Genomic DNA, 118,754 nt, shown 5'->3' with positions numbered 1-118,754 from the left:
TAGAGGCCGTTGAACGGCATCGTAAAGTCACCCCTGGGGACTCGGGGTCTCGGTCCGTAATGGAAACGTATCACCTGCGGTTCACCGAAGTCGTCCTCAGGTTATTTAAGATGTGTTGCGGAGCAGAAGGACCTCATCTGCCACTGCCAAAGGAAACGCTCCCAGCTCTATTCGGCTGTAGGCAGGCATTTCAGAAGACTAATCACCGGGGGGGTTGTCTTTTCTTTCTGAAGTGGACATCTGACCAAAGAAACCCAGCAGAGACAGACAGCTTGCTCTTCCACTATGCAGATCAAGGCAGCACCTTTCAGGCCTCTTTTTTTTTTTTTTTTTCTTAGATGAGATTTAAACCAGTAGCCGTAAGCTGCTAAGTACCGTATTTCCTGCAGGCCACTTCCCATATACTTAATTTTGAAATTTTTTTTTAACTCCAGAGTTTCAAGCCTTTGTCACATCTAAGCTTCTGTCAGAGGTTGCTGTGCCCACAACAGACCAAGTTTAACAAAACGTGTGCCTGAACAAGACCGACTTCAGTGCAAAGTCTGGTGGTCTTGCAGAGAGCTGCCAACTCTGCTGTACAAGCAGGAATCTCCAGGAGGTTCTAAAGAAAAGTGCTGTCAGTACTAACTTTGTAACCTGGCGCAACTCGTTTGCTAGATCCTACCCGTCAACACTTTTAGACATAGATACAAGAAAAAGCAATATCAAATGACTGCCAAACTTCTGAACAAACACAACAGCTACACGGTGCAGTTCTGCTGCAAACAAAGGTCCTTTTTGTTGAGAAGAAAGATACAAGTCCTTCTGATGTCAGTTTTATGGACTGACTTTTAATCTTAATCATACCATTTTGTGCAGTTCTTTGAGAAATTCCTTTACAGTAGCCAGAGATGGCAACTGTACAACATAATATTATGTTACAAAGAAAATATACAAGGCTTTAACAACTGAAGAATGAGAAATCGTATGCTGTATTAAATATATTTCAGAGTTTCTTAGATAATTGTTACAATATTCAAAATTGCTACCTGTTAAGCAGCAATGAGTTAAAAACATCTGTATTTTGGTTCATCACACTGTGAAAATTGGATAATTTATCAATAATAATATTTCAGCTACATAATTCAGTTCAGTACTTTCTCGTAGTCCAAGAATACCCCAAGCAGGGAGCTGAGTCTGGATTCAGCTTTCATTTACAGAGAAAAGAAATGTCATTAGAAGATCTGGCATACATCGTAAATCTGGATGGGGTTCATCTAGTAAGAATTTTTTTACAAGTCTATGCATAATTAAAACCTGCTTAATTTTTTATTTTCACATCAAAAGCAAATCTTTCACTCATAGGGCTGAAATGGTCCTCAGGCAAGTATCTTAAATACCTTTGCCCTTTTTCATAGACAGGTATCTAACCCAGTCCTAAAGGCTATCAGTAATGTTGACTGCATAACCTGTCCAGGCAATCCAGAGATTCATACGATAGGAAAGCTTTTCCTAATCTTTACAGATATCTTCTTTTCTGTAATTAATTCCTGTCTTATCCAAAAAAGATCAAGAGAATAGATTATTTCCCATCTTTCTTCAGCAGGCATATGCATTTTTGAAAACAGGCACCATCTCAACTCTTAGACTTTTCCTTTTCAGGATCACACACATTAGCTCAGTCTTTTTCCTAGTTCAAATCTTCCAGACTTCGATCATCGCCATTATTCTCCTCTGGACTGTTTATAAAGTAGTACTCAAACAGAATATTGCAAGTGAGTGAAGCAGAAGGATTACTACTTCAGGTACCTTGAAGGCTGTACTCTGTTTTATACACCTCTGTATAATTTACCTTTTCTTGCACAATATTGACATAATTCAGCCAGTGGTTCACTATGACCTAAGATTTGTTTCTGCAAAGGCTGGTACATAGCCAGATACTTCCAGCCTCTCTCTTTGCATCTGGCTGTATCTGCCCAAATGCAGTATCTTGCATTTATTCCTACAGCAACCACATCTGACCCCACCTTAAAATATTTTAATGTAAACCACATTCCTCTAGTTTATTTACATGAAACCTGTGTGAGACCTTATCCAGAGTTTTTACTAAGCTTAAGATACACGGTACCTTCTTCATTTTCCTCTAGCCACAGGCCTGGTTTTGTAGGTTGAAATTATACTGATTTGTTATAGGTAAGTTATTGCTGACTGCTGTTAATTGGTTTGATTTCTTTTATGTGCTTACCAAAACTTGTTGATTATTTATTCCAGCATTTTTTTCCCAGGGTCAAGTGTTTGACTAATGGTTCAAATGCATCTGTATCAGAATTTTGGTTCAGATCAAGAGTGTACTTCTGAACTGAGTCTCAAAGCACATAAACTGATACATGTCACACTACTTGCTAAAGCAGATATAGCGGATAGTTCCTAGGCTCTTTGTTTTCCCCCATTTTTAACATAGGGGGTGTTTTATACTTCCTAGTCATGGTAACTCTACCTGAGATTTCGTCAGCCAGCTGCTTCAGTATCCAAGGGTGAAACTCAGCTCTGAGCTAATCTGAGTATGTACTACTCACCTAAATATATTCTGACTCGTTTCTTCCATATTTGTACTGACGTCTTGCTCTTGAAGGGACTGTGTGGGTAACAGCACTCGGTGAGATAAGAGCATTTGCTATTCTAATAATAGAGCAGCGGAGAACAAAACAAAGAATATAATGCTTTCTGCTTCTTTGGAACATGTAACCCAGTTTTATGTAATCATGAAGTGGCCTGCAGGCACAGGTTTCCCAGCATGGAGGAAAGGTTTTCAGCTCTCTCATCACCACTAGCCAGTGCAGCACACATTCCCACATCACATAACGTGGTCAACGTCTTGTGACCGTACAGCCTGCCTGCCCCTGGTCCTGTCATGCCCGACTGTCCCTGAACAAGTAGAGCCAGACTGGCTCATTTCAAGGAAATACTGGTATACTAGTAAAATCAGTGGGAATAAGTCTATTTTAAAAACATGTTCCATGCCATATGATTCCACTGGGGATAATAAAATCTGTGAATTTCCTTCCTGGCCACTGTTCAGTTGCTATAAAGTATCACGTTGTAGTTTCTCTGAAGAAAGAAGTCCATTCATTCAAGTCTGTGTGTAAGAGCAAATGAACAAAACCGGAGGCATTCAGTAGGTCTGTGCTGAGGTGTCACTGTGATCACTGGTCAAAGGTTATAATCTACTAACAGGAAGCACATCATGGAACTTAGGCTATTAATTAGGGAAAGGTTTTGTTATGCAGTGTGTAACTGTTATTAATGTGTATCAGGCATGGCTGAACAAGAAACCTGGCTCCTAATGATGGCTGGGGTCTGCTTTTAGACTAATACCCGCTGAATTGCCCTTTCATCTTCCAAATTGCCCGTCTTGAGATCTGCTCTGCCCATTCTGACATTCACACTGCTCACAACACTCTTTGTAGGCTTTAAGACAGGAAAAGTATGTAATAGTCATTCTCTGAAGCTCACATTGGAGCTTCATAAGCAGAGCCTTGTGGTGTGTTAGTCAAAGCCAAACACCTTAAAAAATAATGGTAAAACTGCTGTTGACCTAAATGGGGCCAGGATTTATGTGTGCATGGAGTCTAATTCAGTTTAGTAGAGCTCCATAAGTAACGGTGCAGATGGGTCCAGTTGCAGGGTCCTGCCTTTTTCTAGGACATACCTAATAATGAATACTACAGAAACAGATACGAAAGACTTAATGGAAGCATGTAGTGGAAACCTCAGAGATACGCTACATCTGGGTAAAATGGTAGTTACTCTTTCTAGGCCTCTCTGCAGCAACAGGAAAGTTCAGAGATCCAGATCTCCTTTCCTGGCCCTGAACCATGGATAGCTCCAGTGAAATCCATGAGTTCTGCCGGACTCAAACCAGTGTAAAGGAAATAAGGAATGGGTCTGGGAAAGTCTAGCAAATTACCTGTTCCTGTTACTGGAAGCTTCATGCGAGTCTTGGGCTAATATAGTCTGTCCATACATGAGAGTTAGGTGATAAAAGTTAACATCTGTTTATAAAAAAGGCCAAGGAAATGTTCAAGGGTCTGAGATTTCTTAAAAGCAGACAGGAAGGAATATGATTACTTAAAGCTTACACTTGACCTGGTGTATTACTTGGACTTTCTGCAGAAATAAAACGGGGCAAAGTACTTTGCTGCAGCATACTGAAATGCACTGTGTTTAATTCAATGGCTGCTGGATGGATTGTGTTCCCTTTGGCAATCTCATGTACACAGAAGAAATCAGAGAGACCTGAAATATGTATATTTAAGAGTACTTTCAAACTTCTAAAGTGAAGTCTTTATTATTATTACCAAGACTATTACATTATTTGACAAATGGTGTTGACATTACCTGTCTGGCTATAAAATAATTGTTAATTCTTGTAATATTTATATTACAAGATTTATATTTAAGTTTTACTGTAAAAGAATCCAAACAACTTTGTAAATCAAGTCAATGTTGCAGACGTTTACACTTATACATCATTTTTGATACCATGACTTAGATTCATCCTACCTAAATCCAGGCAATAAGCTGGAAGCCTGAATACCTCAGGTTCTTTGTATAGCCAAGGTTTATAGTTCAAGTATCCTTCAGAAGGTACCTTTAGAGAAGAGTTGAAGGCACCTAAACTTTGGATTGCGCTCAGAGAGGGTACATCAGCAGCTTTTCCCAGTTGGAAAATGAGTTTTAGCCATGCTAGTTATCCCACAATACTCAGCTTTTTCAGATGCCGGGGTAGTGTGTCCTGATTACATGGACAAAGTTAAGCTTTTAGCCAGATGTGCAAGCAGAAAGAAATTTTTTCCTGGTTCAGACTTGCAAAGACCTTTGTTACCTTGATTGTTGTTTTTTAAATTTTCTTCTGTAGTGTGATTTAGTTGTGATCCTCCCTAAAATCTTCCTCAAAAGTTCCCTCCTACTCAAGGGACTTAGTACATGAATGATATTTTCTTCCTGTAGTTGATGGCTTTTCACTCTTTTTATTCCAACTTGTATGTCTTGTTACAGTGTCAGGAAATGTCATGGTTCGGCATTTTGCAATTTTTTTTTTGCTAACCCTCTGTCACACTCGTGACCAGGTGATTTTTTTCTATCCTGTTGTTCTTACATCTTCCCTCCATCAACTAGCCTCTGGGAGGCTAGCTGAACCCCAAAAATATGAGATAGTTGTTGCCAGTTGGTAAAGCAAGGGACCAAAAATCCTGCCTGATTTACCTTCTTAGGCTGAAACTGTGAAGAAGTGTTGAGGGAAACTGAGCTCTTTAATCAAAAGGAGAAACTGAGAGGGGACATAATAGTAATCATCACACAAGTAAAAGATTGCTGCAAGAAAAAAAAATAATCTTTGTCATGTCAATGTGCTTAGGACAAGAAGTTACAAGCTTGAGTTAATCACAGGATATTCAGGCCAGTTATTAGAAATGGTAATCGGAAGGGCGGTTACTCCTGCATTGCTGAGGGAGGATGTGACATCTCCCTTATTGGCAGCTGACACTGACACGATGTTAGGATTTGTTCTAGGTACCATTGGGTGACCTAAAGGATCCCTTTAAGTCCATTCCATCTCCCTTTCTTTTTATTTTATTAAAATTATAATTTGCAAGGAAGACAATCTAATGAAGAAAACCGAGAGAGAAGAACCCCAAACCCACTATGATACAAAAGTCTCAGAGAAGATTAAAATAGAGAAGAGGTAAAAGAGGCGAAGGAGTCAAGGGACATGGGAATATAAGTTAAAAAAAAAAAAAAAAAAGGAAAATTCATCATAACAAAACCTAGTGCTAGATCTTAGAGAAAGAGAATTTTTTATCTATTTACAAAATCTCTATCTAAGTTGATGTTATGCTCTAACATTCCCTCAAATATTTCACTCGATCACAGTCCCATATCACAGTTACAAGCACCTACATGTGTCTCCCTGGCAAGGATCACCTGAGTGCAACATAGGTAGCAAAGGACACTGTCTGTCACGTGTTCATAATTTCTCTGAAGTCCTTCTTGATTGACATGGTTTTTTGACTTGTTTTTTGACAGATCTTTGATACCCTTTAGGAATCAATGTTTGTTATAGGGCAGTCCTTTGTTTCAGGCTCTTGCTTACTTTAGCCTCCATAAATCTTAGGCAAAGTTGCTAGCTTTGCCCATTTTTTCTTGTTTGTTTGAAATGTATGTCTGTTTTTCTAACAGGCCAATGGCAAAAGAAATGCTGTATGTCATATGCTGCAGCCTTGTTGCCATCCTCCTGTTCTTCTGCTGACAAGTCATCTTGTCCTGTGGTCTCAAAGTGCAGGCCTTGTGGGCTTGACCTAAACATCACATTACTCAATTTTACTGCTGAGAACAATGTTTTGGGAACAGTTTCAAGGGAATGGTGTTCTCCATTATCAGTACAGGCTATTCTTTTACCCCTTGTTCTGCTGTCTCATCTGGTGCTTTCACACACGTATGTTTCTGTTCATACTGTGTTCATAACACTCTTAATATTTTTTTCTTACAAATCTCTACAACTTTAGCAGCCAGCTCACTCATTTTATCTGTGCAGTGAAACATTAAACAGTTTATCTACCTAAGTCCATAAACATCCTCAATCTGCTGCCGCTGTTTGCCCACAATATGTGTCAAAACTATTTGTGAAATGCATGTTTATTTTACACATTAACAAATTCTTTCACTTGAAGTACAGGAATGTGTATATAGTGCCTCCTTTTTGCCTGACACTGAACATCCCTCACTGCTGCTAATGGTTTTGGTCTGCCAAGTGCAAAGCTTTGCATGTTGCTTCTCAGAAATCCACAATTTGAAATTGTGGCCTAATCAGAACAGAGCTTGCTTTATTTGTACCTAGTCTAAAGCAGTTTATACCTTCCTCTTTCTAACGCAGTAGATTTAATTATAGATTCATACAGCTCATAGTCTGCTATGTCTTCTGAAACTGCTCCTGTAACATAGCCTCGTATAACCCTGTGTAACTCAGAATTAGCAACCCAACGTAGTAGTTGCATGCTATTTTGGCAGCTGGTGGGAACAGTGCCATCTAGTGCCATTGTTACAGCAGCGTTAACACCACGGGGTACAGAAGCAAGTAATAATCAACTGAGGAAATCATCATCAGAGGTGCAATAAGAACTCTGCTTAAATTACCCTTCTTACTCTAACAACGATGTTGAAATGCTTCCATGGAGAACTCGGTAAAATCACCAGCTATTTTTACTGTAGACAGATTGCCAGACAGTCATCTACGATTATTGCACATGAAATAGCTTCTGCAGATGCCATTATGCTATTACTGCATGCGATTTCTAATTATTGTATTTTTTGCTTCTTTTATGGTTATGTTGAATTGGAACTCCTATCCTTCACAGAGCAAGACTTACAGGTATAGAACAGATGATAGTTTCCCTTTAAGTGAAATGAATCCCTTGTGCACACATGTTGCTCCTCTTCCTTTCAATGTAAATACCCTCCCTCTGTCTAGGCCTCAAGCTGGATGGGAAAGAAGTACAGTAAAGTGTTGTTGTTTGGATTGGTTCCTATTTCCAATCTCATTGCTGGCTGATGACCCACGGAGCAAGCCCTAGACAGAAAGCACATGCGCAGCCTGAACATAATCTTGTGGGGTCAGATAAATGGTCCTCTTAATAATTTCTCTATGAGCATGTGAATCACAGAAGACTGTACAAAAGATCAGGCAGAGACCAGGGTGTCCTGATACTACCTTTGTAATTCATGCTATTAGGAAATCTACTTCCCACTCCTCATTGCTTGCGCAATGGCCAACAGAGTCAGAAAGTTCTTGTTGCTCTTGTGCCCCCGTGTTTAGCTCACTGTCTTCTCAGACTCAGAGATATTTTGCGTCACATTTCTGTAGGGTCACTTGCCTCAACGCAGCTGCTGAGAGTATTACAGAGCTCACGTCTGTGTGTACAATCTTACTGTTTCACTGCAATGGAAATTTTTGGAAGCTGGTTCTCACACTCTAACTAATCAGTTAGCAAATGGTCATTTTGGACTACCCATACAAGCGCATGAGCCACATTTCACTCGTAATTGCTGCTGGGAAGGCAGGTCATTGAATACGTATTTGTAGAGATATACAGCCATAGAACACTTGTGATAAATTTTGATTTTTCATTAACCCTACCCAAAAGTAGTACTGTGCTGATTGTGGAGTAAAGAATTATTTTATTTTGTTAATGAAGACGTAGAATATTCAAAATATCTGTAATATAAAATGATTTTATAGATTTATTTTTAAAAAAAACAGCTTCAGTCATGCAATTTTAATTGATTTAACCCTGCTTGTAGTGATTAGCTTCAATCATGCAATTTTGATTGAAGTACTTCCTGAAGGGAAACAGGTAGCTGAGGTGACCAGTATGGCCAAGAGGTAACTAAAGGGACATTAGGTGACTCAGGTACCCTGGACTCTTTCCTTGTGTCTTGGAAAAGAGCTATAAACCTCTGCTTTATAGAGACAGACATTATCTAGTCATCTTATTGTCTTCCATCTTATGATACCCTTACCCTTGCCTTTGCATGTTTTTTGTCATTTTTCAATAAAATCTCTGAAAACAGTTCAGAAGCCTTTGGTAATGTGGGACTAAAACCTCAGTTTGTCCTACCATGTAACCTCAAATCACATCCCAACTGCAGCCCAAGCATGGTCCAGAGCTGGTCTTCTAAATGTTCTACATTTCAGTACTACAGTGGTCTACTTTCAACTATTTGGGCTACAACTTGCATGTAGTATATGGTATGTGTTTTATACCATGTCTTAAAACAATTCAGGAGATTCACGATTGTTTGTTCTAAGTGATCTGAAACAAAGATCTCTGTTCAAGTGCAGGAATGAGCTTCTCTGGGAAGTCTAAGGCAAATCAGACATCACTCCTGTGCCTTGTCTAAGGAAAGGACTCCTGGAAAACATAAATAAGTATTGACAATACAGCACCTGTCCAGTGAACTGTGCAAATTAGATCTCTTACCTGTTACAGTATTTGAAATGCATTACATCTCCTTCAGCTGTCAATAACTGTGAAAACTACCTAAAAATGTATCTTTGACATGGAAATAAGTGTTATTCTTAGGCTAGATTAATTGTGCTCAGGCAGAAAGTGGAGAGAGAGCTGCAAGGGGATACCGTTCTGGAGCCAGAGCTCCTCCCGGTGCTAACCACGGCCACACTGACCACAAGCACCCAACTGTTCTGTCAACCATTTTTGTCTTCAGGCTAAATTGCTCATGTAAATATTGCCGGCTAATTTTTCTCCTGTCTGTCTTCCCCTTTTCCCTAATCAAGTGCTCTGTTAGCTCAAGCCAAGAACTTTTTGTCTTCATTAATGTCTTCCTTAGAGCTCAGAGGGAACGACACCTCTTGGTTCGATAGCAAGCACTTTTGATAGAGAAGAGGAACTTTCCCCTCTATCACTCTCCTTTCTTCCACAGCTCCATATATATATGGAAGATGCCTGAAAACTGGTACACTTTGCTTCAGTACCAGTGTTGAATGCTTCAAACTATGTATGAAAAAGAGGCTGTTTTAAAATTATAGCAGGATCATCATTAACAGTTACAGGCCAGGAACTTGCAGGAAGGTACAGCAGCAGTAGGCAAACTCACTTTCCTTGGGAGACTTCATCAGCTTCTGTCTGTGCAAGATAAAGTTAATAAATTTGAGACTGTTAATGCTTTTGTATTTTATTTATTGAATGAACATAATGTTTTAGCTTCTAAGATTCCAACAACCTCAAAACTTGCTTCAAAAGGACTACAGGAGAATGTTGCTGTGGATATCTACATAATATGATGGATGCTGTATTGAACACTTATTGGTGATACGTGATAATGAAGCACAGAATGTTTTGTTAAGGGAACTATTCTGCCATTGTTACAAGCTTTTGTAAATTTTCATGCTGAAAGCTGAAATGCATATTTCCAGGAGACAAAGCTTTCTGAACAAGAATCTTGTTTTCTACTGTTCAAAATGTGTCCACAAACTGTGGTAAATTTAGTAGGAATATTATCTATTATAAAATAGTATTTCAGGGTTTTTTATTTATCAGGATCCCATTTTATTGGGTTCCCCCAGACATAATAAAATGTTTGAGTATATTAAGTAACTACATCATCCCATACATTCCTCATCTTCTTTTACTTCAATTAATCTCTCTCTCTCTTTTTAGCTCTGGAAGTTTCCTCAGAAAATTTGATTCTCAGGAGTATCAGGAATCTACATCTCCTCCCAGCTTCAGTAGGGATGTACTTAACAGTGTTAGCACTGGTTCTTAAGAAGGTAAGTTAAGATTTTCAAAATATGGGGCCTAAAGTTAGCATTTTGCATTTTGAAAATGCTGGAAAAAATGTCATAGGAATCAGAAAGATAAATTTTTTGTACATAAGACTTTTCACAATTTTATCATAATTTTCATCTCAACAAATACGAGATACTAAGGACTCTCAAAATGCCAGAAAAAAGGTTTTCCAACCTTTCCCTCTGTGTTTTGCTACTAAAAAGAGGGAAGTAATAAAAGAGGGAGAAAAAGATAGACATAAGAAAAAAACCTGTATTTTTCATAAGAAAAAGTAAAAACATTACAAAAATACTTTGAACTTTTTTCTTTTTTTTTTTTAATGAGTAAGACAAAAGCTTCTCAAAGCAAAATTCCAGCCAATTCTACTAGTCATGGGTTTCCTATCAGCTGGTTTTGAAACAGCTTAATTAAACACTAGTTACCTGGTCTGGGTGGTAAGGGTTAGGCAGCATACGAATCTGAGAAACTTCAGAACATGGTGGCTCCACAATGGACCTGCTCACCTCCATCATTCCTTAAAGTGACCAGATTCCTCTCTCCTTTTCCCTTGGATCTCACCTTTTGAGTTACTTTAGCCAATATCCAGTTCAAATGAAGCCACCTTGTCTTACAAGAGGGTCTGCTTGATGAGGGTAAGAAGGATGTGCAGCCGGATTTTTCCTCAAAGACACAAATGTTCCTGGAGACATCCTCTAAAGCATCTCTCCTTTCTCTTCCCCTAATTTTTTCTCACAGTTTCTTTCTCTGTTCTGTGGAACAACACAAATCAGAATATCATTAGCTACTTTTTCCAACAATATGGTATTGCCAGAGCAACAGATAAAGTGAGTTTGGGGGGGTTTTAGTCTGAATAAATATGCATCTGAACATATGCATCAGCTGCTCAGGACACAATACAATGTATGAAATGCATATTGGACATATTGCATTCCAGTTTAATGAACTCATACTTCTGTCTAGGATTTTCTGAAGAAGGAAAAGGTAGTTTGATGTCCTGAAGATATCATTTCATCTGTTCAGACATAACATGTCATATGTATATGATTCTTATCACTAGTGGCTGTTGTCTTATGTTTCATATCTAGAACCAATTATATTTGACTGGTCTCGGACATCCCTCGGCCACATCTAGCAGTTAGTTGCTGCAAGTTGGCTCACAGAATCTGTCTCACTGTAGATAAAACCCCACACTTTAGTTTGAAACATCTGCTGGACAGTGATACATCTACAGACCAGATTTGGATCTGAGTTGTACAGATGGAGTTCATTTTTAATTGCAGCTGGAGCGATAAGCAATACATTACTTAACACATAACTCATGCTCATGCACATATACTGGCTTGGTCTTCCTATCACTGAGATAACCGGGAGGAGGGATAAACTAGTTCATCAGAACAGCTGAATGCAGGATCCTGTGCAGTCAATTTACATACCAATTCACAAACTGAAAATTTGGCTAGAGTGATTCTGGTCGTATTTGTTTGATGATCTCAGATTGCCTCAGCATGTCAGCATTTTATTTGCAAAATTATAAAAGAATCCATTGGACCACCTGAAATGAGATAGTGCTCCCTATGAAGCCCATGACTGCTACAGGGACAAGATCTATGAACACTGATGAAAGTCATTCTCAGACCATTTGCTTTATTACAGCAAATATGATGTAAATCTCCCTGAAGTAATATCAATAAATCTTTTATTGTCTGCCAAGAGTCTGCCTTGAAGCATTATACACTTCAGGGTGGTATGTTACTACTACTGTTCTACAGGAACTGCTATTTTCACCCCCAAAACTTATATTTTCTATTATTTTTGTACCATGTGGTATTATCTTGTTGGTGTCTTGGAACTGGACCAAGTTGTGTTGTAACAATTTATCCCACTTTTTCTTTACTTATATGAACCCTTTGACCATGCTATCAGACTGCTGTCACAGGTTCATGATGAAGTATTACAGAAGTACCTTAGATATATCCTACCTTCTAGCTTCAGAAGGTGTTTTGGGAGAGTCTGTGGGGGCACCATTCTTTGTGACATAATATTTCTGCAGTGTGCTGATTGCTGGATAATTTAGGAAGTTTTTATTTGTTTTCATTAATGGGATTTTGTGTCTTCTGCTAAGACATTGCTTTCTGCTGCTGTGTCATTGACATGTCCTACTGTAAAGTACAGTTATTTTAAATTAATCCTAGTCCTTTTGACTAACTTTTATTCCATATTTTAATCCATGTAAGCATGGAATTTAGTAAAGTTCTGTGTGCTGTGAGATGGACTTTAGACTTACCTTACCATTTCCTGATTTCCAGCAAGGGTTGCAGACAACATCAGCAAGAAGAGATAAGAAAAGATTAGAGATCCAGTACATCTGTATTTAGTACCCACTAAATACAGGGGTAGCTAATAACACAAAGAACAGGGCAGTGCATAAAATTACCAAGATGACATATTATGAACTAAAATACAACATGAAGCACAACCACAATGATTTTAAATATATTTGGGGTTTGCCTTTTTTATGAAAGTGAATTTTAATATAAGTTCTTTTTTGTTCCTGGAAACTCGAACAGACTTTGTTAAAAAGCTTCTAGCTTTGAGATATGCAACTTCAGAGACTGGAGTATGAGGATTTAGATAAAAGGCAGATGTAGGAACCGTTACGGTTGAATGTTTTTTTGAACAGCAAGGGAACTGCACTACGTATCTTGCCTGAAAAAGAAGATATGGATCTTCTGAAGGATTGAACGCATCCTCTTATGGTAGTTGCTTTTTGAAGAATGTATTATATATGGTGCAAATAACAAAAAAAGAAAGCTGTATTTATATACAGAGGATGTCAGATTTCTGGGTTAGTATAGACAAATGAATTTCATCTTTTCCTATAAAAGAGATTTCTTATAGTTTTGATAATTCATCTTTCCTTATGCTATACATTTATCCCAGCATAGAACACAGCAGTGCTTAAGTATGACAGCTTCTGGAATTACAATCAGAGACAGTAAGGGATGTGGATGAAGGCTGTGGGGGTTCTACCAGGTCTAGTAAAAATGGTGGGGATGGTTTCTACAAGGTACTTGTGATTACTACCCTTTTATCATATTCTCTTGCTATACACAATAACATAAAGTAGATACATGCAAAAATATCTCAGGCTGAAAATTTATTTCCATACCTTGAAGAAGAAGAAGAAAAGAAAAAGATACAGGCTAAAATTTTCAAAAATACTCCAGTGATTTATGTTCATTTCCAAACGTAGCATAGCATGCATAGCAGCAGGGGTCCACTTCCCTAATTCTACCTGTGTGGAATTACTTAAGCCTATAGCGGTCATATAGACTCTCTCCTTTGCCATGGGGTGAGATAGTCATATCCAAAGGGGAATGACTTCCCACTATCTTACATACCTGTTTTAGGATGAAAAGAATTGTCATCTGAAAATGTATTTTTCTCTCCAAATGCCCTATAGTGAGTCTAGGCAATGGGTGGAGAAATAAACAATCGAACATCTGCCATCTAATCCTGGGTGAGGAGAGTTCTGTGTTTAGTTATCTAACTCCCCTTTCAGGCATTCACACTGAAATTGACACCTAAACATCTTTTTGCTTCTGACAACTATGTATCTAAAAGCCAAAATTTGTAAATGGGACTAAACAATATAGGTGCCTTGTTAAGTTCAGTGGGAGAAAATGAGCCTGTTCCTAGTTTAGTCCTGTCTTGTTTGCAGAGAGGATGAAATCCAACTGACTGGCTTAGAGATAAGTGAAGGTTTTCTGGGCAACTCACAAGAATAGTCTGAATTGTCCAATGTCATCCTTGAGGACACCAATTCAATACAGCACAGATAAAAACAAAAAGACAACCCTTTCTTCCAGCTCCACACATACAGACACACAAGCAAAATCCACAATATCATTGTAATTTATAATACAAGTGGGTCTATGGGTTTGGTAGGATTTAAATTATAGTACAAAAAGTTTACCGTATGGTACTTAGGATGAAACTCTTCTATGCTTAGAGGATGTGGAAAACTTACATTGTTCTTGACAGCCTTGAAAAGCCCTCCAATATTCAAAGAACAGCTCTCAGTGGGTTTTTTGAAGCAAAAAAAAGAGTGTAATACAAACCATATGTGGTTTTTTTTAAAAAAACCCACCTTTATCAAACACCACAAATAAAACTGGAGATCTGAAAAGTTATACTGTGTGTAGCATCTAAGCTGCAACTTTGCACACAGATTCAGCCAACTTTAAGAGCTGCCAGGACAAATCGTAGCATTGCGTTTGGTGCCTCTGACTCCACCATTGCGCCACTTACACAGCTGTCCATCAAAGATCAGAAGGTTTGTAAATCCCTGTTCAAGTCCTGTGGCTTTATACACCTTTTATAGTGATGAACTCTGAGGTCTGGGGTTTTCCTCTATTTCTCTATATAGAGTTCTCCTCTACTTAAGTTGCTCTGTTGAACTTTTGCTGTATATATTTTCCACAACAGTTTTCCCCATAGAAACCAGGAGTAATAACTTTAAAAAAAGCTGTGGAAAATATTTCAAATAATACTAAGCTTCTACTGCTTTCCCCCTCCAAGCTTAATCACAATAAATATTTAAAAGGGACAGAGGAGTTATTCAAAGACCAGGCTGCATTTTCCATTGCATTAAAAAAATTAAAATAGAAAATGGAGTCTTTGCTACTTCATTAACATTTTCTTGGTAGATCCATTTTTTTAGAAAAAATGAGCAATGTTTAATTAAAACCAATACAGCAAACCTTTCTCTTTTAAATAGGGTTGTAAGCGTAAATAAAACTCATCCTGAAGCTGTGTCAGTCTGATCTTTTTATACGATGGCACGAGTTCTGACACAGCGCTATGGGGATTCTGTCACTGTGACAAATTTAGAAGTAAAATAAAGACTTGATAGACCATAACATATAATTTACTGCGAACATTTGCTATATATTGCTGTATTAGCTTAAATCCCTGGTATAAATGATATATGTAGGTTTAAAATAAGTCAAGGAATTTACCTCCACTTGCTCAGCAAAATATCCATGAGAGGTTTTCTCCAAAACAGCTACTTTAGTGTCAAGAGTTCAAACAAAACAGCCTGCGCGCATGGGTGAAATGATGGTGATTTCAGCTCTTCACCTAAGAAATGGGAGAGACTAGGAGCCTGCATGCAGCTACCTGCGTTTAGCTAATGAACGGTAGCTTTGTACGGTCCAGTGACTTGATTGCTAGTGTTGGCATGCCATAAGGTACACATAGAGGGAGACCTATGGACCCGTCTGCGATACGGAGGATGGCAGAGAGAGCTGTTGTCAGCTGAAACCAGAATAGTTTGTTATGCGAACACAGCCCAGAGTAGATACCCTTCCTTTCCTGTTTAGTGAGTTCAATAAACCAAGACAATTCAAGTGGAGAGTGCTCATCTGGGAGCTATGGCAAATGAACGCATACCCGCAGCAGCTGTCGGGTCGTTTTCCTCACATTGGTGAGTCCTGATTTATTAAACCCTTTTTCCCACTCCCGCTACTCCTCCACCATTTCGGTTCCTTGGGGTTTAGCCAGTCGAGCTGATGGAAGCCCACCACAGGGTGGAAGTCACGGCCAGCTGGCTCCTGCCTTCCGCCTGCCTTGGAGCCAAACCTCGGCGGTTTCGGTAAGATCCGCTTCGAATTTTTGGCACTGCCCCCCCACCCCCGCCCTCCCCTCCAAGCCGTCAGCTTCTGTCTTTACCGGGCCCAGCCCCTGTGGTCACCTACGCCCGCTCCCCCATCCCCGGGGGCAGGCGGGGGCCGGAGCCCGCGGCGGGGAGGGGGCTGCCGCATCCCTCCCTCCCCGCTGCCGCCGAACGTCGGCTCCGAGCAGCCGGCCCCGGGCCGGGGCCGCCGAACGTCGGCTCCGAGCAGCCGGCCCCGGGCCGGGGCCGGCGGCCGGTCGCTGGCGATGGTGGTACCCGGGGCGGTCCCGCCGCGCTGGCACCTCAGCGTCCGCCCGAAGTAGCTCCGGCTTCGGGAGACGTGGGTAACGGAGCGCTCGGCTGCTGGAGGCTGGCCTGGGAAAACTGGTGGCGGACGGCACGTGGGGGGACCTGAGAAGCGGCCTGTGGTGTTTTCCCTTCCCTTACAGGTCCAAACATACCCTGAAACATTCCGAATTCCCGTTATTGCCCCCCTTTTTTTTTTCTTTTTCTTCCCCTCCCGGCAAATTGAAAAGCTGAGATATTAAGGAACACTTCAGAGCAGAGCAGAATGTTTGTTCTGACATTTAAAAGCTTTTCGTTTTTCTTAATCCTTTTAAAAATGCATTTCAAAACGGTTTAGCTTGTCATTTAGAGGCATGAAAGCGCTTCATTTAGAAACAGCAAAATGAAACATGCCAGTTGCTTCTACATTCATTTTACCTTCTTTTTTTCCTTCCTGTTTAAACAATTTCGTAGACATGGCAGAGCTGAATGACAATGAACCAAATTCTCATGTTTTGGTAAAGAAAATTGTGACCACAAATGCTACTCACTTCTGTCTGAAATAACATGTATTTTCAGAAATATCACATGACAATGCTATTTTAAATGATGATGAGATGGGTTAAAGATTTTATTTTTTGTCTTCTTTAATGAAACATAGATACATAGCAGAAGTCAAAAGCTTTCAAACCACAGTCTTTTTTTCCAAAGCATTGAAGTTTAATACATGAAAGGGAAGGAAAAACAAGAAGAAAAAAAAAAGTAGAAGCAAGGAAAAGTGTTCAAGTGCTGTGGAGGACTGTTGAGCACCGAGTTGCTCAGTGTAATGCTGCATTGATGTTTCAAGTCAATGGAAGATAACAAAAGGTGTTAATTTTCTCTAGATCTGAGGTTTCCGCTTTCTTATCCCTACAATTATAATGGAAGAAACATCAGAGAAAAAGGAGCAAGCTGTGTTTGCCAAGATTTTGATGAGTCCTGCCAGCGTTTGGCCTCAGCCATCCAACTCCATTCTCAACTCAGAGCTCACTGTAAACCCTTTCATGGCATGAAACCGTCTTTGACCTCAATCCATCGGAAACCGTTTGGTCTCTAGTGATCTAGATGCAACTCCTGGGTTCTGCAAAGTCTAAGCAAATTCTGTCCCAGGGGCCTCCAGCTCTGGTACCTGACGACTGAACAGCTCTGCTCAAAACCACCCTGCGCTACCACGTGTCCTGTGATGTACCACCAAGTCCCGGGTCTTTCCTATTTGTGGCTTCAAGTTGTAGGGCTCAAGTGAAACTATCATGATGGAAAATCTGAACCTTGGTATATCTTGGTTCAATGGCACTGAAAGAAAATGAACAAACAAGCTGACTGACTGCATGGAGGCTTTCTAGGGACTTTTTCTCTCTAAGTAAACATATACAATGTATTTTGCAGCCAAAAAATATTATCCCTTGTAAATAAGGGCTATTTTATTGAAAACAATATTCCTGGTATGAGCATCAAATTAATTTTGAATTTTAATTCAAGTTCTAAAAAATCTGTTTCAAGAGAAACAGATCTGTGTGATCAAAAAGTGGGATTTGGTCTGTATTTTAAGCAGAAGTGTCTGGAGGTATCAAGGGTAAAGTGAAATATCCGAGTAGACTTCTCTTTTCTCTTCTGCTCAAGATGATGGAAGACATGCAAAATTATGCTGTCAAATTCAAATTATCCAAGATGAATTCAAAAGAAATCAAAAGCTGAATCTCTGCAAGCCTGTCAAAAGTTAGACTCCCTTGTCTGAATCAATTACTTCAGAATAACCATCTGCTAAGAGTCCATGCGCTGTATGTAACGCAGCCTCTTGGAATCTTACTACTCCAGTGAGGGAAAAATGAAAATAAAAGCAAGCAGAAGAAATCCCAGGGGACTGTAGCTTCAGGAGGCGAAAAATTGGTGCTTTTTGCTTGCCTGTCTCTTCCCAGTTTCCTGCCCCCTTCAGCGTATGAGAAAGACAAGAAGAGTTTGTGCACTTTGGAAACTCGATAGGAGGCAGCAGCTGATCTTCCCATCACCAGCCTAAAAATAATCCACTCCAGGGCTTGGAGCGGCTTCACTAAGTGGAGGAAAATCCTGCCATCGGGATGATATTGATCACATAGCACAACCGAGTGACAATTTGGGTTGGTATTTTGGTTTTGTGTTTACAAAGGTAAGCTACAGAGTTTGATCTAACATTCAGCAACCAAACGGGGCATGCGATGACCCTCCCCCATTATCTCCCACTAACCACCTCCTCCTCCTTCCCTTTATATCTGTGGGACAGGGCTGCTCCTCGTTCTTTCCTAGGATTACAACTCCAATCTCTTTTTCCTTTTCCTTTTCCATTCGCAGGCGTTCTCAGCCTTTACCGTCCCCTCCTGCTGATACTTTCTTTGCTGCTGTTCACAGGGTTACGTTTCTTTTTTTAAACTGTCCTGCCTTGGCATGTGAAGTCGAAGGTTTTACAGCAGGCAGTGTAGCATGCTGATGTTGGAAATCGCATTGTGTTAAGAAGCTTACCAAAAAAGAAAAAAGCAATGTATTAGATGTGTGAGACCACTGCAGATGTTTGTGTGAAATGCTTTTCAGTGCCAATAGCCTGTTTAGCACCACTGCTGTTGTGATTTTCTCTGTGTTTGGAGCCTAATCCAAAAACCTACCGAAGTCAATGAGATTCCTTGCATTGACTTCAGTAACGTTTGGATCGGGCTGCTGGTGTATGGCAGTTAGTGATGAGAATGCTGACAAGTATCAGAGGTAATTCATCACCTTAAGGCCCAAGGTAACTGGGACAGTGCTTAGCAAGGAAGCAGGGTCTATCTAGAATAGGTGGTCACAGCTGAAATAGGAGTAAAAAGCAAAATGATATTTTGTACAGGATCATTTTTGATAAAATAGGTTTTAAAGGGGCTGCACTTTTTGCCATTACCTTAGCAGAACTCTTTGCAAATAATGCATAGACTGTAGATGACACAGATTGTGCTAGGTCCAGTGCTTTTAGGAAGGGAAGAAGAGCAAACTGTTAGGTTTATACCTAGAAAGGAAAAAGAGGCAGATCACTAACCTAAAATCTGTGGCAAACCTCAAGTTAGGCCTTCCATTGTGGTTATCCAAACCTATAAATTCATAATTTGTCCTTAGTTAAAATTTTCTGTGTGAAATTCAAGAAGGAAAGAAAAATTCTTGCTTTTATAATGACTTAATTTTTCAGAAGATAAGAACTAACTACTTTTGTAAACTCTGAGTACTTTCTCCATCCTGTGTCTGTATGCATACACATATCTATCTCTATATATACATGTATATATGCATATATGGGCATATAATGCCCATTTTATGTAAGACCAAAAAAAAATATCTGAACTAAGACCCAAGTATGCTCTGTAAGCTGACATATTTTAATTAGGAAGTGCAGCTATTAATTTTATTCTTTTTTAAATATAGGCAACAGAACTACTGAAATAAATGTTTTTCAGAACATTGTTATTTCCCCCAAACAAGGTCCACGTGAGGAGTGTATTTATACTCTTTTCTTTATAATCATAAATATCTTGCAGAGCATGCTGAACAGAGTGATAATCCAGGTAAGATGAAACTCTTGAATATGAAGACTTTTAAGCCCACTTTAAAAGACCTAAGGTAATTAAAATGTCTTTAACTAGAAATCTTACAGTTTTGCATTTGGTGAGGATATTCTCATAATTTTTGTGGAAATTTAAATTATTTACCATTTTCCCATTGTCTTCTTAACAATTGCTTGTGGAAAATATATCTCAGGAACTGGCTTATTGCCCTGAGAATCCCCATTTATGCTTGTTAAAATGAGATTTGTAAGTGTTAAGGTTCAATGCTACATCATATTCATTTTTGCAACTTTGTCCTATTTTTTTTCTTCCCCAAACCTTTTTCTTCCTCACAGTGAATATTTATTCCTGAATCTCTTTTGTACTGGTTTCTGTTTATTATATTATGACTATGTCTGTACACCGTAGCCCAAAACCAGAAAGTCTCAACTTGCCAGTGATGGGGATTTTAGCATGCAAATTTAAATGCTTAAAGGACATAAGTTTTTTTAGCTATTTCATTGCAGTATAAACTGCTGTTCAGATAGTTCACATCCTCATTAAAGTAAACCAACAGGGAATCAGATTCCCCAATGGTGTAAAGGAGAGCTGAATCTTGCCTTCCACTGGCATCATCATGGGCCTGTCCTCCTGATTGTTCTTTCCATTCCCCTCCTCTGTTTTGCTCATGGCTTTAGCTTGTAGCTGCTCAGCAAATGCCATTTTCAAAGGGAGAAAGAAAAAACACCTCTGAATATTTCTGACCAATTCAAGACTTTGTAAAGACTGAGCAATTTGTCAATAACTTTGAAGGACAAAGGCCTTCCAGTCTTTAAATGTTAAAACAAAAAAATTACCTGGTACTTGGAACTCCTGTGGAGTGCTGAATGTAGCTGGTACCTCCAGATAAGCTTTATCACATCACTGCATTTCCTCTGGCTGAAATGCTAGGTTAAACCTAGTATGGTTGTCAACATTATTATGAAATATAACATTCCTGCTATAATTAGTAGTGAAGTGAATATATTGCGATGTACTCTCTTCGGTGTAATCACCCCAGCATAATTTGGTGGCCTACTATATTCAACAGAAAGGGAAATTATCTCTGGGAAGGCCATTTTTTGCAGCAAGTATGAATAGCATTGTCTTCTTAAATGAGGATCTCATCAGTTATTCTGAAAGGCTGCTACTACCTGATGAGAAATAGTGGTCGGTAACTTCAGCTGACCAATAAATTTCAAAACAACTTGCTACCCTTTTGTCTGTTCTCTCCTAAATATTTGTGTTTGGGTTATGCATTTCATTGTTTCCATGTGGCAGTTGGACTGCTCCCATTTTTTGCAGACATTGCTGTTTGCTAGACAAAGCCCTCTGCCTGTGAAGAAGCCTTCAGCTCCAAAGATTACGACTTGAACATGAGCTTAGATAAAAGGTCTTGGCAATCCATATGAGAAGAAGAGTCCTTTGCTTTCCAGTGACTATCCCTGCCTTTGGGACCCACAGATAAAGATTTGCTAGGAAACTAGCGGATATTTCTCTGCTGTAATGCCCTATGGCTCGTGGGTGCTTGAGATAGCCCTGCATGAGCCAACTTTGGAATTGAAGTATGGGCATGCAACAACTAAGCACCGATGTCAAGCTTGCTGTGAGCAGGGCTTCTTATCTTGGGAACAGCACCATGGTGATTAAGACCATTAATTCTGAGGCTGAACTAGTATTTGCATGGCTCTCTACTAGTCTGTGTAGCCTCCAGCGAAGCAGGTAGCTGCCTACAGCAGCAGACTGCTGAGGGTGATAAAACCATCTGGCTTTGCTGCTTAACTCACCGATGTACAGTTCCAGGAAGCCCAGCTTTGGGCTGCTGCCAGTGTTACCAAGGAAGGTGTCTTAGCAGCTGTAGGAGGGCAATTGCTGCTATGGAATGTGATAACCTCTCTTGAGTTGCAGCAATAACTGCTTTTCCATCCCCTGACATCAGAATTCTCTTCAACTACTTTCTCCTCGTGTGACTCTGCAGCCCAGTTTTTCCTCTTTGATCTCTCCCTGTGTACTTACTGTGGCCTAAAAAGTCTCTCTCCTCATCTTTGTTAGGGAGAAAATCACCTTTGGCTACACTGTGGGAAACCTTGAGTCAGTTCTGTGTTCTGACGTGCTTAGGGCTAATTCAAATATCTTCAGCATGGCTATCTGTTACAGGGTTAGACTTGTTCGGTATGGTCAGCATTCTGTCTTTGGCCATGATCAACAACTGGTGCTCGGGAAAAATATAAAAAGTCTTTAGTGTATTTAACTATGTACTTGCACAATGCTCAGCACTAACTGAAACAAACAGCACTTCCTTGCATAAGCAAGATACCTCTATTCACCTCTCTACAGATCTAGTTCTGACTGAAGCCCATCATTGGCTTACTAGAAGAGTTAAAGCCAATGGAAGAATAGTTTCATTATTATTAAGGGAACCAAATTTGATCAGTGATCAGTCATAGAAGTGTTCCATCTTCCTTTCTAACTCCAGCTGCAGTTTTTGATGAATTACAAAAGTAAGCGTAAGTGCAATTCTTCATGATTTTTCTGAATTTGTTCTTCCATTTCACATTTTCATTTCATGAAGTGAAATCTTATGGTTTTACACAAGAGGAGGGAATAGTGACTTTTCACTCTGCCTTTCATTGGTTATCTGCAGTCAAGATCTTCCAAACTGTCATCATTTCCAGGCTTGTTTTTTTGAGTGAAAAGTCAGTATAGCTGAGGCCTTTTAAAACTCTGAAATTTTTAGACTTATTAAAGATCTCTTTAGCCTTAACTCCCAATACTGAAATACGGTTCGATATGCAGCTTAGACTCTCAAATTGGTCTGAAGCTTTTGAACATGCTACTTGCACTGTTTGCAGCCCTAAGAATGCGTTCATCGGTAGCTACGCAGAGCTTTGCAAGCATGGGATCTGAGTGTTGGCAAGAAAAATTTTGCCATTATATTATCAAATTTTCCTTTGAAGAAGACTGAAGGTTACACTGTTTCCTTGGATGAGCAATTGCATTGTGAAACCTGTCATGGTCCAACTCCTGTTAACTCTTAGTGGAGCTGCACAAGCATTGTTGTAAATTGCCCCATACTGTCTAGAGAAGTCAAGGACTTGTTCTTCTGCTTTAGAGGCTTTTCTTTCTGTCCTTCTTTGGAAATGAACACAGCTTGTTAAACCTTGAGGCCAATGAAAATGATCTTCTGGAGGCATGCCCTGATGCAGCGGAAAGTAATGGCTAATTTCAGCTTCGAACAAAATGGGAGTCTCACTCGCATTGACTGTAAATGCAAAGCATCCTCCCTTACATGTCAGAAAAATTTCATCCAATATATTTTCCCTATCTGTGAAACTTGAGCAAAGAAATAGAAACTACATGACATGCTTTATGCTTGGGGTGATGAGCCTGTGCATCAGTGCATGTCCAGAGCCCCATATGTATGTAAGTTTTCCAAAAAACAGAGCAAGGTCCAGTGGCTTGAGTCACGTGGGCAAAACTTCGGAGGGTATATCGGATCTACCTTCTGCACCAGAAATGGATGGGAAGGGAATGATGGGGTGGTTACTTGCTCCCTGTGAGGCACATTGGAGATAAAATGATTTCTTAGAGCTCTAATATACTGCAGCCTTTTCACACACTGCTCTTGAAGATACAGAGAACTATTAGCTGCCTGTCTGTGTAAACACCAGAGAGTGTCTATGAAAGGTGGCATACACCAACAGATGCAGAACATGAGTCCTCCACTTCCAGTCATAGTTCATTTCTAGCACAGTGTGGATGGACAGATGGATGGAAGAAAGGAAGGAAGGGGGGAAGGAAGGATCACTGGGCTATTAATGCTTCTACAGTTCTTACCTCTTCTATTCCCTATCAGTACCATACTGTACTAGATGTGTGTCTTGAAGTGGGTGCTGCTAAAAAGGGAAGTTGTACCTGGTGAGTGTTTTATGAGGCCAAATCATAAGTTTCATTGGGTCAACACAGCATCATGAGACTGATCAGAATGTTTTGATAGATTTTAAGCATGTGGAGATTTAATGAACGTGGTCACTGGATGTGCTGATTAATGAAGTGTATTCTAATTTAAAAACTTGGGAATTTATCATCAATTACCCCTATCTCATTTCATTGGCAGTGCAACCTTTTTGATTTTCTGTTGTGTTTTTTTTTACAAACTGCCCAACGTAGGCTTTTTTATTTTCTCTCTCATTTTAAGAGAAGACAATTAAATTCTACCTCTTATTTAAAATGAACCTGTAACAAAAGTATTTTGAATAGACTGCTTGTACCTACTCTTGAGAATTATCATCAGTATGATGGGCGCTGTTTCTATACATCAGTATTAACAATAGGGCCAGATTCTTTCCTCAGCCCTGCCAACGTGCAAAGGACGGTTGGTTTTAAGAGTGTGTTCTTGGACATACTCCATCACAAAACTAGGCACAGCACAGATTCTTGTGAAGATTCAGACGTCACTCTTGAAAGATGCATCTTTCTTGAGAGCTTTTAGAGACCATTGTTTGAGGTGTAATATGAAACCTCTACAACCTGATGGTAGGTCCTAGCTAGCAGATAGCACTCTCCGTGTGGTTAATAGTCCTTTCTTCCACAGGAACATCTACTACCTATATTCCATTTCCCTTCCATAAAAAATGGAAGAAAAACAACACTTCCTTTAGCTTCTCTTGGAGATGACTTTAATCCTTTCTCCCAGATCTATTTTTGACTAAAAGCCAAAAGCTACACTGGAAGTCAATGATTCAATGCTTATTTGAACCCAGGATCCTCCTGCCTTTCGGTACCAATATAACCACTAGACCACAATAGTGTCTTACACTGTCTCAGAAAAGAGTCCTCTTTGTGGGAAAGGGAGGAAAATTCCCAGCAGAACTCCCTTGGACTTCTGACCTTTGATAAAAATGAGGAAACGACACTTCTGATTTTCAAGAGATTATCATTACCATCACGTTTCTCTTAAAGGAGACATGTTGAGCTTTTACAAATTAAAAACAAACAATCTCTGTGTAGTTTTTTTAAGAATTCCCTATTTGTTTTGCTAATAACTCCTCAGTCTATTCAGACAGAATTCATATGAACATAATGTTTCTTTTGTGTTACTAATCATATGCATTTATGAATATATTTTTATATAAGAATGAAATGATAGGATGATAGTGGTTATATCACTCTATTCATTATAGAGAATGGGCCAAACTCTCCACCTAATTGTGTTCTACTGAAGATTGAGTGGGTTGCCCATCAGCTTTTGCACCACAGTAAGTATATGCATGCATTTTTGCAGGACGTGGTCCACCATATGACTCTGAGTTATGCTTAACTTCTGGCAAATCTCAGACCATAAGCTGCTGATATGTTTGGAAAAGGGACTGCATTTATCACATTCTTTTCAATGAAACGCCTTTACAAATTTCACTGATGTATTTCAATGTGGATTATGCTTTTCAGATCCAGCAAAAAGTTAGTTAAAAGGAAAAACGGGGTTTAGCAGGGGTTCAAAGTGTGTCTTTGAACTCTGTATTCTTTTGAAGATCTGTATGTTTCTGCTCTCTCTAAGGGAGTACTTGAGTAGTTTATGCTTACCTTGTTATGCTTACCTTGTTTAAACAACTAGGCTCGTAGAATTAACCTGAACTATTTCAGGAAACAAGGAAAGCCTTTTTATGCCGATTCAACTAACTTTTTTTTTCAACTGTGTTCATGCATTTTCTGCATGTCTATATTGTTCTGATTCTGCAAAATTCATTAATGCCAATGTTGTTGCAAAAAGATGCATTCACCAAAGTATACATATACTTTGCTGAATTAAAGATCTTCTTTCCATTTTAGTATGTAAAATTTGGAAAAAAAAGATGTGAGCAAATGAGTTTACACAACCTATTCTATAGCACTATGTTGCTGTGTAGAAGTCTCAGGCAAAGAAATCAGCAAGGAAACATTTTGGTTGCAATCTTGTTTCATCTTCTTATAAAGAAGAATGAAAAAATAAACGATGCATAAGTTGATAAAAGCCAGAAGCTGGTCATAACTCTGGGTCATACTATGGCCCACACTCTGTAAGCACGAACGCATGAGCTTATCTTGGTGTACAAAAATAATCTCATAAGAAATCTTGGAAGTCAGAGAACTGCTTAGATGAGGCTAAGCACGTGGATAAGGATTTGCAAGATAAACCATAAATGCTGATTTACTGTCTATGCAATCTTCAATATAACCTTCTTTGATCAAGAGTTTGGCAGTTATCTCTAATGACTAGTGTATGTGACCATTGTTCTAAGGGACAATGAAGAAATACAAAATATCAGTGAATGCAAAGCTGCCAAATCACAAATACCAAAGGTTCAGAGCTTGCACTGAGAACATAATGCAACAAATTGTATGAACAGAGGTGTTGCACAGAGAATATTGGCTCATCAAGGAAGCACTAACACACAGGAGTCAGCTTATGTGCATTTGAGTTTTCTTATGAGAAATAGAAATAGGTCTTTTTTCAAAACTCTCTTGTTCTTTCTCTATATTCTCATAGAGCATTTGCAGCATAACATCTATGCATATAATGAACACTAGAAGACATAGCATAGTGTATTTAATAAATAGTACTTATAATAAATCATAAATATAAATACATATAAATATTATTAACTAAATATAAATAATATTATTTTAACATAAACGCAGCCTTCATTCTAATTTGCTTATACTTGACGGAGCCCAAAAGAATTTTCAAAATAGAACCAGATTATTCTCTGTGTGTTGTTCGCACGCTCCTTCTGTATCTCTTTGTTGTATTTATTTTGTGTTTAGCTAAAGGGAATGCTAGCAGTTTTGGTAGTCAATTATTCTCTCTTTTTTGTAGTAGTCAGACCTTCTGGAAGCAATGAGGCTCGCATTTTGTGGTAACGACAATGCTTCAGCCTATAACATCAGTGCTGGTGTCCTAAGAAATGTCTGCTTTGTGGATGCCCTCAACCTGGTTCCCCATGTCTTCTTGCTATTTATCACCTTCCCAATTTTGTTCATTGGTGAGTTATTCAATGGAGCTATGCAATCCTACAAACACTTGAGCATGTATTTATACTCACTCATGTTTATATGTGCTTGGAGGCCTGTGGTGCAAACCATTGGATGCTTTGTATTTATCAGTTCTAAAAAAGAAGAGACAAAATGGCTTGATACAGAGGATGTGATGCCAACTGCATAAAATGCTGGGAATTTTAGATATAAATCTGAACTAAGCAGCATGAAAAGATGGATGAGAACCAGAGAAATCAGATCCAAATGCTTTGAAACTTCTCTCTGGAGAAGTTTTCTTCAGATTTGAAATTGGCAACTTGCAACCTTTGCTATTATTAGATATTAGAAGACTTAGGGCAGTGGGTCTGAATTCCCTTCAAGTGATGTGAATTTCAGAGAATATCCAAAATGTGCAACTTGGATCTAAGGCTAGGAGAAGTGTAGGAAACTTTTAAAACAGAGTAATTACTTCTTTTGCCAGCATTTGTAAACAGAAGTAGAGCAAAAGAGATAGTCTTCTTCCACAGGAATGAAAGAAAATAAGAAATTATAAATCTCTCTTGAAGAATTTAGGACAGTGGAGTGGCTCTAACTCACATGTTCTTGTAAAAAGCCCCATCTAAACTAGTACTCTAATGATATTTTTTCTTCATATTGTGTCTTTATCCTAGTTATTTGCAGTGATGAAATAAATACAATTTAATACTTTTTCAGAGCTGTCAAACAGATTCTAACTGATCATAGGAGACAAAGAGACTTGAATAACTGTCAAAAGGCAATAAGTCTTAATAAAAATAAATATTATCCTGACAACTGCATGAGAAGTGGCATGTCAGTTCTTCCATGTTACCTTCCTGGTGTCACATACATCCATAGCAATACATTCCTTCCACAAGGAAGATTTGAATTTGAGACTATATTCAAACTAGAGATTTAAGGATTTCCATTATGCAAAAAGACTCTGAAGTGATTGAATAATAGGGCCACAGGAACCTGTGGGCTAAGACGCTCAGTACCCAGCAATCAAAGGTGTAACAAGATCCAGTGACTGAAAACTAATTAAGTAATTAGGCAAGGGAATAAGAAACAAGTTCTAACAAAGGAATAACTAAAGACTGGAAAAAAACCAAAGGGTTATGGAGAACTCTCTCCAACAGTGCTGATCTTTATGTCAGTGCTGGCTTTTTCTTTAAGATGAGATGCAAGTCATCCTTGAATTACAGGGCTTTCTGCAGAAGTGTTTGACGGAAACGTCTGAGGGCAGAGATAATCTTTTACAACATTCTGTGTTATGCATCAAGTGATAGCAGGCTGCTTTAATTTTTTTATAGGTATTAGCCATTTAATTTTGAAATAGTATTGCAGCCACTGAAAATTCCCTCTATTTTCTAACAATGTTAGAAAAAAAATAATAGCTTAAATTGTATGGTATGTATGTATGTATGTAATTCTTTGTTTTCTATTTTGGACCTTGGTTATCAGGACAAATAGTTATTGAACAGAACATTAAAAGCCAACTGGCATCCACAGTATTGACTGACTCCAAACCCGAAAATTGATGATGAACCGTGTTTGTGCAGATGTATGGGCAAAGAGGAAATAGAAATGAAAAGCAGCTTGGGAGAGACAAAGATAGAAGCAAGGTCAAAGAAAGCCACATTAGATTAGGAAAATCTCAGGAAACTATAGAAAGTGTTTGAGACAGATGTGGAGAAGAGAGAATATTTTGTTCCTGTAGTACTTTGCATATTAAACAAGGATGAAATGGTGAAATCCAGACAGTTTCCAAGAATGAATAAACCCGGGCTCTGGTTTATGTGTTTCTGAGTCACCTGATGAGCCTCTAGGCACAATGAGATGCTGCATCCTTGTGTATCAAAAGCATATCCTGGATTTTAAACTCAGTTGTTTGTGTTTTCTTTTGATTTGTTTCTTTACTTCCCCAAAATGTGCGGTTCTTGGGATTCTCTATGGGCTTCAGGAAGTCAGTCAGGGAATTCCAGGAGTTGCCTTACAGTAAGAGGGACATGTACAGCCATTTGGGCTGACTTAGGACAGCCCTGTACCAGGTAGGATGGGACCGAGGCCAAAGCAACATGCAGGACAGACTCGCCGTCATGAGAGGCTGACTCTGATCGGTCCTCAGCTCCCTGAGCACTGTCACATCCATCAGGTCCTTGGTGTCCCACTTCTTGTCAGGTTGCTGGGCTCAGAGAGGATCTTGCCTGAAAAGGATAGGTGCCATCTGAGGTGATGACATGGAAATAGGCTTCAAGATTAATTTGTTGATTAAATCAGCTGAGTCCTGGTGCTGTGAGCTTTAATGTGCCAGGGCAAGGAGGCTGGGCTGTGCCAGAGGAGTTGAGATTGGGAAATTGCCGTTCAGCATCCCCTGAGACAGTGCTACCAACCAGGCCTGAAACAAAGATAATAAATTTTATTTGTTTGAAGTAAATATATCTCTTTGAGGCCTCTTTGGAGGATGCAACATTTTTATCAGTTGGAAACTTTTCCCACTCTTGTCTATGACTCGGAAAGACATGATGATGCCATCACTTAAGAACTGTCAGTCCCTGTTGTGTGAGGGTGAGACACTGAGATGTTTCTTCTGTTTTTCTCATCTTTGTTCTTGCCTGGGGACCTCTTTTCTTTGATTGCAATTGTGGGAAGTTTGTTGTCCCATTGTCTACAGAGTTAGATCAAAATTATGGGGGGGGCTACATGGCAACTCAGACACTCCTGGGTCATCTTATTAGTAACAACAGCCCTCATATTCTTGTAGGGGGTTTGTATTAATTGTATACTATTAAGTGTGACCTATGGATTAGAATAGGGAATTGATAACCAGATCACTCACTGGCTGGCTGTGTGATAACCTTCCTCTTTCATTACTATTATTTCCCAGGTTGGGGAAGCCAAAGCTCCAAAGTCCAGATTCACCACAATACCTGGCTGCACTTCCCTGGACACAACCTGCGGTGGATCCTGACATTCACCCTCCTGTTTGTACATGTGTGTGAAATAGCAGAGGGCATAGTTTCCGATACGTAAGTGATGGTGTTTGGTGGATAGCCAAGCTAATTACATTCATTAATGTAAAGTGTTATTGAGTGATGAGCTGGCTAAAAAGGTGTAAGGAGTTTTTCCCCCAAAAAAGATGGAGCGTCATTTCTTGAACTGTCCCAATTTTAATGGGATGAAGGTGAAACGATTGTTCTTAGCACTTTGTTATTCTCTTATTGTCAATATTTACAATATTGAAAAAAGTTAAAACATTCACATGGAAAAAATCTTTTTGTCTCTAGGAAAGTCATATTTGTGTTCTTAAATAGATTAGCAGAACCCTAGGAATGTAACAGTGGTGAAGAAAGACACCAAATTCACTAATTTATACTCTATTTATTTTCAGACAAATGAAATCTCGCCATCTGCATCTCTTTCTACCAGCTATAATGGGATTTGTGGCTGCCACTGTATCCATAGTCTATTACCACAATATTGAAACATCTAACTTTCCAAAGTTACTGTTGGGTAAGTCTAAAATTTAGGTACTCTTACAAAACCCAGTGAGTTAGCCACAGTCAGCTTGCATAGATTGAAGAGGATGGTGAAATATGTGAGAATACTAAAAAAGAGAGAGGAATAATTCTCTGCTCTTTGAACTAGTATTATTGTAGGAGTTATTGCACCTTTTATAACATACACCCTGAAAACTTTCTGAAAGTGATCACAAAAGGAAGATCATTCTATGCCTATTGTATTTCTATCATGAGCTTTTAGGTATTTATTTTTTAACACTGCTCATTATTTTGAGGCAAAAACTTCAAAAAAAGGGCTATTTTAAAAGGCCACTTTTAAAAGTAATCAAAAATCATCCTATGCAGATGGGTGTTGTTTCACAACATTCTTTGCAGTTGATTCTGAGGTTACCCAGTCTACTAAGTCAGGAGGTGGTCAGAAGAATGTGACTAGACATTGCAGGATAATGTTTCGTACAGGCATACTGTCCAAATTACATATAACTCAACAACCTGAATGAGCCATTGACAGATACAAGCCAGGATGCAGGATATAATTGAACTATATGAACTCTTTTTCAAAATGAGCATATTTCCATATGCACCATGCTTTTTCAAAGAGGCAATATGATATTTGTCATGTTAAGTGACTTTTGCTTCATTTTAATAACAAAGTTCCCCTTCAGGTTACCTTCAGTGGACTTTTCTAATTGTGTGAAGGCCACTATTGTGGATCTCTTTGAAGAGTGATGGCCCAGGAAAGAAAACAGTGACTTGGGAAAAGGAAGTGCAAAGCAAATCTCCTGAACCTGAGTTCCTGACTTTGGCTGACATCACACATCGCCAGCCTGCAGGCTGGTGATATAGAGGATCACCGTGCCTGCATTGCACTAAGCCACGGAATAGTTCTGTTTGGGAGAGCTAAAACTTCTGCAGTGCTGGTGTAGTTAATTTTTTTACTTTTTTTTAAATTATGCATGTTTTGCAGCTCTCTTTCTTTACTGGATAATGGCCTTTGTCACCAAAACGATCAAGCTTGTCAGATACTGCCAGGATGGTGTGCCATTTTCTCAGCTGCGTTTCTGCATCACTGGAATTATGGTCATTCTCTATGGGCTGCTAATGGCTGTGGAGATCAATGTCATTCGAGTTAGGGTATGTGGTTTCTTTATCAGGATCTGAAAAAATATCAGTAGTATCTTGGGGATGAAGATGGGTCTTTAGTCCCAGTAACTCTGGCTTGTGTCAAGTTTAGGCCCAAGTTTAGCTTAGCCATAAGTATCTGGTTAATTCTATAGAAATCAATGGGACCTGGCATCTCTTTAAAATGTATGTCCTTGATGTGTGCCCTGGACTTGGTATGTATGTGTGCCTGTGTATATGTATACACAGAGAGCGATGTGTATTTGTATAGATATTCATGCATATTTGTGCATGTAGGGGTATACGTGTATGTAATCTATACAATATATGCTATGTTAATGCAGATAAACTATATATGTAGTGAATGTATAAGTTAGCATACATTCTTACTGACAATAATTTAAAATATAATTATAACTCAATAACTCTTTTTTGTTGTTGTTCAGATAGAGATAGGTGGTACTGGTAGGCTACAGAGCTGTGTCCACATACCATATTGCTCAATTCCTCATCAGTTATGCTTTCAAAATGGAAATGATCCTATTTACATGTAAATTTATATTTAAAATCAATGTATAATTACCTTTAAATGCAAATATGACACTGTAGTTGTATTATACATAATTTTTACTAAAAATTACTGTTCATGAGGTAATTCCTGAGCACGTGCTGTCTATTTTCTCCTCTCCAGAGGTATGTTTTTTTCATGAACCCTCAGAAAGTAAAGCCACCAGAGGATCTACAGGACCTGGGGGTGAGGTTTCTGCAGCCATTTGTCAATTTGCTCTCAAAGGCGACTTACTGGTGGATGAATACTCTTATTATATCTGCTCACAAGAAACCTGTGGACCTGAAGGCTATCGGAAAGCTTCCAATTGCAATGAGAGCACTGACAAATTACATTTGTCTCAAAGAAGCATATGAGGAACAAAAGGTAACCGGAGATGTTTGTGTCACTCTTTAGCCTTAGAAACTGTAGTGTCACTTTGAATTTTTCTGCTTCTATGAAATCCTAATTTTAGGAATTTTTAACTTAGGACTGTTTATTCCAAGGTGAAACTTGGCTTAGAATGTTCCAATCCAATGGTTACTCTTTGGTTTTAAGTGATTTTACAGCAGGGGAGGGTTACCAGATTGAGAGCAACTGGAAACTAAAACCCTAACAGACTGATCACTTGCTAGATTTCATTTTAAAAGTGAAAGCTTTGTTTAAACCTTAGCTACTTGTGACAGCATCTTAAATTAGAAGACATTCTGTCCATAGTTTCAGCTGGAAACACTTACCTTCACTCTTTTCTCCAGTCACCAATCCAAAACACAGCATGATATGGGCTGCTATGAAGAAAATTAACTCCATCCCAGCCAGACCCAGTACAAAACCAAGGTTGGGTGAACTCACTGGGTAGGGCAGGAGTTTCCAGAGGAACTTCTGGATACATTTAGGGAACACTGTGGTGTTTCACTTGTGCTTAAAGCTGGTGATTTCTGCCAAAAAAGAAGTATTTTGGTTTGCTGAAAGGAGGGAGAATTTGAGAGCCTGTCTCCCTGATTTGTGCATACATAACAATTCTCAAGTGTAAACAGAGAGAATTCAGGCATTAAGAGGCCACTTTGGAAAATGTATCATGTAGGACAAAACCATATAAATCCTGTTCCTGGTGCACACACCAGATAAATGTGTTTCCAAGCAGTGCGCAGTTCAGAACTGCAATGCAAGGGGAAGCCGGGAGGAGCAGCTCTCTGCTCCCAGCAAATGATGGAGCTGCAGGGTCCTTTCTGTGCCCTCTGAAATGAAACCATAATCAGTGCAATTGTTTCTATTTTAATAGATTTAGGTTGCTTCTCTACAAAATAGTCAATGCTTACAGTACTAGAGACCGAGACCCTTCGGCTTTAAGCAGAAAACTACTGAGTCATTGGAACTGAGCTTTTCACAGCAAAGAAGTGCATCCCTTAGACCATGGTCCTTAAAGAAGCATTTGGTGCCTAACTCTTGCTTAAAGAGACCAAAAAGTCTTAGGCATCTACATGCCCCCAAGGATCTGAGTCTCTGTGCCATTCTTAATGACAGGCATGATGTCTAGGTGCAAGCATTTTTCTGTAGTTCATTTACATCTGCAGATACTGTGTGTGCCTGCACAAATACGGGGTTCAGATGCCAAAAGGCAAGTTAAATGTGCTATTGCTCATGTGCATGAATGCAAACATTCAGTGTGTAGCTTCCCTTGGCACGTGTCATGCACAAATGAAGACTTGCATAAACGTACCCATACAGTTACATGCACCTACATTTATAAAGCTGGCTTACATCAGATTTTTTGGTTTCCATAGTTGTTTAAAGTCTCGAGATTACCACAGCTTCTAGCACATTTGTGCTAACATTCAAAAACAGGCTCTAACCCTAAAGTAAACTGATACTTCACAGATAAAGTTAAAGTAAACCAAAGGGCTAAAACCAATCCAAAGAGCCAGGCAGTGGGAACTCGCTGCAGTTCACTCCCACGGAGGAATGTGTTGGTTTGTGCATGGCTGGGTCAGAAAGCAGCCTCAGAATTAGGAAAATTCTTCACGTTGAAGCATGGTCTGGAATCTGGAAGAGATGATATGTCACTGTCTCTGCTGCCAGGGTGTATTTTGCACTAATCCTCTGCAGCTGGCGAGGGGAGCCCCCCAGCATCCTCTGGATTAAGTGGGGTTACCCCTGTCTGAGCCTGGAGATAGGTGATCTCAGCTGTGCTCCATGGCCCTGCAGAAAGAAGGCTTCTGTTCCTTTCCAAACCTTTCTTATCATGCCTTGATGAACGATGCTGAACATGACCATGAATATTCTGTATTGTAAAATACCTTTGAGATAGCTCACGTGATGTTGTCTTGCTATCCCTTCTGCATGCTATGAAAATTGAAAGCAGCTGAGGTTCTCTAACAAGTAATAGCATGAGGGAAATGAGTGAGGTTAAATTTTGATGACTGGTTTCTCAAAATCACTTTTTCCAAACCTGTGTCGCAAGCATATACGAGTGTAAACTAGCGGGTCTGAGATTAACTCTTTATGGCTGCTATCTTCTGATTAAATAGCATATTGCCACTTGTGTAACCATGAAGTCTGTGAACACTGGGTTCAACCTTTTCATGTTTTCTTTGATGTCAGTGGGTAACTCCTGAAATCTGTATTCAGTTATTTTGACAGAATTCTTCTGGGTCCTACCATGTGAAGGTTTGCCTACTGAAACAAGACCTAAGCTAACACTTCTCAGTAACAAATCTGAATTCACTATTCTCTTCTATATTTTCTTACATCTTCAAATTTTCATCAAGCATTTCTTAGCATTATGAATACATTCACTACTCAAAATTCTTTTGTTATAAGTAATTTTTTCAAAACATCAAGTAATTTAATTTTAATATCACTTTCATGCTACATGGTGTTTTATAGAACTTTAAAGCCAGTTATCAGAAATTTTATTATAATATTAAGCAATATAAACCAATACAATACAAGGCTAAATAACTGGTGATCAACATTCTAATTGGCTATTAGTCTGGTAGTCGCTACTGCAAAAGGCATTCCAACTCTTACAGTAAGATATAGGTCATTTGTTACTGGTTTTATAGATAGTTTGTGTTTGGCAACATAGCATAACACAGCATATCATAAGAAAACAACATAGCATATGTTCTTTCAAATTAGAAGATACTATAAAACTAGAGGTAAAACAAGCTCTTTTGATAATTGAGCTTACTTAAATATGCTGTTTGAGGTTTTTTCCTAAACAAAGTACTGCCAAAAAAATTGCAGTTGGCTTTCCTTATCTCATTATTTCCTGCCGTCAGTAAATATTCTAAAAGATGGATGTGCTTTATTTTCTTGCTTTTCTGGACAGTCTCCTATAGAAACAGAAATACCTCATCTTACAGTGTTTTTATCATACCTTTCTAAGAATCCTGGAGAAATTCTAAATGTGGATAGGAAGGTTGCTTCTGCAGAAGACAAAGAATTTTTTAATAAGATTGAGAAGAAAAATAAGTCCTTAATAATATGCAATGAAACTCTCACAGCCAAATTTTTGGACCAATGTACTATAAGTGGGTAGTACTTGTCACATAATCCCCCTCCCAAAAAATTTTATCCTGTTTCTGTTGTTGCTTGGCTTTTGGTTTGGTTTCTATACAAGTGGTGTGGATGTTTCAAACCACATACTAGTGCATCATACATAACATATCCCAAACTAGATTTAACACATTGATATTACATTTGGATTACCCCATCAACCAAAACCCTGTGTAATTTGCTCTGACAGTCAATAGAAAGTTTTACTTTTGGGATGGTGTAATAGAAAATGCAATTTTTAAAGTCAAGGACCATCAGAATTTCCTATACTTGCTGTTCATGTGCCACTGTGGATCTTACCTGTTATGGCAAAAAAACAGGAGGAAAAAAAGTGTGTTAGGTAGCTAGAAGTCACAGGGACGGAGCATTGCCCTTCAGCATCAGACTGACACTGTCAGCTCCAGCAGTAAGGGAACAGTCAGATTTCCATATTTACTGAGGCGTACCTAACAGGTGGCTTGATTTACCAGCAAGTGCTGTCTCACTGCCCTTATTTCAACTGTTGAGCGCCCAAAGTAGAGAAAATTACAGTTATTTAAAAGGGAGGTGACAAGAAAACCTAAGCAAGTGCCACAGATGAGAACAGCAGTCCAGCCTAGTAATTCACACAACGAACGCTACCAACCATACCAACAAAAATAATCCTGGCAAATTTAAACAAACACCAGGATGCATAGTTGTGTAAACTGATTAAGTTCACATTTGTGTTGCTGCAACTCTTCCCTGTCTTTAGTACAGCTCCCCTCCTTTTCTGTAACTGAATCATTTTTAACATTATGTTTTAAGATACTTTTTCTCACCTTCCAAAAGGAAAGTATGTCCTTCTAGCCTCCTGTGCCCAGGAGGAGAAGCTCTTGGCTTCAGGTGGCTTCCCAAGCCACAGCAGTTTAAAGGGACTGGGAAACTGCAGAAAATAATCATCATGGTAATAACATTTTTTCATGCAGAAGGCCCAGACAGAGCTTTTTATTTGTGTCTTAAGACATTGGCCAAACTTTCAACTGTGGATTTACTGAAACATGTCAGTGGTTGTCAGACAGGTATAATGAGTGGTGACTGACAGATCATCCTTCAGCACCTAAATAAAGGATAGGGTTGGCATATACAACATACTATAGTGCAAGCCCATAACACTGGGCCTCAAGAACCGTTCTGGAAAAGAGCTTAAGATTAGAAGAAAAATCCACTCTTCTTTCTCTCCCCTGCCCATTAGATGCTTCAGTGAATTTGAAATTCTGATTAAAAAAAGAAGAAACAACAGTGTTTAGCAATAGAGATTATTAGATAATTTAATTTAAATTAATTAATATTTTTTCCAATGAAAAGTTTCCAATTTCTCTGTACTAAGTCTCTTGGCATTGGGTATGACCAGCCCGGCCTAATCTCTAGAAGCCAGTAAGCAGCTATCTGGCCCTCCTGTACCCTTGTACATTTTTGGCACCATGCACATATTCTATGTCACTGTTGAAGTGGCATGAAAGGAAAAACAGAGAAAAGAGGAAAAAAGACAAGGCAGCCAGGCAGGGTACAGGCATGCTTGCTTTTCTTTGGTTAATTTGCTGGGGCAGGGTGTTGTTATTACTGGGCTATACTTAAAATGTCTCTGTGAACACTTAGGAGGGCTTAGCTTGGGTTACAACTTGCAGTCATCCGTGCCACTTGAAAAATGACAGATTTTTTTTAAAGTGTCAAAAGCTGCTGCCTGAAGCGCAAGGAAGCACTCTGCAGACCATAGATCTGTTAAGTAAAACTCTTTCTTCTTTAGATTGAAAGGACCTCAGAAATGCCAGAACTCCTCTGACTAGATACAGAGATATTTGCTGGTTGGTGTTTTAGGGCAGGAGCTGTCATACTGCATAGATTCACGGAACTGAATGCTGGAAAGCACCCTTGGTTGATTTAATCTTACCTCCCAACATAGCCTGTTACTTTCATCGTGTTGAGCACATAACTACTGATCGGCTGAAGTGTGTCTTCCTGGAAGGCGTCCAAGAGATGGAAAAAAATCCAGATAAATTAAAGTATATTCTTGCAGGTGTCTGTCCATGTTTTCTCCTTCATCCCTTTCTCACATCAGAGGCCTTTACTGGATCAAGTGGTTTCACAGCTACTGTGAAAGCCAAGATTACCCATATGAGCAAGGGCTTGAAAGGTCAGAGCTTTTCCTGAGTGCACATATGACAAGGAGCAATGGCTACATGCCAGTATAATTAATCTGTGTTTGCATTCCTGTGTTCACAGGTTCAGAAAAGTGGTAGGATTTAGAGATGAGAAACCGCAGTTACCAAGAGGAGGCAGAATTTGAATTTGCTGTGAAGAATGTCTGAAATCTGTTGATATCTACATGTTTGCTACCTCACCCACTCCAAAACACCCTTCAGGAACCATTTGGGCATCCAGACAGGAACGAGATGGAAGTTGCCGTAATAAAGCCAGGGAGGCCTCTTCTTGGTGCATTGATACCCGTTTCTCTGTTTTCCAGAAAAAGGTAGCAGACCAGCCCAATCGGAGCCCCTCCATATGGTTAGCCATGTATAGTGCTTTTGGACGACCAATTCTCCTCAGCAGCACATTCCGTTACTTGGCTGACTTGCTGGGTTTTGCTGGGCCATTATGCATTTCTGGCATTGTCCAGGGCTTCCAGAATACAACCAATAATACAAATACAACAGAAAAGGTAACGTGACAACACGGATTGAAAGACTTTGTTTGGTAGTAGTTTTAGATTCATATCAGGTATTTAATACTTCTGGCTGCATGCTTTTATATGTCTGTGATCATCGTTGTATGATTTCATTGTTTCTTTCAAGCAAATTGAGTAATTTTTTGTGAGAGACAGTCAAGTTATAAACCTCAGTAGTGGAAGTCTTTGGTATGAATGCAACACAGGTAGTGCAAGCTTCCCCCAGTTGCCCAGCTGTCTGCCTCTTGGTGGAGTCAGCCCTGCAGTTCTGGGGAGAAGGAACAGCTTTTCTGCTCCTCTTTAACTATACCTCCTCATCTCAAGCAGGACACCCGCTGGTGGTGCCTCAGGGAGGCATCCAGCAGGGATGAGTCTGGGAATTCTGCTTAATTTCTATCCATCTGTCCATTGGTAGTTCATTGACCAGTTTGAGCTCTCTGAAATCTGTTTTCCACTGGGAGGCAGAGAGTAGTCACTCCCTGTTTGTGACTGTGCTCTTGTTGCTGTGGTGAAATGCATTGGTGGTGTGAGGTGATAAGCATCTACTTTATTCAATGGCATTCCTGATACTAGAGATGCACAAAAGATGTCAGTTCACAGCTCATTTCAAGTTTCACAGAGACTGAAATTTCAGAGGCCACCTCTAAGCACTAAGCAAGCCTCTGATACAGAACCTTTTCTATCATAGGAAAAAGAATTTGTTAGTAACTAGTGAAAAGATACAGGTAAAATTATTTTACTAGCTGACAGCAGAGAAGACATGATGAAATTTTCCTACATCTTGTCTTCTGAGACGGAAACATCTACATACACTTTATGCGGAGTGTTTTACATTTTAAGGAGCAGATAGGTATGTAATGGAATAACATTTTCCCCTCCAGATAAAGCATTTGACTATCATCACTGTCCAAAGTTCTCCTTGGCTGCTTGCTTCTGACATTCATTTTCTTGACGGTCTGAATTTGGCTTTAGACTCTCATTCAGCCATTGCACTGAAGAATGAGACTTTAATTGTGCAGCTTATCAAATAAAGGTCTCTATCATCCTTGAACCTCCACGTGTTGGATTTGAGGCACAGAGTTAAAAGGCAAAGTGCATATTTTGCATCAAAAATGGGGCTGGTTTGTACATTGAGCAAACAAGGTATTTTAGCTTGAAAATTATCATTTCTGGATCTCAAATTTAGGAATCTGTACCTTGTACACTTCCTTCATCTTTTGTACTCTTCAGTGTAGTGGTTTTAATTGTGGGTTTTTTTAAGTTTTAATCAACACTGGCTAAAGGGAAGATTAAAATCATTGGAGAACTTGAAACCTCTCCAAGAGCCTAGCTTGGTGACAGTCACTATTTCTTTTGGATACATTTCAGAATTCATTTGCTTTTAATTTATGGATTTTGATAAACTTTCTCTTGGTTGTTCTTGCTATTATGTGTTTCTCCTTTATATTCAGTCTAGTTCCAATTAATGTGAATTAATTGAATTTTATGCTTATTCTCCCTTAATACCTGAGAACTCTATGTACATTAATAAAGGTATCTACAAATATTATGTTATTATTGATATCCCCACCATGTAAACACGGGGAAGTTAGATGCAGCAGCACATTAAGGGAAGAGTTTTCAAATATATTTATCTGGCCAATCATGATCTTAAACAACCCACATTTCAAGGAGTCTTGGGCTGGTTGAGCCACTTAGACCTATTATTTCAGTGGGATTTAGGTGTCTTACAGACATTGGACCTTTTGAAAACACCGTTGGGTGCATATACACACTTTTTGGGTGTCAGCTGCCCATGGCAGAGGGAGGAGTGTGTGGTGTGGCGAGGCTGGGGTCACTGCAGTGAGGTGAGCCTGGAGGGTTCCGAGCACCTCTCTGCTGCCTGCAGTCTCATGGCAGATGACACTTATCCAGAGTGATGAAAGAATCTCCAAGAGGGTAGCTACGTGGTTTACTTTCCTCTATTCCCCCATCCTTTCATCTCAGAATCAGGCTGGGTAGTTCAGTAGAACAGGCTTTTTCTTCTTTTTTTTTTTTTTTTTTTGTAAGAATTCCAGTACATCCTGCTTCCAGCTGGATCGGAAATACCAAAAGAACAGCCTTCCTCGCAGTATTTTGGTAAATTTGTTTCCTTTTCTGCCTGAAACAGAGCAGAAAGTGAATATCAAAATTAGAAAATGAAAACAAATAAAGTGATTTGAATGAGACTTTTTTTTCCCCTGTTTAAAGTTCATTTTGTGGGGAATACTGGCATATATGTTCTTATTTTATTCAGAATTCACAGGTATCATGGACTATATTTCTGGAAGGAATTGTTTCCATAATATGTAAATGCAACATGAGTAACTAATCCTATATAATAAAAAATATTTTCTTGCAGCTTCTTTGTGGTCCAGGTGGAATGAGCTTTATTTTCTACAGAGTAGCATTTCTATCCTACAACTCATCAGAATTCAATGAAGAAACTAAAGATAAGGCAGACATGGTGATCTAATTGTCCCTTTCCTGCTAAAAACAATTCATTTTAGAACGGCTAAAAGTTAAGTCTTTGGAACATGAGCGGAATAGTTAATTGTATCCAAATGATTTTGCTACGTAGGTACAGTGAGAAATCTGATTTCCATAACTGTCCATAATACCATCAATATTTTTTATTGTAATCTAATGACTGAATTCCCTTGTTTCCAGTATCTCAAGAACATACAATCCCTCCTATGCCACTTTCATCACTTTTTCCTTTCTTTTCAGGTGAAGGATCCATCAAATTCGTATCTTTCCTCAGAGGAATTCCTCAGGAATGTTTATGTTTTGGCAGTTCTTCTTTTCCTGGCCCTTATCTTGCAGAGGACATTCCTGCAGGCATCCTACTATGTGACTACAGAAACTGGCATCAACCTACGAGGTGCTTTACTGGTGAGCAAAGATGTTTGCATGATCTGCCAAGAAATTCACTAATACTAGCTCCAGCTTTGTACTTTCATTTGTCTTGTTCTTTATCTGAAGACTCAGTTAACAGTTGTTTGAGAGAAGAGATGCACTGTATTTTTATACAGAAAACTGGAGAAGTGGTATCAGTGACGCAGCCAAACCGATGGCAGCAATTGCTTTTGCTAAAAACAAACCCCATCATACTAACGTGCAGAAGTTTAGCACTCACACTGTGCATGTAAGAACATATTTTTGCAGATGATGTTAAGTATATGAAGATAAGCAGTGTTGTTTTGGCTCTGCCCCTGCTTTGTTCATTTGCCTATGAGGTTACTTCTGCTGACTGTGAGCAGTTATCTGCAGAGTATCTTTGGCCACGCTATGTTTTACGGGAACATTGTCCATGTATCGTGTGCGTGATTCTGAATATTTATGCCCTTTTGTACAGAGCCCTGTGGGATGGGACTGGAGTAATTCATCTCCAAAACTGTGTCTCTAAACCTGGCATCCATTAACCCTCTGTGAAAGCCATGTTTATGAACTGGAGCCAGCAGCTCCAGCTCAGAACGTGGGTGGGTTGTAGCAGGGATCTCCGCAGACCACGCTCCATGGACAGCAGTAGCACTGTGTGCAGAACAGAAGCTGGGACTGATGTTTTGCCAGGTGTAACTAACCACAGGAATATCATCTCAGCATGGAAGCTTCTGGGTTTTGTGCACACTATGATTGATGTAAATATTTCAAACATTTTCTGCCTTCTCCCAGGATAGGTGGTATAGACATGATGGAGAAAGCGTACATGATTATTTCCTTGTGCTTTTGCGACTCCCACTTGCCAAAATGGGGACTTTTAGGACCATATGCAGCTGATGTAATTCACCATGGTCTATAGGCATTTCTGCTTAATTCTACAGGATTCATGGACAAAACAGGGCAAAGGGCACAAAATATTCTTAAAAATTTCTCAAAGTTGCAGTGTTTGATATTTGGTCGTAGCTGCAAACTGGGCTCACAATATTTATCTTTAAAATTCTGGTAGATATAAGCCCTGATTAATTTTAAACTCTCTTAAGCTCCTACAAATTTTATGGAAATAGATGGCCAGGTAAAGGAGAGAAACCCAAAGGAATACATAGCCACCCTGATCAAAACTTCATAGCATGAGTTTAACTATCTTATCAGAAACAAAGATCTCTTTGACAGACAGTGTCACAGAAAAGCAGGCTCACCAAATGTTTGTTCAAAGATCTTTGCCCGGTCTCCTAAATGTTGATGTTTTGCTGTCATTTTGTTCTATTTTAGGTCTGTGTTAAGCAACAAACCTTTTAAATGGACTTGGAGTTTTTTAAAGTCAGTTCTCTCTCTTGTGCTTTCTCTCACTCTGTCTCCATCTCTCTCTCAGTGTCTCAGGTGAGAGACTTGGAGAAGGGCTGTCTTAGGTAAAGACTGATACCGCAGTTTGAAACGTCTTTCTGCTACTGTTGCTTTATAATTATATCATTTTCATATCTTCCATTTTACTCCTTTCCTACAGGCAATGATATATAATAAGATCCTGAGGCTTTCGACGTCCAACTTGTCCATGGGAGAGATGACACTGGGACAAATCAATAACTTGGTTGCCATAGAAACAAATCAATTAATGTGGTTCTTGTTCCTGTGCCCCAATCTGTGGGCAATGCCTGTTCAGGTAGAGCATCAAAGTAAGGGCCTGATTTCAGAGATCCTCCAACGTGGTTGAAAAGAGTATATGTCTGTGAGACTACTACAAAATCCAGAGGGTAACTTGGACTTCACACTCATTTGCCAGGAAGACTAACAAGCAGAAACGTGGCCCATCATCTCCTCCAGGGGCTGGGAGACTGTCTCTGCAGTAAAGAGAGGAATTTTTTGAGCAGGATTTCCATGTCATGGATGTGGTCTGTGACTTTAAGAATCATGATCTGTCATCCTTTCCCTGCTCATATTTCTTCCACTACTGACACAAGTCATTGCTTTTATTTCTGCCACATGGCAGCATCACAGGCATCTGACCAGTGCTAAGTATTGCATTTGCAGTGTCCACTTTTTAACTGTGTTTTGTGGCAGGAGCAAAAAGCAATTGAATAGTGCTCAGTGACTGACAGCAGCACCAACAGTGTGCTGCACAGAATGCCCAGAGTAGCTCTCATATAAACAAGCTTAGTTACTGTAAACATCTGGTTCTTAACAAGACTGGGAAAGATATGTAGGCAGATCTGTAGGAAGGAAAAGTAAAAATTATTAGCCTGAAAGAAATATTCAAAAGTGCTAAATGACTTAATATGACCTAAGCCACACTGATTTTCCGTAAAGCTTGGACTCCTGTAGCACCTTCAGAATTTTAGCTTGGGGTGCAATTGACATGGCCCTAACCTGTAGATAACGCCACCAACATTAAATAAGTTTAAAAAAGGATAAAAGCCACTCTTATAGTAGATCTGTTTTGCTGAAATTCCTTGGACTGCGTCAGTAATCTATTATAATAGTCAGCAATATTTCTACTACTAATGGAAAAAAATACTGGGTTTATGTGTCTATTTTAGGATAGGGTAGGGTTTAGAGAGTCATCAAATAATTTATGGAGAAAAGGACAAAAAAAAGTTTGCACAGTAACAGAAATTAGAAATAATACAGAGCATTTAATTTTAAGTCACTGTTTCACAGCCAGGTTTATTTGGAAGAGTTGCTGTTAGTACTTTGAATGTTATTAAATGAACAGGTGGTCTGATTCCTGTTGCTAGTGAAGAAATATATGTAGCCTAAATTCACCACTCATTTGTCTCTTTAATAAAGTCTCTGTCTCAGCCACTGTAGAAATGTAATGGCCTTCCTTACCACTACTGTAAAAGGCTGATTTGAGGAAACTTCTGATGATTTTGCTAGTTCCTGTAGTTGACCTTCAGGCATTCAGGAGACAGGGAACACAGGGGAGCTTGACCATAGTTTTATGCAGGAATGAGCGTAGCATCACCCATGAATTTACCCTTGCTGAAGAACTTGGTGAGTGAGCACCTGTGGCCTAGGCTACAAAGGGCTCCTTCTGCTCTTTAGCTCTATCAGTCATAGTGATTACCTTACACATCTGCTCCAACAATAAAATTGAAAGGAGAATACTTACTGTTTCCTTCTCAAAGTATTATGCAGCTGATATCAATGACACTGGTGTTATGGTAATAAGTCTTTCTGCCTGATTAGCTCAATTGGCTGCTTTTTGCAAAAAAGAAGGAAGAAACTAACCCTTTGTAACTATGAGCTGGATTATAACTATACCACTCTGGAAAAGGTGTTGGGACTATTCTGTCTTGCCTTATGCAAAAGAGTTGAGCTTCAAGGGATGTCTCAAGAAACAGCAATTGTCAGGGCTCCCCCTCCTCAAGCAGAAAAGCTTGTAGCAAATACTGAACTTATATCCTTCAAGTGTGAGCCAATATAGCCATAGCCTGCTGAAGATTGGGATGAATCTTACAAAATACATTGTGTATCAACAAATTATGGCCTGTTATCAACCACAAAAACTCATTGCAGGATCGGGCCCCTAGTAAGGGCTTCAGTTTACCCCAAGTACAAATTGCTACCTGTAACCTTATATTATTCTGCTAAGAAAATGGCATGTAGGTATGCTAATTTACATTACACAAGCCTGAAGAGCTAAATAATGCTTTCAAAATGTTGAACTTCACTGATTCTTATTTCTGATACTGTGTAATAAGAATGCAGATTTAAAGACTGGACTGACTCATTGAAGAGAGAGCAAAACTACAAAGTAGGCAACTAGTTAGTTCTGTATATCCTGTACCATACAGTGGAGCTTTTTATCAAAATACTTATGTAGTAGAGCTTGTATTAACACAGGAAGCAGAATCACGGTAGTTGCATCAGAGACATTCCCAGGTAAACCACTGTGGGAAGTGTTCCCAAACTTTTTGTAGGACTAAGGTAGCATCTTGGAACTTTCCTACAGACCTACATGGTATTGATGCACAAGGTAAGGTTTGTGTCACTCCCACCACATATGCTTCAGTGCCTGTCTTAGATGTGCCTCTGTTTGCAGTTGCAAGAGGACCACTGACAGAATGCAAATGTGATTCATGACAGTCCTAAGACTTTGAAAACTTCCAGTGATGTAAGGAGTTCTAGTGTAAATAAGACTTGGGGTAAGCACCATCATTTTAGTGCTCCTTTAGTTCTGTGGAAACCTCGCCTGGAATTAGGACCGGGCAGTAACACAAACTATGCAGTTAATGTGAAAAATAAAGGCTTCTGGGTTTATTTCTCACACTTTCCAAACATGACCTTCTGAAGTAAGGGCTCATTTGATTCCTATGAACCGTTTGTTTATTAGAAGGAAAAATATTTTTTTCTTGCTATCCTTTTGGCATATTGAAATCTCCTTCTTTTTCTACATTGCTTTTTTCTTCATAGATAATAATGGGTGTGATCCTACTCTACAATTTACTTGGAATGAGTGCATTGGTCGGTGCTGCTGTCATTGTACTGTTAGCTCCGATACAGTACTTCATAGCTACGAAGCTGGCTGAGGCTCAGAAGAGCACTCTCGTAAGTAAATTATTTCAGTGACATTTGTGATCCAGTGTAGTGGTTTAACCCCAACTGGCAACTAAGCACCACACAGCTGCTCGCTCTTTCCCCCGGTGGGATAGGGGAGAGAATTGGAAGAGTAAAAGTGAGAAAACTTGTGAGTTGAGATAAGGACAGTTTAACAGGTAAAGGAAAAGCCACACATGCAAGCAAAGCAAGCCAAGGAATTAATTCCCCACTTCCCATGGGCAGGCAGGTGTTCAGCCATCTCCAGGAGAGCAGGGATCCATCATGCCTAATGGTTACTTGGGCAGACAAATGCCATCACTCCGAATGTCCCCCCCTTCCTTTTTGTTCCCCCAGCTTTACATGCTAGGCATGACATCCTATGGTCTGGAATATCCCTTGGGACAGTTTGGGTCAGCTGTCCTGGCTGTGTCCCCTCCCAACTCCTTGTGCACCCCCAGCCGCCTTGCTGGTGGGGTGGGGTGAGAAGCAGAAAAGGCCTTGGCTCAGTGTGAGCACTGCTCAGCAAGAACTAAAACATCCCTGTGTTATCAACACTGTTTTCAGCACAAATCCAAAACACAGCCCCATACTAGCTACTGTGAAAAAAATAAACTCTACCCCAGCCAAAACCAGCACATCCAGAAATGAGAACGAGTAATCAGGGCTTCTTGTTGTTAGTGAACATTCATTGCAGAGGTTTGGGCAAGCTGTGTCTTAATTCCATCATCCCTCCCTTTCTGTTTTTCTGTGGCTCAGTATCTCTTCCGTCCTAACATTTGTCAGACAAGAATCTGAAAAAAGTATGTGGGCCTTGACCTGTCTTCTCTGCAGAGAGTATTTTTCACTAGCATGGTGAAACTATGCATGGTTTCACCTGAATTCCGTTCCATGAAAGAGTGTTATTCCTACATTCAGATGTTGTATTTCATGGGATGTTAGCAAACAGTACAAATGATTAATAACAGGAGGACAGTTTTAAAGAATGTGTACAACCGCCCTCTGAAATGGCTAGAGACTTTATGCTCTCACCCCAAGCTTTGGTATTCTCTAAAAATCAGCTGGCATTGCTGGATTAATATCTATTGTACATTCTTCAGTGCTGTAACTTTATTTTGCTGTCTAATTTAGTTCACCAATTAGAAATGTTTTCTGATACTTTGTCTAATTTTTAACTTTATTCTTGTGATCCTTGAACTTTTTTAATCAACCTTTGATGCTTGAGTTGTCAAATATTTAAAGATCCTTGTTATCTTAATATTCAGTAAGCAAATTATACATACATTAATTTAATCTTCAGCACACTTCAATCCTGTACAGTTGTGCCAATTTATACCAACAGAGGATTTATCTTTACATAATTTCAGAAATGGTCTGAATCTTTCTTTTTGCTCTTTTCTGAGTTTGTCTGACTCATAACATCTTTTGGATTATGATTTTACCAAAACTTAGAATTACTGTTTTCTGGTGAGACGCAATTAGCTAACTATATGAATAAACATCTTATTTATTTTGCTTGCTGGTCTGTATGAATCCCAGAATGAATCTTGTATCAGCAATCACACACATGAAGTCTTCTGTCTATTGTTATGTACACCACTGACCTACTAATCCACCTCCCTGAATTTCACCTCTATTTGAAGGATTCAGATGTTTTGGTTTATATTTCTTCTCAGAACAGGTCACTTAATTTCCCCTCACGATTGTAAGCACTTTAATATCTCTAAAGAACAAGGAATTTTATATTGTGTTACTCGGTATGGCAACTGAAAGCCTGTACAAAAAAACAAACAAAATTATAAATCTTTAATGAATTTCACAACAGAAGTGAAGGGAAAAGAGTATTCTCATTAAAACTACAAACCATTATCAATTTCTTATCCTTGTTTTCTTTTGAAATGAAGGACTATTCTACTGAAAGATTAAAGAAAACCAATGAGATACTAAAAGGCATTAAGTTACTAAAGCTGTATGCCTGGGAGCACATATTTTGTACTAGTGTGGAAGAAACAAGAATGAAGGAACTCACCAGTCTCAAAACCTTTGCGCTTCATACATCTCTTTCCAGTAAGTAACTATGTTTTAATGCTCAGAAATGGATCCTGTTCTCCATGTCAGCATTCCTCCTGGCTTCAACTAAAGCCAAATACAGCTGTGCCTATGACACTTTTTTGTGTGTGTGTGAAATGTGATTCAAATAAAAAGGCATGACAAATATATAACACAGAAACTTGAAAATACAGAGCATGCTTTGCTGATTTTTTTTTGTAGGAAGTTTTCTGTCACCTTCATAATGACATTACAGTTATGAATTGTTTTATAGTAAGGAGGCTCCAGATAACATTAGCATCTCTGATTACAGGAAAGATAAATTAGTGTCTGAATGAAATTGTATTTTCTGTAATGTAGAAGAGCTGACAGGGTAATGTTTTCGTTGTGTTGCATAATAATTGTACACATAAAACTTTTTATCCCAGTTCACTAAAGTATACAAATGAGATAATTACTTGGCTTATTTGTTTGTGTGTTTAAGATGTCTCTCTGTCATGGAAGGAAATTTCTTCCTGCAAAGGAATTTTCCTTTGGGAGTTTTAATTACTTAAATTGGAAATAAATGGATTCTTCTAGTGCCATACAACTAATGGTAAAACTGTTTTTGCTTATTTCATATAATCTGATGCCTATTTTATTTCTCTTTCACAGTTTTTATGAATGCGGCCATACCAATAGCTGCTGTTCTTGCAGTAAGATAATGGTTTTTTCACTTTTCCTTATAAAAAGGCAGAGAAAATGAGAGGGGGGGAAAGAAAGGACACCATTGTTTTTGTAGGACATATTCCTCATAAAACTGGCAGATGAGTTAATGTGCCCCTGCTAACTGTAGAATAGCTTGACACTGGAAGTGCCCATTCCAAGAGCTGGTATTTCACCAGCTGTGGCTTGGATTGGTAAAAATGAAAAGAAATATAATTTTTTTTCTATAAGAAAGAAAAAAATCATTGCAACTTGAAAAAAGACCCATTTTGAGAAGGTCTCATTTTGAAGGGGTTTTGGTTGGATTTGCTTTTCTGTTGTCTAGCAGTGAAAATCATTCCTGTTTCAAAGTGCATTATAAGCCACCATTTTAGTTTTCAAGAAAGGGTACTCTGCAGTTTAAGGAGAAATAAATTTTGCTTGTCCTCTGGCCAGGTTTAAATCTCAGCCTAATGCACTGGAGGAACTATGGCGTGCCGGCTAGTAAGGATTCTTCATAGACCAAATGCTGAGGGCATTACTCAGAGTATGCTAACAGTGTGTACCAGAATTGGATGAGATATGACCATAGTTCTGCATCTGTGAAAAAAACCCATAAGATTTATTAGGTTCTTACTGATTTTTCTGGTTTGCTTGTTTCCTCTAAACCCTGAAGTCAGTTACAAAACTTTACAAAACTAAACGCTGTGACTTTACAAAGAAAAGTTTTTCATTCTTAAATGTGTAAATCTCTTTAAATCACTGGCAAGTTTTTAAAATCTTTTGCACTTTAATAGAAGACAGCTTTCTCTTCAGTTTACTGGGATTCCCAATAAATTGAGCTATGTAGTTACTGGCCCTAGTTGAGCAAAATATTTTGCTTGCTGTCCTTGTCCATCTTTTTCAAGAGTCCTTATCCTGACATGCTCTTTTCCTGATGTGACAGACCTTTGTGACTTATGCGTATACCAATGTCAAGCCACTGCAGCCCGCCCAGGCCTTTGCATCACTCTCATTGTTTCACATCCTGGTCACACCGCTGTTCCTGCTCTCCACTGTGGTTCGTTTTGCAGTCAAGGCTATCATAAGGTAAGTGGCCCTTCTTGTTTCTCCAACTCTTGAACACCTACATTTAGTAATACAACAGGGAAAGTGCTGGAGAAAAAGGTGGTTTCTACCTGCTCACATGGAAGAGGATTAAGAAGTGGGACTCAGATGTTCAAAAATGTGAGAGAAATCAGAGTAACCATTTCTTTTTACTGCATGAAACAGAGACAAAGAAATGTTCCATTCTTTTGATAATTTCACCAAGTTTGGCAGGTGAGATTCAGAGCTGGACTGTCCTTTCTTGGGATATGCTCCTCTTCTCACAGTGTGGCCACCCACCGTCGCCCTTACCTAGTACTTTTCTGAGCTCTTGTCAACGCAGAGGGAGATGAGAGAGACTGGCATGAAGCTACCTAGCAAGACTGGCCCTGCTGATGCAAGGGAGAGCAACTGGCTTAAGTCTACCTCCACAAACGGTGCATTGGGCTTTATGTGAGAATTTGGTATTGACCTGTCTCCCATTGTCTAGCACTAGCATGGACTTTCTTAGGAAAGAGAGTGGGTGGAGGAACACTGGACACTGAAGGACTAGTTACCCAAGGGAAACTGAGCCCTACAGCACTTCTCTTATAGAGGAAATGCTGTTCCCCTGAATGGCAGTAAAGAGATGCGGGAGAGGAAGCATGGCAAGGCAGACATTTCGGAATTTCGTCTGTGAGGGTTAGGGATCTGCATGGCAGGACAATGAGGAAGTTGGCACAAAGTGGAAAAGATTTAAAAAAAAAGGAAAAGGAACTCATAAAATGTGTTGCTTCATCAGAAACTTATATGTTCCAGGCATTTATTGCTGCAAGTAGCCCAACAAAACAACTTCCTTCGTGCTGGGCTATAGAGCACTTAATCTCAAGGGAGCTGGTTGGTAGTAAGTCAAATTGCAGACTCTTGGCTGTTGGGTCAGTGGTCTGTATGGAAGGAGTCATGGTCGTGGGGCAGTTATGTAGACATACACACTGACAAGATGTCCCAAGAGGTGCTAACTGACACCTGACTGGCAGTAACGTGTCAGATGCCAAGCATGAGCAGGATGTAAAGACCGAACTAACCTTCACACCCAGAAACGTAATTCCTTCTTGCCAAGACTGAAGCACGTTGGCAAGATATTGCATTGCTGCTGCCATTGCCTCTTTTTGGTGGGTAACAGTAATAACAAATAGCAGTCAAGGGGACTTCAGGCTCCACAGCTGTCATTTGCCAGCACCACACTCACTTTAAAAAAAAAATTAAGTAGGGTTTATTTTTGTCAAAGCAGCAGCAGGGCCACATGAGACATTTTCCCTAGGTTGAAAATTATTTCTGACTAGTGGAAAATCTCAAGGCTCCTTTATAAATCATCCCAGCCTCTACATCTCTGCACTATGTTTAGCATAGCCCTAATATCAAAATGGTGTGTACATTTTCCTTAACACTGATGGCCACCCCTCAGGACACTATTTAGAGACCATATTTGCCAAAACAAACTTTACCCTTTGGCAAACTTACTTCTTAACATCTTTCTCCCATGAACATCATGTCCCCCAAGTGAAGAATGAAGAATGCGTGCTTGGCCACTCCACGGCTCTACCATCAATCAAATACATGTGTATGAGTATGCGCTCATTTGTGTTATGATTAAGTGCTCATACTTTGGTCAGAGTCTCCATTTTATGTTAAAGAGTACTTTTAGTACCATGAAAACTTTTGAGGGTACCTGTCCTCGTTCAAATGCAAAGTAATGGTTGATGTCTTCTTAGGCAGATGATCAGAACGAGGTCTCTTATCTTCTACAGGAAGATAAATTCTTGTTTGATGCACTTATGTAAGACTTAAACTCTGATATGGGAGTGAGACACATAAATTTCCCTTTCAAAAGCAGAGATAGGAACAGATATACTGGCAGGAGGAAATAATGACAATAGCAGTGCTTTTTTGCTAACCAGTATCACTGTGGCTTGAACATGTATTGATAATTTCATACGAAATGCTGAGGCAGGCCTTGAAACAGGACTACTTTCCCATTTGCAGATTAACATTCAAATCACTGATCTGAAGTCTTATGTCCTTCTGCTTTCTCAGTCTCTGGCTCAATGCACCTTGATTTTAGTTTTTGCAAAGTAACATAGCCTCACCATGACCAGTGGGTGCTTTTGTTCATCCCTTCCCCAGAATGATAAAGAGCTAGGTGCTTACAGCACTCTGAAAGGAAGTGGGGTGGAAAGGGGATCAGATCCTTCTGTGATAAAGAATGAATTGAACCTGTGTGCTTTATTTCCCAGTGGACGCTTTTAAGAAGTAGGCAAAGAGAGCTCTTGCTGTAATTCTCCGAGGCTGGCCGTGGCTGTCCTGGGTTGTGTAGTCTTCAGTCCTGTTTGCATGCAGTGTATGCAAAAGCTGTGTTCAGGATGCGCCTGGCGCATTGGCATTTTCAGAGGTTGTAGGTGGGTGAATGACTCATTTATGCATCCTGACTGTGCATAGGCATAAGAAAGGCACAGAAGAGGTAAGCCTGCCAAGATGGAAACCATTCCCACGGAGCTCTAGTGGCACTCACATGAATAGCTCTCCTCTTCATTCCCAGCTACCAATATGATGTTTAATTATTTTCATCTGTCCTTCTTCCACGTAAATAAATTTTCACTTGCCATCAGGGTGGCAGACAGTCCAATAGGAAACCAGAAGTATCCCATGAACTTCTTTTGGAACAATTCTGATATATCCTGCTGGCTGGGCTGCACAAAAATGGAAATGTGGTCATGGAAACCTGGGTTTATTTAACTCACTGTCCTGTTTTCTTTCAAGTGTACAGAAGCTGAATGAGTTTCTCCTGAGTGATGAGATTGGAGATGACAGCTGGAGAGGTGGGGACAGCTCTGTAGCTTATGAATCCTGTAAGAAGCACACAGGACTTGTAAGTTCTGTTTTATGACACTGAATTTCAAAGCAGAGAGGCCATATAGCCCCATACAAGGCTAGTGGCCTAAATGATAGGGCTCAGAAATTTTGGCTTCCAGCCTGACTCTAAGATTGACCAGTTTTGCCTCTTCTATGTCGGGATCTCTGTGTTTCTATGACATGAAGGGTCCCCAAACACATTTAAGCATTGCTGAAGGGCCAGTAGTAATAAAACCCCCGTAACACACCAACACATTTACACATGGTACAAATTCATCCTTCTCAGTTTTTATAAAAGGCCCAGGTGCATTTCTTGTGGTTATGGGGGTTTGTATTGTATATTGCCAGTACAATCCATTATACGTTGGGCATCTTTAGGTAGGACTGATTCCTGCTCTGGGAGATTCAGAATTGGAGGTGGGACAAACACCAACAAACTATGTGAAATAAGCTACATATTTCAACTGTTTCAAACTGATTATGTCATTTGAAATGTGACTGAAAGTTGAAGACAGCAACAGAAGGAAAAGATCAGCAAAAAATAAGCTTTATTTTGAGGTGAATTAAATTAGTTTGCCAACCCAAAACAACATGTTTCTTGTTCTTCTGGCTTAACAATTATACTAAAGGAAACAAAAATGAAATTGTTTCAGCATTTGTTTTGTTTCTCTTGTCCACCTTTTGCCCAGCCCTACAGAGAGAGACAGACAAAGTCTAGTTGATGGGGAGAGGTAAAAATAAAGGTAATATCTGTAAAGGTTAAATCATTCACTGTAGACAGCCCAGCTGTAAGGAATCAGTAAGATTATCCCAGTTTAACTCAATACAGTGGTGCTTACAAATACCACAGGTGGCTCTGAATGAGCTAGCTCCACAATCACTCTTAAGGGTAAGTGAGGTATTCTACACAAGCTAATTTGATATGCTTCTTGCTCCTGCAGCTATTCTGCTTCTGAGAACCAAACTGGTAACTCTCCATATCCTTATGTTTTTACTGACACAGCTTTGTTTGGAGCTACCTCAGGTAGGGCAGGCTTACCTAGTGGTTTGAGGGGGATGACAGAGCTGAAATTGGGGGTTGTTATGTGTAGGAAACCAAAATTGGAAAGATATACCTCATGCTTCAGTTAAGGGTGTTTGAAACATCACAGTAGTGTGTCTTTATTATCACACATACTGAAAAGCACTAGTTTCTTCCTGTGACCTAGAATGATGCCAAGAAAGGGAATGGATTGCCTGTTTTATAAGGAACCAAATGCTGTCCCCTCTTGAGAATTCAAACTTTTCTCCTTTCTTCATTTCACTATGTAGCACACCAAGGCCATCAACAGGAGGCAGCCTTTGAGGTATCAGCTTGAAAGCTATGAACAGCCAACAAGGAAGCAAACGCGTCCTGTGGAGTTAGATGATATCGCAATCAAGGTGGTTTGAAAACATTTTCTCATTCTTTATGAGGAGCAGGTCCTCCTGCAGCAGTACGGGATAGTGCCCAATTGCTGCTGTTCTTCCAAAGGCAGATTGTCCAATGCAAGAACAAGCCCTTAAATTAGCACCTCAGCCAAAAATAAAGTGAGAAGAATTTGTTACAGACCAGCTCTTCATAGTCATTCTCTGTCTTACCAGGAGACAGAGGCATCATGGGTCTAAAGGAACAAAAACTAGACAATCTGATATGCAGAAATTAATACAGATTTTTTAGACTTTCCCTTCATGCACTTCTCTTTCACTCTTAGAGCCAAGATCAAAACTTTTGAATCCCATTTTGACATTTATTATGACATGACATTTATTATGACATTATTTTAAGTCATGTTGGCCAAATTTTCCCCACACAGAGTGCAAGGAATGTTTCATGGCCCTGTCAACTCCAAAGGAAGTACAAAAAGGCTAGCATACACTGGGGAACATTTTTCTTATGTTCAGCATAAACCTTGTGAATATTCAACTTGTACTTTGGGAATCCATTCACAAGGGGCCATGTATCACAATATACAGGATGATTCATTCCTTGATAAGCTATGCTATTTAGATTGTCACCTGTGAGATCTTGTGGCCATTATTCTTAGTCTTTAATTTTATACTTGACAGAATTAAAGCGTTTGGTAGAGTTCAACTCAAGATTATCCCTTTATTGCATTTCAATCAGTATATATGTTTGTGTATATAACTTTCCTTATTTACAAACTTTCCTGAGTTTGGCAATCTTTACAAACCTAACTTGCTTTTTTTTTTGTGTATGAGCATACCTCACCATGTCTATTAATCACAGATTTATTTCAGTAACATTTTAAATCCAAACTAGACATTCTATGTATTAACTAGACATTCTATGTTTTAACTAGACATTCTATGTTTTTTCCCTCATGTTTATATATCTGACGTGTGGTAATTGTTTTGTAGGTGACCAATGGATACTTTTCATGGGGAAGTGGTTTAGCTACGTTGTCCAATATAAACATCAGAATCCCAACAGGTAGGGTAAATGCACACCTTAAACATTAAATATGTAAAATCAAATTGCTACTAATTCCATTTTTTGATGTTGTGAAAAGCACAAAACCACACATTTAGATTTTTATAAGAAGAAATGAAGGTTAAAAATGTATACGAGGTCATGAACTGTATTGGTCATATACCTATATCATTAGCCAGAAGTACTATAAATAAACAAGAAATTACATGATTTTATATACCTGTACAGTTTATATAGTGTTTATAACAGCAGGAACAAAGTCAAGAGTAAGAATAAATATGAAAAAGATAGTTGCAAAAAAAATTCATTATTATTTTTAGTAATCCCAAAGTACTATAGGTAATCCCAAAGTCTGTATCATTTGTTTCACTGTAGCATTAGGTGTCTTATACATGGATGAACACTTCTTTGTGCCGGCCCAGTGCCACATACAACACCAGGAGAAGGTCTTTACTCCAAGGAGTTTATAGTCTACAGCCATGGGTTTACAAGCTGGGTGAACCAGTCTGACAGTTTACCTCCTTTGGAAGGAATAAAACCATTAACTCCCCAGGTGGCGAGAGGCTTACCTGGCAAATGCACTAGCTAGCACAGTTAATGAGTTCAGTTAGTTTATAGGAACATCTGAGAAGCACCATTGCCACTACAAAGTAGGACTAAAGGTAGGAAAGTGGTGGTGGGAGGAGTATAGCAAAGCAGAAAAAAATAATGGATCTTCTCTCAGTTGCAGTCACTAATTAGATTGGCCCGAATTTTAATGGAATCCCAGACTGAATAATCACTTCCCACTTCATAGCATTTGACCCTAAATAACTTCCATAAAGTTACAAAGTCCCATACAGTGCATGATAACTTATGTCAAAGCAATAGTCTCATTCCTTTGGAGATTGGTGTGTACTTGTACTGTCTATTAAGTATATTTTCATAGATGAATACTTGCAATATGCATGATGAATACATGCATAATAATTTGCCCAGAGAGGCTGTGGATGCCCCCTCCCTGGAAGTGTTGAAGGCCGTGTTGGCTGGGCTGGGGCTTTGGGCAACCTGATTTAGCAGAAGTTGTCCATTCCTGTGGCAGGGGGGTTTGGCACTAGATGATCTTTAAGGTCCCTTCCAACCCAAACCATTCTGTGATTCTATGATTCTATGTGTATTGCCTGTTTATGTAGTAGATGCTAACAAACATAACCAACTAGTTCAAGTGCTCTAGAACTGGATCTAGTTGCACCTTGAGGTCTTGAGTAGAACTTTTTTTTCTCTTTTGAAAATGTATCTGTTGTTATTATTATTATCGTAGGTCAGATGACAATGATTGTGGGTCAGGTTGGCTGTGGCAAGTCTTCACTTCTCCTTGCTATATTGGGAGAGATGCAGACGCTGGAGGGAAAAGTCCACTGGAGCAAGTATGTTTCATATAGCTATTAATTGCTGTATTCATTTAAGAAGGAGGTAGCTGGGATTTGCTGTGAGAAATGTAAACTTTCTGTCTCAGAACTGCATGTTGAATGATTATCATCATCCAGATCCTCTTTGGAAGGCATCACCTGCAAACTTATGAAGAATTTTCGTTGATGTTCTGTCATGGTTCAGAGCAGGCAGAGCAGAGCGCCTCAGGGAGGGAAAGAGGCTAGTCTGGTTATTAATAGCTAATATATTAGCCCAAGCGAATGACCTGAATAGAAAGCATATAATATTCCTGTTATCATTAGGCTTCAATACTCACTATAATTGAAGTCAGCATTGTTATACTGCTACTGTACACACCAGTAAAAGCATGACAAGGCTGGAGCTTCTTCAGTCGAGTGGTATGTGTGGGGTACCAGCATAGAGGAAGGGGTGTATTTCCCACTCAGCCATGCCGCTGCTAGCAGAAAAAAAGGTGATAGAATAATACATGAGTAATGCTTTTCCCTTTCCCTGGTATCTGCCCAAGCCTTGCCTAAGGAAGTCAGTGTTACTCTTCACTGTAATACATTCAGAACACAGCCTGAGGACACGGAATACCTAAAGAGTAAAGGCGGTGAAGAAGCTGTTGCTGAAGAGGGAACTGCCAGTGAGGTCTGGCCTCGGGATCCACATGGATTCAGACCCAGTGAACGAGAACTTCCTACAGAAACTAAGTGGGGCAGCAGCCACTCCTCCCGCCTGGGCAGGGCAGAGGCTGTGGAAGGGATATGCTGCAGCCCCAAGACTTGTTCTTTGCTTTTAAAGATCAGTTCTGTTTCCTTAAAACTACTAAGGCAAACTCTTCTTAATTAGCTTTTTGAGGTGAAAGGGTGAATTTTGTCACAGAGACCAATATTTTGGTGCCCCATCCCTTGCCTAGTAACGTCCTTTGTCATCTTTTTCTTACAGCAATGTTGCAAGCTGGATTTTTTTTTTTCCTGTGCTCGTACGCGTGGCATTTTTTGTTCTCTAGCCATATTTCACTGTCTGCTGTTCTAAATGTATGATCTCACTGGAGTAGCAGGTACAGTTGGAGCCAAGGCAAGACTAGTTTAATTATATGTGAGTTTAAGCTTTGAAGGAAGAAGAATATGTGACTTACCACAGTTAATACCTTTGAGAAATATAATGAAGCTTTTGATATCATAATCAGGCATTTTTTTTTCTCAGTAGTTTAAGAAAATACAAGTAGAGTATACCTTGAAATTATTCTCACAATTGTTTTCAAAGATAAATTTGAGAAAGACTCAGATTTGTCCTAAAGATATGGAATCTTGGGAAGATTAGAGAAAACAAGAAATCTTAGAAAGATACTAGAGAAAGTTTATGAAATACCATTTAAGATTCACATTGTTCAAGTGAGATTAAGATCATATTGTCAGCTGATTAGCAGTTTGTACATCACCAGGCAACTCAGGTTTTGGCAAGTAACTCAGACCCTACTGAGTGACTTTTTTTCATTGCAAACTATAATTTGGTACTGTGGTATAGCTGATGCAAACATGGTTATATTTCAGACTGCCTGACAGACAGATGAATACAGAAGGATGCTCCAGGTATTGAACTAAGTGGATCCTATATTTTACAAAACCATAATAAAGGTCCTATTTACTCCCTTAAATCCTTTCCATGTGATTTCACATGCATGACTAACGCAGCTACTGATCCAGGGATGAAATGCAGGCGAAGTGAATTTCCCAACAAAGTATAACACCACAGTAATAGTAATCATGGGTAGGATTTCAGCCCCAGTTATATTGGGATAATCCTACAATGCATCATTGTGAAAGCCCATCTTGCTTGGGCTGTTGTGGTTGACTGCAGTGAGAGCTGTACGTCCTGCTGCCAGGGTTGTCACTGGTTTAGGATCTTGGGGAAAGAAAGCATGTTAGTGTATCTTTCTGCAAGAGATCTTGGCCAGGGCAAATCTTATGGGCCAGTTCTCAGTTCTTCCCACTTACATGAGATATGCCTCAGATACATTACAAACTTTAGACAAGGAGATGGCTTTTTGTTTTCCCAGTGAGCAATCAGCTAGAGAGACTTCTTAAATACTGAAGCATGAGGCTATCCGGATGCAGTGATGTAGCTGAGCCTGTTTCAGACCTGAGTTATTAAGTCCATACAGGGACAGATGTGGGGAATATGCAGAGACATGTATTCCCCTCACACACACCAACCATCTTCTCAGACCACCAAGCAAAGAAGAGTGGCTAAGTGGAAGCCCTTCACTTGGTATATATTTTCTGTATATTGAACTGGTTTCTGTGCAAACAGGTTGTTGTGTACTAAGTGAAAGCATGGGAAACACAAAAATTATGAAGTAGATCCTCCCAAATGGCCTGTTCTGCCCTCAATCTATGGAAGACTTCAAGAAAAATTAGGAAAAGTCAGTGCTCCCCTCAGAAGGATTGCCAAGTGCAACTGCTTACCAAGAGGTTGCAACCACAGTAGCTCACAGAAAACACTGAAGGGTATTATGGGCACTGAAGGGATAACTGATAGGCCAGATAAATGTCAGTAGCCAAAGGCAGCATACCTACATACTAGCGCTGCTGTGCTGCTATGGCTGGTTGCAGGGCTAGGAATAAATTCCTCCAAACTGCTGGACAGAATTTTTGTAGATGCTTGGTCCTTGTCTTGCCTCAAATTTCTTGCCTATATCAGCAGAGTAAATGGTTCATTCTGCCATTACAGTGGTATCCTAGAGATTTTGTATGCCTTTATTCTCCTCCCTTTTCAGTTTGTAGGCTGAGGGAATCTGGGCCTGGTTAGAGATAGCATAAAAGTTTTCCAAACTTCAGCAAGGTCTCTTTTTGAGTTTTCTTTAAAACCTTGATTCAAATTCATTTCTCTATTATTTCAGCTTACATATTAAAAAATCTTATAATAACAACAAATCAATCTAATCAGTTTGGTCTTTCTTACCATTTCAGACTTGAACTTACCACAGCCCATTTTGGGGAATATACATATTTTACAGTACAGATAAAAAAATCAGTATAAATAGCCACATTTCAATAAATAAATAAATTAGAGCAAAGATTATTCCTCAGTGGGCAAATAAAATACTGGTTTTAGGAGCTTCAGTTTCAGCCCACTCCCATGCCCTCCAATCACATCATTCTTTCAGATTCAGTAGGGTAATAAAGTACAAGACCAAATACTTAATCCCCTTATTTGTGAAGGCCCCAGCTCTGTAAACGTTTTATATGTGTTTATTCATAAGATTATCAATGAACGTGGGTTGTCACAGAAATATCACTCATAATTTGGGAGAATTAAAGTGTATTTGTCAAGCTAAGCATGGAATGAAATTTCTAACCAAGGAAGAAGAGTTTAAGAAACTGAGATCCTAAAATTAGTCCTTGCTCATTCAGATAATCTATTTGTTTATAATGGCAAGCATATTAAATCTGGTATGGAATGCAAGGCGTCTTGCAAGGCTTGTGCCCACTTTTTGTTATATTGTACTTCAGAGGGCACTCTCAAATGTATACATGAAAGATTTTTCCCTTTCTCTACCATTGCAATGCTCTGCTGAGAAAAGTTTGGGGTTTTTTAATAGAGGAAATCTAGGTTTTCTTCTTTTTTGTTTGGCTTGACCTAATTTCCAACCTCTTTTTAATCTCTCATTAGACTCAATCTTTTGCTTTCTTGTAACTTTTTTCCATTGTAGAGAAGACTGGAAACTTCTGCTGAATAAAGGACCAACTCTGGTGAAGCAATGTCTGTTATGAGCCTCAGTTTATGGCTCTCTGACCCTTCTGAGATAACCGACAGGGCTTATTCACCTCTGATGTAATATCTTCTCTAGTGATTGGTGCATGAAGGAAACAACACTGATTGTGCACTTTAGGCATGAGTTATCAAAGTTCTTGAGAGCTGATGTGCAGCACAGAAAGCAACATGTCTCAGTTCTGACTTTTTGGAAAGATGCTTAATACATGAGTCTGGCATTACAAGGGCTCTGCTATTAGAATTTTTATGCCCTTTGCCAGACTTGGATCCTCTGCTTATGAGTGCAGCTGCAGTTACTGGTATCCCAGCAGGCAAGCAGACATTTCTGTCTCAGCAGTAAAATATGTCATCTGGAGGATTCATGGGCTTGGGAGGGGAGGATTTGTTTGTTTGGGTTTTTTTTAAGTCAGGCAAATAATACATTAGTATCAGTTATCTAGTTCCTTCTAATGCCTGTTTCTATTTACCTGGCATAAACTTACTCTTTTAGGTTTTGCACTTTGCAGTGATATGTTGCTGCACCTGGACAGGAGCACCATCGCTGGTCCAGAACTGCTTTGACTGGCATCCCATGCCCTCAACACAGTTAATATGTCAATTAACAGGGGGAGCTGCAAAATCATTCATGTCATTACTGCCATTGCATGCTCTTCAAAATGTATTTCATGGATATGATCCTGAAGAAGTGGAGTTTGACAAGGAAAGCCTAGGTGTTGGGGTGCCGTGCATGGCTTGATGCAGCCTTACTGCTATAAACAGGGTGAAAATCTGTTCTGATTCAATAGTGTATCTACAAAGTTTATCTTGGATCCAAGGGAAATTTGACATTAGTTACCAACTTTTGCAGGTCATTGGCAGAACTGTGCAGAGAAGCTAACTCATTGCTTGTCAACCTTTTATATGACTAGGCAATATTAATAATTTCATTTTTAATAGGTTTTACAATACCGTTGTCACTTTTAATACATTTTCTAACAACATAACTTGCCTGTCTAGCCACTATGCACTAAAGATATGAAACTGTTGTATTTAGAAAAGTTAGATGCTTTTACTTAGATCTTGTTTATTTTCCCTTTAAGAAAAAAACCCCAAACTGATGTAGAGTTCTTAAAATATATACTTAACCTCAGTTTCCCTGTATGTAATACTAGCACAAAATGTTATTCTCTATATTTCCTGCTTACTAAATATCATTTACCATAACTTACAGTGTAAATGAAACTGAACCTTCTTTTGAAGCATCCAGAAGGTATTCTTTCTGTTTTTAGTGTATCATAATACAATCATTAATTTCTTCAGAATTTACTCAAACCTTCATCTTTGTACCCTTCAGCCATCTCTGTGTTTTCTTACCATGTCGATAATCATTTACCATAGGATTAACTGACAGGTTGTGTTAAATCCAGTGGATCCCAATCTTCTCCAGCCATTGTACCACTACCTCAGTCTTGTCCAAAAGATGTTCAGTGCTCCCAGCTCCCATTTGACATCACTGGGAGTTTAGCATTCCAATATCTTGCAAGAACGGGGCCTCTAGGTATAAAACATCGTTATGTGTACCCTCCCAAGTGTTTGCATGTTTTCTGATCAGCACTGGGTTTTGTGTTGCTTGTAACCCAGCTTGACGGCTGTGTGATGGAGTAGGAGACACAGCGCTCGAAGGGAGCTGGCAGTGCTCCAGCTGAAGTCAAGCAGTGACTCCACCGCTGGCTTCAGGGAAAGGACCTGCAGGTTTAAAAGAAGGACAAGCTAAACTAAAAACACGTCATAAATGACAGAGAAGTAGTGGCACACATAGCTGTGGTTGGGAGCCACACCATGACTTGCTACCTGATAATCCTGAGGACGTATTTCATCCTAGTGCATACTGAACTGCTAAAACTTCTAAAATTTTGGGGATACTACTAACCAGCTATTTCTCATACCCTAGCACCCTCTCTCTCAATAGCAAATCCTAGATGCTTATATACAAAGCTATATCAAATGTTTGGTTTGAAGCAATACCATCAAAGAGACTGAGAAGGAAGATAAGTGTTCAGATCCACAAGCTGGTACCAGTTTACCCCTCCTTCCTCACAGATCTCGGTGATCTCAGAAAAATGTCTGAGATTACACCTTTTTTGCCACTGTACATAGGCAAAACAACCAGAACTAAAGAACATTCATACCCCTATTGTACACATCATTAGGTATTTAGACATGTTTAAAGTATGTCTAGTAAATACTTGAGGGACTATAGTGATTCCTTCCCAATCTGTATTAAACCACCCTCTTTTCCAATATCATGTCAGTCCACTGAGGATCTAATAGACTTAAAGAAAAAAAGCATTCACTGAGAAAAAAGTATTTCATGTGTATGGACATGTAAAATAATCTAAAACTTCAGAAGGAAGAAAGTCAAGTGTAGTGATGCCATTTGAACAGCGCCTTTTCACTACCTGTTTTGATGTAGAGTAACTATTCTTGTAAGAATTTAGTAATTTTGATTATTTATAAATTGCCTTTGGGTTGCAATTGCAGTTACTAGATTGAGGTAGGTACCAGCCATTTACAGTAGCGTAGAGTACAACCTAGAGTATAGATTTTGCAATCGGGGAGAGAGTGGGTGCTGTTCTAACAAAAGCATCTAATTAAAAATTCTTCCGTTGACTTTTGTAACAGTTGCTTTGCCTATGTGTTTCCCTGTATTTTTATGAATGCACATTCATAAATTTAATTTAAAAAACCCTGATTCTCAGACTTTTCATAATGTGGATGCTTTGCTTTTTACTAATGCTCTTTATCTGTCTACAGTAGAAACAGATACTCAGTGGCTTATGCAGCTCAGAAGCCATGGCTGCTGAATGCAACCGTGGAGGAGAACATTATCTTTGGGAGCCCATTTAATAAACAGAGGTAAATATCAAACCCCTTGCAAAAACATCTGGCAGCTTCTCCTTCTGGAGGAAGTTTGTAGATCAGTGCACATTAACCCTGGGGTGGATTTAGCTAACCTGTCTTTAGCCATCTCAAAGGAAGGTTTCTGTTTTAAATTAGTCTTGCAAGGCTCCCCCTCTAACCAGAGTGCATGTCTAAGACGTTTGTAAGAAATCACACAGCGGCAGTGGCTCTCCATGGAACACAGTGGAAGCCACATGTGTATTTTTCAAGCAGCTAAAGTTAGGTGAGATGAATCTCATCTTTGGAGACTACTGACATATTTTTGTTTTGTTTAGTGGAGCCTGAGGTTGTCAGAGGACTCTGGAAATAGGGATTCTAGGCATGTTTCCACTGAGTTTAAGTGCTAATCCTGCTGTGATCAGGTTACTGGAGCAGCCATTTCACAAAAACACTGCATGTACGAAGATGGGGTGCCTCAAGGAAATAACCTTAATTCTTCCTTTAGAAATACAGGAGAAGGCAGTGTGAAAGCTGAGATGCACAGCTTCTGTTATGCCTATGCAGCCCTTGCTTCTTGTGTCCTTCTAAAAGGTCAGCTAACAAATGCAGTGGAAAAAGTGACTTGACTTAAGGAAAACAAATTACTGATGTTTTCAAAGGCAACACTCTCTTTGTTTTAAGTTATTAAAAATATATCCCATTCTACTTAGTGTGTGCTTTGTTAAGATGTATGACTCCATTCCCACTTAATAAAACTTAGCAATGACCAAATATCTCATAATCCAGACAAGCACCTAAAATTTCAGGGACCAGATTCTTCAGCTACTGCATCCATCAGCCCAACTTCACTCATACCAAAGGAGCAAGGCTGTATTACACCACTCAAGTAGTCTGATCCCAGCTGCTTATTAGCAGATTATCTGCAATACCCCACAGACCTAGAAATCTCACAGGAAATTTCAAGTTTTTGCAAGTGGTTTCCTGGTTCTGGCAAGATCAGAAGTACTATAAGGATCCTTTGTCCTGTAATGTCACACTGAAGTAAATGAAGAGGCACTTAAAGGGGAAAGAATAATAACTCATTGGAAAATGGCTTCAAATACTCCAGAGTCCAGCAAAACAGCTCCTTGGTAGGGAGGAAGGTACTCAATAATTTACGTAATTGAATCTTTAAAAAGTAGGCTTGTCAATAAAGATTTCTAATAAATATGTCATTTTTTACAATGCTTCGTTTACAATGCTCCATGATTAGTTGCTGAATAATCATTTTGCCCTACTTTTTTTTGTAATTATCCAACTATCACAGAGCCATAATAACTTAGCAGTGCATTCAAGCTGGAGGGTTTTGTGTTAGCAAAGTAAGTAGCTGGTTAAATAATTGCAATGACCATATTGTTTGTGCAGGTATAAAGCTGTTACAGATGCGTGCTCTCTGCAGCCTGACATTGACTTACTACCATTTGGTGATCAGACGGAAATTGGAGAAAGGGTAAATAATATGAATGCTTTTCTGTCTGCTTAGCCTATGTATTAAGAGGGTGCTCTCTGACATCACTCAGACAGATCTAGTCTGTACTGGGCTGCCAGTCTGGTAAATAATTGTAATTCACCACGATTACTGCAAAAAAAGTTGAAAACTTTTTACTTCTTCAGCTGTTTCTCAAATGGGATTTTTTTATCAGTCTTCGATACTTTGCTTGCAGAATTTGATGCTAGTATTGCTTGCATTTTTCAATCTAAGAAGACTACTGTGCTTAGAGAAGCTCTTCATAATTTACACTTACCCATGATTAGTTGCTGAATAATAATTTTTCTTCATACATTGTATGAGGATTATGCTTGTTTATCAATAAGACTAGCATTTTAATGAAGCTTTTTATTTTTATTTGAACTCTGTATAAATGTAAAAAATCACATTTCCAAAGTCCTATCATAATGTTTATTCAAAGATGCATATTTCTGATCCATTATGCTCATTAGGGGATTAATTTAAGTGGTGGCCAACGACAGAGAATCTGTGTAGCTCGAGCACTCTATCAGAACACCAACATTGTCTTCTTGGTAAGATTTTTCTTTTTCGCATGCAGTATGGAAAGTTAATAATAAAACTGTCATTCCTTCCATTTAGCTTTGGAAAAATTTATGTTAGATTTAGATAATTATAGGACTTGTATTCAACTTCAAATCCAAATTATAGAGCTAGGAAATAAACATCCACAAGAGGCAGCATCAAAACATACTGGGAGACTGATGAAGGTGGGATTTCTTACCAAGATTAACACTGGAAGAATATAACAGGTTGTCTAAATTCTGCTTGCTCTCAGTGATGACCTACTATCAACATAGTTCCACTGAAATCAGCAGGACTTCTGATAAGGAAAAGCACCATAATGCAATTACTTGTTAGCAATGAACAGACTGAGGGTTCAGCACTCTCCTGCAGAGTGCTGTGGATTTGGACAAACTTTCCCTTCTCTGTTACTAATTTCAAGGCATGTCAGGAATTTCAGGAGGCTGCTGCTCATGAAGGGGCTGTTTGAGCCTCTTCAAAATTAACCAGGGACTTCTATTCTTAGAGAAAAAGTGTTTTCTTATTAATATTCTTACCTGAATGTTGTCTTGTTGCTAGTCACACTCACTCAAAGTGAAGACCAAGCACATCTGCAGTTTAGTTTGGAGGAATTTAGAAAAGTTCCTAACTCTAACTTTCTTGTGCCGGTTTCCCATCAAAATTAGGCCCAAGCTTGGCTCTGAATCCTGGCATTTTCAAATTTGGATGGGAAATTTCAGTTCTCGTGTTCCTGATCAGAATTACTCCACACTGTCACTGTGGCATCAGCACTGTACATATCTAGACACAAAACATTAACTGAGTCCATTACTATGAACTGAAGAGCAATGGATTCTAGCTCACTATTTCATAGTGCACCCCTCTGACTAGGTCTTAGAGAGGGTTGAAACATTAATAATGGCAGATGCTTTCTATTTTTAAAAAAATCTTGAAAGAAATAAAACTAATTTTTGTATCCTGTACTAATATTTTTTAATTTGATTTGATTGCAGGATGACCCATTCTCTGCGCTGGACATTCACTTAAGTGATCATTTAATGCAGGAAGGGATTTTGAAGTTTCTGCAAGAAGACAAGAGGACTCTTGTTCTGGTGACACATAAATTACAATACCTACCACATGCTGACTGGGTAAGAGAAGAGATAGCATGATGCAGATTTGCTAATGATGAACGTACACTTGAAGTCAGCACCATAATGCTTAAGGACATCACTGCTTTTCTCTGTAATAGAGTCCCTCCTTCTTAATTCCATATGTCATGTGGCTAACTGCCAACTTAAGAATTCATTAATAAAATATTGAATAAAATGAACACAGAAATTTGCTTGATGGTAATCTCACCAATACTGAGATAAATTTTGTAGGATCCAGGTCAGTGATTATGGTATCTGTATCTATAGTCAGGCCTATTGGATGCTTTCTCCCCTAGATCATAGCAATGAAGGATGGAATGGTGCTTAGAGAAGGGACACTAAAGGATATCCAGACCAAGGATATTGAGCTATATGAACACTGGAAAACTTTGATGAATCGCCAAGATCAAGAATTGGAAAAGGTAAATAGGAGCATTTTGGGCAAGGATGACCCTTCAGAAAAGAAATATTTTTCAGTTAATTTCTAAAAAACCCAAACCATGTCCGAAAGCAAATTTTAAACTAGGCATTAGGGAAAAAACCACATGAAATGTAAGGAACTTTAAGGACTGGAGTAGATTGTCCAGGAAGCGTGTGGTATATCTGTCATGGGTGGTTTGTAAGGACACGAGGCAAACATCCTTTTGAAATGTGGTATACAACTGATCCTTTGCTAAGGCAAGGGATGGACTAAGAGACTTCCTAAAGCACCTCTTAGCCTTTTATTCTGTTATTGCCATGAGTATTTAGGATTCTCTAAAGACTATTTTTGAAGTTTTTATCATTCCAGAAGAGAGGGAATGAAAGACTGGAAGAAAGAGAGAGGGAAGGAAGTGGATGAAGCAGGATTTTCTGAAATATAAATCCTAAAATGCTGTGCTTTTGCATTCTGTGAGCTAAATGATCCAAATAAAGTCTCTTTGAGGTTACTGTTGGGGCTACCACGGTGGCAGACAGCTAAGCTCTCAAATTAGTAAACAAGTTTCCTTATTACAGGATATGGAAGCTGACCAGACTACTCTTGAGAGAAAAACCCTTAGAAGGGCCATGTACCCCAGAGAATCCAAATCACAACTGGAAGATGAAGATGAAGGTATGTTTTATCATTTCACTTTATTTACTCTATTACCATGTTTCATTGCCTTTCCACTTGAATAGCTGGCAGTTCTTAGCAACAAAGTATGAAGATGTTGATGACACTTGGTAATAACAGTAGAAAGTCCAATACTTCGACCTGTTTACAATATGACTTGTTTAAGGGATTCTCCATAGATTTCTCTAAACTTTGTGCAGGGATAAGGGTGTACCAAAACAAGTTCATTTCTTTGCTAACTCATACTAGCAAATGAGTTGTATTTGAGGGGTGAGATAGCAGTAAAACACCAGTAAGAATTGTAATTAGAGCAAATTGACGTAGCTCTGCCTAGTCATTGGCACAATAATGTTAGATCAGCTGTAGCCCTATCCCTCATGGCATATCTGTGAATGGTCTGTTCTGGGCTTTTGAAGTATCACCATGGGATCAAACTTGTAGTTATTTTCAATTCCTTTTTTGATACGGAGTTAACCTGCTATTTTTCTAGCTTGGACTATTTATGGGAGAAGCTTTAGGCTTTGTTCTCAAGCTTAGCTTCTTGCTCGCCCCAGGTCTTGATGCTTTTAGAGGTGCAGATTCAGATTCACATCACTTTTAAAGTGGGGTGGAGGGCAGAATGGTTGGAGATTGGCAGCTGGCAACAAGACCTGTGAGGAACATCCTTGGGATGCTAGACCAGGCCTACAGGGAGTAGTCAGCCCTGGCAAGCAGTAAGTTTGTGCCAGGGAAGAGAAGAGGTGAACTGCAGGCTTCACCTTAACTCAACAGGAGCACTAATTGCAGGGATTAGCATGGCAATACTGGCTGGAGTGATCACAGAATGTACACTGGCTATTAAAAGGCTCTTTATTGCTGCCTTATGTTTCATCTGGCAATGCTCATGACAGATTGTCATCTTAAGTCACATGTCTGTAAGTCCTGGATTGCTCCATTTTGAAGAAGTTCCCAATCACTGTACGACAGGCAGAGCTGGACCCCAAAGCCCTTCAGACAGAAATATTATGTTGGCTTCGTACTTCTTTGGCAGAGCTGAGCAGAATACCTCTTAATATGTGCAGTCATCAGTATACTTTATCAGTTAAATTCTTGGTGGAGTTTAAATAGAGGTCATTCCCAAGCTCCTCCTTTTGGTCTGTGCAAGAAAGCCTTGCCAAAAACCTGTATCTTTTTTGTGGGGTAAAATAGAAGACATGGGGAAAAAAGACATGTCCATATAGTCCACAGAATGCCTGCAAAAAGCAGACATCATTCAGATCAAAAACTACATATCAGTAACTTCAGGACAGAAATATAACCTGACATTGCATTCTAGGTCATCCACACTTATTATGTGACCTAGGGTATGTACACAAAGTCTCTGTGTGTAAAGAAGTGTAGAATTTCAACTTTCAAGAAATCACTTACTAATTCATTTTTAATGTTCAAAATCAGAAATGAGTGGAAATGTAGTTAGTACAGGCTGTCAAGAGCAGGTTAACATTTCTCTTCCCCAAGTGTGCCTGCAAGGCTATGATATTTATATTCTTATTATCTGGAAAAAAATAATTTTTAGATGTCATGTTTATGCACCTATGAAATATATATTTCCATAGCAGAAGGCTTCTACCAATTTTATTTCAGTATAATTTGAACAATTATGATTTTATCAGAGACAAAACTTTAGTACTCTTGAATGAAGGGAAAACTGAACCCTTTCATGCAACAGATGACAGAGCACCAGGATGGAAAGCTTTGGAGTGCTTTCTAGAATCTTCCATGTGACCCAAAGTGCTCTGCTGACTGTATAATAAAAGCAGCTGAACAGTTTGGGAAAGGCCTAGTCTCTACTATAAATAGTCAGTACTGAAGACCTAATTTACAAAAATATTGCATTAACAAAACCGTAACAAGTCAAAGACTGACGGTCTATAGAGTTGCTCAAAGAGCACAGGGGAGGTCTTATGAAAATATATCTGAAGTTTTTGCTGTTCTTAAATGACAAATTGAGTTTTGCCTTTAAAATTAAAATTCAAAACAAAATAAAAGTCAACCAAATCCAATAAAACCAGGTATAATTTTTAGTACTGAACCCAATCTAACTTGATCAAATGTCTGAGTCACAGAGGAAGAAGAGGAAGAGGATGAAGATGATAATATGTCAACTGTCTTGAGGCTCAGGACAAAGATGCCGTGGAAAACCTGCTGGAGATATCTAACCTCAGGAGGATTTTTCTTGCTCTTTCTGATGATTTTCTCAAAGTTGTTGAAGCACTCAGTTATAGTGGCCATAGATTATTGGCTTGCTACATGGACATCCATGGACAATGCAAATGAAGTCAGGAACTTTGGTGATAAGAGCACAAATAAGGTGGGCCATATCTTGGAGCTTGACAGGGAAAAAAGAAAAGAAAAAAATGTTCTAAAGTAATTATTTGCTGTTCGTCTAGAAGCCAGCTAGATTGGAAACACACATAGATATAGTAAGATTGATTATTAGATAGGATGGATGAATTGTTCATGCTGAAATATAAGACAATCCAAATTTTATCAATCTTTTCAAACTTGCAAAACTGAAACAGAGGCATATTTAAGGTTAGAAAAATGATTGACCTTTCAAAGGAAGGAATGTCATAGTAAACTTTTCTGTCTGGATTTTTTAACACCTAAGTCAATGACCCCATTTTCCTAAATACTGGCTGTCCAGTAATGTCCTGCTAGAAAGAAAAAAAAAAAAAAAAAAAGTCTTCAAATGTACTACTTAAATACAATCTGCTTAAAGCTGTAAATTTGACTCATATACAAATATCTTACTGGAATCTACTTAGTAAACTTTCAGAAGACTTCAATGTGTTATGGTCCTGGCAGATTAGGATTTGCTCTGGGAATTTTAATGGTGCTTGAACTTAATAAGGTGGAACTTTCCAACATATCTCCAATGCCTTAATTCTTGAGAAGCTCTACTTTGGTTGTCTGAGTTTCTTGGCTAACAATTTGCATACTTTTGCATTTGTCCAGTTAGTCTATCTTCACAGTTCTAAGTACTATCACCTCAAGGTCTCGAAGGGTACTTATCAGTAGGTTGAGGGATCTTAGAACTGCCAGATCTTCTGAAACAAATGATGTGTTCTAACATGAAGTTAATGAACGGCAGTTCCTCCATAGTTCTTCTATTTCCCAAAGATTATGTGAATTTAATAATGTAATAATATATGGGATATGACATACTAGCAGATTGGTACCAGGTACATTGGGAACTTTCCAGCAGAAAAGAGAAATGGGTGTTTATTTCTAGGACTGACTTATTTATCATTTTATTAGACTTATCATGTAGCTGTCTTCAGCACCCTTTCTGGAGCAGGGATTGTCCTTTGCCTCATCACATCTCTGACTGTGGAGTGGATGGGCCTCACAGCAGCCAAGAACCTACACCATAATCTCCTCAACAAGATCATCCTTGGACCAATCAGGTACAGCAAAAATAACATTCCTCCTGAATAACTACATGGTCAAAAGCTGTCCTCTTTGTAACTGGGAGGGTACTCCTGTGAAAAGCTCTTGTATTTGCCCTCAAGGCCTCAAAAAGTGAAAACAGGAGACATAATCAGGGAAAAAAGTTCCATGTCAGAATATGTGAAATTCTGACCCCTTTTTTATCTGGCTGAAATGTGTCAGATAGCTAGCACCGCCTTCCAGGCTGGCATGTCAGGGACGGCTTTGAGTGCAGTTCGAGCTCCAGGGCACTCAGCTCCAACTCTGAGCAATGGGCATGATGTCACACAACGTGGACACCAGGCTTCTTCCAATGGCTGGGGACAGGTTCTGTGCACGACAACCACAGTCTCTCACATGCAGCAGGTTGGCCAAAAGGATGCCTGCATAACAAATACAGTTATCACAGTGCTTTCATGAAACAACTGAGTCCTGGTGCCCAGTACCACGCAGGAGGTTGAGCAGCAGCCAGGGACATGCTGTGATCTTTGCAAGGGATCTTAAATCTTTAGGGAGCATGGATGAAAGAGCAGCAGGCAAGACGGTAGGTTTTTGGAAGAGGAGACTTAAAAGTTTTTTCAGGAGGAAATGCCAAGAGCTGCATTTAGGTAGTCAGGATGCAGGCATTATGATCTGTTAGGTTATTCAAAGTTACTGCTTGGTTTTAGAAAATGGCTGGACACAGCTCTGTGTTCTGTCTGACTGGGCTTTCTACCCAAAACTGGAATTCCTTTTCAGGTAACTTTTTGGTTTTAATTTGTTCAACAGGTTCTTCGATATGACTCCATTGGGGCTAATTCTAAATCGCTTCTCTGCTGATACAAATATCATTGATCAGGTAGACATATCAATATATTCTGTTTTATTACATCTTGGCTTTAATTTTCACTTAGCTACTGGATAAGATGATGTATTAAAATATTCAGTAGGGAAAGGCATAGCAAAAACAGGCTCTGGGAATAATGATAGACAAACTCAAAATAGAAGGTACACACATTTGTAGTAATGAGGGCAGGTAACCATTAGAATAAACATGGTGGGAGATGGTGGCTCTTCATTTCTTCATATGCAGACTGATTGCTTCTGTTGGAAGATCTGGACTAGCAAAACACCAGATTTGGAGTTCAAAACAGGAAATAGGGTAGAATATAACAACTTTAACTATATGGGAGAACACATGACAAATAGATGTTCCATCCTGGCTGTAGCACACGTGAATTTAGAGTATTCAGGGAGAAGAAGGGATGCTTTCACTATGGCTGTGAATTAAAATGTTTAGATGAGCAATAATCCTGAATGTCAGGGTGATGGGAAGATGGAAGGAAAATTAAGACGCTCTGAGAAAGAGCATGCTATTCCTCTAAATATTTGGGATATCAAGAACAATTTTCTTTCTTGCCTGTTATATAAATGAGGTGGAAATGGCTCCTATTTCCCCATGATCTTTGAAACACTGACCTTTCGAAAAAATCTACTGACCCATTTTTTAACCTCTGCACATTTGAGTAGCAGACCTGCAGAAACATAAAGGCTCCTGATACAGGGAGAATATAAATGAGTGTACAGTGGTATCATTCCACTTTCCCTACTGTCCTCTATAGGAAAAGGCATATAGTGGTACTACCAGTGATTTTTGCCTTATGTATATTTTTTGTTTGGCCCTAGCACATTCCTCCTACGCTGGAGTCTCTTACTCGGTCCACCTTACTCTGCCTGTCAGCCATTGGAATGATCTCCTATGCCACTCCATGGTTCCTTGTTGCCCTTGTGCCTCTTGGGATAGCATTTTATTTCATCCAGAAATACTTCAGAGTTGCTTCCAAGTATGTATTAAAAAACTGTCCTGAAAATGTCTTCTAAAAAAATTGTACATAAGAATTATGATGGAATGTAAGGTTGTAGGAGCTAGTATAAGGAGGAAATGGCCATGGCGTCCTGCTTTTGATGCTGAGGTATGAGTTTGAGACATACATTGGAGGATGTTTCCAGCTGGCTGACTACAGATGGGGTATTTGGGGAAGTAACACTAGTTGCAGCACTTTTGTACACTGTTGGCTATGGAGTCAGAATGAGCATGAAGTTTGTTAATCAACTGAGCCGGCTCGCATCTGGTCAAAGCTCCTCTTTGACCTTTTGAGGGTTAGTAGAGAATGGAAAATAACTTCCTGGATTAACGTCAGTCATAGCTTTTTCTTCATATTTCTTCATAGCAATTTCTTTCACATTGGGAAGAAACCTCCACAGTCATTTCCACTCTACTGCAACATTTCATATTCAGAATGGTTTGGCTGGTTATAAAGAGTACATTCTTTCAGCAAGAAGAGTGTCATGATTTCTTAGAGTCACACTTCTAGTGCTAAATTCATTATATAATTTAGTAAAACATCTTAAGCAAGCCAATTAACATTTTTTTCTTAAATGCAATCAGTCATGCTTCTTTTTTTAATCAGCCAGATTTCTGGCTGGATTTACTCCACTTTCTGATACTTAAAAATACCCATGAAGGTGCCTGCTGACCTGCAAGGAGGCCAAAACAACCTACCATCATTAGCAACTGTCACTTCTGGCCCTGTCTTTGCAGTAGACACATGGTAAAGCATTAGTTGCTGTTTTGTAGCATCCGGTTAAGAGACACAGTGATTTTCAACTGAGCGTACCAGTACAGTTGGCCTCACAAATTATACTCTTATTTAGGTGGCCTGAGAAAGAATTGTGTTAGTTATTCCCCTTAAATCAATGAAGCAGGAGGTGCACAGAGCAACATATCAATAATTTAGCTTCACTTTACCCTACTTCTCATCAGCTTTCCTCAGAATTTCCAAGGACATTTATTCATAAGAAAACTCTATGATCAGAATGCACAAACCAAAAATGTTTAATTCTGAAATAACTTGCTTAAATTCCCTGAGATTTTTCAGAAACCTTGTTCTTTCCCCACCAGGTTTCCAAACTAAAGCTGTACGTGGCAGCACACCAGGTCTCAAGGTGGATGAGGCATCAGAAGACCTGGTTTTCATTCTTAAGTCCGTTGTGGTCTTCTGAGTGTCACCCTGTCTTGCTACACATAGCAGTGCACATTGTGTAAACTTCTTACTTAAAATACACAAGAGTAGGCAAAGCTGATGTATTAGACTCCCCCAGGGAAATACTATAGTTTCTCTCCGTATTTTATATATGAAAGTAAAGTCTCTATCCATCTCCAAATCTGGTTTTCCCACATGCTGTACCCATAGCCATACCATGCAAGCTAGCTAGAGTTTGATCACCCCTGTAAGTCAGTGCGCGCACACACTTGCACCTGTTGGCTCTGCAAGTCCATAACTTTAAATTAAACTCTTTTAATTGTGAGGCATTCAGGGCTGACTTGTGTTCCTTCAATCCATAAAAGAAATTAATAAATCTAATTTATTTCTAGAAAAAATAGTCTTGGGATATGTAGGATGAAGGAATAGTTTCAGCCAGTATTATAACTTACTTGCATGCAGTACTTTCCAGGCTTCACTAATTTTTAGAAATGCAAATATTTGCAGTATTTCTTGCAGCACTTTGACTCTCTGTTGTATTTTCCATTACATGTCTCAAAAACTCCTGTGTATTTTCCATCATAAATTTGAAAGAGAGCATATTTATCATCAAAACATAAGCAGCAAATTCAGTCCTGTATACTGTAACATTCAGCATCATGGAGCACTTATTTCTCCTGGTCTATCTAATACAGTGTGCAAACATAGTAGGATTTTAATAAAGAGTTTAAATATCTAATGATCTGGCCTCTCTTCTGTTTATACAACTGGCTGCTGTGCCAATGGCAGAGTGTTACAGAAAGATGTATTTGTGTCTGTGGTTTGGAAAATGTTCCTGTTTCAGGAGTGTGGAATTTTTAGACTTAAATATCATCGCTCCATGCAGGTGTTGAAAACACCATTGCTGAATAATTGAGGAAATTTCTCATTCATATTATTTCTCTGTCAGTGCTGTCTCTATTTCAACCAGTGTGATAATGTTAACACCACAAATAGAAGGTCTGCTATATTTTACGTTCAGCATGTTGCAGTACTTAAAGATACTCAAAACAAGGCAAGGTTTATATGGAAAGGCACCCTTCTTGTTAGGCTAGCTGATAGAGTTGCAATAAAATAGATAAACTTGCAGATACACTAACTCTATTTTATACCTGATGTCAAAGCCACAAATAACATGCTATAAATTTTAAAATCAACTGTTCTGAATTTAAGTTAATTATATTAATTATATTAATAAATTAGAATGTTTGAGAATAAAAGGTAGTTAGTATCTGGCTAAAATGGACAGGAGGTTTTTATCCGGGAGAGATGTGATAATGTCGTTATCTCTGTGGGACAAAGAGAAGCTTAGCTGTGACCAAAAGCTAGATTGTGGAGGTGGCTGGGGGATGATTCAAAGGCTCCTATGGCAAAAGAGAAATATGATATTCCCATGTCAGTGTCTTTCTGTACTGTGAAAACGACTATTTTGTGTCATCCTGAAAAGAATATGTGCAACATATAAAATGTCTATTCTTGTCTGTTATGCAGTGAAATTTCTACAGAGATGTTTACATTGTAATGGCTGTCTGCTGTTTTTTGTACTCCCAGGGACCTCCAGGAACTTGATGACAGCACCCAGCTACCTTTACTCTGTCACTTCTCTGAGACAGCTGAAGGCCTTACCACCATTAGAGCGTTCAGGTCAGTAAAACAAATGGTTAAAGGGAGGCTTGGGTTTTGATCTGGCTCATGCAGCTTGCTTGGAGCATGTCTGAGGGCAAATTGTTGGATATGGTGGACTTTAATTAAGCTATCTCAAAAAAGGGAAGAGATTTTCTTTTCCTGTTGCTTTGCCATGCCTCTAAACACTTATGCGTATTTTCAGTAACACACTAATTTATCTGTACTGATTTTCTGCTGAATTAAAGATGATACTTTTTTAGGATACGATACTTAAACTTTTAAGATGTTTAGTTTAACCATGCCTTACTTGGATGGCAGGGAGCTCTCCTTTGCTGGGCAGGCACAGGCACCACTCCTTCAGACCCCCCTGCTATATCCTACAAGCTGTGCTATCCAAGTGCTCCAGAATCATTTCTGTATTTAACCCACTTCTCAGGCAGGGAAAGATCATTATAGCACTCTCCAACCAAAAGTCAATATGCAGCTTGAGAGACTTTCCAAGAAAACTACAGCAGAACAGAACTTAATATTGTAAAACCTAGCCTTGTCAATCAAAACTGAAAAATAAATTCCAGAAGATTCAGAGAATCTTTGCAACTTCCCATGCATATATTTTTTCTCTACTTGCTACATGAAATATAGCCCAAATTCTCCTCATATATTCACTACATTATATCTAGCATGACTCTATCAAAAGTGCCAGCTTGATGGTGCCCCCCAGCAAGCGTAAGTTGCATTCATTCTGTACAATCTAGAATTTCAAACCAGTGCAGATCTCACTGCAATGCTATCTGCACACCTATTTTAACAGCGTAAGTCTGTTGCATCACTTCAAGGTAGCTTTAGGACCCAGGCTATTAGTGCAGCGTGCTGCAGTAAGGACTGTGGCAGGACAAGCAAAAAGGTTGCTGTGTTGAAGAGATGTGAGCCAGCGGTCAACAAATGTTTTAACAAGTTTTGTCAATGAGAATGATGTACTGAAACAATAAGTTATAATTAAGGCCTGATGCTGAGTGCTTCTTGAGAGGTTCAGAGTGGCCTTTCATCACGCTATCTATCTCCTCAGAAAGACAAAGGAGCTTAGCACTTCTTGGGAGTTGTTCAACTCTTCTTCACCTTACAAAAAGGCAATGTGGGCTTGGACGACAGAGAGCAGAAGGCAGCCCTACAGAAGGACCAGGCATCACAACCATCGCTTGAGCTTTCCAGGATCTTTGGTGCTAATCAAAGCCATTTCATTTCCCTGTCTATGCTCCACTGTCAACCAAACCTGAAGTCTCTAGTGTTTTTTGCCAGCAAGCTCATATTTACTAATAGTCCTGTTAGTCATTCTCTGCAGTTTGAGTTCAGTATGTTCCAGGATAAAATAGAGCAGCTCCTCACATAACTTACCACAAAGTAGTACAGTTGGATCAGAAAGCAATTTCAGTGACCTTTGCTGTTTGTCATCTGACAGGATAAAAGTCTAAAACTGCCCAGAAGATGAGCTGGACATGGATGAAAAGATACAGATTGAGCATGTCAGATTTTCCATTAGGAAAACAGGAGTTTTGCTGCCAGAAAGGCAGATGAGCAGAATAGTCAGTGCATCTTTGCTCCTCCCCACGTCATTACTGTTGCCAGTTGCTGTTTTGCAGAGGTTGCTTGCCATGTTTACAAGCTGTGCAGAAGGAAATAAAGTATCAGTGGGAAAAGGCAAAAAAAAAAAAAAGACAGACGTTTCTGGCAGAACAGGGGTTACAGGTGCTTCACAGCAGGGCCCTGAGACTATAAAATGGAAGAGCTTGCCATGATAAAACAGACAATAAGCTGCTGAATGAAGTTCAGCTAGTTTATTCAAGTGAGGGTATTTAACAGACAGTAGAATATGAAACAATGAAATGGTTTCCATCTGACTGCAGGTCATACCTAAAGTACTGCAAGGCACCATGAATTTAATACACTTACACCAACAGAGCTTTCCCCCTCCCCTCCCAAGGTGTACCTCAGCTCTTAAGCACTCTGACATCCTTGCACTGGTTTTTAAACGTGACAGGCATTATGCGGGGGAGAGAGAAACATGCGCCAGTGGAGGTAACACCGCTCATTTTGGTAATTCAGTAATGATCTATAGCTCTCCCTCACTGTAGTTTTCCAAGCTGCTTAGGCAATGTGCGACTGCCTGAGAAAACAGCTGAGCTGAGTAGCTGAAAGGTATTGAGCTACTGATCAATCTAGAGTCTATTAGTTGAAACCTCAGAGGTGTCACTCCTGTTGAAGACTCCTGCAGCTGGCCAGGTAACTTCCGAAATCAGATTTTGAGCCGACAGGTGAGCCTTCTGCTCTTGCTAGTGGCTCGTGAGGAAGAAACGAGGGGCCACAGCAGCACTCGCCTCTGAGAGGACTGGAGGGCAGCAGCAGGAAGGAAAACTTGTCCCTAGCAGCCTGGCATTGCAGTCTCTTTGAGGGGACAGGCTCTGATCCAAAATCTAGGCCAATATAATTGCTTGTTGAACAAATTCCTCCCCATCGTACATGTAGCTCTGCCTGGTTAAGGAGAGCCCTGGCAGCAGGTATGGGTCCTTAGGGAAGAGTTTTTAACCCAAAGTTTGGCAAAAGCAGAAGGGCAAAAAGTTTTGGTTTGGGGGGAGGGGAGGGAGAGAAGAGTTTAATGTGTCATCCTTTTGTGTATGGGTGTATAATGTGTTGTAATATAACAACTTTGCTCTTGGCAGGCACGAAGCCAGATTTAAACAACGTATGCTGGAACTAACGGACACGAACAACATTGCCTACTTATTTCTATCAGCTGCCAACAGATGGCTGGAGGTCAGGACGGTACGTTCAGTTTCATCCCAGCCATGGTTTTGAAACCTTGGAAGCAAACAGAGACTTTGCCTGATGCAGAGAAGATAATAACGAGAATTAATCTCGCGATGAGATTATACACACTGTTCCTTAAAATAGATTGGGATTGTTTATGTTAAACCCATAGGGTTTTTTCAGCTTTCTTGGCCGGGGGTAAGAAAATACAAGTCTCCTTCATCTTTTGCTGTTGTGATGTCTAGCGTCTGAAGAGAGTGCAAGAACAAACATTTACATAACTTGAAATAAGGCTTTCTCTACTACTGTGCAGCATCTGCAGACCTGCTGCAGCAGGAACTGCTTTCAAAGCAGAGCATGGATTTTAGTAGTTTTGTGGACTGTGCCATCATTCTGCCAGGGCTGGTTTAGGCACCACTGAGCTTCCAGGTCCTGAGGTATCTCTCCAGCAACAGGTTTAATCCCACAGCTGTAATTTAAACCCCTCCTTTGCAGTGCCTTTACTACAGCTGTGAGGCCATACTGTTTGTGATTTTACCACTCAGTATCAAGAAAGATGGCAGAACTAGACTCCAACTGCAAGACAAATGACAGTAGGGCATGACACAGCCACTGCCAGTGAGACAGGCTCCTGGCTTTTATGAGGCCTCTTCAGGGACAGCACATGAGGAACTTTCCTGATCTGCAAGGCAAGAAGAGGCAAGCAAAGTCACCGTGATTTTCTTATTCATCTGACACTAAAAGAGCAATGAATAAACAGAGCAGTGACCTGATTCTGCTAGACACAAATAGTAACAGGCATGGTTTATCCTCACATCAAAGGCTGTATCCTCACCTTCATCTCCTGGTACGCTGGTGGAGCAAAAAAGTTGTGCTCCATTTCTTATGATGGCAAAGCTTTCCCTAGTGCATGAAGCCTTCAGCTTCGTACAGCATCCAAGATCAAGCTGAACTTGTTTCCAAATCAAAGACAGATAAATAACAGAGCAACAGCCAATCCTGGAATAAGCTGTGGCAATGCCTATTAATGTCTCACAGCCTTAGACTTGCTTACATGAGGAATGAATTTGATCCAAGAATATGCGTCACTTCATCATAGCATTAGAAATAATGTGGTCTTGCCAAGAAATAGTTCATTTAGCTCTGCCTAATGGCACAGTGGTACTAAGGTCGCTCAAAAGTTTGTAGGATTTAATATCAACCGTGAAGTCCTGTCCCAACTGCTGGTGGAGGCTCGAGACCATTGTGCTTCTGCTTCCTTGTAGATGTTAAGTTCGAGTCTGTCATCTGCTCATCAGCACTTTTTACTGACAGATGAACTAGGCAGCCCTCATTTCAAATCTCAGAAGGAAAGATTCCAGGCAGGATATTATCAGACAGGAGGAAAAAAATGGATGGAAAATGCTAACCCTGTAATCCAAAGTAAATATAATGCAGGGAGCAGTGGGAGAGTGGGAATACCAGCAGTCTCATGAATCAGGCACCTTGACAACTACATGAGATCACATGTGGCATTCACTTCAAAACTGAGGTACACATCAAGAAGATGGGTTCAAGCTCCTGCAAAGCTTGTGAGAAGTCAGATCTTTCTAACACAGCAATTTCTGTAAAGCGAGTCATCACCATGCAGCAGAGCTGAGATCCTTCAGGTATCTACCACAGAATCACTCTGAAACTCAAAGTGCTGTGGCAGGAGCAAGGCTTAGTAGCCCATTTGCAGCACCACAACTACACAGCTATACTGCTTTCAGAGTCCACACTGCCAACACCCATGTGGTGTTTCACTGCAGGCTGTGAGGGTATAGCAGGCTTAGGGATGCCTTCACCATGCACAGTGTCCCATTGCATGATGTAGACACTGTATGTCAGGCTACCCACTTGTGCCAATAAAACATGTGCATGACCTGTATAAATTCTGCCAAAATTCCTCATGGACTTTGTGCAGTCACTGTTACTTCTCTTTTTTGGGAAGGCAGACTCATGTTTGAGAAGACCTGAAGGACAGTGGAGAGAGTGGAATTGATTTGTTTTATTGGCAGGAATTAAGGGGGTCATTGTTATGTCATTCTTATGATTTTTTGTGTGTGTGTGTGTGCGCTCATTAGATTTTTTGATACCTGCTTTTTTAGGGTGGCCACAACAAGATACCCTAGCCCAAATGGATTTGCAGAAAATAATGGCCTGTTTCACTTGTGTTCAGCAAGTTCCTTTAGAGTGTTTCAGGTTGGGCACCACAACCCCTGACCTTTTCCAGGAAAACCAAACCAGAATTAAGGACTAGGTGTCATTAAAGAAACAATCCTCACTGAAGTGAACCTGCTCTGCAACTAAAGAAATTTTCTTGTTGCTGCATTTTAATGTTGCATAGAAACTTTCTCTCCCCCTCTCTCTCATTCCAGGATTACCTCGGTGCTTGTATAGTTCTGACTGCAGCTGTCACTTCCATCACTGAAGGGCCTCACTCGGGGTTTGTGGGGCTAGGTCTCCTGTACGCTTTGACGGTATGTACCAAGGCAAAGCAAAAGAACTTTCAGACCAATGTATTAATTTTATAATACTTTTAAAAATACATATACAGTGTTATCGTCCAGCTTGCCTAATCTTGAAAAAAACCAATCTTGCAAATAATGGATTCGAGCCAAAGTTGAGAGTTCAGGACAACTTGGACTTGCTTCAGGTTTTATGAGCCAATTAAAAAAACACAACCATTCCCAGGCCCTGTGTGCTCCCAAGCAGAGCAGGAAAATTAAGAATGCGTAAGAGGACCTGCTGTGCACTCTGTTCTGTACAATACAGTGTTGGTTCCGCCTGTATATGGCAAAACCTGCAAGAAAATACTATTCCACAGATTGTCATAACCTGGGTAATCTTTAACAAAAGACCAAATAAAATAATTGCTGAAGAATCAGAAATACCAGTTCTGCCTTTGGAGGGAAACTACTCAGATGCCCAATATTGTCCATGCAATTCTGAATGGATTTGGGGATTGGGACCTTTGGGGCTGGTGGGCATGGTTCATCATGACAGGCAGCAGTAGGAAAGCAGAGGAGATGGGGTTAGGAATGAGGAGATTTTGGTAGCACACTAGCCAATTCATTTTGACATCATCATTCTCACTGAGCTATTTGAGCTGAGTCATGGCGAAAGAACAGTGGTTTCATGTAGTAGGCTATAAGAGAGGCCGAGAGTGCATCATGACCACAGAGTGAGTACAGTCACCACAGTAGAAATATCACCAAATCAACCATGAGAGTGGGGACAAAAGGAGAATGAGGGTAGTGGCAGGAAGAATTTTTTAAATCATGGCTAGCGTGGCAAAAATCTCGCTGCTTTACGGCACTGGTATGAGAGAGGGATATGGGTATGGGTCTAACACTGAGATTTGGCTTTGCACATAAGTGCTGGCAAGCCCATGGTTACAACAGAAAGTTCTCAGCAGCTGCCTTAGGATAGCCTTAGATCCCCTTTGTGCCGCTCTTGCAGCAGTGTGAGAACCTGCCAGCAACTGAGAATCAGTCCCAGTGCTTCAACTTCACTCTGAAAACATTCCTGGTAATCCTGCTTCATTAGCAGAGATCTGGAAGCGCCAGGATGTCTGCATCATCTTTGGCTTCTTTGTACTTAGTCTGTGTTTGCAAATGGATCATTAGTGTAAATTAGCTATGTGCTGAAGTCTGGCAGAGCAGAGGAAAAAATGCTGTAGTCACCAAGTGATTACCTGTCTCTCTCCTGCCCCACAATAACACTGATGAAATTTTGAATGCAGTTGGATCATCACCCGTGTCCCCTGACACAGGTTTTGTATCATTTCTCTTTGGAGCTAAGAGAGGGCTGATGTTTGGACCTGGATGAGAGCAAGCTGTTTGTACCAACATTGTGTTTACAGTAGACATCCATAAACTTATTCTCTGCCCTTGTATAAATACTGCCAACTCCCTTGCACAACTACGATGAAGGTTAAAATAATGGGTAGAGCCATTCGGATGCCAGGGTCTGTTATCAAATCTGCCAGATCTATGATTGCAGCCGGCTACTCTGCAAGCAGCAGTTCTGCAGAGTGTTTAGCTTATCTGCAAACGTACCCATTTCCATAACTTTCTGACTCAAAAGCTGGACACCGATTGAGTGGGTTTCTGAACAAGAAAATAATACCCCCTCGAGAAACTCTGTCTTAAGGATAGATCTTATTTAGTGCATGCCTATTGCATCTGTATCAGGTTATTGGAAAAGAAGTGGGGCTGGATGATTTATTCATAATAAAGTTCTTATTTGGCAGATTCAGCAATCTCCTACAAATAAATGGCAAAACCTTTCTCTGAATATATTTGTGTACAGGGTTTTTTCACTGTGTTAAGTTTCTAAACCTTTATTCAGTTATGTAAAATATCTCAATTTTTAAAGGTGCTTGTCAAATCAACTGTTCCTAATAAGATCAGTGTTTCTTTCTTATATGAGCACCTAAATAGAGACATAAGAATGTTCAGGAAATATTTAGGAAATTGCTTTATAATTTTTAGCCTTAACTAGTCAGTCCTGACTAGAGATCAGTTTCACTAAGCTACTGGGTATTGTTAGACAACTAATTATCAACTATTATCTACGACAAGTAATACTTTTATTATTGATCAAATCCTTTTCATTACAAATGGGGAAAAAAATCAAGAAGGAAGTACCACTGAGCTGCTAATACATTTTTTTCTGATATATTTCTATGCTAAAAACATTCATATATTCCACAGAAAAATGAGTTACCTAAATATGCACAGACAGAAACAGAAATGAAATGCCCATCAGATCTTCTCAATATATTTGTAAATAGTGAGCTTTCTTAATCTTTAGTTGCAGTCTTTGAAAGATTAGAAAATGTAATATCTCCAAACAGCGCTCCCAATTTTGATTTTTTCCTGTGTTTGTGTGCTTAAAGAAGATGCCTTTCAGTACTGATTTCTAGATGCTGAGAACAAGAGATTCCGTTAATAAGTCACATCTTCAGACTGTAGGTACAACCTTTCCATAGTTCTCCTTCAAAAAACATAGCACTGTACCAGCTACTAGGAAGACAGTTAACTCTATCCCAGCTGAAACCAGGACAGTATACCAAGCACTAAATTACTATGTCAGGGTTGTTTGTGATGGAGTACAACTGGCTTATTACATATCTGATGCTGTTGCACTGTCTTGAACTGTTACAACATCAGTAAGAGACTCGCTGTGCTGAGTCAGGCCAAAGACTTTTACAAATTTATCCAACTGTTATTCGCAAACAGGTAGATGAATAGACAGAAGGCTGATCCCTGTCCTTGCTTTCATTTTGTGATGCAGATAACCAACTATTTGAACTGGGTGGTGAGGAATCTGGCTGATCTGGAGGTGCAGATGGGTGCAGTAAAAAAAGTACACAGCTTCCTGAACATGGAGTCGGAGAACTATGATGGCTGCTTGGGTATTGCACGCTAATCTTTTTGGGGTTTAATGTGGTAATGTGAAAGCACAGTAGACTTGGTCATGTAAAATGTATACAACTCTTGGGCCAAAACCTGTTCTCATTGACATGTAGGAACTCCCACTCATCTGAGTGACAAGGATAGCCAAAAGCAGCTATGAGATATGTAACTCATGATAGTCAACATAAAAAAAAAAAAAACTACCAAGTGCCAGGGAGACCGAACATGGCTCTGGAGTACAATCAGAAAGTACCAGGGCACAGTTATAAATGGGATGAACAAAACATCCATGTAACTATTTAGAAAACAAAAATACAGATAAAAATTAGAAATGCACCATCGGTCACATGCTTCAAAATCTCTGATCTTTGCAGCAAATGGGGACTAGAGGACAGGGTCACGTTGGCAGTCAGACCCCAGCAACTTCTCCCTGAACTGCACATTGGTGTTCATACTCCACGTATTTCAAATTGGCTTTGATTGGTATTTTAGAAGTGCTTGAAGTGCAAGACCAAAAAGGCTCACAGGTCAGCAAGCTTCCCTGGAAAGCCAAGCCCCTCAGTCTGGAGACAAAACCTGCCTGCGTATTTGCAAATCAGGATGAAATATGAGCTGTGATAATGTCAACAGCTCATGTTGTAGGGCAGTAACAACATCCTTCCTTGCACTGCCCTTCCTGTGCCGGTTACTGACCGAAGAACATGTTAACACTGTGCTGACACTACATTCTTCTCTGCTTGTTTGGCTTCTCCCCGTTTCATTGCCAAGAACCACTTTAGCATCTGCCCTCTCTTCTTATGCGTCAGGATCTGGAAGCTAAGCACTAACATGCCCAGCAGGCAGTTCCCAGCTCCCCCTTGGCAGGGAACTGGGACTCCATTTCTCAAGCAACTTCAGGAAGGGAGGTGGGGGGAGGGAAGGGGAATGTCATAAAGGGTGACCCTCAATAACATTCATTTTGGTTTGCTTTTCTGTAACTATTTCAGATCCCTCTCAAGTCCCCAAAGACTGGCCCCAGGAGGGGGAAATCAAGATTGAAAATTTGTGCGTTCGATATGAAAACAACCTCAAGCCGGTTCTTAAGCATGTTAAGGCGTATATCAAACCAGGACAAAAGGTACCATATCAAGCAATTCCCTATCATCCTCATTCTGGAGCAGATCCTTCCTTATTGTGTTTTCTTTTCTAAGGTGGCAGAAGAGCAAGAATAACAGGAACTTCCAGTGACAGCTATATGCATTGATGGTTCTCTCTGAGGTCCCTGGGCATGGGTCAAGAAACTTACACTGATGACATCTTATTCTTGGCTGGGATCAGTTTTCTTTCTGAGAGTCCCCCTTCTTTCCAAATCCATCTCCCTTGCGTAGAGTGAGCCTAGGTGGCCAGACGAGATTAGATGAACACCAGACTGGAACTGAGTAAAAATGCGAGAATATCTCGCATTTCAGCATATAGCATCATCGGAGTCCAAGTCAATATGCTGAAGTTTCAAAAATGGTCCTGGGTCAAGTCCTCACGATGCTGAGAGGCAGAAAAGAGGAGTGTGCTTGCTGTGCTGTTTTATGTTTTTTCCCTGGTGTCTGCCACTGGCCCTGGGGAAGGACCTTTCTACCCACCAGTAGAGCAATCCAGTCCAGCTTTCCCAAAAGAACTGCAAGTCTGATTTACAGCTTCGCTCTATAAGTAAGTAACATCTTGCTTTCTTTTACAGGTTGGGATCTGTGGTCGTACTGGCAGTGGCAAGTCATCCCTGTCTTTGGCATTCTTCAGAATGGTGGACATATTCGATGGTTAGTTTTCACTGGAGTGTGTTGTCACTCCTGACCTGCTCCCCCCTTATTTCTTCAGGAGAAGCGAGGAGACTTTTTGATAGTTTATATCCTGGCTCTCTGGCTCAGAAGATACTTGATTAGAATGGGGCTTGTCATGCCTGATCCTTCAAAGTACAAAGTGTCCCATTGTGAGTAGTGCTTGGTTCTTCCAGGAAATGTTACGCACAGATAATACTTCTAATTTTTTTTAATTTTTTTTGCATATGCTCTGACAAAACAATATGCCATTTTTGAGATAGGAGGAAAAAATATGCAACTCTCTGGGACCTCTAAATTTCTCCCTAAAGAATAACTGCATTAACTTATGATAGCTGTCAAAATATTAGCAGAACAGAACCTACAACTCAACAAGTCCATTCCCTTGATATTTATTTTTTATTTTATTGTGATTTCCCACAAGTATTGCAGAAACCAACTGAAGGTTTTGGAAACATTTTGCTATGTTTTCACTCCTGCAGCATTTCACTCTCCCAGCTAATTGGCATGAACTGGTATACAGCAATATGCACCCTGGCATTTATAATACCTATATTTGTGTGCTGTTGTGGGGAATATGGAAACCTACTGGAAAGTCATCCTTTTGTTTCAAAGATTTCCATGTTTCTAATTTAGCCATTATGCATGGAACATTTGCCAGGGAAACCCTAGTAGGCTCTAGGAGGGTAAGTAAATCTGATGCAGCAAAAGCAAAACTTGCTTTTGTTGTGGTTCTGTGCCTATATGTATCTATGGTAATAGGTTTATGATTCATGACCGGGGTTCCTGGATATATAAATAGTGCAAACAAATAATAATTATGTTTATGGCCAACTTTAAGTTTCCTTCTACTTTAATCTTCTTTCTGTATCTTTTCTTTGTTTGTTCCTTCTGTATCCCTGATTTTTCTCAATGAGAATGCCTAAGTCTTTTGTAATCAAGCTCTCTTTATCCTTTGTGCACATCCCTCTCTCTCTCTCAGCTAGACCCATATTTGGCCTCTATGCTGGTCCCATTCTGGGTGGAGTCCTGGCTCTAATAAAAGTTACATAACAAGATTTCGAGTAACTTTACTGGAGCCAAAATTTCATTCATGTTGTCCATCTTGGTTCCTTATGTCTCTGTTATTTCTTTAAATTTGTATGTGTCCATTTTATTCCCGTACTCTCACTTCTTTCTGTGTTCTTTAGTGTCTCCCTTTTCTTGCCCTCTGTTCAAACTACTTCTCATTTCTCTTCTGTCTTGCTTGACCGCCTCTCATTACTTTCCCTTTTCCCAACTCCTCTTTAATTTACTTTTTCCCATAGGTCCTTTCATCTGCTCTTTTCTTTTCCTTGAGCACCCCGTCTTCTATCAAAAATGCATTCTCCTATTCCCAAGGCATACGATATTAATTTTTCTCTCATTAGTCTGCCTCATCTTCTCCTAACCCTCTCTCATGTCTTCATTTGTGAAGAAAAGGAATTGCTTAAGTTTATGCAACCACCGATGTCTCATGCTGAAGTCTTATGACCTGATTCAGACTTTCTGCAAGTCTGAAAACAATTGGACTTCGCACCCTACAGATGAAATCTTAGTTCCTCTGACTATTTAACAAAAGCATAAGACTATTGGTAGTCCAGCTAAGCGGGGATTAAGTCTTTCATTGGAATAGGGCCACACAGAGTAACCTGCAAAATGCAGTGTCATGACAATTGGGAATGACAGAAGAGGCATACATGCAGAGCTTTGAATATCCATGTATTTGCCAGTTCACAGTTAGGTTCTCGCTGTTGGGAGAGAGAACTGATGAACTTAATGTTGGATACTTCCCAGGGAGGAGTGCAGCTGCCCAGTGAAGTAATCCACAGGGAAACTGCAGAAATGAGCCCGATGAAAATACCCTTTACCATACCCTCGTTCAGTTTGCCCTGGGCCATCCCTTCCCCATAACCCAGAGGATGTTCCTGGGTCCAGGGAAAGTCAGTGGGGTCAGTAGTTCCTGGCCTTTGTTTGAGGATTCAAGGGAAGAAATTCATTCTGCCCTTCTTGCTCTCTTCTACTTACAGAGCAGCCAACCAGTTTCTCTTGTACTTTTCCCCCATCTCCCTCGCTTGAATATCAGCAGTTGCCACACCCAGCACATCGTAGATCAGATTTTCAGATGAGATCTATATGCTCATTGACCTGAAGTAGTGACTAGAAAAGGAAGTGACTAGAAGGAAAAATCCTCTGACTTTACCAAGTATCCCAGCTGTTGCAACAGCTTCTTATCGGGAATGAACTACTGGGTTGAGCGATTAATGAGACTGCTTCCAGTAATCTTATGCTAGCAGAACAGTATGTGGCTAATTCACAACCAAATACTCAAATGAAACTGAGCTGTAGGAACCAGCATGAATGGTATTAAAATGCCTTGGAGTAGGACATCCTTTTTGTTTTTCTGATCTTGTTAAAAACTTAATGCTACCCCATTCCATCTAGAGTTTGAAGGATAGTTTTGACTCCTGGTGTATTGATTGGAGATACATATATTATGCAAAAGAAATTGTGCACAATATCAAGTTAAATACTTTCTGCAACTGTTAAAGTCAAGGGGAACCAAGACAGGCACAGGACGTGGCTAATAACATGTTGCTCTTGTTCTCGCTCTGTTCGGCTGTAAAGCTCAGGTTGCCCCCAAATAAATTATCCTTCTGGTGCTATCATTAATCACATAGCGTGGAAGCCACGTGTTTCCTTTAAGGGAGGGTGGGAAGAAAACAGAGAAAGAGAGCAAGGCAACAGTGTCACTAATAAGCTGGCTTCCTTCTGGCTTGCGTTACTACGTAGATTCACTTTCCCCATGTTTACGTGACAGTGCTGAGAGATCAGAGAGGCACACTGCCTCATTGTCTGCAGTCCAGCCCAAACTAGCTGTTTTATCTTTCTGTCCGCTACCTGCGGATCATATGCTTTGTGCAATTCCCTCACATATCTTCTGCATGTTGTTTTAAACAGGGAGGATAGTGATTGACGGAATAGACATCAGCAAATTGCCTCTTCATACTCTCCGTTCCCGACTCTCCATTATTCTCCAGGATCCAATATTGTTCAGTGGCTCCATCCGGTAGGTGTATGCCATCAGGGGGTGACAAGCAGCATTGCATGGCGTGTTTGTGATGGGTGCTGTGGAACAGGAACGGATGGAAAAGGGAAGGACACTTCCTAGCTCAGTCCAATCTATCTACACAGCCTGTCTAAGGGAAGTCAAGTGACATACACAATGCCAAAATGTTCCTTAGCAGAAGACTGAATGAACTGTAATTGCAGTAACAAGACCCCCGTTATGGTTTTCTTTGCAGCTTTAATTTGGATCCAGAATGCAAATGCACCGATGATAGACTCTGGGAAGCTTTGGAAATTGCTCAGTTGAAGAACATGGTCAAGTCATTGCCAGGAGGCCTTGGTATGTCTGAACCAAGTCTCTGGGAACATAGGCCAATAATGAAACTGTGCATGCATGAGCATGCACACATATAAACAGATACATGGGATCTTACACTCTGAACCATCATGTAGGAGTTGACAGGCATCTAATGAATATTCTGTCTCTATGCTAGAGAGAATATTCTTACTAAAAAGCTGAAGAGTAGTCTGGTTTTCCACTCTTCGCAGAAAAATCCTGCAGCACCTCAACATCATAGTGGGGTGACTAGTCAGCAAAGACTTAAAAAAGAGCAGGTTTACCTCCACTTCTTCAGCAGAATCTGGCTCTGCCAGTAGAGCTGTAGCTCTTGTCTAGAACACTGACAGAGCATTTTCCTTACCATTTCAGATCTGGTTCATGAAGGAAACACACATATTTCCTTCCATATTAAGTGTATTTCATGTTATTAAGATAATATCCTGCAGCTACCAGATTTGCTAACTATTTGTGCCAACTTTTTGCTTAATGGTATATCGCTCCTTTCCCAAAAAGCTGCGCTCACTTTTCTTGATATCACTCCATTCCAGTGTTCAGTCAAGATTATCCTTATTGGCTTTTACAGGGATTTTTCTTGACTGATTGTATGAACATACAGCATTTCAGTGGTGTGACATTCAAAGTAACTGATTTTATTACAGATGCAATGGTCACAGAAGGAGGAGAGAACTTCAGTGTAGGGCAAAGGCAGCTCTTCTGTCTGGCCCGAGCCTTTGTCCGCAAAAGTAGCATACTCATCATGGATGAAGCCACAGCTTCTATTGACATGGCCACAGTAAGTATAGCAACTAGCACCATCGATGCATGGATCTACTAGAAGAAGAGGCATCTTCCCCAATGTTAGCCTTGAGTTCTCTTTAGCAGAAAAAACTGACAGCTTTTTTGTTTTTCTTCTGTGTTTGGTTTCAGCCCTTGCTGTTGATGTGTTTTGGGGAGTGATGCTTATGGTGAGGGGAAAAAAGACAAAATGAAATGTTTTAGAAAATCCCTGCTTTCACAGGTGTGGCATTTCATTACTGAGAATCTGGTGTGCAGATCAGAGGTAGTATGGAAAATGATCGTCTCTCTTATGTGCTTGAAGACACATGAATTAAAATGTAAAAGGATGAAGTAACTGAAGTAAGCCTTTTCCTTTGACAGGAAAACATTTTGCAGAAGGTTGTGATGACTGCCTTTGCAGACCGCACAGTTGTAACAATAGCAGTAAGTACTGATGCCAGCAAATGCTCTTTCCTCATTCCTCAGGCGGTTAATCTTGCCTTTCACTAGTTAAACATCACTATATAAAACTAAAAACATCACAAAGTAAAACTAGAACACAAGAATATTCCCAGATACTAGAACAAGTCAAGAGACTTACAATCAACCTGAAATTTGCAGTAAATGCTATCTTGCTATCAAGTGGGCCAAACTAAAACACTTAGATCTGAAGAAGGACTTTACAGGGAAAAGGAGCACCTACACTGTCTCCAAGAAAACTTGAAGTCATTCTCTCTAAAAAATTTAAACTGAAGCCATAGGCTAAAACATTATTGAAAGTTGTGTCAAAATCTAGATTTGATGTTTGCCTCTGAAGTCTATGCATTTATAGTGCCTACAGTCATGGCACAAATTTATAAAAGGAGATGAGATTTCAAAATCTGTTTGGTGTGGTTTCTCAAGTTGGGTTATCTTTTCTCTCTTTCAGAATAAAAAGTTGTGTTTATGATAAAGGTTTTAAAAATTGGAATCAATGGGAATTGCTCAAAAATTAGTATCTGTTCAAATAAGGGTTTATATTTTTTCCTGTTTTCCTGCCATTTCTAGTGCCCAAAAGTTCTATATATCTGTGCAAGTGTGCACATGTACATGCATACATATACGTGCGTACACATGCACACACATACAGCGAATACTGTTAAGAATAGTTCTACCTTGTGACAGCAGGCTTGCTCGACAAACAGATGTTTTATCCACAAGATAAATATGTGTTTCAACAGCTGTTTCATTTGCTTTGCCTGGAATCCAGTGCTGTGATTAGAGATTAGAGTTATGCCTCCTGGACCCTGGTTTCAAGTCTGTCAGCGACTAGTTCGTGTCAGGCAAACCACTTAACCTAGCTCATTTACAATAGGCTCTAAGGTTCTTGGATGTGTAAATGCTGACGATGCTAGTGGCAAGCATATTGTCTTTCAGTTACATGCTGTTCAAATTTTCAGTATTGTCCTTCTGACTACAATCTCACTTTTCTTTTGCTTTGCCTTTCCAAAGCCAGTGTCTCAAGCAAAATAGCACACATTAATATTTAGCTTTCTTCACAGAGTTGGCTTCATTTCCTTCCTCTCTTCCTTCATGGCTGTTCCTTCTTTCGCCCACCTGGTTTTCTCTTCTCTTTTCCAGCATCGCGTATCTCACATCTTGGACGCCAATATTGTCCTAGTCCTTTCTGAGGGCTTTCTAGTTGAATGTGACACTGCCTCAAACTTACTCCTCAAAGAGGACGGCCTGTTCACCACTTTGGTGAAGACTCACAAGTAGACTCTCTCAGTCCACACTGTTCACGAGACTTCTGGCTCTTTGGTAGTTATTTTTACCTCTTCAGTTTCCTTTCACTCTGCTTCCTTTCTACTGCACAGCTTCTGAGACAACAGTGCAAGAATGTGTTTATTGTGTTGTTCCTAGGTTTGTTTAATTTTGTGACTATTTATACTAATCATATCTAACTGAAGCTTAGACATGCAGCTAACATTGAATCTATCATGTCAAAGAAATCTACCCCATAAAGTAATCCCTGACCTTCAGCCCATATAGTGAAATACGACACTTTTCAAGTTCATTATGTCCTTACCTGACTGGCTGTCTTCATACGGCACTGAAACCAAACTCAGCCTGGTTTCATTCCTGTTCCCTGTGGGGCTAAACTATCACCTGTTGCACACTCAAATTTAATCTCAGAGGGAGCTAATTCATTTACAGAAGGAGACAGCCCAGGAATGCCCCAAGACAGACTCAGAGTAGGCAGTCGGGGTGCAGAGACCAAGGAGCGGAGCAGGATGCTAAGCCAGACAGTGCAGGCATAGCCAGGATGTTTCTCGCCCATATTTCCTAAAGGGGAAGATGTATTTCAGCGATGCCGTAGGATTTATGCCAACAGCTGGGCTGTCCATAATGGCAATTAGCGGAATGAAAGTGAAGTGCGTGCTTAAGTATTTTCAGGCTTTGTGGCAGAGGCTGTAAAGTAATTAGAGATCTCCTCAGATTAAAGATATAGTACAAAGACATACTCCAAATACCACTGTAAACAAGGATAGCCTTTCACTGACTTGGTATGCCTTGTATTAGGCCCATTAATGAACTGCAGTGAGAACTATGATAACAAAAACGTCTGTATGCTTTTCTTTATGGCAGCATCGGGTTCACACCATCCTGACTGCAGACCTGGTCATCGTCATGAAGCGAGGGAACATTTTAGAATATGATACGCCTGAGAACCTACTTTCTCAAGAAGACGGCATCTTTGCTTCATTTGTCCGGGCTGACATGTGAAGAATCACATGATGCATTTTAATAGCTTATTTTTAAACAAATGAAATGCAAATATTTTCTATTCAATGTAATATCACTTTTACCTTTTTTTTTAGAGCTTCTTTCTTCACACTTCCGTCTTCCAAAATAATAAAACCTATTGCAATACATGTATGCCTCAAAGCAATAAAAATATCACTTCATTCAAAAGCTATTAAATTTCACACACACACACACACATGCACACACAGAGGCAGAAGTTTTTATTTCCTGGGAATTTGGCATTTTCCCTAGACTTTTTAGTGACTTTATTTTCTTTTATAGAGAGCAAAAGAATGCACTGTTCTTATAAACTGCATATGTTATGCTGGAACCAGCAATCAAATCGTGCAGTTTGTCAAGGAAATGAGAGATCCCCAGAAGCATTCTGTCCCCGGAGGGGAAAAATTAAAAAGAAAAAACAAATCTAAACCCATAACACTTGGGGCAATCTGCTGCATTCCAAAGGCATAAACTTTGCTCTTCAAGTTTTAGTGGAGGAGCAGTGAATGAGGGAAAGGAATTTCATCAGAAATAAGGAAATTCTTCCTGTCCTTCACTTTAGTTAGCACACTATAGTTGTCACAGCACTGTTTTTCAGTGCAATGGTGGCTCATCCCTACAGTCAGTTCCTAAATCCATATTTGTTCTCCAGATTTTCTTCAATCAAAGATGAAAATCATCCTATAATTATGCACGCTTTGATAGGCTTATTCAGGAATTTTGTACAGTATCTTAAAACTTTGCATTAAAATTCATCTGAATTTATAAACTTTATATTAGCCAATTTTTTAAAGGTGCCCACTAAAATATTCTACTTAAAATGGCACGTAATTAGCCATGTAATTGTTTTGTGTGTCTTTAGTCCGTCACATTATTTTTTATCCTGGGACAAGCTTTCTTTTCTTTCACACATTTCTGGCATCTCTCTAAATCGGATCTAGTCCAAGAAGGTATGATTTTCAAATTATTACTATGTCTTCAAGAATTTAGGTGAATTTAGATACATACTTACACCACACTGCTTTGAAAAGGTTGCCTGCACTTGACTAACACATATGGCTAGATTCTGAACTATGGCAACTGCACATTGGACAGTAAACCTGCAGAAGGAGTTTCACTCACATACTTCCAAAGGCACAGCTTGAGACATCAGCTTCACTAGTAGTATTCAATGTGATTTTTATTCATCTATTGTTATCATTTAGGAAGAAAACTAGGTGCACTTAAGCCTATTTCTAGTGTAATTAAAAGAACATAAGGCACAGTACTTGTAAAAAAAATGCTATGAATTTTTGAGAAGTTGTAGGACTTAAAATTGGGATTATATTTAGTCTGGTAGTATAAAAATGATACAGTGGTTTATCTTTTCGGGGGGGGGGGGGGTGCATCTTAACTGTTGGAAATAAAAGCTGTGTGACACAACTAAACAAAAAAACCTCAGTCTTAAACATTTTATGAGGGGAACTACTTCTCTGATTTCCCTGCCTACTGCTGTGAAAAGTTTTTGCTCTTTTCTGGATTAATTCCCTGTGTTGACCTTTGTCATACAAAGAAAATAAAAAAAATAAAGCAGATGTTTACAGCGGAAGTGCATGTCGTTACACAGATTTCAGATCCAAAAGGCCAAAATCATTCTTGATTTAATTTCATTGTCTTCTGTGAAAAGCTAATTGGATTCATTGCTGTCAGACTCAGTCAGTATGAAGATGAAGTACAAATAACTTTGTTTATCTGTGTATCTTTGATGACGATGCAATCCTGATTTATTTTAAGTGGTGCCAACTAGTTCAGTGAGATCCAAGTTCCCACTACACTAAATGCCTCCACGGGCCTGGGATTGTGTCAGGTATCTTGTAGCACTTAAGAGGGCCCAATAATTAGTACCTCTTTCCTCTGACATTTGCTCCAGAGCCATTAGAGGTGTAAGAAGCACCTTCTTTGCTCATCCATCCTTCCAGAGCTATAGAGCTTAACACTGCTGTTTAAACATGTAGAAAAGAAAATATATTATGGGATGAGAAAAACCTATTAGCACGCTTCCTTCATTTTGATGGACGTGTGCAGGAATATTGGCCCTAGTATTACGTTAACCATGGCCAAAGCATTTGATGATCATTGCAGCATATCCCACAGCCGCCTAGGAAGCTTAAAAGCACAATTCACTTCCTGAAGCAATTAATCCTATTCAACATACACAAATCCCAAGAGAGACAGCAAACATAAACCGACTGCTATAGACACACCAGATCTCCTCGCATTATAGCCACTGTGTATATGACACTATTTACTCACCAAGGCCTTAGGCTTAACTTTGCTTTTTTGTGTTTTCCTGTAATGGAGGAGAGCGTTCCCAAGGGTCGCACAGCTGTTTTGTTACTAAGAAGGGTGCAGGAGGGATGAAGTCTTTGAAACAAATGTCTTTTAATTTCGCGTAAAGGTTTTTAATGCCTCCCCTTTAGGAGCCGTTTCCTTAGGCTGTGGCGCGTACGTGGTAAAGGGAACATCAGCCTGGAGATTTTGCTGCTTTGACTCTTGTCACACTGCTGCTTCTGCCGGTCAGCCCTTATTCTCTTGCCCCAGCCTCCTTGCTTTTTTATTGCCGCCATCTCCTTATATCATACCCTCTTTGAGGCTCCTGCTTGTATCCCTGAATGCGCCTTATTTTGCCTGTGGCCTCCCACTCCTTCCGGATTTAGCTCCATACCCTCTGCTCCATTTCTTCTCTGACGCACCTCTGCACTCACTCTCCTTTCCCCCGGCTTTCTCTGGCTTTCTATCATAACACCCCTCCTCTTCAGGGGGACACTTGCTCTAGCGTCATCATGTTTTGGGGTTGGTTGGGGTTTCTTTTTTCCCCAAGCATTAAACTAAGCAAGCTTTCATTATTGTGATATTATGCTCTAGAACTATTAAGTTCTTCTACAAAGGAGCTTTGAATGCAAACACCAGCCATGTGTACATTTCTTTTGACAGAGGAAAATCATCTCTGTGAGAGATCCTAAATTATCTTTCTCATCCCATCTGCATTTCTTTTTTCTGTTAAGTGCTTCTGTGGCTGAGGAAACAAAATAGAAGGAGTAAGATCCCTTGTTGCCAATCATAGAATCGTAGACTCACAGAATGGTTTGGGTTGGAAGGGACATTAAAGATCATGTAGTTCCACCCCCCCCCGCCACGGGCAGGGACACCTTCCGCTAGAGCAGGTTGCTCAAAGCCCCAGCCAACCTGGCCGTGGACACTGCCAGGGAGTTGGATGCCCCATCCACAACTTCTCTGGGCAACCTCTTCTGGTACACAGCAAAGAATTTCTTCCTAATATCTAATCTAGATCTACCCTCTTCCAGTTTAAAACCATTACCCCTTACCCTGTCACTACACTCCCTGATAAAGAGTCCCTCCCCATCAAGTACTGAAACTGCTTGTGCAACTGCTTGCGGAGCCACAACAGTGTTTCTTAACCTTTGACTTGCAACCAGCGGCTTATCTTTCCCATTCCTTGGGCCGGGTCTAATGGCTGGCACAGATGAGACTGCTCCCTTCCTCTGTGTTGCCCTTCATCAGCCTCCTAACAGCTAGCTGCTCGTTATTGCTTCTTCTAAACTAGAAATCTCCCATACAATCTTTGTGTTTATTACTGAGCCGAAACTTAATTGTGCTGGGAAACACACTGTAGCGGTTTTAAGCAGTTCTTGAAGCAGGTCCACAAGCCTCTGCTATAAAGCAACGCTGTTGACAGGTAGGAAGGAGAAGCTTTTCCCTCCTCAAGATCCAGTGCTTAAAAAAGATCTCTCCATCTATTCACTGTGCTAGGGATCTACATCAGCACAGCGGATGCTGAGATTCATCTAAGGTGAATAATTTTGATGATTTCCAGGCAATCACAGTTTGAAAGATGATGAGAATCTCCGTAAGAATAGCTTTGCCTGAACCACTTTTGTTCTGCTAATTGTTATTTACGCTTCAGGGATTTTGGAAGCATGACAATTATTTGGACATCACATTTCAAACAATACAGTTACCAAATAGGAAAGTTGTGCTGCCTTTTTTTTTTTTTTTAAGGAAATAAATCGTCAGGGGCTGTGAGGATTCATAATTCTGAGCTGAGTTTATTGCTGATTTTTTGTAACTTCAGACTTGGTTTAGGTTAATACTGTATGTTATTTCAAAGAGTCCCTTATAACTAACTGTTCATATTCCTTTTGCTTTGTTATGAAGACCTCTTAAAACCACCCGGATAGGTTTTCTATTTGATGGACCGTGTGTTGTCTGTATGTGTGTCTGCTTGAAAACAAAACCACACATGCTACCTTTTATTCTAAAGAAGCATATGGTACAAGCAACTCAAGGTTCATTTCCTTTCTGTTCAGAAGAAAGGTTTCTAAAAACAGAAGTATGCTTTTGTCAATGCCAGGCAAAGGTCCACGTCACATCAGTCAATGGGATGATTTGCCCGCTGGAGGTGCCTGTCTCACCCACCTCTGCAGCAGGAGTCCAGGCAATGGCCTTGAACTAGATGTCTGCCTTTTCGATCACTAAATTTATAGCCTCGGGGAGCCTCTGAGAGGTAGAGAAAGACAATCAGTGGGATTTTTAGCCATGTATAATGCAAAGAGGATCGTCTACCGGCATTTCCTGCAAGGCAGGAAACTTCCCTACGGAAGTTTGGGATAGCTCTGACAAGCCAGGGGCATAATAAGCAAGGCAAAGTCTGCAGGGAGAGATCATTGCTTTCTGAGGCAAACTGATATGCAAAAGAGGTATCTCAAGTGTTTGTAAGCTCCAGTTTCATTGCAGACCTGAAAAATATCTTTCTTTGCAAGAGCGTGCCTGCCTTTCCCAACCGTATCGTTCAGCTGAAGGCATATATTATCAAAAGCTTCTCAAGCACTTGGATGAGCCCCTTTTAGGTTAGTGTAAACTAACAGAACACCTCTGCTATAAATTAGTACACCTCTAATGAATTCAGTTAGTACCAACATGAATATGGCCCAAAGGATTTGGCATCTCATTATACGTAAAACCTCTAGCAGCAAAAAGTAATTGTATTGAATTTTGTTTTCTTAAAATACAGATGACATCAATTTTAAGAGTGGTCAGGTAGGTCTCTTAAAAATTCTTATTCAATAAACTGTTTGATTTAATTAATTGTGTTCTTTTTGCTCCTAAAGCAATGGGCTCTATTGCTTTGTTGTGAAAAGGTGCCAATACATTCACATACTGTTCTGCTAATGTGTCACGAGAAGCTGAAGGAAACATTACACATACATTTTACACAAGCTATGTAGGCATCTATCACAAATGGAGCTATAATGTATTTGAGGCAAACAGCTACCTTTATAAAAAAGCTGTGGACAAGGGCCATGTTTTCATTATCATGTTTCCATTATCTAGTGGCAAAAGTTGGAGTATGTTTCCCTTGCACGCACCGTGGCCCAGCGTCCCCAGTGTGACACTGCCAATAAAAATCAGTTCTAAAATATCTAGTGAAAACACAGCGCTACTTGTTAAAATCTCTCTGATGCAATGATTCTCCCATAAAATGTGTTTAAAAGCAAAAATTAATTCAGCACATTTACTATTTTATATCCTCACGTAGTATCTTTTGAAAGAATAATTTAAAACTAAAAATATGTTACGTAAATTCTCTGATAGGAATTAAATGATGGCATGTGAAGAGCTCTTTAGTTTCTTTGGAAATAGATCCATTCAAAGGCAAAACTAAGAGAATACTAAAAAAAAATCTGAAAACAAAACTGTAAATCAAATTCTTCATTGCCATGCAAACATCCCAATCATTTCCACATTGTTTTTTTACTGCTCTGGTTTTTCTCCACCAGCACTGACCTCTGTGTGGAATTGTGGGGAAAGATTATCAGGTTTTCAAATTATCAAAAAATTGTTGTGAGGCAGAAGTTCTCTGACTCTTACAAATCAGCAATGTGCTGATGCTCTTTTGGCAGGACAGTTTAGAGTATTGGCTTGTACGAAGCTGTGGAGTTCAGAGAAGCTTCCAAATGTAATCCTTCAAGAGAAGAGAGATTTTTAGAAAAGTCTTAATCTATTTACTACATAGTTATTAATTATTCACTATTGATAGCATCTGCTGCTAGACGCTACCCATGCAAACATAACAGACATTCCTGGCAGGAGCTGTTTATTTCTCTAACACAATAAGCCACATTCTGAAGAGACTATAGACAAGCAGTCATTTAAAAAATATATATATTCAAAAATAATTAGTTTCTATTTGGTATAATTGACATTCATCACGTGCAAGATGCCTTCTTTCATTTTCATCGAACATAGAGATTTTCATCCCCTGAACTACTATATAATAATGCAGCATTGAGCTCACTTGTTACCACGCTGCACATTTCACTGCCCAGTGCGTTCATCCTCATGTATGTATATTGCATGGTTACACATCCTTTGGATAAAAGGTATAAAGAAGTACCGAACAGTGCCAGCTAGCACTGTCCATAAGAGTGTTTCATAGCTATTCCAATGACATTTCTTAACTCTCCCTTTAATTTACTTCAGGGTTTTCTGGCTGTACCAGCTTACATCCATAAATATCACTTAAATGTCCAGTAAAATATTTAACCATGTAACTAAGGAACTAATGCAGCTTAGTGTAAATGACATGGTCCAGAACCACCACCCTTCAGTATCACAGTTACAGATGCCCCAAAGCAGCATATTCTTTGAAAAGCAGAAAGTTAGAGATTCATATTTAATGGTTATATGTGTTTTTATCATACTAGCTAGATTAAGCCCTCACTTTTTCAGCAATACTAGCTGTGACCATTAGACCTCTCCATCAGAGGCAGGAACGTGAGGTTCTAAGAGGCTCTGAGTACTGCAGATATTCGTGGCTGAAACATTTGGGGTTGGACCCACCTGCTTCTCCAGGTCTCACCACACCACCCAAGATCAGAGGGCTTGGAGTTGTCAGTTATTCTGTGCTACGATCTTAAGATGAGAGAGGACATCTATCTTCCATCAATGGCATAATCTTAATTTAACCCTCACTCTGCAGCCAGCAGAGATATCAATTACTGGTAGGCAAGGGGACCTGGAAGCACGAAGATGGAGATAGAAAATAATTCCATTCACAAATCAGAAGACAAATCTCCTTCAGCTGGTGGTACAGCCCTCTGAGCCAGCTCCAGGCTTCTCAGAAGAGGAGACAAAGTTCTGTTACACTACTCTGAGGCTGAAGCCAGCCAAAAGCTTACTGGCTCCTGCTGCACAAGAGGAATAAGCAGCTCGGACAAGGATGGAATGAAAGGCCCTTGATACCCTCATTACCTGGCTTTGTTGCTCCACATAACACCAGAAGAGAAGGAGGAGAGAAATGGCAGCTATCGTTTGTCCCAGCAGTAGGAGTACGTACCCTCTCTTAGTTTCTGGGGTTTCGCTCCTCCAGCACTTTGCCACCAGAGGCAGCTTTACCTGTTCCCAGAGCCAACTCTTAGGCTCTGCCTACACCGCTACATAAAATGGGAAAAGTGGCACAGCCGACTTGTGAGAGCATCCATGTGTCTAAAACCACAGCTGTCCCAAAACAAGGTTGCCTTGTCCATCCTGTGCATTTAGACCAGTCTCTGGACCATGCTTGGGGCATCCCACATCCAAGCTGTGCCTGGTTACTGGGTGGGAGGGTGCCACCGACACAAGCCAAAACCCTGCCATAGAAGAATTGGAGAAACAACATTGCAGTGGAAGGTGTTTTAAAACATTCAGGTATTAGACACTTTGAGATACCACTTAGTGAGGAAATCCCTGCCCAACGAGACTTAAAATCCAAATGTTGTACGGAAATCCGAGACGAGACTGAGCAGAGGGAAGAGGGCAATGACACCAGGGAAAGTTCAGAGCCGTGCCTGGTTGCTGAGGAGTAGGTTAGTAGACCTTGCTTTGAGACTCTCTTGAGTTTGGGAACAGCTCAGATGTTCAGAGAGCTCTGCTGTTCTAAGGGTAGTCTGCTATGGGTAGACCTGTGGGGAAAAAATGGAGGAATGCAAGAGGAAGGTGCTAAGGAGTCCAAACCCTCATTTACCTTTTCCCCAGTGCCCTGGTGATATGAAGTACAGCACTAAAGCTTCCCACCAGCAATTTCACCCTAGCTGCAGGAAGCCACCTTGGCACTGTGCTGCAGGTTAGGAGCTTGTAGGGAGTCCTCCTTACACTGTGGTTTCACCCGTCAGTGACCTTAAACCATTTGATGCCTCCATCGGATGACTGATCGTAAGAGTTTGGCAAAGAGTGGGAGGAGGACTATCCACATCACCACCAGTTACAGGAGGCAAAGAGTTCACATCTCTTCTCTACTCAGCCTATTCTGTGGTTGGCCTGGCCCACAAACTCAGAAATGAGAATCATCACAGAGAGATGAATCAGCAGCCAGTTCTTCCACAGGAAAGAATTCATCAGGGAAAAAGCCAGCGAGCCAGAGGGGAGAAGCACCTAAGGGAAAGAACACTCCAGTGAATTAGCAACACAGCTAGAGGTTTATTATAACCATGTTCAACCTACATAGAAACTGATTTACAGCCTTTCCATAAATTATGGCATGGAGAGGCAAAGAAACAATCCCAAACTTGTCTCTTCTCAGAGCCTTAGAAGAAACTCCTGCTCCAGGAAGGGGCACGTAACATGACAGGCGTACTTCAGAGCATCAGGCATCAGAAAAAGGCTGTACCGCTTTGACTATTGCCATCTCACATTGTAGGAGCGACTGACTCGGCTAGGTCCCAGATGTGACAGTCCAGTATTTCTGTACTTTGAGCTAAGGCTTCAGCTGAAGTATGTGGGAGGTAATATCTGCCGTGAACTGAAAAACAAAAGGATTACCTAGCTTTGCTGGTCAGGGATACCATGACCTAGAAGGTGGACTGGGTAAAAGCGGTGCCAGCGTTCCCGATACGGAGGCACCGTGACAGGCTGAGTCTCTGTAGCACTGAGGCTCAGCAAAGTGCAGCCTTTGGTTTTCAGCCTGCACCATAAGCGAGGCATCTGGGAAGAAAGAAACACACAGCTAAAACTAAAGACAAAGGTAGGGAGATTGATAAGTAGTGTGGGGCTGCAAGAAATCTTGCTGGATTTTGCGCGAGGATTTAATGTGATGTGGTCATCTCTAGAGGGAAATGAGGCTAGGGCTTATGGCAGAGAGCGAATATAAGGTATACCCTGGAGCACAAGGCATTTCTTTCAACTACCCCTTTCTTGGCTCACGCATGTCCCTGGAGCAGAGGTGGAGTAAGGCAAACAGAGGCTAAAAGACATTGGATTTCATAAATCAGATGACTGTAAGAACCATGTAATTTGGGTGTGATGATCTGTCTTTTCTTCTCCCCCCTGCTCCCCCCACACTGCTGACCGTGCAGGAGGCCAGGGGCTGCAGCCCCAGCCCAAAATGGTTCCCTGCCTGCTCTCGCACGCTACGGGGCTGCACGCATTTCTCTAGCACCGTGCCCTCTCTCACGGATGCACGCTGGTGGCCCGTGTGCTGACCCTCTGCACTACCAGGGGAGCCCACAGAGGACAGCAGCGCTTCCTCGGATTGCCCACAGGAGCCAGTCGAGGAGCAGGTGTTGCATCGCAAGCAGCAGCAGGGACCCAGCTCTGCACGGGTTTGGCTGGAGCACCGCTGCCCGCCCAGTCCACGGAGCCAGCTGCGAGCAGAGCTAGTCCGAAGTCAGCCTAACGCTGTTCGAACTACAGCAAGCTCAGACCTGCCTGAAGAGCTAAGGCCATGCTCTAGGGGATACAGCCAGTTAAGACAGTTTACCCAAGACGGTGTGGGTCTCCTTCCCTGTGCTACGCAGGGAGCAGATACAAAGGTAAGGGATACCTTTGATGTGGCCAGCAGAGCCCATCAGCTCACTGAACTGCAGAAGCTAAACCACAACGTATCACCCCATCTGCTACCTGGTGACTACATGCGGGGGGATAGAAAATACTAAACTCCTGGTGACAAATGCACCAGAGCCCATTTGTCAGCACTGGAAGTGCCATAACAGAGATTTACAGAACTACCAACATATTGCTAGCTTTGCAGGCGGTCGATAGCCTGCACCCCGTAGCCTGACACACAGAGGGAAGTCAGAGTACCAGATTTCATCAAACAAGGCTGAGGCATCATTTCCAAACCAGATAGTTTTAATGGGAAACAACCTCTCTGCCAGCAAACCCACAGAACATTTACAAACTTCAGTATGTAACTTAGTAATATTGGATGAGGGGCACTAGTTACATGTATTTTGACGATAAAGGCTATTTTTGTTCTGCTGCTCTTGCATGAAACATAAAAAAAAAAAAAAAAAAGCTGGTTCAGGGTAACAGATGCCCTTAGTTTGCAGTTTCTGCTCTTTCATGTTTGATGGATCTACTGCCAGTTCAGCTGGGGAAGAGTTCATCCATGCTCTCCGAATACGGCTTATCAGCTTTGTGTCTTTGTGGAAGCCTCGTGCTGAGTGCATGACATCTCTGGACGCCTGCAAAGTCATCCTATCTCTAAGCTAAGATTAGAATTTCAAACAAAACTTGTTACGAAGCAGGATTTTCTGAAAGGGGCTGGACACAGCTGTAATGTGGAAATTTCAGATTCATGTCTAAGCACATTACTTAATCCTTTTTTAGATAGGCATAATTGTGAAGTGATATTTACCATAATATCAGTAACTCTTGTGGGTGGAGGGGAAATGAAACAGCAAGAAGGGAGATGCATGATGGGCCGTAACAAAACTGGACCCAAACCTGCCATCAATTCTGATCATTTTTTGCCCAAAAAGGCTGTGTTCACAGCACTCAGACACTATGTTCCTTACAAAAAGGGTTAGGAGACATTTTGGGAGATTTTCCCAGCTATTACTTAAATCTCAGGCTTAAATGTGCATGTGGCAACCAGGCAAGTATTTAAAAGGGCAAAGGGGAACATTTTTAGTAGCTGTCACTTTCCAGAGCATATTCATACACTGTAACTTGGGGAAGTGGATGCTGTGCTCAAAATCATGTCTCATAATGTTTAACCAGGACAAGGGAATAGTTCTGGTGCTCCTAATCTTCACATCCCAGTGCTCACGGACGAGCAGGCTTCCTCAAAGCAAATGTCAAGCATAAGAGAGGAGGAAGGCACCCCCTCCTGTGAGGGGTAAGTTCTTTCAGTATTGAACAGGTGGAGATAGAAAGACGGGAGCTGATGAGCACTTTTCGCTGGCAGCGGTTTCTGTTCCACCTGAGCAGCTTGAGGAAGGTCCCTCCTTACTCCCACCTGCCCTCAAAGATGATTTTGCTGCATTTTGCCAGACTAGCTGCTAATCCACGCGCTAACTTTGTGTCGCACGGTCCCAGTCACTGCCAGCAGAGATGGGGTGAGGAGCACACGGGCAGCTGAGGGGCCGTGGCAGAGTGAGGAGGGGCTGCGGCTCAGTACAGCCACAGTGCTGGGTTATGCTCTAAGGTGGCAAGGAAATAAAAGTGACATTTCTTGGTGTTTCTGTGTCCCTGTTTATAAAGCTGTGGATTTCAATAACTTCAGAGGAAACTTGTGCAACTGGGCATCTGACATGAGTAAATCTGTGTCAGAAGCAAAATAATACAATTCAATGATCTTATGAAAAAGGGGAGGGGGGGTTCCATGCAGTTCCCAGGCAGTTCTTTATTTTTTGAGATGCAGCTAGCAGCCATACTGGGGAACATCAGTCTTGTTTCTAGCCCTAGCATGGAACAAATACTTCATAGGCGCTAAAAGGGAGAAAGGATGAGGAAAAGGATAAGGAAGAGGAAAAAAGGACAAGGGAATGGAATTTTTTTTCACGTGTGTTAAATCAGTTCTTTCCAGTAGTTACACCCAAGTGAGATGCACTTTTGGAGGCCGCATCAAACAAACGAGTCGGGCCCTCAAGACCAGTCTCTGCCACCCCATTTGTAGCAGGGTAACGTCCTGAGTTCTCCAAGCGCAGCCCATGAAGTGCGATAGCTAGCACCAACGACGCTGATCCTGCAGGTACCCACCCACCCAAGTGACTTTGTAATGTATGTGTACTCAGAGTCTGGTTAGAATCTAAAGGCAATAGTTTGAGATCCTGATTTTTCAGACTGCAGCTGGTCATCTGCCTAAAGTTAATTTCATACGCAAATGTTTAGCTAATTGCCTAATATGACTGGGGCTTTGAGTCTGGCTCTTTTCTGACTACTGGATATCTGGTATTAGAAAAGGATAGTGCTAGAAAAGTTTCCAGGAATCACTCATCTATTTAAAGTTGAGCACGTGCATGTGTTCAACAGGGTGGATATCTTCAAGCTGAGGATTATACTGCCTGTCAAATGCGCCTTCTCAATTTTTCCAAGCCTGAACACAGTTAAAACCTTCCTGATCACAGCAGGCCTGTCAAGCAGTTCGTTCTTTCTTTCTCTAGTTTACAGAAAGAAGGAAGGTATCTTGTTCTGTATAAATTTTATACCGTATAAGTCATTCGCTTGAGTGACACGCAGGAAAATTTAGAAACCTCCCTTCTGTACACACACGCGTTCCTTGGACACGGGGGAGTTAATGTGACACAATGAAATCTCTGCACTTTGCTTCATTAAAATCTAAATTTAGATCTTTCATAACGTTGATGTACTGTTTATTCTTCCTACAACAAACCCTAAGACTTCGGAAAAAAAGCTGCAATTTCCAAGAATGCAAGTTTCCATTAAGCACAAGAGCCAAAACTGTAAACCTCGACCTGTGGGAAAAAGAATGAACTTCTGCGATTTCACTGTTTGGTTTTTGCCATCGTGCGTAATTTCTCCTATACCCATCCCGTACACGAGTACCCGTCTGCCAACGCCCGTCACACCAGCCGAGCATTACAACGGGCCCGACCCTGTGCCCAACGAGAGCTGTGAACCATAAAAAGGAACGTCTTGTTTTCTTTTCTTGCAGAACCAGGTAATTAAGCTTGTCATTAAAGGCCACGAGATTCCGCCCTCGGTCCTCCAAACGCTTCCACACGTGTGTCGCTTGCCACCTGCAAGCTGCCTCGGCGAGATTCGAGGTAAAAAATGAAGTTATAGGCGGCCCAACTCCCGGCTTACCGGAGGAAGCAAGCCAGCCAGCCAGCCAGGGCTGGGCTTTGCCTACCCAGCCAGAGCCAGCTCCCTAGGGAAAAGACACGACCCAACAGATCCTAAATTTCCCGGCCCCGGCCCACGGTGCCCCACCGCCCGGCCGGCCGCGGGAACCGCTGCGCCCACGGGGAGCGCCTGCGGGCGTCTCCCGCGCCACCCCGGCCCCGCCGCCCCGCCCCGCCCCGCCCCGCCCCGCCCGCCGCTCCCCGCGGCCCCGGCCCGCCGCTGCGGAGCCCAACCGGCCGCCCCCCCCCCCCCCCCCCTCCGTCGCCCCGCTCCGCCCCGCTCCGCTCCGCCCGGCCGCGCTGCGGTAAGTGGCGGCGGGGCGGGAGGCGGGGGGGGGGGGGGGGCCTGGGAAGCGCCGGGGGGTCAGGCAGCACCTGCCCTCCCCCGGTGGGACGGGCCAGCCGGCGGGGAGCCGTAGGTTTGTGCTGTCACCCGTTTGGGGACAAAGTTTGGGAATAAAGGGAGGGTTTCCCCCCGCCTGATCGCGGCAAGGAAGGGGAGCCGCGAAGGGGAAAGGCGAGCGCCGGCTCCGGGGAGCGCCGCCGCCCGCCTCCCGCACCTCCAGCTCCGCTCCTTCTGGGGATGCTTTCGCGGGGCCGGGCAGCGGCTTTCGGCAGGGTCCTGGCCGCGCTGCGGGGCGGCAGCCCGAGGGAATGAGTCTCCACGGTCCCTCCGCACGCTAGCCGTGGCTCACACCGGACGGTCTGGTCTTCAGGTCCCCAAGGATGCGAATAACTTAGTGCTCCGCGTTGCGGCACCCGGCCGGGCACCGCTGCCTCCTGGAGAAACAGCCCGAGGAACCGGCCCGTCAGACGTCACGCTACTTTACAGCAAGTTTGCCAGACTGCGCTGCAGCCTCCCGTCCTGCAAGGAGCGTCGAAACAGCATCCTTCCTTTCCGTTACGAGCCGATACCAATTGCTCAGAAAAAAAGGACGGTCTGAAGGAGGGAGGGCACTGTGGAATAAGTGGTCACACGGTGACGTTTCATGTAATGGCTGTTGGTGGGGGCTACCTAGTCGGGGCTTCTCGCTGTAGCGCGTAGGTGACAGGTCTGACCAGGTTCTCTCTTTTTGCAGGGTAGGGTGAGCCCCGCAGAGACGCGCTAGAGGGACCACCCCCCATTTCGCATCTCGCCGAGTGGACTATGGTGGCAGGAAGATGTTGGCTCGGAAGAGTATCATCCCCGAAGAGTACGTGTTGGCACGGATCGCTGCCGAGAACCTGCGCAAGCCGCGCATCCGAGACCGGCCACGCAAAGCCCGCTTCATCGCCAAGAACGGGGCATGCAACCTGGCACACAAGAACATCCGCGAGCAGGGGCGATTCCTGCAAGACATCTTCACCACCTTGGTGGACCTGAAGTGGCGTCACACGCTGGTCATCTTTACTATGTCCTTCCTGTGCAGCTGGCTGCTCTTTGCCATGATGTGGTGGCTGGTGGCTTTTGCCCACGGCGACATGGACCCTAGCACAGAGAGCACTACAAACAGCACAAAGTGGACGCCGTGCGTGACGTGTGTCAGGTAACGTACGGTCGGTGGGATGAAGAAAGGGGGGGAATCAGAGCTGCCTGCTGTCCTGCCGATGCCTAAAATGCAGCTTTTGTTTTACATGAACCGTTGCGTTTGGTTGAGACGGTTGAAAAGTGCAGTGTTTTCCTCTAGATTACGTAAACTCAGCAAGCCTTCTGGGCTTGGAAAACACTGTACTGTAGATTTCTTTGATTCCTTACAGGATCTGAAAGAGAGGGAGACCTGCTGCTTTTCATGTGTCTCCACATTCTGTGGGTAACATACCTTGCCTGTCGAGATAAGAGCCTGCTGCAAGAGTGGGTATGTGTTATATGTATTGTAACGTCGTCTACGGCAGCGGGAGCATCCCCAGCGCGGTGCGAGCCGCTCACCGCGCCAGGGAAAGGCGGCCACCCCACGAGCGGTGCCTGAGAGGCAACGTACCAGCCACGGGCGTCAGGCCGGGCTAGCAAGAGGAAAGCCACTTAGGGCAAGACAAGATGCCTTTCCAGACAGCTAAATACGGGGGGGGCTTCAAAATACCTCGATGAAGCCATAGGCCAGCAGTTTGACAGAAGAACACTTTCCGCAGTGCGCATGGTGTGTCGGACAGCGAAAGCTTAAGGGGCTACTAGATTAAACGTCACCCGTTAAAGTATTTTACTCTCCATCCCCAAAGCCACAACAGTTTTCAAGGCACTGATAAACTGACGCATACATACACGGAATAGAAGCGTGTTTGTTAATCGGAGGTGGGGTAAGCGGTAAGACCGCTTCGTCATCAGTAAAATCTCTTTTTATAGCACTAGGTTTTGAAGCAGAAAGTTCCTGATTCGGTACCACCAGCCTGCCCCAGCTCGGCTGCCTTTACGCATTGCAGTGCTGTGAGGGACTGGGGGGGCCTGCAGGCTCCACTGAGGCATCAGAGTATCCGCTTCCCTTTCCTCCTTTCTCCTGCGCGTAGTTTTGAGGCACCTCGCCGAGTTCGAAGGGACCTTGTGTCTGGCTCACGAGGGAGCGGAGATTTCATTCTCCCTTTGCTTTGACGCTTTTTGCTAAATGGGGATTTTCCAAGCTAAAGGAAATGGGGATCTTTCCAAGCCGACCTTCACCAGGTTGGGGAGTTGGGGCGGGGTGGTGGTGGCGTGCTGTCTCATTTCTTTTCCGGTAACTGGCCACAAGCAGTCGCCTCTGAAACGAGACGCCGTGACCCAGCTTGCACCCGCTGGGGTGTCACCCCCGGCGTTTCTGGGATTCGTGGCATTTGTCCAAGCCGAATTAGCAAGCAGCTACGCCCCGCTGGGGGTCAGCCGGGCGGGATATCTCTCCGCTTCGTTGGCCCACCCCACGGGGCTCCCCGTGGGGCTCCTGGGCCACCCCGCCGAGCCTGAGCCAGCCGCCGAGGGCTTCGTGCTGCTGGGACGAGGCGGACCCACGGCCGCGGCTCTGTCCCTCGCTCCCTCCCCGCGGCCCCGGCTGCAGCAGCCCCACGCCGGGGGCTGTCCCAGGGTGGCTGCCAACCTCTGCTGCGAGGACAGCCTGCAAGGGCGTGAAAAAGCAGAGCAAACGAATTGGTGTCACTTTCTGGTTTAGCCCGCGACAAAGAACACGATGCTCGATGCCCGAGCGTCCGTGTCCAAGCCATGGAAAATCTTTTCCCTTCATAGTGAAATGCTCGGCCTTGTTAAATCTGGCTGCCACTTTGGACAAAGTCGTGAAATAACGATATGATTGCTGACGTTTTTAAGAATGGTGAGTTGTTGGATGTAAAATACATTTAATATCGCAATGCTATGCACGCCAAAATAATGGCAAATATTTTTTAACCTACTTTGCTGAGATTTAGGCCCACAGATATTTCAGGAGAGCTTTCTTTTTGGGTAGGTGCCGTTACAGATTTCTGGGAAACCTGGTTTTGGAAATTTTAACCAGTGCCTAGAACTTGCACGGCACTTCGATTTTTCAAAGTACCGCAGAAAGTTCTAAGTCTCACAGCTCTTTGCCACAGAAAGCAAACGTTATCCAAAGAGGAAAACTGTAACACGGCTCTAAGGGGAAGGACCTGGGAATAGTGTGATTTGGAGTTTCTGGCCCCCTCTTCACATGGTCAAAGTGCTATACAGACTTGCTGCTTCAGTTACTTCCACTGTAAAAGGGTGGATTCTCTTTTCTTATTTTTTTTTTTTAAGAAGGAGTACTGTTAAGGGAAATCAGTATATTTACTCCACAGAGCTTTAAATTGAATTAAGCTGAATTAAGTTTAAACCAGAAGCTTCAGTCTGGGTGTAACTAAATACTCATTAGCATAAGAAAACATTCCGTGGATTCTATTTATTAACTCCTTTGTTCCTGATTTCTTCAGAGTGAAATGCAAAAATAAACCCCTCAATACAAGGGAATCTGCCAAAGATTAAAAAAATAGAAAAGGCAAAAAAAGGACAGAGTTCTTTCAAAAGATATCTCTGCAGAGACTGGCTGGTTTTCTGAAAGATGAACTTTCTCATTCTACAGAAAATTACCCCAGATATTGCCTATGCTATTTGAATGTCTCCTCATGACCCCAGGTTCACTGAAAATATGGCTAGGAAAAAAAAAAGAAAAATTTATTTAAAAGCAGATTAATTGAAAAGCAAACCAAACCCAATGAACGGTTTAGAATCATCCTCGTGGGCAGGACATATTTTCCATAGGTAAAGCCATGTCGAGCAGGGCAACGCTCCAAATGTTGGTGGATTGCACTGTGTTGAAAGGGTGACTATGATATTAGTTCATATGAGACTCCATGTGCTGCAAGTCTACCAGATAAACCCCAAGGTACTGATTTTTAGACATAAAAGACGTTGGGGAAGGATGTGTCTGGTTATAAAAGGAAATTAAAGACCCTGGTATATACAGGGGATATGACAATGTGGACTACTATAAATAACGTATTTTGGAAAGTTTGTGGACAGCATCCTCTGATGTTCACCACTATAGCATATTAGGGACGTTTTAACTTAACCCGCACTTCTACAGTGCACTTCTGTGTTGAAATTTTCCAGCTAGTCTCGCCACGGCAGTGACCTAAACCCAAACCCGGGGTCACAGCGTTGGCCTCCTGCCAGGATGTGCAGAGGGGACCGTGGAGGCCACTGGCCTCTCTGCAGCCTGATCGTGCAGGCTCAGTCGCAAGGCGAGCAAGGGTTTGGGGGAGTGTCACCAGCCTGGGACTGCCCCCTTTCCCTCCAGGAAATCCTGCTAAAGGGGGCCACGACTCAGGTAGTATGAGTGATGTGCTGCAGTTTTCCCCCTTTCCTTTCCCTGCACAGGCTGGTGGAAGAATCTCGGTGTGCCGGCTGATTGCCCGCTGTTGCCAAACCACCGCTCTCCACCAAGGGCTTCACGCGATTGAGAAGGTGAAAAGCCCAGGTGTTACAGCACTGGCGACTGATACAGTGGGCAGCATGTGTTCCCGAACAGAGGATCTAGCGAGCTTCTCGGGGTCACCTAGAGTTACAGATGGTCTTTAAGGAGCTCAGGCTCTGAGGTCTTCCCTATCACCATCAGATACTGCACCAATCATACAGAGTCACCAAGCATGCAATGCTTTTGCTGGTGGTATTAGAAGACTTAAGTGTACCAGGACTTTACAAATAGGCCCTTAAGTTTGTTTCTAGAAAGTATATGTTAATAGCTTCTCAGTTTGTGTTCAATGTCCTTAGAGTTAACTTTGTGCTGTATCTTCTTCTCCAGGTCTTTCACCTCCGCTTTCCTCTTCTCCATTGAAGTTCAGGTGACCATTGGTTTTGGGGGCAGGATGATGACAGAGGAATGTCCTTTGGCCATCACGGTCTTGATTCTGCAGAACATTGTGGGACTGATCATCAACGCTGTCATGCTGGGCTGCATATTCATGAAAACCGCACAAGCTCACAGGCGGGCTGAGACCTTAATTTTCAGCCGGCAGGCAGTCATTGCAGTTCGAAATGGCAAACTTTGCTTCATGTTTCGAGTGGGAGACCTGAGGAAGAGCATGATCATTAGTGCCTCGGTGAGAATTCAGGTTGTGAGGAAGACTACGACCCCTGAAGGAGAAGTTATACCCATTCACCAAGTAGATATCCCCGTGGATAACCCCATTGAAAGCAACAATATTTTCCTCGTGGCTCCCTTAATCATTTGCCACGTCATAGACAAGCGGAGTCCTCTTTACGATATCTCTGCTGCTGACCTGGCGCTCCAGGACCTGGAGCTCATCGTGATACTTGAAGGAGTCGTAGAAACAACTGGCATCACAACACAGGCGAGAACCTCCTACATAGCAGAGGAGATCCTGTGGGGTCACCGCTTTGTGCCCATCGTCACCGAAGAGGAAGGCGTGTACGCAGTCGACTACTCCAAGTTTGGCAACACCGTCAAAGTGGCGGCACCACGTTGCAGTGCTCGAGAGCTCGACGAGAAGCCGTCCATTCTCATCCAGACCCTGCAGAAGAGCGAGCTGTCCCACCAAAACTCCCTGCGGAAACGCAACTCCATGAGGAGAAACAACTCCATTCGGAGGAGCAACTCCATGCGGAGAACCAATCCCTCCCTCATCGTGCCCAAAGTGCAGTTTATCACGCCCGAGGGGAGCCAGAGTGCCTCAGAAACGTGATACACAGCTTTGTGCAAGGTCGGTGGGCTTCAGGAGGAGGAGGCACCCGTGGTGTTTTGTCCAAATTTTCTTTTACTTAAGAAAATGAGAACATGATGCAGAAAAGAACTGTGCAAGAACTATTTATTCTATTACTTACTGAAAGCACCACCTAATGGCATTAGGAAACACTTTAGCACTTAGTGTATGAATTAATAAAAAATGGCACGTACACTAAAGAAAACACAGTTCACTCATGTAATATAATGTGTATTTATACTTGTTTTAATGGCATGCTAATTTTTTTTAATCGTATTTTTCCCATCAAGGGTCTCTTTCTTATCTTCTTCTGCTGGCTGTCACAAAATGTGTTTTTTTCCTATGTAAGTGGGTTACCTGCCTGCAGGCAGAAGTGAGTGCTTTTTTCAAAACTGCTGCATACAACAGCTCCCATAGATTTTGTGGGGGATATTTGGATAGCGATCTTTTTGGGGTGAATTCCTTGTTCTCTTGAAAGGAGTAGCTAAATTCCTCAATGATTTCACTGGAGAAGAGCCAGTGTTCTACCTTCAGTTTCCCAAGTCTTTTCTTTCCATTGGTTTATGGCAAAGGCATTTGGACAGCAAATTTGGGTCAGCTGAAGTGACACGACAATCCCACAGGAAAACTGGTGCTGCTCCGGGCAGCACTGGCAGAAAAAAACAGCGAAACGGCACGGCCTCTTGCAGAGCACTGCTCTTCTTCTCAGGGTGAGATACCCCACTGCAGGACAGCCTGCATCTGTAATGTAGCTGCAGCCCAAGCTGAGAAACTCAAGTCCTCCTGGCTGCCACCTGAGCATCCGTTTCACTGAAATTAGTCAAGCTGAAAAAAGCACATGCCTCTTTATCATCCTCTTCATATTGGTGGAAGACCAAATCCTGTTTGGTTTTCTCTTATAGATTCATACACTGAAGGCAACAAGTGTACTGCCTTCACGTAAAGTATTTTTCGTAGGATTGAGATTGCTTCAGCAGAAGGCTACTTTTTGCCAGTGGGAATTCATGAGTGGGAATGAGAGGGAACCATGCCAATAATATTAAAGACAGTATTTTCAAAACTATCTGAATAATTTTCAGGGGGACTTGGGTGCTGCTGCTGAATTGCTATTTTTCAGCAGTGTCTCACCTGTGGTTTTATATGATATGGCATTGAGAACTGGTGGTAAGCAGCTTTTCTCTTCAAATTAAAACGGGAATTTGTTATTTAGAGCCTTCCCAAAAATGTCATCACAAGTTTTTGTACAAGAATAAAGAAATGTACGACAACTAATTGTATCACATTTGGTAATGCTAAATTGATGCACGCTTTTTTTCCTCTGTGAATAAGAAGTATAACTATGGACAAATTCCTGTTCAAATTTCTTACAAAAATTGTCTTATCATGTCTGTGGCTCAAGAGAAGTGCTATTCTGGTACTGACTCTTCGAGCCACTCAATCACTTAAATACTTTTGTAATTTTAAATATTTGCTTATTTATTATTATTCCTATCAGGTAAAATAGTCAAAAGCAATGCTGGATTCTCATTCTCTTTGGAAGTCCGTTCATCACCGCTCGCATGGACGGTTTGCAGGCTTCGTGCAGCGTTGGGTGGTGGCACGGAGGGGCATTGCTCTGTAGTGTAGGGTCCCTACATTTGGAGCAGGTGCTTTCCCGAACGTGAACACTGACAAAATACTTCATCCGAAGCAGCAGTGGAAACTGCAGTTTCTGCTAAAAGCATTCATTCCTTGGCTTGTCCATTAATGTTCTGGAAGGATGGATGGTGAACATGTGGAGATATTAATCTGTCCATTGTGCGTCCAAACAATGAACATCTGTAGCTTCCAAGAAGAGTCAGAGCAAAGCATATACAATTTGTCTCTGGCCTCCATTTCCAGGGCTGTGAATTTCTTTGAGGCTGTCTGTTTGATATATGGTTAAGTCAGATGCTGTACAAAAGCAAATTTTCTACAAAATAAAAAAATGAAAATAATGATTTCTTCCATCTCTGATTTTTCCCTATTTCTTTCTGTTGTTTTCCTTTGTATTCTGCATTCATTCTTCTATACTCTTAGTCCTTCTTGTATCCCAGCCTTTTCCGCAGTCCTTTGAGTAATAATTTTATATCATCTCAATACTCTTTCAGTATTTCAGCTGAGATTTTTTTCACCCACAACCATTTTCTCATTTTCTCCTTAAACACATTCTTCCTTCCAATTTTTATTTTGCCTTCATCTCTCTCTCTGCTTCACACCTACTGTACTCGCTTTCCCGTGAGGCTATTACAGGGATATTGGTATTTTAAGATAACGCTAAGACACCTCAGTCATACGCAAGGATGCTGAACAGAAACACAAGGCAGACCCTTGTGTCATGAATGTCATGTTCACATACGCTGTGCTCCTGCTCCTTGCAGAAAACCCCTTAGTGCAAAGCCCCTTTCCTGAGCAAGTTTTGCAGTCCTGGAAGAGGCCGGCGGCAGAAACCGCCCAGCCAGCTGTGGAGAGCAGTGGGGAGGCTTTGGGGCTGGGAGCTGCGTTCCTCCCTGAAGGACAGGTTTGAGACCCGGCCAGTTCAATATGTTTAATTATTTATTCACCCTGGCAACTTTATCAGATGAAAGAGGCTTTATATTACATTCGAAGTTTTCTGTGTTTAAAGTGCGCAGCCAAGTTAAGAACGACAGTTGAGATTTCTACCAAATACTGCTGATAGTTCATGCTGGCATTTAACCATCTATCTCTCTTGTTGATAATGATTTAGAAAATTAGAAGCAATAATGTATACGCATTGGCTGACTGCTGTCCCCTCACACTTATTTGTGTCCCTACCATTCCCATGCCCCTGTGACACAGTGTAACTGGAACTGTGTTATTCGACATCGCTTATTCCATGCCTTCAATATACTTGGGCTCTTTGACCAGCCTACCAGGCAGATGTTGCTGGGGAGCAAAACTATTTCCTAAGAGTAGAAAAGTGATTATAAAGTCCTTCCAGGACAGGCATTTTATCTGGGACTGCACTTCCTTTTTTCTTTCTAGCCTTAACTTAAAGAACTTCCCTATTTTAAACAGAAAAATAGCAGTGAGACCCTTTGTCCTCTCTTTGGACACCCAGAAGATTCAGAGTTACCGTGGTGGGGACGTAGGGCGCAAACAAACACAGACAGTGCTTACGGGGGATATAAAGCTCCGGGGCCGAAGCCAACCTCTGAGTAATAGGATTTGGAGGAAAGTTTCCATGTTGGCAGGTTATTCCGCAGCTGTCACCTTCAGGATTTCTTGCGCTCTCTTTTGAAACGTCTGGTGCGAGCCAGGGACAGAGGCAGGACCCCAGCACCGGCGCACCCTGAGCAGGGCAGGTAGACCAGGTCTCTGCGGGAGGGCTGGCAGACCACCGGCACAAGGGCTCTCCCTCTCCTCCCTGCCCAGAGCGATGCCGTCAAACCCCGCAGTGAACCCGGCCACTGGAGACCCCCAGCTGCAGCCAAGCCTGGCCAGGACGTGCAACGTACGGTCGTCGAGTGCTGCCCAGAGCCCCAAAAGCCTGGCTCCGGGGAGCAGCCCTCAGTGCCCGCGGCATGCAGGAGAGCGCTGCTGAGTCAGACAGGGCTCGAGGTGGGGTTTGGGGCTGCCTGCTGCAGGGGGGTCACCTGGCTGAGCTGGGCTGCCAGGGTGGTCCGCGCCGCAGGCAAGGCAGCGGCGTTGCCCTTCAAGCCTGGGCTGAACCAGGGCTGCTGAAGACACAAGCAGGATAGGCACCTGAGCTCTAAAAGCTAATGGAAGTGGGATCGTGACTCAACGAGAAAAAACTGGGTATATTTCGGGTGCCCTGGGGCGCCCTGTCTGGCTCCCACAGCTGCTTGGGTGGCCACTGGTCTCCCATCAGGGCCACGACACTCCTGCCCGCTCCAAGCACCCCTCTTGGGCACCCTCCAGTGCACCCAGCCGCACCCTGCTCTGCGTACCAAGCCCCCCTGAAGCCTGCTGCAAGCTACACTTTAAACCTCTCCGTGACACTTGGCATCACCGTGCCCTTGTAAAACGACCCCCCTCCTGAGCACTGCTTCATGGGCACGTGTTGCGCCGCAGCAGTTTGCCCTTGTGAATACAACTGCTTGGCTCCATCCACAGAAGGGTTAACCCAAGCTTTCTGGGATACTCAAGACAATGTACAGCAAGAGAGCCAGAAGTATGTTCAGATTTATTTAATACTTCATGTATGCAATAGGCCTTCACCCTAACACCATGTCTTACTGTAGTCCACCAGGTCATTTCAGAGGCACAGGACTCGGCTTACCTTAGAGCCGTCTTGAATGTCTCTCACAAAAGCACTCGCCTTTATCTATATTGCATAAAGTTCAGGCAAGGAATCATGCTTTTGCTTTTCCATCTGGAAAGCAGTACACACACACACCATTCTTGCCGACTGAAAAAACATGGTTAATTCTGCTTATCTTTTCTTCCCTCACAAACTAAAATTGAGGACATTTTGTGAAACCAGTTTCCAAGCTCTCCAGTGATTATTATTAGCAAATGCTTGTTGCTGCAAGCTGAAAAAGTAGTTAGTGCAAGACCAGAAAGGAACTTCGACTGGAGAAAAAAACATTAGATATTATACGATGAAAGGAGCAAAGCTTTCATTACTTTTGACAAATTATATTCTCTGCGGAGCCTGATATTTTCAAAACACTGGTGGGGGTTTGGAAGGCACCATCAAGCAATAAATCATGTCCTGCTAGACTCTGATTTTGTGCTGTGCTACTATTAGCGACAGGGCTTTGTAGCCCCAGCACGGCATCCTCCAACGTCAGCCTAGTCTCCTGATGCTTGCAGTGACCGAACGTGACGCTGGGGATTCGCGGTGAGCTGGGTGGTGGCTGACTGCAGGAGCTGTGGTCACCAGACTCCATGGCGAGTGATGCTGGGGCTCGTGGATGCGGGGTTGGGGCTGGAGGCAGCAAGGACGCTGGTGTCAGTGCCCTGGGTTGGTGACTTGTCTCCAGGAGCAGTCTGGGAAGCGGTGTGGCTCCCCGGGTGCTTTGGACAATGTCCTTCCCAGGAAGGTATCGTTCTTCACGTCAAGCTGACGGGGGACACTCTTGCTGTGTGTGATGGATGGCAGTGAAATACGAAATGACGGAGTGAATTCCCACTTCTCTAAACCCAGTTTCTTGCCTGGGTTACTTGCGTAGCCAGGTGAGAGTTAACTTTTTCTCCCCCAAATGCTTATGCTATAATACATTTTCCACATATGTGTGTTTACATCCCATCCAGACTGATCTAAGCTGATAGGCAAGAATTTCTAATACCCCTAGCATATTAATAATGCTTCTCGGCACTATCTCTCTGAATTATGTTTCCTACTTCCCCTTAAGAATTCTTTGAACTTGAAAAAAAAAAAAGATTTCTCATGTGATAACTGGACAGTAAAGATAAAACATGTTCCCACATTCCCTTATTGGACGGTGTAGAGAGATTTAGCCCGCAGAGACAAAATCAGTGCTGTCCAAGAGAAACAGCCACTGAGACTGAGGCACTCACAGTCAGGACACATTACCAAGGGGCTTGGATTAAAAGAAATATTTTAAAATGCTAAGTATTCAGGAGGTTTCTGGCTGAGGACTCTCCTTTCAGACCACCGACGAGTTATCGGTTAACATTGAAGGGAAAGTGCTAGGACCATCGAGACATAGTACAACATAAGAAAGACAAAAAGTATGCGTTCAAGGAAAACATTGTCCATACTTTAGTTACTGCTACCAAAAATTTTACCATTTAGGTGGTTAAAAATTCAGAGGCAAACAAAAAAGTGATGGATTCTCTCTTCTCCTTTAACAAAGGTTTAACAATTTTTCTTCTTTTTCTTCTACTCTAAAAAAGTGCTGATCCAACTGAAGACATTACTTCTACCCACAAACATGCTGTAGTTTTCTGGAGGATGTGCGTTATTCTCAACATACTTTTCTGGGCTCAATGCAGGAGTAGCTATGATGTCATGGCCTGTGCTGCTCAGAAGGTCAGACGGGATGATCTAATGGTCCCTTCTGCGCTCCAAATTTATGAATAGGGAGGGTTAATGAGTTTTGGTCAAGAGAAAGGCTTCCTCTGATTCAAAAGTCTTAAATTAAGCTCCCACTGAGGAAACAAACAAACATGGGGAAAAAAAAAAAATGTTGATTTATTTTGACAAATGCATTTCAGTGCTAATTACAGACCCTTCAGACAGTACTGACAAATGTCTCTGGGGATAATTTGTAAAAATTAGGGTATCTTATCATTACAGGAGTTTACTTTGCATCCTACTGTTGTTAAATTCTGGCTTCGTAGCAAGGATGAGAAAGCCAGCTTCTGTGTGGGCCAAAATGAAATTATGTTTCTTGGGTTTATGGTCTGAGGTCTACTGCAAAGATCATTAAATTGAGGAATGGCACTGGAGTGACTGCAAAGGGCTGTCGCGGTTTGGGGCTCACTGTGTTCCTCACCCAGGGAACATCACTGCTCTCCTCAAGCGCTATTTTTGTAACCACAATAGCCACGAATATTAATTGCATCCTTCCATGGCCCAGCCTCGTTATCCTTCAGGGTGTATGTTTTGATGTTAGGTCTTTGATGCAGGGTGATCTGGGTTGGTCTATCAAAAAGGGGTTGCTTCTGCCGACTGTCACAGTTTTCAGATTCAGTCAAGGCCAGGACATAAAGCAAAACTGAAGAGTTGCAACACCTAGTAAACAAAACTCTGCTGAGTTTGAGGGAGAGCAAGTGACAATTGTTAGCCCCTTGGGTGGTCAGATTTGCATCTCGCAGCATTTCCAAAATACATCAAATAATAAAAGAAGTTCTATGCTCAGCCTT

At 41.1% G+C, this 118,754-nt stretch overlaps 2 protein-coding genes across 7 annotated transcripts; both read left to right on the top strand.

Moving 5' to 3' along the window:
- Positions 1–18,378: 18,378 nt before the first annotated feature.
- On the top strand, positions 18,379–94,165 carry ABCC9 (ATP binding cassette subfamily C member 9). 6 transcript variants are annotated; one of them, XM_049821876.1, is made up of 41 exons: positions 19,859–19,898; positions 25,100–25,174; positions 26,773–26,938; positions 29,836–29,977; positions 30,340–30,461; positions 31,437–31,603; positions 32,283–32,525; positions 38,182–38,376; positions 41,131–41,295; positions 42,845–43,000; positions 45,754–45,888; positions 47,781–47,943; positions 48,580–48,620; positions 49,556–49,698; positions 52,492–52,600; positions 53,896–54,006; positions 54,985–55,057; positions 56,358–56,463; positions 61,458–61,496; positions 63,041–63,142; positions 64,532–64,616; positions 65,108–65,188; positions 66,191–66,328; positions 66,628–66,753; positions 67,328–67,424; positions 69,530–69,774; positions 70,725–70,873; positions 71,664–71,733; positions 72,561–72,718; positions 75,509–75,601; positions 78,298–78,400; positions 80,785–80,886; positions 83,708–83,828; positions 84,816–84,946; positions 85,541–85,619; positions 88,617–88,725; positions 88,961–89,064; positions 89,724–89,857; positions 90,223–90,285; positions 91,462–91,641; positions 92,470–92,550. In XM_049821876.1, exons 3-40 carry the CDS (start codon positions 26,794–26,796, stop codon positions 91,597–91,599), a joined length of 4,683 nt encoding a protein of 1,560 aa, XP_049677833.1. In that variant the 5' UTR covers positions 19,859–19,898; positions 25,100–25,174; positions 26,773–26,793; the 3' UTR covers positions 91,600–91,641; positions 92,470–92,550. The 6 variants fall into 6 exon arrangements, with proteins under 6 accessions (XP_049677834.1, XP_049677833.1, XP_049677835.1 ...); XM_049821878.1 differs by lacking the exon at positions 91,462–91,641 and having other exon boundaries at positions 63,044–63,142; positions 92,470–94,165; XM_049821875.1 differs by lacking the exon at positions 91,462–91,641 and having other exon boundaries at positions 92,470–94,165.
- A 12,666-nt stretch (positions 94,166–106,831) lies between these two features.
- On the top strand, positions 106,832–113,846 carry KCNJ8 (potassium inwardly rectifying channel subfamily J member 8). Its single transcript, XM_049821902.1, has 2 exons — positions 106,832–107,278; positions 110,999–113,846. Exons 1-2 carry the CDS (start codon positions 106,914–106,916, stop codon positions 111,897–111,899), a joined length of 1,266 nt encoding a protein of 421 aa, XP_049677859.1. The 5' UTR covers positions 106,832–106,913; the 3' UTR covers positions 111,900–113,846.
- The last annotated feature ends 4,908 nt before the right edge of the window (positions 113,847–118,754 follow it).

Source organism: Accipiter gentilis, chromosome 18 (assembly GCF_929443795.1).
Source record: "Accipiter gentilis chromosome 18, bAccGen1.1, whole genome shotgun sequence".
NCBI classification, from domain to species: Eukaryota; Metazoa; Chordata; class Aves; order Accipitriformes; family Accipitridae; genus Astur; species Astur gentilis.
This window is presented reverse-complemented; position numbering and strand designations above follow the sequence as displayed.

What these genes read in the sequence shown, in the direction of transcription:
- ABCC9 (XM_049821877.1), top strand. Translation starts at nt 26,794, where the DNA reads ATGAGGCTCGCATTTTGTGGTAACGACAATGCTTCAGCCTATAACATC. An exon ending in CTTTCCAAAGTTACTGTTGG is followed by an intron (nt 30,462 to 31,436) that starts GTAAGTCTAAAA and finishes CATGTTTTGCAG; the next exon opens with CTCTCTTTCTTTACTGGATA. An exon ending in ATCATCCTTGGACCAATCAG is followed by an intron (nt 70,874 to 71,663) that starts GTACAGCAAAAA and finishes TTTGTTCAACAG; the next exon opens with GTTCTTCGATATGACTCCAT.
- KCNJ8 (XM_049821902.1), top strand. Translation starts at nt 106,914, where the DNA reads ATGTTGGCTCGGAAGAGTATCATCCCCGAAGAGTACGTGTTGGCACGG. An exon ending in CCGTGCGTGACGTGTGTCAG is followed by an intron (nt 107,279 to 110,998) that starts GTAACGTACGGT and finishes CTTCTTCTCCAG; the next exon opens with GTCTTTCACCTCCGCTTTCC.